The sequence below is a fragment of the Pecten maximus genome, chromosome 18 (assembly GCF_902652985.1).
Source record: "Pecten maximus chromosome 18, xPecMax1.1, whole genome shotgun sequence".
Taxonomy (NCBI): domain Eukaryota; kingdom Metazoa; phylum Mollusca; class Bivalvia; order Pectinida; family Pectinidae; genus Pecten; species Pecten maximus.
This window is the reverse complement of record NC_047032.1, coordinates 17,657,374-17,801,552: the sequence shown is the minus strand read 5'-3', so window position 1 is coordinate 17,801,552 and position 144,179 is coordinate 17,657,374. Positions and strand designations below refer to the sequence as shown.

The window sequence follows — 144,179 nt, the reverse complement described above, 5'->3', positions numbered from 1 at the left end:
TGAATACCATTTTATATTGAAATGTAACATGTACTATAACTTAAGACGTCGTTTCATTAAAAAATATTACTTGCAGAAAACTTCAATGTTTAAATTGATACTGTAAATAATATCAAAGAGCTAACTCGTTTAGGCAAATTTATTTTCGAAGCTAATAAGATTCGAGCCGCATGTCTTTAACTTGTTCATTTCCCCCCCTACATTCGCTCCATATATTTTAACTTGATACACATAAGTATTTCACCATACAATCAGATCTGCCTGATCTCAACGGGGGATGTGCGAGTTTCTGGTAGGGGTATCCCCAACCACTCTCGCATCTCCCTCACCGTTGGATCTAAGTATTTCATTTGGATCAAATATATAGCTTTTAATATACTGTTATTATATCAATATTATATGTAACCATTAGTACATGATTTGACTAATTGTATAGACTTTTATATTTAATATCAGTTATTGAGTGTAACTTATGTCAGTGAATTGCATCATGCAAATCTTATTTTCGAAGCCATTAAGATCCTGGCTATATGTACAAACTCTTAACTCGTTCTCCACTTTGTAATTTGTATTGCTGTTCACCTATATTACGATTTTGTATATTATAATATGTACTAATGGACAATATGGCCCACAGTTAATAAAGAAATTGAAATTGAAATTGATTGACAATCCATTGTGTCAGTACTGTCGTTGTACATATTTAACAGTTCAACTCGTTGTATCGGAAGCTTAAAATCAGTAACAGGTTATCATAAATCCGAACCATTTGACTTACATTGACAAATTACTACATATAGCGATGCCTTAAAATGCATTGTGATCGTTCAATGACGGCCTGCGTAACTAATCGACAGGAATCGACAGGTTTTAATTCAGGTCGCCCACCCATGACACGGTTAACAGTGAAATCTATATATAGCCACACGCGAGTGTCGCCAGTAGAGCAAGCGTGGCATCAATGGAGTCACGTTCATGAATTCCTTGCCTGAGAAATATATCGCGTAACTAAGGTGTGTTTGAGGCGCGCGTGTGCTCTGATGTATCGAGTGGATAGCCCTAAAATGGATTTTACAGAAAGTGCCTAAAAAGGTAAGTCATTTCATTGTATTAAATTTCATACATTCTGGCAATAGCACAAAATATTTATATCAAAATATTAATACGTAATTATGTGATTTGTTTCAAAAAGCACGATCTAAACATGTGAATATCGAATATACCAGAGATGTAGATATATAGGTTATACAGGTATATACTGTCCTGGCACCGGAATTTGTTAGGATCCAACGCATACAATGTTTTCGGTTTCGTCACTAGGAGGTACATGAACAAATAAGTAGCCAGAGACCTTTTATAAGCTAGTCTATGTAATTTTATTGGCGTTTTAGCAGGGACGTATCTAACTAAGAAATACAAATTTATTGTCCTGTGTACTTGTACAGCTAAATGAAATATTGTTGGTTTTGTTCACGTCCGCCTCGACCATATATATATGGATCTTCTTACGCTGTTTAAACGAAACACGATATCACAGAGTGGTCAGGAACTGGGTCGACCATTCCCTAGCGTGTACAGAATGAATGGGGATCTCGTGTGGCACATAGTTAAAGTCATGCCCTTATAAGTTTAAACAAACCAAAATACTCACTTTAAAAATACGAAAATGAATATTGTGTGGTACTACTAAATAATGAAAATGGCTGTACTGACTCTAATTAAATCAATTCCAACCTGAGGGTTTTAAATGTAATTAACATTAGTATGAAAATCTGTTTAGAAGTATTAGTAGATAATCTAGATATAGTAGGAGTAGAGGATACTATTTTTTCTATTGTACCAACCAGAAGCAGACGCCTGTGGTCTTTACTACCAGAGTAAGTACATCATGTATATAAGTATAGACTTGTAAAACATAATGTAAAAACGGCATTGGTTTAAAATTTAAGTACCCATTAAACGGGATCATTGACGCATTACTAATCCTATAGGTGTACATGTGTAGTTGTTACCGGGGTCACCACCAAGCTATAGACTGATTAACAGTTTGTCCGTATCGTAAAACAAGTCCATGGTCTGGCGGTCTTATTTTGTCTATTATCATTATTCTAAATCCTGAAATAACAGCGTTGATTGAGTGTTGTCCTGCCGATTATAATGGCATAGCTTTCATTATGCTATGCTTTTTTTTAACTACATACTTCATTAAGCTTATAATTTATCCAAGGACTAGGTTTTCTAGCATAACTAGAAAATCTGTCATATTCACATATGGCAATTAAAAAAAGATTACTATTGTAGTTGCAGAACGCACGAATTGAAAAGACAAACTTTGTAACGACAGTGCATACATAACTTATCAATCAATCAATTATATCATGCTTTCACCATTTCATAGGCTTTGTGCATACACTGTTTATAAAATATATCGTTTTATGCGATCATTTCTGCTCTCACAGCCGACAATTCATGGGGCTATGTTCACTTCCGTTCTGTACACATTCGATAATCCAAGTGTTCACTTCAACTCTCTACACAGCCGATACTCCGGGAGTAAAGTTCACTTCCGCTCTCTACACAGCCGATACTCCGGGAGTAAAGTTCACTTCCGCTCTCTACACAGCCGATACTCCAGGAGTTACGTTCACTTCCGCTCTCTACACAGCCGATACTCCAGGAGTAAAGTTCACTTCCGCTCTCTACACAGCCGATACTCCAGGAGTTACGTTCACTTCCGCTCTCTACACGGCCGATACTCCAGGAGTTACGTTCATTTCCGCTCTCTACACAGCCGAACTACCTGGAGTTACGTTCACTTCCGCTCTCTACACAGCCGATACTCCAGGAGTTACGTTCACTTCCGCTCTCTACACAGCCGATACTCCAGGAGTTACGTTCACTTCCGCTCTCTACACAGCCGATACTCCAGGAGTTACGTTCACTTCCGCTCTCTACACAGCCGATACTCCAGGAGTTACGTTCACTTCCGCTCTCTACACAGCCGATACTCCAGGAGTTACGTTCACTTTCGCTCTCTACACAGCCGATACTCCAGGAGTTACGTTCACTTCCGCTCTTTACACAGCCGATACTCCAGGAGTTACGTTCACTTCCGCTCTCTACACAGCCGAACTACCTGGAGTTACGTTCACTTCCGCTCTCTACACAGCCGATACTACCAGGAGTTAAGTTCACTCTCTACACAGCCGACTCCAGGAGCCGACTCGTTCTCTGGGTACAATGATTAATGGTTAGTGTATGGGCATATTGACATCTTTCTTCTTATAATCGACAGTTTTCAAAAAAAAAAAAAACCAGATGTCAAAAACCTTGAACGTTTAAACTATGTTTTATTAGTTGTAAGGGATATTTCCATATCCGTTCAAAGTAAAATATAATCGAATTTCAGTGTTGTTGACATGAGAAATACATAGAAACGTAGTGTAAAATTCCCTTTTTTTTGTCAATTTTATTTTATTTCACACGGTATCGATTGACTTCACATTCAGTGTAAGCATAGTTTCGCAATCCGTGCACACCGCGCCAATATGGCAATATATTTCGTTACTATGGGAATCACAATATGCTGTAGGTCACGCGATATTTTGCTTTTGTTTAGCTCAATTCAATCTAATTAATTGATTACCTTTGTCCCATTAGCCAATCAGTCAAAATACAATAATGACGCAAAACTCACCATGGCGTACACAGAATACAGACAGTGAAAAAACAGCTAAATAACATTATGTAATAGTTCATCAATCAATTATTTATCATCGTCGTCGTCAATAATACATGTACATGTAATTATACCAGATTATTTCATTTGGCTATATGGGTGGCCTAGGTCAGCATAAGAATGCTATTGTATTGCATTGTTTTGTAGTGTTGTATTATTTTGTTTTATTTCAAAGAATATCGACAATTTGCGGCATTTAGGGCCAAACAACGCCAGTCTACAAAGGCATCCACAGAGGGAAAGCACATTAAACTCTTACTGAAACGATAAAAGGTCATGAAATCTAAAAATAACTGATATATTCCTATTGCATGTAAATGATAAAACTATAAAAAAAAACACAAAAAAACGCAGCAACTTCATCATTTCAGGACACGTTATATATTGATATTAATTTGGTTAATTACATTAAACATTGTTTTCTCAATAAATTCCCACATCCGGGTGACTCACCCCACCTAAATTGTCTTTCCTTCAACATGTTATCCTGTTTGTAACGGTATTAGGGTGTAGATTCTAAAATAAATTATTTGTTTATTACAACTCTTTTCTAACAACAATACCAACGCATTGTCTGAAATGTCAGCCTGGCTCAAAATCGATAAACAGATGCAAAAACAACAGAGAATACCGACATATTAACAAAACCGTAGTTCTAACTCTATTAAACGAAGGCAAAGTACTAAGATTTTCTTATAGATAACGGAGAGAGCTGAAAAAAATACCAGGACAATATGAGTAGGTGTTCTGACAGGGTAAGTGACTTCTGTTTCCTCGACGACACCTGCCATACACATTCAGGCCAAGTCTGGCTGAAGTCATATCAAACGATGGGTGTACACAAAGGTACTTACAAAAGTACATGGGGAATAAGACAATGTGTTCCGATAGGATAAGAAATGTTCTGTTTTATACACGACATCCGCCATGTAAATGTCAGCCAAAACAAGGTAATGTCATGTTTCCAAAATATGAATCGGCGCAGTCGGAACGGATCCATTTTTCGCAATGATATCATTATGTCAAGCATTTTCATTCGTCTTTCATCGATTTGCACCTCTCAAAACCCTGCTTTATAGATTATTTTCTTTTATCAGCAGTTGAAAGCGATCAGCGTAATCCTGATATTAGGAACAAGCTCTTGGATATCGAATCACCTGTAGAATAAAAATACTATGCGTTGCAGAAGCATGGGTGTTTCTATCAAGAAATGGAAAATGTACAAAAGAGAAATTGAAATATATAGATTGTCAAACATTTTATATCCAATGTTTCTAAAGTATGTATATTGGTAGAATCACGAATTCTAGTTTTATCAAATAAGGATGAACAAAATTTAAAAGATTGCAGTGGGATTTTTGACACATTCTAAGTCGCCTTTTCTATCTGATGCGTAAACGATTTTCCCAGTTCGATCCACAGTTGACAACTCGAGCGTTGTACTATAGCAAAACAAGAATCGATTTTAGTGGTCGCAATATCCGGTGTCGATCATCATAGTGTTGTAGCGGATTTGGTTTGGTTTGTTTTTGCATGCTTAACGTCCTATTAACAGCCAGGGTCATTTAAGGACGTGCCAGGTTTGGAGATGGAGGAAAGCCGGAGTACCCGGAGAAAAACCACCGGCCTACGGTCAGTACCTGGCAACTGCCCCACGATGGTTTCGAACTTGCAACCCAGAGGTGGAGGGCTAGATATAAAGTGTCGGGACACCTTCACCACTCGGCCACCGCGGCCCCTGTTGTGCCCCCCGCCCCCGGGTCGAAAAAGAGAGGGAAGTGGACCGGGTCGATCATCGGCGACCAGGTAGCTCAATCGGTAGAGTATCCGGCTAGTATTCGGAGGTCCCGGGTTCGAACCCCTGTCTGACCTTGCATTTCCCCCACTCCTACTACATTAGGTGCCATGACCAAACTTTGTTTCAAGTGAGGTGAATACTTGACAAGGGAATACCCGAACCTGGGTTGGGAGTTGTGAAGTCTTCAGGGTCGAAGACTTAATAAAGGGAGGGAAGAGTGTAGCGGAACTGGACCGGGTCGATCATCGGCGACCAGGTACATGTAGCTCAATCGGTAGAGCATCCGGCTAGTGTTCGGAGGTCCCGAGTTCGAACCCCTTGTCTGGGCGTGCATTTTCCCACTCCTAATACAGTGTTACTGACACCAGATCTTAAAATCTAGCACATGACAGAAAAAAATATTAGTACCGTTAAATGCTCTTCACACTCATGATTTTAATGGAACTAATTAAATCTGTATTTTTATTTATGGTAGATTATTCATCCTTTTCCTCCCCCCCCCCCTTTTTTTTGTTTGTTTTTGTTTTTTGTTGTTGTCAACAGCCCCTATATATTTAAAACCTTAAGAACAACCTATTCGAATTGTACATGATATGCAACTTTGTATTGTAGTTATGTTACAGAGGTTCCTTCTATTACGTATACAAGTTAGATTCCTCGGCATTCACATAATATGTTAAAAGAATTATTTAACACACAGTGTATGGCCTATATTAGTAATGGCGAACTATCGTTGGACAAACGCTCGAAGGCTTTCAACAGTTTACCATGTGAGATTCACGTGTCATTGTGCAAACACTCAACACTACAAATCGATCAAGCTTTTGTGTAGTTTAAATATTTACAGATTCCTATCGACTAGTTAACTCCGCTTCCCCAAAGCATTGATAGCTTTATTATACAAAGAGAATTAACAATGTCTTAAAAATGAAATTGAATGTTTAAAATTGAAAAAAAAAACTGTAACCTTAACTTGTTTAAACACAAAATCACATGTTAAGAAGAAAATTTTGAAAACGTATTTATATTTAAATGAATTTTGGGCTTAACTGACAACACGTGTTTATTCAGTTAGACAACTTGTTCTGTCAAATTAGGTCAATCGCAGTCATTTCCGTCAAGGCTCGGAGCACAGGGCATGTCTATAGTCATATTCTGTACATGGAGGATTTTTGTTTGTTTGTTTCCATTTTTCTTTCTTTCTTTCTTTCTTTTTAATCTACTGATATTTTGTCCTACACGTGGTAGTGCATACACAAATCAATATCCCCATAAATTAAATGGTAAATATATGATATATTTCATGATTTATATCTTATTTTAAGCATTCAATATCTACTTTCTACAACTCGTACGTGCTGTACAGCGATACGGTAAAAGAAATGTGAACGCTCGTCACCCTTGACTGAGCATAAACACACTATCTCTATACAATTGTTTATACGACACGTTCGTTTGCTCGAACTATGGATGATCATACTTGTCAAGAGGAATCAAAATCTACACAATACATATATAATTCATTAGATGTACTTTGCAATTTATTATGAAACTATGGAAATGGTATAATACTATTTTTTTACACACATATATGGACCCTGTATATACCAAACTGTGTTCTTATCAATTCAAAGTTTTTGATTTGTTGTATCCATTTAATATTCGCTCTGACTTACATTTCAATGATTTACAAGAAGATTTTGAGCCTTATACCCTGGCCGAGACATTATAGTGTATGGCCGAGTCATACCAGTGTCTGACCGAGACATACCAGTGTCTGGCCGAGTCATACCAGTGTCTGGCCGAGACATACCAGTGTCTGGCCGAGTCATACCAGTGTCTGGCCGAGACATTATAGTGTATGGCCGAGTCATACCAGTGTCTGACCGAGACATACCAGTGTCTGGCCGAGTCATACCAGTGTCTGGCCGAGACATTATAGTGTCTGACCGAGACATACCAGAGTCTGGCCGAGACATACCAGTGTCTGGCCGAGACAAGCAAGTGTATGGCCGAGTCATACCAGTGTCTGACCGAGACATACCAGTGTCTGGCCGAGACAAGCAAGTGTATGGCCGAGACAACAAGGCAAGTGTATGGCCGAGTCATACCAGTCTTTGGTCGAAACATACCAGTGTCTGGCCGAGACATGCCAGTGTCTGGTCGAGACAAATCATTGTCTTGCCGAAATATACCAGTGTCTGGCCGAGACAAACATGTGTCTGGCTGAGACATACCAGTGTCAGGCCGAGACATACCAGTGTCTGGCCGAGACATACCAGTCTTTGGTCGAGACATACCAGTGTCTGGCCGAGACATACCAGTGTCTGACCGAGTCATACCAGTGTCTTGCCGAGACATACCAGTGTCAGGCCGAGAAATACCAGTGTCTCGCCGAGACATGCAGTGTACCAGCGTCTATACAAGGATGTTTTTTTTCGGAATAGCCGTATAATATTCTTTTGGCCCCGGATATGACGCGACAGGTGGCGTTACTGGTCAAGATGAAGTATGTGATTGGTCAATGTAGCGGTACATGTGTAACCCTGAGAAATACTAGCCGCAATATACCGCTCGGCTAGAGAGATCTTCTCTTTAGCTCGATCGGTTGAGCGTAAGACTAGTAAGCCAGAGGTCCCGGGTTCGATCTCTAGCGGAGACAGTGATTTAAATTTAATTAATCATGCGCTCTGTTACAAATTGCGCCCATGTAGGGACTCGGGAATGATATTCATCGCTGCTTGCGAAATCATCGCTGTTACCCCTGGAAACTCGAGGACGAGTTCTTTCCTGGAGGGGGAGTATGTAACCCTGGTAAATACTAGCCGCAAAATACCGCTCGGCTAGAGAGATCTTCTCTTTAGCTCGATCGGTTGAGCATAAGACCAGTAAGCCAGAGGTCCAGGTTCGATCCCTAGCGGAGGCAGTGATTTAAATTTAATTAATCATGCGCTCTGTTACACATGCAAAATGCAGATATGCAGTTAAAAACGAAACAAAGTTAGGATTGAATGCAGGTTGAATAAGTGGATGTATCTTTTCAAATGGCACATTGATAAAATTATATTCCTGATTCAAATGCAATTTTATTATCACCAAAAATGATTCAAACTGATATAATTTTGTTATCCGTGCTGAAACGCATGTGTTCGTTAACTTAGTTCACTAGCAGTTTTACATTATAACCACCAGCATTAAAACTATGCCGTTTATCTTTTTAAAAGTTATTTCTTGTTTCTCGCACACGGGATGCCGCCCTTAAAAGACTTCAGCTGTTGATAGGATGTAAAACAATACTGAACCTTACAACCGTATAGATGTTGTTAGGATGTTAAACAATATTAAACAAACCATACCCACACAGGGGAGGCCGTCCTTAAATTACCGTAAATGTTGACAGGATGTTAAACACTATTATACCAAACCAAGCCTACACAGTCAGGCAAGGTTGTACCGCTACAACTAGTGTGTAAAAATATTATCTAAACTCACAAAGGAGCCTTTTTATTTATTTAGTGAATCGTCCCTTTTGTCAGGTGCCTACGTTTATAACTACAATGCCCTTTATTGTTTAACTCTATTGTTCTCCTTTATTGTGTATACCGTGCATGATCACGCCGTTCGCCATAATTAAGTCACTGCACGAATGGAGCTGAGCAATATCTATGGTGTTCCGTTAGGGCCAAATTTCCCATACCGCTCCTTCGCTCCTTCGACCTAAACTCGAAGGAGCGAAAACACGATGGCGAAGGAGCGAAAATACGATGGCGAAGGAGCGAAAATACAATGGCGAAGGAGCGAAAACACGATGACGAAGGAGCGATGGAATTTCGCTCATTCGCTTTTTCGCTCCTTCGTTCCTTCGCCGTCGTGTTTTCGCTCCTTCGCGTTTTTGTCGACGGAGCGAAGGAGCGATATTGGATATTTGGCCCTAACGGAACACCATAATAAATATCATACTGGTAGGGCAATACTTGGAGATTTGGATTAGACAATTCATTTCAAATCAATTTATGGACTGTTGGCCTTACGACCCATGAGTACATTTTACATACCATCACATATCGCATAATACATTACATATTACGTTTTACATATAACATCACATATATCATATACTAAAAATATGTAATATGTAACATATCACATATATAACATATCAAATGTCATATTACCTGTTATATATTACATTTTACATATAACATATCAAAAGTCACATATTACATACAGTATTACATTTTACAAACCACATATCAAATGTCACATATCACATACAATGCCTACAATGTAATAAGGATGTGGAACAGCGAGACAAAAGTGGAGTACGAGTTAAGAAAAGTACAGCTCTTGTATTATTTTGACGAGACGGCTTAATTCCTTGTTTTTATTGACATGCAATAACTTTATAATTCAAACATTGACAGTTTTTGCCAATAGTATATTCTGATTTATTATATAATGTGTATTTATCCATATTCTCATTGGCTAAATCGCCAACACGTGACTTTTGATAAATAGCGATATTAACTGGTTTCTAAAGCAAAACCAGTTAATATCAAAAAACCAGTTAATAACACCTCCGCTAAAAATAGATTCTGGAAATACCCTACCGGAAGTTACGTAATACCATAGCAACGCATAGGAAACGGCTGCGTCTGCTGTTTCGCCGGATTCGAGTCCTAAACAAATACGGTTTGCGTCTCTAAACGATGAGAACATTAACAAGTTAATGACAGAAAAGGATTCCATAAACACAAGAAGAGCGACAGACCCGGCTGTAAAAAAACTTAAGGAATATTTAAAGAAAAGAACGTGGCAGAGGACGTTGAGACCTTGGACTTTGAGTTGAATACGTTTATCATTTCATCATATATACTTTGATTATATAATAAAACAGTTATGGACTTTTTACTTGGTTAATATGCTCTGATATTAACCAAGTAAAAAGTCCATAATTGTATAATATTGGCCTTTTTAAGTGGCTGCACATATCACATATCAATAGAAAATGGTATTCGTCTTCTACTTCTGTAGTCGATTTACAAATTGCACAATATCTCATATTGCGCTCGATATTTCTATAACGAGGGGTTAAATTGCCAAAGAATGTGCAGACAAGCTTTGTTCAACATGGTCTATGAATTAAGGCAATAAATAAACATTTCTTTGTTCTTTCAACAATGCCAGGGTGTAAACAAGTATATTCCAGTACATGTATCTAGAGTTTACATACAGGCAGCTACGTATTTATAATATATGTAATATTTACTCAAATATTTTGGAATATCATAATAAACGAAGTCGAGCTTTTGTAAATTGTACATTCTGTATATTGTATTGTATAATTTCTTTAACAAATATTCATATTTGAATGTGATTGACAATATTATAAAATTTTATTGAGTATCAGTGTATATTTCGTGATACATGTATGTTTGATAACAATAATTTCTATAAATAGAAATAATGAGCTTATCATTTACCTTGAAACCCTGAAACACAATCTCGTTCGATGTACGATGGGGCCGTAATAGCTCTGTCGATCAGAGCGCCTGCCACGTAATCTCATGTGAAGATCTTTGTTTCTCGTGGAGCTGAGAGACTGACCAGTCCGTGCTGCCGTGGCTATGTCCTTGGGCAAGGCACTTTACCTTAATTGTTCTGAATGGCATGATCATGGTAGTTTATCTACAGTGTTGTATGTGGCATTGCCGGTTCGCTATTTTATTATTGCGTTAATCCGTTTTAATTAGCTTTTGCGCTAAAATTTGAACACGCTAAAATAAGTTCCTTTCCAGTATCTGTGGATCGGGAGGCCAGACCACCCTTTCTAGTAGATGAAGTGTATACGTAGATTATACGTCAATAGTAGTCTCAGACGAACGGTGAGGCGTAAATATCGATGAGTTATATTCGTTGTTCAATCGCAACATCTCGGGGAAATTTCCGGCAACACTCGGAAATTGATTTCCGAGTGTTGCCGGAAATTTCCCCGAGATGTTGCGATTGACTCGTTGTTGTCTCCTTCGGAAGGCACGAAACTGATATCGACTGTATAGTGATATTATCTAACAGGACACCCCACCCAGTCATAGTATACTGACAACAGGCGATCCAGTCGTCCCATTCCCAAAAATGCTTTGGTGCTATGCTGGAATAGCATGTCTCGAACCCAAAGCCGTCCTCACAGGGGCGAACGCTCAAATAAAGGCCGAGAGTGAGGCGGTTTGAAGGGAGATACGTGACAGAGATTTTTTTTAGGAAGAGGTGGAACGATAAGATCCCAAATTTAGTCGCCTCTTACGAGCATCTGTGTATATGGAACCCTGAACCAGAATTACGATACGGAAGGAGTTTTAACTGTTGCGAGGACAATACATCCCGACAAGAATCTTTATTTTACCGTTTAATGTTTAACCACTTAACGTTTGAACAACTAGGTTCATACATTTATCATTAAAAGAAATATTACATGTCGTTTTGATTTTTTTACTTAATCAATATACTAGAGGGTGACACCTGAAGGATGTCACAGATGGAATGAAGTGTAGTAAGGGGCGATAACTCTGTGTGAGCATGATTTGTCAAAATCGCTCAATATCTAAGTTTCGACCAATAAAAATACTTGTTTTTGTTGGTTTAAACATTTAAATGGTTCATAATTATAGTGACAAATAGGATTTGGGCACAAGTTTTCAAACTTATCGAGGCCCTCTCCTGAACATACATCAAACGTTTACAGTGAAGCAAGGCTGCATATTAGCTATAAATAAATTTGTGAATACTTTACAGTGAATTAGAATTACAATTACAATTTGACCTTGTTATCTAGAGCTCTCCTGATTGCTAGAAATGGGACTGAAAAAAGACTGTTGTTCGTAAAGGCAACAAAACCCATCAATTAAGTTGAATTTGCAGTTCCCATATATCAAATCTAATTGAAATTGAACATTATATACATTTCGACCAATCAGAGGCCAGAAATTGGTGACCATTTTGTTTAAATGTGAAAGTGAGGCTACGAGAGCGACCAGTGTTCAATGATGTTCCTACATATCAAATTTCATCAAAATCGGACAATATCTAAATTTGAACCAAGCAGAGCTCAGTTGATGGCAGCGATTTTGTTAAAATGAGAAAATCAGGTTACGAAAGTGACTGATTTCCCATGATGTACATAAAAATAAACAAGGGCCCATTGGAGGGCCTTAACATGTGCCCGCGCAATATTTGACACTTGGAAGGGGGTAGTTTCACAGGTTGTAGTGCTCCGGCTCATCAACATGTATATTTGTGTCAAGTATGGAGAGCCTGGGTCAGGAAGTATTGGAGTTATGGTCCGGACAAGTAAAATCATCAATGGGGAATAACTCCGCAAATACGGGGGTAAGGGGCATGATTTTAGTATGGGACACTCCGGCTCATCAAGATGTATATTTGTGTCAAGTATGGAGAGCCTGGGTAAAGTAGTATTGGATTTATGGTCAGGACAAGTAAAATCAGCAAAGGGGAATAACTCCGCAAATACGGGGAAAAGGGGCATGATATTTGTATGCGACACTCCGAGTCATCAAGATGTATATTTGTGTCAAGTATGGAGAGCCTGGGTCGAGAGTTATGGTCGGGACACCATATGTGCCCGCCCACCCGCCAACGTGATAACATTATAATGTACGTCGGGTCGGGCGTATAAAAATCACTAAAACAGGACAATATCTTTATTTGAAACAATTTCCTCACAATATAGGGATTAAATCAATTTCCTCACAATATAAGGATTAACTCAATCAGATGTAAATCTTCATGATTTTACAGGAATATTAGCTCGCGCCAATTTCAATCTTGGAGTTAAAGTTAATAATTCATACTTGCGTGAGGAAAATCCAAATTTTTAGTATGTATGATAGAAGGAAATTTGTTTGTTTTTTTCCCCAAGCTATTTTAATAATATGCTATTTCGAGAATTTCCATGAAGTTCAAAGTCATGATCATGCAGTGTCATCAGTCGTCCATATCAAGCAAATAAGGAAATGTCTATTACATTTGTTTTATTTAAACAGTTTGCAACTTCTTATAGTGTTTGGAATCACAATAAAGTTCTTGATCAATCGATCATCATAATTTCTTAAACAATCGATGATCAATTATTGATCGATCATGAATAGAAAGAGAAATATCAATAATCACTACATTATAATTTATAATAAATAAATATCATGACCAACTGAGCAAGTTAATTCACTTTATTTTCCCTTGATTAAATTAGATGATTAGTAAGTTGATTCAATTTGCATCAATCCAATCCAAAGTTCTGGGCCTCTCATGTGTTGTTCAATGAAGTAGTTACCATTTGTAATAAGTTTAAATGAATTTTAAATCAAAATATTTAAAAAAATATATATATTATATGTTTTCACGCCCAAAGTAACTGAGTTTAACTTAATATAACATAATTATTCATTATACTTTAACATAAACTTGTCAGAACAGCTTTCTTGCACATTGTTTTCTTCGGTGTATGCGAGCGAAAGGTTTAAATATGTAGGTATGGTATTTGAGGCAAAGATATTTGAAAATCCAATAGCTTTCCTGTGTGCAGATGACATTTCGAAGACTATTTTGTAAAATTGTAATGGTTGAATTCTGGTTACTCTGATTTTGTCAAATAATTTTCTATAATATATCATTTATAATAAGTTGAAATGAATTTTAAATCAAAATATTACAAAAGAAATAACATAACATGTTTTCACACCAAAATTAACTTAATTTAACTTAATTTGACATAATAATTGACAATATTTTAGCATAAATTTGTCAGAACAGCTTTCTCGCACATTTTTTTCTTCAGTGTATGCAAGCGAAAGGTTTAAATATGTTGGTATGGTATTTGAGGCAAAGATATTTGAAAATCCACTAATTTTCGTGTGTGCAGGTGACATTTCGAAGAATATTTTGCAAAATTGTGAGAGCTGAATTCTGGTAACACTGATATTGTCAAATAATTTTCTATAATGCCTTTTCTAATAAGTTGAAATGAACTTTCAGTCAAGATATTAAAATAAGCTACTGTACATAACATGTTTTCCCACCCAAAATTAACTTAATTTAACTTATTCAGTTAATGCAATCATAATAATTGACAATATCTTAGCAAAAAATTGAAAGAACAGCTTTCTTGCATTTTACTTCTCTTCGTTGTATGTAAGTGAAAGATTTAAATATGTTGTATGGTATTTGAAACAAAGAATTTGAAAATTTACTATATTGATTTTGTTTATTTACATGTATGCAAAAGACGATATGATTTAACCTGTCCAAATGCACAGTCTCAATCAAGGGCATGTTACAGACTTTAATTTCAAGTTGTAAACATTTAAATATAATAGACCTGTACTAGATACTATTTCATTAAAAATTTCAAAAATGAATTAATTGCAAAAAAAAAAGTTGTTGATAATGTAACGTGAAGCAAATAATTTGAATAGTTTGAACTGGTCTATCAAATCGTAAAATGTCACACAGGCTGACATTATTGAATATTCCATGCAGGAAGTTTCCAGTCTGCAGTGTAGATGGTTTAATTTAAATAGTTTTCCAAATTAAATGAAATCTTAGTCATATTTAAGTCGCCTGCGTTCTACATATGATTTTAGTGATTTGTATAATGTTCATCGATAATGCTAGTCTTTCTCGTGCGATTATATACTGTCAGTATAGGTAGCAAGACAGACGTGCCCGAGTAAGGCATCCCTTCACCGCGGGACTCTAGTAAGTCTATGTCAGTATATGATCGGTAAAAATCAAAAATTATATTTCATATCTCTTTTCACAAAGTAATTCATATATCAGAGAAGTTGCAAAGTAGTAGTCTTAGGTGTGCTAGTTCACGAGATAACCTAGTGTCTGAGAGAACATGGCTCTGTGTATATTCAATTTGTCACGATTCCCGTTGGTATTTTTAGACGTAAACAAGCATCACTGGCGAGGCTATACAAATACACAGACTATCGAAATATTAATTCAAATCAATTAAATTTGGAGACAAAGTAGGCCTATCCCTTCAGTAAATAGCAAATAAACGGGAACTATTCTTCGTGCATATCTACCGTCGTTTGTTTATATCAACTTAAACAAACAAGTTTACTTACCGTCAGTAGCGTCAGCGTTATGCCTACGAGGCTTCGGGAATTTGCTTGACATTCTGAACGCTGGTTTGATTTTTCGCATGCATGTTTGTGAAAAGCGACATACAATGATCGTGACAAAGCATCTATATCCTGGAGCATTGCCTCTGATATTGAAAATAGCAATATATACTGGCAGTGACAGTAAACTTCAATCAACATGCGGCTTCCACAACAAACTTTCGTGACGAGTTCAGGATGGGCGTTACGTCATCAAAACATGCGATCGTCTGCTGTCAAAATACCCCTGTCGAATGGAAAAATACTGGGAGGGTCGAAAAAATAGGCCATTTTTAATACAATATTGTGACCGTTCTGATAAAGATATCGAAAAACTAAACAGACGGTTTTCTTCAGGAAACATTTATCTATGTATATGTGCATTGTATATGTTTCTGGATTTTTTTTTCGAATTTTGAGGGTGGTTTTAACAGAACCTCTTAGTCAAAATGACGATTTTGGCATGTTTGACCCAAAATATCTCATCAATACGAATTTCCACAGGGATACCAGTTACATCCAGACCTAGATGGAGCCGAGTTTTACAATGGTTCAAAAGCCCATCAAAATTGTATGTGTCATTTTTTCCACCCCCAAATCGCTACAATAGCCGGCAAAAATCGCGAATTAGCTCGTACTATCATTACGTTCCGTAAGGAACGATAACTCTAATGAGTTATCGCCCCTCACTACACTTCATTCTTTACATAAAAATAAACAAGGGCCCATTGGAGGGCCTTAACATGTGCCCGCGCAATATTTGACACTTGGAAGGGGGTAGTTTCACAGGTTGTAGTGCTCCGGCTCATCAACATGTATATTTGTGTCAAGTATGGAGAGCCTGGGTCAGGAAGTATTGGAGTTATGGTCCGGACAAGTAAAATCATCAATGGGGAATAACTCCGCAAATACGGGGGTAAGGGGCATGATTTTAGTATGGGACACTCCGGCTCATCAAGATGTATATTTGTGTCAAGTATGGAGAGCCTGGGTAAAGTAGTATTGGATTTATGGTCAGGACAAGTAAAATCAGCAAAGGGGAATAACTCCGCAAATACGGGGAAAAGGGGCATGATATTTGTATGCGACACTCCGAGTCATCAAGATGTATATTTGTGTCAAGTATGGAGAGCCTGGGTCGAGAGTTATGGTCGGGACACCATATGTGCCCGCCCACCCGCCAACGTGATAACATTATAATGTACGTCGGGTCGGGCGTATAAAAATCACTAAAACAGGACAATATCTTTATTTGAAACAATTTCCTCACAATATAGGGATTAAATCAATTTCCTCACAATATAAGGATTAACTCAATCAGATGTAAATCTTCATGATTTTACAGGAATATTAGCTCGCGCCAATTTCAATCTTGGAGTTAAAGTTAATAATTCATACTTGCGTGAGGAAAATCCAAATTTTTAGTATGTATGATAGAAGGAAATTTGTTTGTTTTTTTCCCCAAGCTATTTTAATAATATGCTATTTCGAGAATTTCCATGAAGTTCAAAGTCATGATCAGTGTCATCAGTCGTCCATATCAAGCAAATAAGGAAATGTCTATTACATTTGTTTTATTTAAACAGTTTGCAACTTCTTATAGTGTTTGGAATCACAATAAAGTTCTTGATCAATCGATCATCATAATTTCTTAAACAATCGATGATCAATTATTGATCGATCATGAATAGAAAGAGAAATATCAATAATCACTACATTATAATTTATAATAAATAAATATCATGACCAACTGAGCAAGTTAATTCACTTTATTTTCCCTTGATTAAATTAGATGATTAGTAAGTTGATTCAATTTGCATCAATCCAATCCAAAGTTCTGGGCCTCTCATGTGTTGTTCAATGAAGTAGTTACCATTTGTAATAAGTTTAAATGAATTTTAAATCAAAATATTTAAAAAAATATATATATTATATGTTTTCACGCCCAAAGTAACTGAGTTTAACTTAATATAACATAATTATTCATTATACTTTAACATAAACTTGTCAGAACAGCTTTCTTGCACATTGTTTTCTTCGGTGTATGCTAGCGAAAGGTTTAAATATGTAGGTATGGTATTTGAGGCAAAGATATTTGAAAATCCAATAGCTTTCCTGTGTGCAGATGACATTTCGAAGACTATTTTGTAAAATTGTAATGGTTGAATTCTGGTTACTCTGATTTTGTCAAATAATTTTCTATAATATATCATTTATAATAAGTTGAAATGAATTTTAAATCAAAATATTACAAAAGAAATAACATAACATGTTTTCACACCAAAATTAACTTAATTTAACTTAATTTGACATAATAATTGACAATATTTTAGCATAAATTTGTCAGAACAGCTTTCTCGCACATTTTTTTCTTCAGTGTATGCGAGCGAAAGGTTTAAATATGTTGGTATGGTATTTGAGGCAAAGATATTTGAAAATCCACTAATTTTCGTGTGTGCAGGTGACATTTCGAAGAATATTTTGCAAAATTGTGAGAGCTGAATTCTGGTAACACTGATATTGTCAAATAATTTTCTATAATGCCTTTTCTAATAAGTTGAAATGAACTTTCAGTCAAGATATTAAAATAAGCTACTGTACATAACATGTTTTCCCACCCAAAATTAACTTAATTTAACTTATTCAGTTAATGCAATCATAATAATTGACAATATCTTAGCAAAAAATTGAAAGAACAGCTTTCTTGCATTTTACTTCTCTTCGTTGTATGTAAGTGAAAGATTTAAATATGTTGTATGGTATTTGAAACAAAGAATTTGAAAATTTACTATATTGATTTTGTTTATTTACATGTATGCAAAAGACGATATGATTTAACCTGTCCAAATGCACAGTCTCAATCAAGGGCATGTTACAGACTTTAATTTCAAGTTGTAAACATTTAAATATAATAGACCTGTACTAGATACTATTTCATTAAAAATTTCAAAAATGAATTAATTGCAAAAAAAAAAGTTGTTGATAATGTAACGTGAAGCAAATAATTTGAATAGTTTGAACTGGTCTATCAAATCGTAAAATGTCACACAGGCTGACATTATTGAATATTCCATGCAGGAAGTTTCCAGTCTGCAGTGTAGATGGTTTAATTTAAATAGTTTTCCAAATTAAATGAAATCTTAGTCATATTTAAGTCGCCTGCGTTCTACATATGATTTTAGTGATTTGTATAATGTTCATCGATAATGCTAGTCTTTCTCGTGCGATTATATACTGTCAGTATAGGTAGCAAGACAGACGTGCCCGAGTAAGGCATCCCTTCACCGCGGGACTCTAGTAAGTCTATGTCAGTATATGATCGGTAAAAATCAAAAATTATATTTCATATCTCTTTTCACAAAGTAATTCATATATCAGAGAAGTTGCAAAGTAGTAGTCTTAGGTGTGCTAGTTCACGAGATAACCTAGTGTCTGAGAGAACATGGCTCTGTGTATATTCAATTTGTCACGATTCCCGTTGGTATTTTTAGACGTAAACAAGCATCACTGGCGAGGCTATACAAATACACAGACTATCGAAATATTAATTCAAATCAATTAAATTTGGAGACAAAGTAGGCCTATCCCTTCAGTAAATAGCAAATAAACGGGAACTATTCTTCGTGCATATCTACCGTCGTTTGTTTATATCAACTTAAACAAACAAGTTTACTTACCGTCAGTAGCGTCAGCGTTATGCCTACGAGGCTTCGGGAATTTGCTTGACATTCTGAACGCTGGTTTGATTTTTCGCATGCATGTTTGTGAAAAGCGACATACAATGATCGTGACAAAGCATCTATATCCTGGAGCATTGCCTCTGATATTGAAAATAGCAATATATACTGGCAGTGACAGTAAACTTCAATCAACATGCGGCTTCCACAACAAACTTTCGTGACGAGTTCAGGATGGGCGTTACGTCATCAAAACATGCGATCGTCTGCTGTCAAAATACCCCTGTCGAATGGAAAAATACTGGGAGGGTCGAAAAAATAGGCCATTTTTAATACAATATTGTGACCGTTCTGATAAAGATATCGAAAAACTAAACAGACGGTTTTCTTCAGGAAACATTTATCTATGTATATGTGCATTGTATATGTTTCTGGATTTTTTTTTCGAATTTTGAGGGTGGTTTTAACAGAACCTCTTAGTCAAAATGACGATTTTGGCATGTTTGACCCAAAATATCTCATCAATACGAATTTCCACAGGGATACCAGTTACATCCAGACCTAGATGGAGCCGAGTTTTACAATGGTTCAAAAGCCCATCAAAATTGTATGTGTCATTTTTTCCACCCCCAAATCGCTACAATAGCCGGCAAAAATCGCGAATTAGCTCGTACTATCATTACGTTCCGTAAGGAACGATAACTCTAATGAGTTATCGCCCCTCACTACACTTCATTCTTTATTTGCAATTTTCTCTTTCCAGAGATGATGGCATGATAAAGGATGGTCACTGCATTTCAAGCTCCTTGGCGACTCGAGAAAAACATCACAATGACTCTGATCAACGACATTCGTGGTTCTTTATCGTCGTTCAAATTGAGACCCATACCTCGACGATATTTTGTCACGGCCTTTGGAGTTCTCTGTTTAATCTACATCGGTTTGTATACTATTTTACGGGGCGGTTCCATTCTAACAGAATCGTCTGTTTTCAACAATGTTGTTTGTCGAACTCCAAACTGTGAGGACAATATAATCAAGTTTAATGAAACGCATTTTGTCAATAAAACTACAAAGAAATTGCTAGTATGGACGACGTTTTTCATTGGTTCTTGGGCGGAGAATGTAGCCGAATATATGAATAAAAGTAAATACAGGTGTTCAGTGACAACAAACCGAGATGAACTGGAGTCCGCCGACGCTATTCTTTTTCATTACCTCGACCTCTGGGTGTGGGAGACGGTACCCGGATACAGAAAAAAAGATCAGGTTTGGGTGATGTACAATGCCGAAGCACCCCCTCATCTTCACTACACGGGTTTAACTTGGAATAATGTCTTTAATTGGACAATGACCTATCGAAAGGATTCCACAATCCACGGACCATATGGGGCTTTTGTTCCATTAACACCAGAAGAGAAAATTCAAGCGTCATTAAGATATCGCGGGAATGACTACAGTGCTGGTAAATCAAAGATGGTCGTCGCAGTAATTAGTGATTGCCCGGATGATGCACAAAGATATAGACATATGCGAGAGCTGCAAAAATATGTTGATGTTGATTTTTTCGGAAAGTGTGGAAATTTGACATGTCCTAGAACACCTAATGCTATTTGCTATAATTCGACTTATAAGTTTCGTATTGCTTTTGAAAATGCAAATTGCAAGGATTACGTAACTGAAAAATTTTGGAACAGCATAGCTAGAAATGCTGTTCCAATTGTTAATTGGAAGCGGGACCAGGTCATAGAAGCCCCAGCTAAGTCGTATATCAATATACACGATTTCAGCAGTGCAAAAGAATTAGGAGATTATTTGAATTTGTTAGATAGGAACAATACGTTGTACAATGAGTATTTCTCGTGGAAGTTGAATTATAAAATTTTTGGTGGGCATCATATGTGGTTTCCGTTTGAGCATCTGTGTGATGCGCTCCACACACCAAGGGAAGCTCAGACGATCATAGACCCGAATAAGTGGATCAGGACGGATTCGTGTAATAAGTGGTCGGTGAGTATCAAAAAACTTTTAAAATAACGCTATTATGACGTCATGAATAAATGACATCATACTATCATGTCGAGAGAACAATAAGAAATATGTACCCACTGAAATGATATCCGTCTGTCTTGTAGGGAAATGCTTACTTGACTTTGCTTATTTCTTAAGAAAAATGAGTTATGTTACAGTGAGAAATAGAATCTCATACTAGTGCCAATATTTTATTATTGAACTCATTTGATAAGCCAACAATACATGTATATGTGTGTAAGATCATTTATTTGCTCTACAAGAGAGGTCATTTGCCGTCTAGCAATATTGAAATCCAATTAAAACGAAGGCACGTTCCAAAATCTCGTAAATGAGTCGTTTAACTGTGGACACATTATTGTGACGTCAAATGTTCTTTACTCCACGTGCAGGCATTTGTGGCTGTAGTAAAAAAAAACGTCTCCCGTCAATGACCGCTTTGTAAAGTAAGATAGTTGTTAATATGTTTCCCAAGTTGTATGATTTATATATTTCTAACATTTGTTTTGATGTGATATTGTACTTACCAAACTTACTATTAAGTCCGTATTGTTAGACATATCAAAGGTCCGTAGACTCAATATCACTGTACATGAACACTCATGTAAGATTTTCTCTCTATGCTTAAATTAATTTAATTCAGCATTGATCTCAATTTATGTCATACCCCTATGAAACTAAAAAATAATTGACATCAATTCTTATAATCAATTTTTGAAATTGATTTTTAAAATTACAACATGTTTTATTAGCTCGTCTCTTCGAAGAAGAGGGAGAGCTAATGTTGTCACCCCGGCGTCGACGTCGGCGTTGGTTTTCCAACTTTAAGTTTTCGGTGCAAGTGCTGAAAGGCATTAACATATCACTTTATAATTGTACTAGGGTAGTGATATTTGCGTTTAGGCTCCCTATGGGGTTATAAGACAAATTGATATATTTTAATTATTTATTGACGAACAGTTGCGAGACGAGCTATGCTACTCAACAAGAGCTTTTGTGTACAATTCAACTGATCTTATAAGGGATTATTTTTCACAAATCAAAATCAATACGCAACGTCAATGGCCGTATTGTAACGTCACATTTTTTATGCCAAATTCGGATTTTTTAATACAGATATTAAATAAAAATTTTAACCAATCAGAAAGCCGCATTCTGCGTACAAACAACGGAAAATTAATCATAACATTATCATTCAGAAATCGTCTGACATTTTCTATCTTTCCTTATCCGATGTTCAGATGAGTCCTTAAGCTCAGTTAAATAATATGAAATGAGATTGAATTTTAACTGTCCATTCCCGGGCATATATTAGGAGAAGGGGCGGATCAGAAAGAATGATATTCTCAATCTAAACTTGACAAGAAGGAGATTCTTATTTATTATGTATTGTTGGTTATTTCAGATAACTGGTGTTTTGAAGAGGCACTGGGACAGATTCTGGTTTGATTGGGGCTGGTGACACACTGCCAGATACCATTAGACCGAAGATCATTTGAGCATGCGCAATGGATGCGTACTTATCATTTTCGATCGACACATGGATTCGCCTGTCGGTTGGAGATGCGTTCCGGACGGTCTCCTCCAGGCGGCCTGCTCCAGATTGTCGTGCACGACTGATGTAGTCCATTGGGTACGGATCCACTAACTACCTCACTGAAAAAAAAGACATACGGGAGGCCCGTCACATGCCACCAAGAGCAATACAAAGATAAAGTGCCCAAAGACACAACCACGGCAGTACAGACCGGCCAGTTTCTCTGTTTCCCGGGAAACGCCAACCGACATTGTAAGGGAGCCTCGAACCACACCACAGATCTTCACCTTCAGGTTATGTGGCCTTCGCTCTAACTGACTCCCGCTCTACGTGGGAAATGAAAGAAATGCAGATGGAATAGTTACGAAGCTATGAACCAGGCTTACCTTACTTAATCTTGCGATACCCACAGTCACGTGACTATCAATATCCTTGACAGAAATCAAACTCATATGGAATGTGATGGTCCATGGATATATGAAGTCCAATAACTAGATTGCGTGGCTATGTGGTTGAGTGTCTTGTCTTTAAGTAACGTCGAGCGTGGTCAGCTCTGGGATGGGTAACCGCTTCGTTGTACCCCCGGTGCACGTTAAACGTGTACAAACCGATGGATGGGGGGAGGGACGGATAAACGGCTGGATAGAAACGTGGGCCGGGCACAAATACCCGTTACATATTACAAAATGTTGAAGTTTATTTTCCAGATTCACAAATTTATTTACCTGACTTACGTAAGTGTCGCGAGACATATTGCCACGTGACAATCAATACCCGTGGAACAGGAATCAATCGGTGTGCGCCGATGAATGGAGGGATTGACAGAAATATCAGTGGTCCGTGGATCAATCTCTGTTACATATTGGTTATTTATCCATTATAAAATATCCAAGAATTCAATCTTCCTCACTGGACAATGAACCAAAATTACAGCAAATTGCCAAATTCGTATAAGAAGTATCTTTAACGTAAAAGTGTGTAAAAACGGTGAGAGCCCAACACGGAAATTCATCCAACGGTCCGATTTAATGGAGAGCGTTGTTGACATGTTTCGGCTATAGAGTAGCTGTCAACAGCACCATGTCAACAACGCTCTCCGACTGTAATGATGTTTTGGTGTTCATGTTTGCCTTTACGCCTTAGTCAAGGCAGTTGTTTGTGATATTTTAGAATTGAATGTGATTTTGACTAGCATAAGATACAAAAGTGGAGAGTTTCAAGTCGACCTACTAGCTTAGACTAGCGGGAATTCCCCATTAGCCTAGTGGTAGTTTGTTTTGAGAGCAAAAGGTCGCTTGTTTGAATTACAAAGGTAATATGTATGGTGCTCTACTTATATATATATATACATTTGTATACATATCCAAAATAATGTTCAAATGCTGCACAAATAAAATTCGAAAATGTCCACCATGATGGTATTCAAGTTGTCATTGCTAGACCGCAGGTACTCCCCTGGTCTGTCAATATAGCCAGTTATAATCAACCATCAATAATCAACAAATGATACATTTGTAATCTCAAATATATATTACAAAGATTGTGACAGCGACACAGTTTACTTATAATGATTATAAAGAAAGAATGACAGGAAGAAAGACAGATCTCGAGATCTAAGAGTAAGATGGATGTTGCTACATTAGGATATACTACAAATTAGGGTCCATAAACGATGTACACAATATATATCTTTAAATACGCTCAATTAAAAGGAATTAAAAACAAATGCATCGGTACATTCTAGCCTCACATCCAATACACGTCACTTATCCATTGTCCACAAAAACACATTCCTTAAATCCTTCATCGGGTCACCCCTGAACTTTATAGGTTTCTTATTCATACGCCATGCATAAGAGGCTTGTTATAAACTGTAAATGATATACGTAATATATATATGAACCAATCACAATATTAATAACACATTGTAGATTTTAAGAGTGATATAGGTAATATAGGAAAAAACATCGATTTACTTGTTCACACAAACATTTTGCTTACAAACGGTCACTTAGTTGAATAAAAGTTTGAACTGTAAGTTTGAAATGAAGTTATTGTCAACTTTAGATAATTCTTCATTTCCACACAATTATAAGTTTAGCCGTACAGGTGTTTAGGTGTAACAGCTTATCAAACAGTTCACGTCTAGTTATTTGGACATTAGAAAAAGTAATAAAAAAGAGTTTTCACATGGATAACCACATGTACATGAAACAAATTCACAAAATACATGTCACTTACGTTTTGTTAATAAAATGTTCAGGCGACGAACACAGTTACTAAAGAAATTCGGAGGATTATTATGATATGGGGTAATTGCATTTTTGAAACGTTTAACTGCAGTATGATTTCGGGTAGATTCAGGAAGTAATCCAGATTACTATGGTAACTGGTATAAACGATAAACTACATGTAGTATAAGTAAGATTATACTTAGGTACGGTATAGTTATTATTATTTCTTAGAGGATATGGAGATCTGTCACCTACTAAACCTGGAAGTAATCATATGAGGGAGTTATTTTGTTTTACATTTTATAAAGTATGTTAGTTTTCTTCGCTGTCGTCTTGTACTTAAAGTTTCCCATCCAGTTCTAGAATACAGAGATTGTTTACTTGCATATACCGACAAGCCCGTTACTACTCTGGCGGCTTCCAATTGAAGTTTTTTCTAATAACACTTCAAAGGTCACATGCGTATTCCATTATAGGTAGGAGAAAACATGTATAAATTTCACATAGAATGTTCCTTTTTAACAACAATTTCAATTGTTTTAAGGCAATTATTTTTTTGCAGCACCTTTGCAAATATTCTCAACATCTTCATCCCATTTTGCATCAGCACTGAATTTATTTCCTAGGTGCATATGATTATCTGAAAAAATTAGAGTGTTATCATCAAATATTAATTGCAAATTATGTTGTTTTGTTCGAATTAGAAGCAACTAACCATTTCCTGGACCATTCATTTATACATTCAATATCATGGTTCATTACTCGTTTAATTTCATGACATGAGCAAGTGCCGATAATCAAAGAAGTATCATCGACAAAAAGCCTTGATACACGTATCATTTTTTTTCTGATATATCATTTTGTAGATTAAAAACGAAAGTGGACCTAACACTGAACCTTGTTGTACACATGTGTAACCAATAGTACGATGACACGTATATTTATGGTTTCAATCTTTTATTGTCCGGTCAGAGACCAGGGATCTTGCGAGTGTTGCATGTCCATTCACCTGGGCAGGTATCGCAATAGTCATACCTGTACAGCTAAATGTTGGACAGGTGGCGGGAAAAGAAGAATGGGATGGTTTAGCCAATCGCACGCTCACATGCTCACGATATATGTATTGCTACACCTACCGGTGACCACATGACCTGAATATATAATATATACCCAGGTTACATATTCCCCCTCCGGAAATAAATGTCTCTGGCATTTATGACAATTATATATACAGTATATATATATATATATATATATATATATTCAGACAATATCTTATAAAAGAATCAAAGAATGCCATCATTGCGCTAGCAGCAATGTTACTAATGCTGAAAAGCCGAAAACATCAACCACGTGGAAATATATATCAGTGTTATTTAAATGATGAAAGCACTTCAACTCGCATCTTACTGAGAGCAGAAAGGTAACTACAAATAAGTTTAATACATAATTCAATTTTCCAAATTAACTCGCAAATATGGATTACTCTCGTGATAAACCCTTTAAGGGCAGACACAATCGCATATCCTAAACACTGTCACCATAGAGACAGGATACCCTTACACTTTACAAAGCGTAATAGGTGGAATGTGGAATTTTATTTCCGGGCACACTCTAAAAATTATATTAATTTTATCACATTACCATTCATATCTTACAACCTTTACAAGTTGCAAGTGAATATACCCTTAACTGATACACATAGATGTATATCATTACCAGCCATAAGGGATGAGATTTTGTAAGTTTTGGTGGTGGGGAAGGTCCCTACCTAGACTAGTTACCAAATCCCGTCCAGCGAATAAAGACATTAAAAACAATATAATAGTTAATTAAAAGTAACAAGAGATACATCTCGATGATCGCCAGTGGTTGGGGAGGTCCCTACCAACTGAGACACATGAGATAAATTATAAAATATAACATTACTTTTTTAAATATGGAAATGTTGATAGAGATAAAATAATAACCTATAAACTGAATGAAGTTGTATAGACAGGACTTCAGACTTCAAACCTCCCTTTCGGGAGGACGGCAGTTCCGTCCAGAACGTCGTGGTTCTCGGTCTGTTGACATATTGCCTACAGCAGCTGTTATTTCTGGTTCCAGGACCATTTCCGGTTCCGGCACCACTCCTGGTTGCCACGGTTCTATAGTTTCCCCGATGAAAGATTCATCTCTAGTGCTAGTTGCACTGTGCGGGGAACTAGATTCAACCAAACCAGATGGTTCATGATCCATGATGGACTTCCGGTTTACCGTTCTCCTCGGATGCCTCCTCAGACGTGGAGGGACAGGAAAAGTTCGTTTCAGAGCTACTGTCAGAGTCTGTGGATTCTGAATCCTTCGACTCCATCTGTGCAGGTTTTGACTGAGTCGATTTCACCTTGCGGTGACCATCCTCGATGGGAACCTCTATGGGTATAGAATTAAAAGGTAGCAACATGTTTCGGTGTAGGATCGTGACTCCCTTGTTCCCGAATCCTGTTTTACCTCATATACCGGAATAACATTGTTTGGAATATTCTCCACCAAATAAGGTTCCTGTTCCCATTGATCAGCAAGTTTCTTCTTACCTCTAAGGCCGACATTTCTGACTAGGACTCTGTCTCCTATTTCGAGGTGGGAGTCACGAACTGAACGGTTATATCGCTCTTAATTTCGAGATGAGACCTTTGCTACTTCATCACGTGCAACTTTGTTGGCATATTGCATCCTACCCTTAAGTTTGCTTACGTATGAATTTTGGTCAGCTGTCTCATGTTCGTGAGGATCAGTTCCAAGGAATGCACCAACAGACAGACGTGGATGCCAACCAAACATCAAATAATGGGGTGAAAACCCTGTGGCATCATTCTTGGTGGCATTGTAAGCTTGGAAAAGTGGTCAACGAAGGATTTCCAGTCAGTTTTCTGGTTTTCCTCAAGGATAGCAAGCATCCCTTGAAGAGTGCGGTTAAAGCGTTCTGCTGAGTCATTCCCCATAGGATGGTAAGGGGTGGTTCTGGTTTTACGGACATGAGCTAATCTGCATAACTCTTTCATCACTTTGCTTTCAAAGTTTTGACCTTTATCACTATGAAGCCGCTCGGGGAAACTGTAGAATACTATAAAGTTTTCATACAGAGCTTTTGCGGTAACCCTCGCCGTTTGGTTGCGACAAGGTATCGCTTGAGCATAACGAGTGAAATGGTCTGTGATCACAGAGCATTTTCTATGCCACCCTTTGATGGCTCAAGACCCATGAAGTCAATGCAAACCAACTCCAAGGGTCGAGTGGATTGGATTGGTACCAGCCCAGCAGACAGCTTTACTGATGCCTTTCGCCTTATATAGCGACCACATGTCTCTACTTTTTCGTTCACTTCCCTTTCTAAGATGCGGCCAGTAAAACCGTTGTCTTGCCAACCAAATGGTTTTTTCCTTTCCCTGATGACCAACGTCGTCATGTACACCCGTTAAAGCAAGGGAATGATACGACTTCCGACGCACAAATTGGTTCACGTCATGACCTTCAAGAAAAGTGGTTCTGTATAAAACACTGTTAAGCAAACGAAACTTCCTCTAAGTTCTCAAGCATTTCTGAACATACGGGGTTTTCTTCTGGAGAAGTTTCCCCTGGGATGAAAACCGCTTTGAAGCAGGTCACACACTCTCGCTATATCCTTGTCCTCTCTCTGCTTTACCTGCCAATCTATTGAGCCCAGGTTGCCCTCCACCTGTACACTCTCACTGGCCGCATGCGGTACACAGGCAGTGGCAATGCTGTCCACTAGTGGCTCATCAATAGTTACTGACTGGCAAGTCGCCTTAATGACGTCAGAGATTGCATGGGATAAGCGCGAGAGACCATTTGCGCCAGCATTGTTCTTCCCAGCTCGGTACTTTATTGTAAAATTATAATTAGCCAAAACGGCAACCCACCTATGACCAGTGGCATCCAGTTTAGCGTTTCCTAGCACAATATAAATCATTTGATGTACTAAGTAATTAGTTTGAGGAATAGCTTTACATGATTACAGTAATCCAGTTATTAGATAATATTATATGTACATGTACAATAAATATATTACATAAATTCTTTAAACATTACTGGTTCCAAATTAATTGAATACCAAACTGTTATCAAATAATTTGGTCAGATAACCTTAGCCTCAGGGACAGACTAGTTCCTCATCCCAGCTGGTCACAAAAAAGTGTTATCAATTGATAGGCTAAACAAATTCAATACATACTACGATTAATACTCAGTATAGGAACAATACTACTACTTTCATACGATTTCAGCCAACAACAGTTGATAAACTGATAAATGAAATATTCAATATAGTATTTACGGCAGAACATTAAAGCATGAAAAACAGTATTACCATTAAGTAAGCGAAGGATAATATACCGGTACACGTAATTTCACACGTCTCTCTAGATAAACAGTATTTCGTTTCTTAATTCATTTGCTTTGTAAAGGTACAGTTCTCTGATGACATAAGTTCTATATATATAGGTCTAACATAATATTTCCGGTACAAAAAAATTGACCTCATTTCTGAGTATAAGGGCGATTCCATAAGAAAATGATATTCGTTTTCAATTTGAGTATACAAATTACAGTAACGCAATTTGTGCTTAAAGCCCCACCTGGCTTTGGAAACAATAAAATTGTGAAAAAAATGAAAATTTCTGAAAGGTAATTTTCCCAAAGTTATAAACTTTGACGTAATTACAACCCTGGTGTGGAATCCAAAGAGTTCTAGGAATAAAAGCAAATGATCCCCTCGAGCCTATCGGCTCGGGAAGATAATGTTCCCTCGGGGAAACAATCCTCCATATTCCCCTCAGACAAGGGCACTATTTATATATTGTTTCCTTCCAAGTAAAAAGACTGTAATCCAAGAGGAAAATTGGCCAGCAATACCATATTTTGAGAGTTTATGTATGAGTTGCTGATGAGGGACTTTATCAAAGGCTTTCATAAAATCACAGTATATATATCCACGCATCCCCCATTATCCAAAATAACTGTCCATCTCCCCATGACATTGAGAAGCTGTAGAACGGCAGATCTACCATTGATAAAGCCGAATTGTGCTTTACTAAATAACCTATTTTTCTTCAAGTGTATCATAATTTCCTCTCTGATTAAAGACTCGAGTATCTTGCAAACAACTCCAGTTATGCTTATTGGTCTGTAGTGGGAAGCTTCCTTGCGATCGCCTTTCTTAAATATTGCCGTTATATTAGCATGTTTCCAATCCTCGAGCATTTCCCCTGTCTCTATGGATGTTTTAAATATTAACGATGACGGATGACTTATGACATAAGAAGCCTCTTTGAGAACCCTAGGATGAATCATGTCCGGTCCTGGAGATTTCGAAATTTTTAATTCCATCAGTTTCTTTTTTACCGCTTCTGGGGAAATGTTGGGTATAGTAATTGGTTCAACATCTATCATTTCAATCTCCGGCAATTCTCGATCACTGCAGCAGTGAAGAATCAATATCTACTGAGAATGAAAAAAATTGTGAACAAATTTAGACTTTATATCAACTTTTTCTTTAATTGTGTGGCATCATATACATACTGACATAACATTGTTAAATCTTTAAAGTTTGTTGTACTAATCAATTGGATCATCTTAAATACTGATGGTTTTTCCAACCTTCAACCTTGAACGTTTGGAAAAAATTAAGAGAAAGTGATATTCATCTTCTATGTCACCAGAGTGGCAAACTTTACACAGACGTTCATTTCTTCCAGTTAAATCTTAAAACTAAACTGATATTTTTGACAAATTCTCCTACTGTATATCATAACCTGAAAGTCCTATGCATGGAATGTACAATAACTGCGTAACTATTTACTATTATATTACTATTTATACTTTGAAGTATGTTGACAGACAAGCTACAATGTATTTGCGGACATATTTTGTTGATGATGCAACGAAATGCAGTGTCACAACACTAACTTTAAAAGTGTGGAATATCCACTTCTGTCGTGGGCTGCATCATTGTATTATATCCATATACGTGTACCATTGTCGCTGACTAATTGTCATTATCTGCTAAACTATTGTGTTATCAAAGATAAATATAACATTTAGTCACTAAAACACATAAAACATTGATATAATTATACGTCTATGATTATATGTATATGTTCAATATAACAGTTTATTCTCCAATTTTCTGAATAAATTTTCTAATTGATGAAATGACAGAACATGTATGCCTACGCCGCACACCAAATTCCCATTAGATCTAGTGAGCTAGCTTTCGTTATTGTTTCAGTGCTACATATGGATTGTTTCAATTCTGAAATGGCAGTTGTTAGAACTAGACTTTGTGGGGTAAACAAAATGTCACAACCGTACCAAGTTCGTCTTTATGTCATAAACGAACAACACCGGTGCGCGCATTGCATTTATGTGAAAAATATCAATAATTCATATAATTTTGTTATAATAAGGCAATAATGTTCCAAATATGCTCGTTTAAAATCAAACTAAATACATCACTAATAATTTAAAGGTCCGATCTTGTGTGTGAGCCGCCCGATTCTGCCCGATCCTGTAAATCGTCTTTTGGTCCGGTGCGGGCAGTACGTTGATGTGGAAAATACTCAATAATTCATATTATTTTGTTATAATTATGCAATAATGTTTTAAACATGCCAGTTTAAAACCAAAATAAACACATCACTAATAACTAAAAGGTCCGATCGTGTCCGTAAGCGGCCCGATCCTGTAAATCGTCTTTTGGTCCAGTGCGCGCAGTGAGTTTATGTGGAAAATACTCAATAATTCGTATACTTTTGTTAAAATTAAGCCATAACGTTTAAAATATGCTCGTTTAAGATCAAAATAAATGCATTGGCATAGCATTAAGGGTCCGATTCTACTCCGATCCTGCCCGTTTCTGCCCGATCCTTTAAATCGTCTAACCGGTTATATTAATTGATACAAGCGACATTATCAAAACAAAAGGTTTTACAAATGATTTCATCAAATTCTAATACAGCAATCCTGTTAAAGCTAATATTATTACTTGGGATATTTTTTTGTATTTATTTTGTATGGACGCAAGCGACATGACGGTATTGAAGCATTTTCCGGACCACAGTCCCGGCGGGACCCGAATATTATAGTTTCGCCATGCGATTAAAGCGACATCTATATCCGGGGCGCGCTGGGAAAATGTGAGAATCTTTTTGTTACAGATGGCAGTTTGTTTTCATATTTTGACGGCACATTAATCCGTGATTGCAATATTTATTTAAGAAATAACTTGAAAATAGTTACGTTGATGCCATAGCGTTGGTGATAAGCTTTCACAATCGTTATCTTTTTACCAATTTCGTGCCGACGTACTGCCCTGTCCGTAGGCTGACGCGCCATATGTTGATTTCCCAGCCGAAAACAACAAAATGTACCTGTGATATATTCCTCCCGTAGAATGCCTTCTGGCATATTGATTGTGATTATTTTGATAAAATCGTGCAATTATTATATTGATATCTATTGTTTGTGTGAGCATGCAAGTTAACGGTAGATTTGTGGTATAATTGAGTAGACAATTATCTAATTTTGAGTAGACATTACGCCCTACCTCTTCTACCGGTACATATCATCTGCAGAACTCCAACATCGGTGTTTAGCTTGATCCCGGCCCGATACTCTAGTTCTATCCACCACCTGCCTCTGTGTCCCGGGGAGGACTTTCGACCCTGTGCATATTAATTTTGGATCCTTCAGTACTCGTGATTAAATCTGTTTTTCTACTGAAAATTTTGTACATAATTAAAGGCAATTCATCGAAAGAAATTTAAAGATCTGGTTCTAAATTAAAAAAAAAAGCATCAAAGTGTAATTTTTTTAACAAAACTTTACCAAATTAATGTACCAAACTTTTCACTTTAGCCCTTTGGGAACTCCCTCGATGTTGATGATAAGGCAGTCTCAATTTTCCTTATATCCTTATATTTTAGATTGAGTATGCCCTATGTAAAATATCAATATTTTGGGTGTAAAATTGAAGAAGTTCATCAGAAACTGTTTAAAAAAAAGTTGTTTATAATAACCAAAAGAGGTGCGGTTTACATTAAAACATACCAAAATCTGAAAATTTCATGCTTTAGAGCTGGTAGGATACTTTTATTTGGGACGAAAAATGAGTGTCTTGTACAGCAGCCTGTGTTGACTTTTGAATTGAGTGCAAATCATGTTTAAATTTTTGAAGAAACTGAAAAATGGCAGACAGTGATGAAGAATATGATAGAAGAAAAGGACGAGACAAGTTCCGAAGAGAAAGGAATGATTACGAGCGCCGTGGTGATGACCGACGCAGAGAACCCAGAGAAATTTGGGAATTAGACAGGTACAGTGAACTAAAGGCACTAAATGTGTAAACGTAACCTTTGCAGCTTCCCAGTTTCTCGGCTAAGCTTAGAATTTTACTTTCCGAATTTAAATACAAAACTTACTAACAAAATAAAATTGCATATTGTCTGGTTTACTGAATTTAATTCAACATTTAAGTATTCAAGCCTTATACCTGGCTATTAGTTTCCTGAAAAAAAATTGCATGGATGCATGCGTTTGGGAAATGCTGTGTAATAAGTCCCATGTTATTATTAACATGTTATAACACAATTTTGACATAAAAAATAGATGATGTCACAATTATCTGGGTAGTAATTAAAAATTGTGTATCAAATCATGAAATTAATTTTGAGTTTCACTCATTAATTAGAGGGTAGTAATTATTTTAAAACTTTACAGATCTGCTGGTAGATCCAGGGAAATATGGAACAGTCGAAGTGGGGGTCGTGATCGTCGTGACAACTATCGGGAATATGAATCACGGAGACGAGAACGAGGCTATAGTCCCAGTGGACGGAGAGAAATGAGTCCACCAAATGCGAAACGTATGCGTCGCGATAACTGGTACAAGTATGTGTTCCTGGAGTTATTTAAGACAATTATTTTTTGTGTTGAAACAAAAAAATGTGAAAATCTTTGGCTGTTTTGCCAGATATGATTTTACCACAGTTTTAAATGCAAAGCATTATCATTATAAAAGTTTATCCTCATATTTTCTGTTCAGAGTTTTGTCTCTCAATATACTTGGAAGATAAGACATCAATATCCAGTCTGACTTGATGCAGTGATATATATTTATTTATTTTGTTTGTTTGTTTTACCAGGGAGGAGGGTGGCAGTGGGGGGAGTGGATATCCCCAGTATGACATGGGAGGTGGTGGCTATGGAGCAAGGCCGATGCATGGAGGTGGTATGCCCCCGCAGAACTGGGGACATGGTCACGAGATGAGTGGCAATATGCCCCCTCAGCAACAAGGAGGAGGTAGTTTTAACCAAGGGGGCCATAACAGGTATTGTTTTACTTATACAGCTAGTTAACTAGACCTGGTTTATCATCCATATCCATTACACTTCCAGTCACAGTTTTTCTTGTGTTCAAAAAAAAAAAATTCCTGCAATATAATCTGTATACAAAGTGGTACCTATTTTAGTGGCAATGACGCCTTAAATATACCATTGGCGACCAGTTATAATTATTGACCTATAAGGTGCCTGCACGGCCACTGAATAAAAACTGTGTAAATTTTCTATTTCGTTAATCTTTCAATGGTTGCTGTCAATGCTAACCAAAATGATGTTCACAACTGAAAAAACTACAGAGAGATGTTATATTGATCTAAAGAATTTAAAGATTTTTTTCATAAATTTAAGACAACTAGGCCAGGCGACTTACTTTGCCAATTGGTGTGTAGATTTTATAATTTGGTAGCCAAATAGGCCACCTGGTAAAAATATCCACTTTTGAGCCCTGGAAGTGGTGGGACATTAAATTTTATAAAAAGTTATCAACATTTCATTCATCAGATGCATTGCGACTAACATTACTATTAATTATAACTCAAGAGCCGAGGAATTTCACTCTCCACTTTTATAAATTTACATATGCAATTATATAATTATACAGTGCAACTTCCGAAAACCGAACCTTCTAAAAACCGAACACCTCTGAATACCGAACGAATTGACATTGTACGGAATTGGTCCTTCTTTATTATAGTATTAAAAAACTTCCAAATACCGATCCCTCTGAATTCCGAACACCGGACTGATTTTGTGTCTGGTTCCTGTTAAAATATACCAAAAATTACTTCTGAAAACCGGCCTTACCTGAGCGATTATGACACGAGGTCAGGCCAGTCAACCGTGAAACAACAACTGTGACGGGTATTGTGTGAAGCCTAATTGTCTCGGGACCTACGTAGGTGATTTGTACAGGTATCCGATATATATCCCAAGGGGGCATTATGACGGATGGCCTAGTGTATAATCAACACGACAATTATGAAACAATGTCACACTTCATTGAAGCGCGTCGGTTCGTTTATCTTCTCAATGCAAGTAGAGCTAGAAGCCTGAGTTTCGCATTTAATTTAAATGAGGCCCAAAGGGGGTTGTTTTCGTAAATGAAGCCTGTGATGTTTTTTTAGACAACAGCGATGTGGGAAATACGACCAGTATCATCTGATCAATTGTAATTGATATTGAAAAAAACGTCTTCACACCCTTTAATATTTGTCGATATGTAAAATATTCTGTATTGGACTATCGGCCCCATCCACATGACGGAAGCTTCACCGGATGTAACAAAATGTAGGTCGATCGTAAAGTGTAGTTGTACATGTGAAAATACTGTTTAAACTATAGTTATAGTCATTTGCCTTTCTTATATATTCTGCAATATATACATTGATTAACTTTCATAATATGCATATTATTCAGACAAATCAAATATTGTCTACGTACGTGCCGGTTTGTAATCGGGTGCATTCTAATAAAACATTGTCCGACCAATTATATCCGGAATTCGACCGGTCATTTTTCGATCAACTTCTTCAAACCGAACCCTCTGTAAACCGAACAAATAGTCATGTCCCATGCATGTTCGGTTTATAGAGGTTCCACTGTAATTGTATAAAATTTTTTCACAAAATGCATCTAAAAATTATCAATTATATATCAGAGATCAAAGATAATATATGGTTGATTTGAATAATAAAAGCATGTAGCTTCTCTCTCCCTCCCAAAAAAATCTATTCAACAATTAAAAATATGTATGCTTTGAACAAATTTTGTAATTCTACTTTCTTTTACAAGGGATTCCGATCTACCGTCTCAGCCCTCGATGATGTCTTTCAAACAGTTCCTATCACAACAAGATGACAGCATCAGTGACCAGGAAGCCATTAAAAAGTACAACGAGTATAAAATGGACTTCAAACGACAACAGACACATGAGTTCTTCCTAGCTCACAAGGAGGAAGAATGGTGAGGGTTTTTAATACATCCTAGGAAGTAGAAAACATGTTCCTTGTCCAATGTTTAATTAATGATAGGATATGGTTAATCCCACCTTGGTGAATTTTAAATAGCATAGCTCATAGCATGGGTGTAAATTAGTGAGAGTGTTAGTTAAATAATACAATAGGTATACTGTACATAGAAATCTCAACTTGACATATTTGAATAACATAGCTGGGGTGTAAATTGGAACATAGTCCATAGCTCGGGTGTAAATTGGTGCTAGTGTTATTTAAAACAAAAGGATATATACATATTAACTTCATACCACAGTGAATTTTAGTTTGTTGTTTGTTGTCTACATACTGGTCAGGCAGACAGAAATTGAAACATATTTACTCATATGTGGTGACTAGATAGGTGAGTTAACCGGGTAAGTGGTGACTGGGTGGTGAGTTGACCGGGTTAGTGGTGACTGGGTGGTGAGTTGACCGAGTTAGTGGTGACTGGGTGGTGAGTTGACCAGGTTAGTGGTGACTGGGGGGTGAGTTGACCGGGTAAGTGGTGACTGGGTGGTGAGTTGACCCGGTTAGTGGTGACTGGGTGGTGAGTTGACTGGGTTAGTGGTGACTGGGTGGTGAGTTGACCGAGTTAGTGGTGACTGGGTGGTGAGTTGACCGAGTTAGTGGTGACTGGGTGGTGAGTTGACCAGGTTAGTGGTGACTGGGTGGTGGGTTGACCAGGTAAGTGGTGACTGGGTGGTGAGTTGACCGGGTAAGTGGTGACTGGGTGGTGAGTTGACCGGGTTAGTGGTGACTGGGTGGTGAGTTGACCGGGTTAGTGGTGACTGGGTGGTGAGTTGACCGAGTTAGTGGTGACTGGGTGGTGAGTTGACCAGGTTAGTGGTGACTGGGTGGTGAGTTGACCAGGTTAAGTGAGTTGACTAGGTTATTGGTGACTGGGTGGTGAGTTGACCGGGTAAGTGGTGACTGGGTGGTGAGTTGACCGGGTAAGTGGTGACTGGGTGGTGAGTTGACCAGGTTAGTGGTGACTGGGTGGTGAGTTGACCAGGTTAGTGGTGACTGGGTGGTGAGTTGACCAGGTTAGTGGTGACTGGGTGATGAGTTTACCGGGTTAGTGGTGACTGGGTGGTGAGTTGACCAGGTTAGTGGTGACTGGGTGGTGAGTTTACTGGGTTAGTGGTGACTGGGTGGTGAGTTGACCAGGTTAGTGGTGACTGGGTGGTGAGTTGACCAGGTTAGTGGTGACTGGGTGGTGAGTTGACCAGGTTAGTGGTGACTGGGTGATGAGTTTACCGGGTTAGTGGTGACTGGGTGGTGAGTTGACCAGGTTAGTGGTGACTGGGTGGTGAGTTTACTGGGTTAGTGGTGACTGGGTGGTGAGTTGACCAGGTTAGTGGTGACTGGGTGGTGAGTTGACCAGGTTAGTGGTGACTGGGTGGTGAGTTGACCAGGTTAGTGGTGACTGGGTGGTGAGTTGACCAGTTTAGTGGTGACTGGGTGGTGAGTTGACCGGGTTAGTGGTGACTGGGTGGTGAGTTGACCAGGTTAAGTGAGTTGACTGGGTTATTGGTGACTGGGTGGTGAGTTGACCAGGTTAGGTGAGTTGACCGGATAAGTGGTGACTGGGTGGTGAGTTGACCAGGTTAGGTGAGTTGACCGGGTTAGTGGTGATTGGGTGGTGAGTTGACCAGGTTAGTGGTGACTGGGTGGTGAGTTGACCAGTTTAGTGGTGACTGGGTGGTGAGTTGACCGGGTTAGTGGTGACTGGGTGGTGAGTTGACCAGGTTAAGTGAGTTGACTGGGTTATTGGTGACTGGGTGGTGAGTTGACCAGGTTAGGTGAGTTGACCGGATAAGTGGTGACTGGGTGGTGAGTTGACCAGGTTAGGTGAGTTGACCGGGTTAGTGGTGATTGGGTGGTGAGTTGACCAGGTTAGTGGTGACTGGGTGGTGACTTGACCGGATTAAGTGAGTTGACCAGGTTAGTGGTGACTGGGTGATGAGTTGACCGGGTTAGTGGTGACTGGGTGGTGAGTTTACCGGGTTAGTGGTGACTGGGTGGTGAGTTGACCAGGTTAGGTTAGTTGACCAGGTTAGTGGTGATTGGGTGGTGAGTTGACCAGGTTTGGTGAGTTGACCGGGTTAGTGGTGACTGGGTGGTGAGTTGACTTGATTGACCAGCACACCCTGCAGCAACAGCAAAAAAATATCCTAGTCTACACCATGGAGATGTGCACATTATGCATGACAGAGGAACATTTTCAAGTCGTAAAAATTGTTTGTTGCAGATTTTTCTTTGAGATAATACAGTGAAACCTGATTTTACCGGACACTGTCTTCAACAACATTGTGTAACATTTGACTGTATTCAACAGAATGGCGAAATGCTCCACTGTCATGGACGATTTTGACTTTACAGAGACATTGTCATATCTGGCACAGTGACTGTCCCATACAGTGTCAGAAAAGTCAGGTTTCACTTTATTAAAATGATATCTAAGTTTAATCGACAATACAATATTTGTTACTTGGAAGTTAAGTCAGAGGGACAAAAGTGGTTTATCTTTGAATTATGGAAAAGTCCCTTCCTCTTTGGGTTGTAGTGGCTCTGTATGGTGAAAAGTTATGAAAGGGTCCATTTATCTTTGGGTTGTAGTGGTCATGGTGAAAAGCTATGGAAGGGTGTATTTATCTTTGGATTTTAGTGGCCATGGTGAAAAGCTATGGAAGGGTGAATTTATCTTGGGTTCAGCTTATATATGATGTACAATCAATTAATACCATATATGAACTAGTACAGTTTTAGGAGGTGGTGTTTTCATGTTTAGTATGATTGATTTATTTGAAGTTGAGCTAGCACTGGTATTCATTCACGAAGAATGCAGTTCTCGCTTCATGAAAAATGAAATAAAAAAAATGAGAGTGTGTATTCAATGCTGTTGTTTCATGTTGAGATTTTGTGATCTTAAATGTATTTTATTGTCACATTTTTGTTGAAATTTTGTGTGAATCATATTTGATATTAGGCCTGAAAATGAAATATGAATGCCTGTCCTTGTAAACTCTTACCATTCCTGCTAGCTGATTATATTTACAATGGCCATGGTACCACTTCAAAAATAATGAACAGTTGGTGGTTTAATCAAAATTTATTTATTAAAATTAGTAAGAACTTGTATTTGAAAATGTCCTTGATCACTTTAAATTTCTTTATTATACTTTTTAAAAAACACTATGTATTTGTCATTAAAAATTATCCTAGTAGCCTTTAATTTATACTAGCTATATATAAATAGACTACCATGGCCAGGTAAATGCTTAAAATTTAATACACAAAAATTTATTAATCGCTACCTTTACATTATTTGCTTTTGTTCAAAGGCTGAAGTGGTACCATATGTTAAGGAGCTGTTCCAGAAATATATATATATATATATTTCCACAGTACAGTAACTGGTCTATCTAATTGATTATGTTTTAAGTAAACAGGCTGACTCTTATCAAAGTTAGTCTCTGTACGCTAATCTCTCTGCCATACTAGAAGTAGTCTACTATGGTTGTGCAGGGGTGGAGAACTCAATTTTAACATTCCCATATTGCATGTGCTTTTTGTTTGTAATTTGATGATGACGTTTTTTACAAAGGAAAGGAAAGACAATTCTTCTGCCACAAGAGTTTTGTCATCAAGATTCATCGGTGGGCTTTATTTTCATCTCAAGATTTTGATGAAGACTCGCGTAGAATTGTTAGGGCACTGCGCACAATGCAGTATAGGAAATAAAAAGTGATAGGGTTAGATGGTAGGTCGTCGGATGATTGCCTGTGGAGATTTACTACACTCTGTGGGCAAAATTGTGGTTATAAAGGGTTTGTGTAAAAGTGGAGGCGTGGCTATTGATCTGCAACTGTCAATCTAAATGGCCAATACAGGTAATTGGGAGTTAAGTTCCCTTTGTTGAAAAAAACAACATTTTTTTCATTTTCAATATTTTGGAGGAAAAAAAAAAGACAATCGAAGAGAAAATAATAGAAAAAAATATGTGAGAAATACAATGGAAAATATACATTTAAGAAAATTTGGAAGAAGTTTCAATTTCATAGTTTCAAGATGTGGACCATTCTCAACTGCAAGAGTTCATGAATTTATGCAAAAAAAAAAGAAAAAAAAAATTTCTGTTGATTACTTTTGTGTATATATACATGTGGTCTATATATACATACTACATAATTATGCTGTTTAATTTTGTTACAACATTCATGAAATTTCTTGATATAGACACATACATAAAGCTTTATTTCACTTGTTGAAAATCATTTCTTTCATACACTTGTCATAAGAGAGAATATCCAAAAAAATTTATGTGTTATCCAACTACAGTAAAACCTCAAGCTTCCTCAAATCCACATTACTCGAATCCACACTGCTCAAATCCCCAATATTCGTTGTACTGTTTGCTTGGTCTTGACTATGTGTCGTAATATTCTTTGTTAAAGTAGATAAAACTCCGATAGGACAACTCAACCGCTGTTTGTTAAATGCAAAAGACCTCGGGGTACCAAGGCTTATCTTGTACATATTTATAGATGTCAGGTCAAGGTTATTACTATATTAATGGTAGTAAATACTGTCATGATTATATACATCCGCTACCAAGTTTTAAGTATTTATCATACATAGCTAACTTTCTAATACTTCTGTACAGTTACTGTTGAAATGGAAGTTACATTTTGATGTTAAACAAAATTTCGAAATGGCAATATGTGAAGGTAATAGACGATTATGCTCGACATAAATGTGTTTTGAAATATTTTTTACTTGCGTTGGAAGGGACTGATGACACAGTGCTTTTTGTAATATCGTACAACAGTGATGACTCTAATTTGTATTTTACAGTATGTTTGAAAACATCTGTACACAATTTTTGTAATCCTGTAAATCAAATGAACTGTCAATGGACGTACTTATATGGCGGATATATAGGTAGGTAGGCATTCGCATTCTTGGACAAGTATATCCTTTCTTCATTGTTTCAAATTCTTATTATCGGTGAGGTTTGTTGTTAGAGAACCAATTATTCTGTATATTGTACTACACAAACAGTATGATTTTATGTTTAGATTACATTTGTTGTAAACGTAAAATCAGTACCTTGTCATCATCTAGAACTAACGTCTCATAACTTGCAAAACTCCTATTTCGCGGACTATCAACATGGTCCGTTGGATTTTGAGCTGGAGCGGGGTTTTACTGTATCTAAATTGCATTCTCTGAGTTTATCACCAGAAATTGATTTAACAATGAAATGATGTTCAATGAGATCAAAGAATGCATGATTGAGAAAGATGTTCATTTTTATAAAAAAGCTATTTTTTATCGAAAAATTAATAAATTTATCAACCCAAAATTTTCAGAAAATATTTTATGATTAACCTATAGAATGTCGACTTCAATTCCTTTGTTTCTATTTTGGGAAATTTCATGATTTCTTTTTATGAAGTCACTATGATTGATGCTTTATCAAATTCTTGAAAAAATATATTTCATATTTTTTCTTTGTATAGAAACTTATTATTAAAATGGTTCACAGGTTTAAGACGAAATATCATCCTGAGGAGTGTGAAAAACGACAGGAAGAAGTAAAAATATCATTGCGGCAACGATGTCGGGTTTTTACGGAGCTCCTACAGGCAGGGCGGCTAGAGGGAGTCACATGTGATACTGATAGATCGGAACAAATTGTTAAACTTTTGGATGCAGGTAAAGACTTACCAGAGCATATTTCTAATCTCAAGTTCTGGATGCAGGTACAGAAATATTAGAACAATTGTTAAACTGTAGGATGCAGGCAAAGAATTACCAGAGCATATTGTTATACTCAAGTTCTGGTTTTGATGCAGGTAAAGAAATAGAACAAATCACTCTGTCCGTAAACGTTTTTTTAAGAAAAGAAAAAGAAAGCAATGACTATGATATTAGAAAATAAAACCTAACAAACCTTGATTGTATAATTCCTATTTTGTATGAACTTTGACCCTTTGTTTGATTTCCAGCGGTGATAAAGATGGAAGGAGGTGAAGACTTTGACTTGACTATTCTAGATCAACCTGATCAAGAGGACGGCGGTTCACGCAGTAGAAACAATTCAGAGTCGGTCAACGCTGATCAGAGGTTAGCCCCAGAAGTCCATATCAAATCTAAACAAAAATTCATATTACATGTATACGACACGTATATTAATTTTGAAGCAATTCTGGCCTCGGTGGGTATAAAAATACTGTAAAGCTAAGTAGTAAGGTTGATAAATAGTTGTTTCTACCTCAACAGATGTCAATAACTGTTGTATCTTACTTATGGTCAGTATAATGTGACCAAGTGAGGTGTCCTGCTAGGGTGTTTTCAGCAGTATGCTTCAGTGATCATGAGGTAGCACTATAAAGTTGATATTAGTTTTGCGCCCTTCAAGGAGACAAACATAAACATATCGCAGCCTCCCAAAATTTGCACGCATACACCTCACACATGCATGTCTCACATAGGAGAGGCCACCCGTAAATGACCATAGCTGTTGATAGGACATTTAACAGTTAAAAGTCCAAGCCAACCCAACCCAAACTTTTGCTAAACTCTTGATACTATTGGTCAAGAATTGCGGCCAGTGTTCTATTAAGGCTAGAAGAGGAGGTTTTATTAGTTTCTTAAACTATCTTGAGGTTGGTGTGGGGAAGGACAAAACAGTTTTGCTCAAAAGATGATTCTAAAAATGGAATCTGATGGAATTCTCTATTGTATCCGTTTTATATTTTTTGTACCGCACAACTTTAGCATGCTCCTGCAGAAACACATACTAAATATGTTTATTTAGCATCCAGGTGTATTGCCATCTACACTTGTAATACTACAGAATGGTTAGAAAGTAGATCTCGGCCAATCAGATTACAGAAAAAGTCATGATTTTTTTTCCTGGAAAAAGCATTTTCTTATGTAACAATTTAAAATAGAAAGGTTTAAGCACATGAAATCTTTTCAAATTAGATTGATTTTTTTCCCCTTTGAATTCACTAATTTGATTGAAATTAACTTACAGTCCAGATGAGAAAAAAAGAAGACGCGAAAGTTCAAAGGATAAGAAACCAGATGTAAGTATGCCTAACATCTAGAATAAAACGGTCCTTGTTTTGGATATATCTGTTCATTCTTGGTTTTTCTGGGACTCTTGGTGATTCTTGGTTCCTGTACCATCCATACACATCTTGTATGCTGAATGCTATAGAATCTTACTGGTGTTGGTAATTTATATATGTAAACATGAAGTTAAAAAAAATGAAGCAGATTCCAGCTAATATTTAAATATTTAAAAGTAATATCCTCAATCAACTTTGAACTTCGTTAGAAAGCTTCATTACCACGTGAACAAGGAAAAGTTCCATCACGACATTCTTATTTGGCCATTATTTTTTGGAGTCACGACCCTTTATGCATTAGGTAGATGAAATTCAAACCTTATATATTATTTGTACAAATGTTCCACTTGGGACACTTTTGGTATCAGACATTTATATAAGAAATGACTCAATTTCCATGAAAATCTTGGACAAAAACAATTATTATCAGGCCATTTTATTTTTGTTTTGTTTAAAAATGTTATATAATTGTTTTTGGTTGAAAACATACACTGTTGAAGTTCTATTGGTGGATGGAGGTTGAAGGTGCTAGTTGCCATGGTTACAGGGTTATTTCTCTGTACTTCAGTAAGGTTGCCAACACAAGATCATCTGACACTGTCTTGTAATTTTTTTTAAATTCATTTCATTGAAGTTTGAATTCTACATATATGTTAGGTAAATTTTCATTAAATATTGCCAGGGTTTGGATGTTTAAATGTGAAACCTTACTAATATCCAAATAATATTAATACAACAAATCCTGAATAGTCCTAGCTGATACATTAGATAAAGACCAGTCACTTTAAATTGATAATCACTGATCTCATATATTCACACACAAAAAAAGGGGGGGGGGGGGGGGGGGGGGGGGATCACCGAACAATAAGCTGTGAAGAAACAAGTTACTGCCACTGGGGACATCAGTGTCTCTATCTAAATTAAGTTTTTTCGACTGCTCTCACTCTAGATCTTTGCAGAACCTATTCAAACTCAAAGGCTACTTATTATACTTTACTGTCTTGTACCTCATGACACAGCAGTGTACTAAGGACAGGAATTCATAACAAAGTCCATTAGCAAACTCATTGGTCATATTTTTTTTATTCCTGCTTTCCATTATTGGTTTTGCATTTCTTGGGAAGCTGAGAAACGGGCCGGTCTGTGCTGTTATGGTTGTATCCTTGGGCATCACACTTTACCCTAATTGCTCTGGATAGTATGTAACAGGCCTCCGGTGTGCTGTTCAGTGAGGTAGTCACCAAATACTACAAGAACACCCCGGCTTAGAATGACCCTGGCTGTTCACAGGGCGATAAATCCAGCAAATAAAAAACACATCTATGCTACAGTATCTGTAGAATGCTGGTTTATAAGATACTTCTATTAATATTGCATGTGATAGAAAGAATTGTAAACTCCTTCCCTTCTCTTTCATCTTACATTGAAGCTTGTTATTGCAAAATAATCTTTGCTTTGGGGAAATCTTTGAGTTATTGCAAAATAGTCTTTGCTTTGGGGAAATCTTCGAGATCCACTTTATAAAGGAAAAAGGAAATTTTGTTCTGTAGGCTTTTTTAGTGTCTTTGTTTCAATTGACAAATCAAGCAACTTCAATGTATCTTTATGTAATAATATATACAAGAAATATCTTCATAGTTTCTTATCGCAGTTAGAGTTTCTGGTGTTTTCTTTTTTGTGTTATGGTGCAGAAGGAAATTCTGTCACTTTTCTGAACGTGTTCTTGTAATATATATAATTATACATTTTATATATCAAAAAATAGTAATTGACAATCCAAGGCTTTACATTTTGCACAACCGGTTTCACTGTTTAGATTCTCAAGTGCATAGTAACAACAATTCACTGTGTGACATCATAGATTGTTCACCTATTGATGACGTCATAATCTCTAAGGGGACAGAGATAATTTGATATAATTATATATACCGGTATATGTATATCTAAGGAATGATACAAGATGTATATATATTTCTGTTCCTTTCTTTTAAATTCTTCGAAAAAAAATCTGTTCTGTCTGTGACCTGTGTTATTAACATGAGGTGTACCTGCATATTATGGTCTGGTGGTGCATCCTACTGGGTGTCTTTTGCAGTATGCTTCTGTGAGGTACAGCTTAAAAAAGTCAGCACCAGTTCTGCCATATCACAAGGAGACAAACATGAATATAGTGCAGCTTAAACAAAAACACTTCTCTCACCTCACACATGCATCTCACACAGAGGGGATGCCGTCCTTTAATGACCATAGCTGTGGACAGGACATTGTCCTCAATGACCTGAATGTCAAAGGTCAAATAAGTGCAAATTTAGTCCAATGGTTACACGTCAGGGAGATAACATGATAATGAAAGTTGCTGTGTACCTTAACATGTTTCACTTACTACAGTGCTTTGTCATTGGATCATTGTGGCCTCGACCTGAAGATCAAAGGTCAAATATACATGATTTTTTCCAACAATTTCTTGTCTGAACAATAACTTTTAAACTGTTAAAGATACCTTAATGAAAGTTTCTGTATACCTTGATTGACCACAGATGTGCAGTGCATTGCTGTTAAGTCATTGCAACAGATAAATATTGGCTAATGTCTTTACTATGAGTAAAAGTTCCCAATACAATTGTGCCAGGTCGTTACACTTTGGTACTGTATAAAGCATATGCATGTACATGTATCAGATAATATTTTTGTCTCTGATCATCATGATCCCTAAAAATTAATATATCACAAGGGAAAAAGTATCATAAGTTAACATTTATATGGCAAAGCCCTGCTATATACTAGAAGAAAGGATGTGTAATTTAAAGAAGAGAAAGTAGCTGTAAATTTCCTTCTTATGCACTTTTTTTTTACATCATAGCCATGAGGACTGTTGAGGAACAGATCACTGTCAAAATATTTCATCCCAAGGATTAGGCTGTCATTAATGAATAACGTACTTGAATTTAAATCCAAACCAAATTTTTGAGCAAATTTTCTAGGAAATGTAAATATTAAGCATTGAGCTACCGTGATGATTATAGTTACGTAAATGACACAACTTTCTGAGCAGATATCATGTTGTTCACTAGTGCAAGGTGTCGTTTGCCTGCAAGTCTTTGTCATTTATTAGAAATATGAATATCAGAGAAAGGCAGTTCGCTGTGTAAGTGAAGTCGTTTTAAAATTAAGCAATTTTGTAATACAAACTTCAAAGGAACAGTGAGGGATTCATTAATCATTAAAGTTTGGTAGCATCAAAATACCTCTAGAGTGGTCTCCCTTGTGTGATTATCTTGTGTGGCCAGCCTTGATTGTAGCTTGTTGTTGCCTTATCAGGAACCCCTGAAACTTCCGATTTCTGCGGAACAGAAAGAGCTTATGAAGAAAGCACAGGAGTTTTCCAAACAGCAGCAAGCTAAAAATGGTGACCAGGTATGGAGTATATGTAGAATGATAGATTCTTACAATAGCTTAGGTTAGCCATTAGATAGTAGGACCAAGATTGTGTCCTAATTTTAGATTTGAATTTGACCTCATTTCAAATTTGAGATTTGTTCCTGTATTATATTCCAGTTTGATAGAATTACCCAGTCATATATTCAACATAATTGATTTACATTTTTTTTTGTACATTATCATATTATTAATAAAATGAAAATTATTAACAGGATTAAAGAAAAATTGTAATTAAATTTCCACTTTATCTGCCATATATATGGTTTGATATTCAGCAAAAAAGCATGTTGAAAATTGCCTTGTTAATCTAAAACAAAATAGTGAAATAAGTAATAATGAGAATGAAGTTTAAACTACTACAACTTCCTCATGGTTTTGGGTCAGTTCTCTGTATCACTGAGACAGTGTTTTCTCCAGCGTGAAAGAGATTATGTTCTGCTGTTTATAACTTTGTAAAAATAACTTACATTACAATTACCAACGTCTTACTTCTGTCAAATCTGGAGATAACACTTTTGGTGGAAGGCCTTCTACTTGCTTTCTCTTTCCCTTCCCATTTGGTGTTGTCTTATAAACCATAAATGTCTAATTAAGGTGGTTTTTTTTCTTGATACACCACCCAATGCAATTTTATGAAAATGTCATGAATTGTTTATGAAATAATCAATGAAATTATGCCAGGAATATCCATGAAAATAAATACTATGGAAATATATTTTAGGTTTTTTTATGGCATCAATTCAGGAGATTTTCATGGTCATATGTGCAGTATTGGTAAAGAGTAAAAGAATAAACTGATTGACTCTAAAAGTTTATCATATATTTGATCAATTCACAATGATGTGTGTAACATAACAGCATTCATATGACGTTGTAGAAATAATTGTATGATGTTATTGGCAAATAATTACAAGATATTGTAGGCAAATAATGACGACATTGTAGACAAATAATCATGATATTGTAGGCAAATAATTGTATGACATTGTAGGCAAATAATTGTATGACATCATATAGGCAAATAATTGTATGACAATAGCTAAATAATCATGATATTGTTGGCAAATAATTGTATGACATTGTAGGCAAATAATTATGATATTGTAGGCAAATAATTGTATGATATTATTGTAGGCAAATAATTGTGTGACATTGTTGGCAAATGATCGTGATATTGTTGGCAAATAGTTGTATGACATTGTAGGCAAATAATCATGATATTATTGGCAAATAATTGTATGAAATTGAAGGAAAATAATTGTATGACATCATAGGCAAATAATTGTATGACAATAGGCAAATAATTGTATGACAATAGGCAAATAATTGTATGACAATAGCTAAATAATCATGATATTGTAGGAAAATGATTGTATGACATTGTTGGCAAATATTTGTATGGCAATATATGCTAATAATTGTATGAGATTTTAGGAAAATAATTGTAAGACATTGTAGGCAAATAATTGTATGACATAATTGGCAAATAATCATAGGATATTATAGGCAAGAATCATATTTCTTCCTTGAATCAAACTTTGCCTGTGTCACTCAATAATGGATTCTAAATAACACAATATGTACACATGTAGAAGATTTGAAAACCTGATATGTTACTTCTAATACCAGATTTTTATTATGTATGTAGATTTTGACAATAATAGCAGAAAAAAGGGTATATATACATTAAACCATGTTACATCATCTATGGAATATCCACTGCTGCTCACAAAAATGCATAAAATGGCCCCCATAGTATCTAATTAACACAAACAAATGAAGAAAAGAAAACGAAAATAAGTGAAGTAATGATGATTGCCTACAAGAACAATATTACATACAAAGTTAAGTAGTATAGAGGTAGGGAACCGCAGAATTTCTTCTGAATAAAGTTAATTGTTTTTCACTTTAAATTAAAAAGATAATTTAAAACAAGAAATGTTAGAAATTTAGTGAGTGATAATAGCATAAAATTTGTATCTTTTGGTTCAGTATATAAATATACAACCTAATAGTCCAGTCTTGTGTTTGACCAATCATAGTTAATCTGTTTCAAAGATGTAGAAAATACCCTGATATTTAATTGGTAAGCAACTTCTTCAGTGATCAAGGATGGCAGAAAACATTGTCTCAATGGCCTTTGAAGTGTGGTTATGAACTTATAATAGAAACAATTTCTGCAATAATTGGAGCATGATGCAAATTTTTAGGTCACCTGAGACTAAGTCTCAAGTGACCTATTCTAATCGCCTTTTGTCCGTCGTCGTGCTTCGTCCATTGTGCTTCGTGCGTCTGTAAACAATTTACATTTTCGACTTCTTCTCCAAAACCCCTGAACCAAATTCAATTAAATTTAGCGGGAAGCTTCTATGGCTAAAGGTCAACGAAAATTGTAAATTATATGGTCCCAACCCCAGGGGCCTGATGGACGGGGCTAAAAAGGGTCAAATTGACTGAAACTTCAAAAATCTTCTTCTCTACTCTCGGATATAGTGGAATCAAACACTCTTCATAGATGAAAGTGTCTTAAGGTGCTTTACCAAAATTGTGAATTTCATGACCCAGGGGTCTCAAATTTGCCCCTGGGGAGGGGGAAAACTTAATTATAGTTTATATAGGGAAATCACATTTTTGACTTTTATTAGTTTAATTTCTATTGGAATTCATTCTAATTTGGTCAACATTATCAGCATGGGATGACAGTTTGATGGCATGCACATGTTGGCCCTGATTGACCCCCAGCTAGGGCTGATGGGCGGGGCTAAACATGGTCAAATTGACTGAAATTTCAAAAATCTTCTTCTCTACTCTCAGATATGATGGAATCAAATACTCTTCATAGATGGAAGGGTCTTAAGGTGCTTTACCAAAATTGTGAATTTCTTGGCCATGGGGTCTCAAGTTTGCCCCTGGGGAGGGGGGTAAACTTTACTATAGTTTATATAGGGAAACTACATTTTTGACTATAATTTGTTTTATTTCTATTGGAATTCATTCTAACTAATTAGTTAACATTATCAGCTTGTGATGGCAGTTTGATGGAATACACATGTTGGCCCTGACTGACCCCTGGGGGCTGCCCGTTGGGCGAGGCTAAAAAGGGTCAATTAAATTAACTGAAATATTTCAAATCTCAGGTGACCGTTAAGGCACATGGGCCTCTTGTTTAAAGATTTTTTTTCTTTTTCATGAAATTTAGTTTTTTTGTAAAAATGCAATATGGAGTAAAAATCAATATACTATTAAGTTATATTTATTCTGTTATCACAACCCTTCTTTGTAGGAGAAAAGAAACCCAAAAAGAAGAAAAGACATCGTGACAAAACAGAGTATAGCTATGAGAGTGGTTCAGAATCTGAAAGTGGCACAGGTTCAGAATCTGAGCCAGAACCAGCCCCCCCTGGGCTCGAGGACGAACCGCCGGCACCAGGTTTGGAGTCATCAACCGACTCTGTCAGTATTCCTGGTGTTTCCTCTTCCACTGAGGAGGCTACAAAGCAGGAGGACACAAAGAAAGGTATTTTGGTCACGCTGTAGTGAAGGAGTGAAAGAGAAACTGGTGATAGTTTTCCCTCATTGACCACACCCCACGTTAACAGATAATAGTTTTCCCCTTGATGACCACACCCATGTTAACAGATGATAGTTTTCCCCTCGATGACCACACCCCATGTTAACAGATGATAGTTTTCCCTCATTGACCACACCCCACGTTAACAGATGATAGTATTCCCCTCGATGACCACACCCACGTTAACAGATGATAGTTTTCCCCTCGATGACCACACCCACGTTAACAGATGATAGTTTCCCCTTGATGACCACACCCCACGTTAACAGATGATAGTTTTCCCTCATTGACCACACCCCACGTTAACAGATGATAGTATTCCCCTCGATGACCACACCCACGTTAACAGATGATAGTTTTCCCCTCGATGACCACACCCACGTTAACAGATGATAGTTTCCCCTTGATGACCACACCCCACGTTAACAGATGATAGTTTTCCCCTCAATGACCACACCCACGTTAACAGGTGATAGTTTTCCCCTTGATGACCACACCCACGTTAACAGATGATAGTTTTCCCCTCGATGACCACACCCACGTTAACAGGTGATAGTTTCCCCTCATTGACCACACCCACGTTAACAGATGATAGTTTCCCCTCGATGACCACACCCACGTTAACAGATGATAGTTTTCCCCTCGTTGACCACACCCACGTTAACAGATGATAGTTTCCCCTTGATGACCACACCCACGTTAACAGATGATAGTTTTCCCCCCGATGACCACACCCACGTTAACAGATGATAGTTTTCCCCTCGATGTACACACCCACGTTAACAGATGATAGTTTTCCCCTCGATGACCACACCCACGTTAACAGATGATAGTTTTCCCCCCGATGACCACACCCCACGTAAACAGGTGATAGTTTTCCCCCCGATGACCACACCCACGTTAACAGATGATAGTTTTCCCCTCGATGACCACACCCACGTTAACAGATGATAGTTTTCCCATTCGATGACCACACCCACGTTAACAGATGATAGTTTTCGACCCGCTGACCACACCCACGTTAACAGATGATAGTTTTCGACTCGCTGACCACACCCACGTTAACAGATGATAGTTTTCGACTCGATGACCACACCCACATTAACAGATGATAGTTTTCCCCTCAATGACCACACTCACGTTAACAGATGATAGTTTTCGACTCGATGACCACACCCACGTTAACAGATGATAGTTTTCCCCTCGATGACCACACCCATGTTATTAAATGGTATATTTCCCCTCGATTGTTGTCAATGGTCGGTAGAGGATTGTTTTGCTTCAGCAGCTTCAGGAATCTTACTTTACTAGGTCTTCAGAGAAGGTAAATGTCTTATGCTTCATCATCACTGGCACACACCATATAAACATTCCGCAGCCTCCCGGAACACATCTACACACTACTAACCAGATGCATGTCTCACACACGGGATGCCGTCCTTAAATGACCTTAGCTGTTGGTAGGACATTAAACAATACACAAGTAGGGAGGCCGTCCTTAAATGACCTTAGCTGTTGGTAGGACGTTAAACAATACACAAGGGAGGCTGTCGTTAAATGACCATAAGTGTTGGTAGGACATTAAACAATACACAAGTAGGGAGGCCGTCCTTAAATATGACCATAGCTGTTGGTAGGACGTTAAACAATACACAAGGGAGGCCGTCGTTAAATGACCTTAACTTTTGATGGGATATTTCAAAACAAAAATAAACCAAACCAGACCAAACATCATATAATCTATAGATAAAATCTAGGTATTGTCACAAAATGAAAACCAGGATGTGGTGACAAGAGAACCTCTAGGTAGGCGTTCAAGATGTCTATAACAACAATGATCAAATAAGGTTGGGACAAAAATAGTGATTTTGATGTACTGTATTTATCCACAAATAAGCACCTGGCCCTGCCAACAAATAAGCCCCCATCTTCATCTGATTTTAAAATAGTGATCCAAATTGGTTCACAAATAAACCCCCAACCTCCAAATCTTAAAATTATTATTATTATACTTAAGTTTTACTCTAGAGAATTCGAAGAGGGCTTATTTATGGATCAACATACTATTAGATATTGTACCAGATTTTTTGTATATTGATAGTAAATTTGTTATTTCTTTGGTAAAAAATATCAGATCAACTTGACTTGAATCAACTTGACTTGAAATTTAAACATGCTTTCTTGTGTAGAGGTTGGGGGCTAATTCGAACATTTTCTGAAATTTCCATATGCTTTGGTATTTGTTATTTTTAGACATCAATCAGTAGGTATTGGTATATACTTTATCTACATATTTTAATTGCTGTAGAAGATGAAGCTGTTGAGAATGAAAAAGATGAAGACACAGCCCAGGCAGAAGTTGAAGGGGAGACAACACCCGACTCTCCCAAACCTCGTGCTCTCCACAAGACTTGTTCTATTTTCCTTCGAAACCTTGCACCATCTATTACAAAGCAGGAAGTTGAGGCAGTAAGTTCTTTAAATTATTAAGTTTTATCAAACTTCATCAAGTACACAAATAAGAACATACTGTATAGATTAAGGCCATATCAAACTAATTAGTTGGTTCTCAGGCCAAATTTTGAAAAAATAAATGAGGGAGTGCAGCATTTTATTTTGCCCTTTTATTGGATAAAAAAACAGATGTAGGCGATTAATAAAAAAAAAATTCCCTAAATGTATAGTATTCCATGGCAGTATTATCGTTATTTCCGAATCTACATGCCGTGTGTGCATGGATATCACAACCATCGTAGGCGTGGAGATAGTTAGTCATTTGCATAAACTAGCTAGGTGAGCACTTGTAACTCCTTTTCATTCAAACGCTTGAAAAATTGGGGAGACCAAAGCACGAACTGGAATGTGGAAATTTGTTTCTGGAATTCCCCCCCCCCCGGAGAGTTCGCGGGTGCATTAGAGTATTATTTTTTTGGATGCGGGTGGGCCTGAGAACCAATTAGTTAATTTTTTATGGCCTAAGTTAAATAAAGCTACACAAAGTACGCAAATATGAAACAGACTACATTCTCTGCTGGTTTTGAACTGTTTAGTATATTATTACAACTGTTGTATTTATTTTCGTGGCTTGTTACTCAACTTGGAAACTATAAACAACATTTAGCATATGATGTACTGTAAACATGCTAAAGAATTTTACCTAATTACACAATTTTAAAAGATTAGTACAATGATGAATTACTACTTGTACCAATACTATTTTTCATAGAAATAGTGTGTAGAAAGTGTAATTAATGCCATCATGATTTAGCAGAATGCTTCCAGTGCAAAATGCTGTAAAATAAGATTACCATTGTAGGTTTACAGTATTGAATTGATAACTGTCCTCAAACAGAAAATAATCTCCTGGTGGACATTCCATACACAATGTATCATTATTGGTGTTTTTGTTACAGATGTGTAAACGCTATCCAGGCTTTATAAGAGTTGCTCTTCAAGATCCTCAGCCAGAAAGGAACTTTTTCCGTCGGGGATGGGTGACATTTGAACGGGATGTAAATATTAAGGAAATTTGCTGGAATCTCAACAACATTAGGGTAAGGCTGTTTGTATTTTTAGGTGCTTTGAAACAGCAACCTTAAGCGGTCATCACCAAATTTTGCCAGAACAAATTCATTCGGAACGCTCGGGGGAATCAAAATGTCGCTTATTTCAATGATAAATCCGGATGAGTTCAGGATGGGACCAGAAATAATTTTTCCCAAAAAACGCTAACAACACACTAGACAATCTTGTCTCCTTCCGCGAAGTATTTGTTTGTGATAACGTACATAATGACCTGTTTTATCCCAGAGTATTCCGAACTATTTTCTGTGCAAATTATTATGCTTGCTTCCTGGTTTGTGTGAGGGGAGGTAACTCGTATACACCCTAGTTGATGCAACATTGGAAAGCAACCTCGATCTCTTGGGTTGATAAAAATGGTCGTGCTGGTTGAGTTGGTTGAAGTGATCATGAGGCGAAACCTAACGTTAGCTTGTTTCCACAACTGAGGTTCCGATAGTAATAAAGAGGATTCTTGTTTCCACAACTGAGGTTCCGATAGTTATAAACAGGATTCTTGTTTCCACAACTGAGGTTCCGATAGTAATAAAGAGGATTCTTGTTTCCACAACTGAGGTTCCGATAGTAATAAAGAGGATTCTTGTTTCCACAACCGAGGTTCCGATAGTAATCAACAGGATTCATGTTTTAGATCAATTGATAATGAAATGCTTTCACAAATTATATAACATGAACGCGCTATTCAAAAAGTCACCGGAAAAGATACGGTAGTCCAATTCATAGGTTGAGAAAAAAAAATTTACTAGACAAGTTTCTTCCAATGAAAGTTGTTGGATATCTAATCAGGATACAGATCGGTTATTACACGGAGAGGAAAAAAATCAGTAAATTTAATACAATTTAAAAACTTAGTAATAAACTGGGTGAGTAATTCACAGGGATCTAATAGGGAATCGCGATGTGGTTTATCAAGAAATATGACAAGACATCACAGATTAATCGATCTAAAAATTAAACTTAATCATAGTATGCCAATTCAAGTGAGGTTTAAAAACGTAATTCTTTACTGTTCATCATAACTTTAATGCAACCACAGCCACTTTACAGTAAATACAATTCTTTAAAATGACATGGAATAATCATCAGTAAAACATTTAGGAAGGCCCTTAAAAAACAATAAAATGTCTTCTTATTACATGTCATTTTATATTTATATAATATTTGCTTTTCTCCTGTATTTCAATCCCTCATGCACAGCACCTATAAGTGATCTCGCGACACTTTGATATTTATAAGAAAATATTTTAAACAATCTGATACTAACATATAAAATTTAACTTTGTTTTCTCCAACTCTCTGTTAATACAAAGATTCTGCTTAAACGCAAAGAAAAAATTAAGTCCCAACAATAATAATTCTATGTAAAATATGTACAGCTACATTGAATACTTGGGGAGATCTTGGAAGTTTTAATGGCCCTACTAAGATAACAAGGTTCTATTGTAAATAAGATTTGGGTTGTTTGTGTTTTTAAAGACATTATTTAATTTCTAAGTATCTTGTCATTAATTGTGTTTCAGTTGAGGGATTGTGAGCTTGGGGCGACATTAAATCGAGAACTCAAACAGCGTGTGCGTCCTATCAATGGACTGACAGCTCACAGACAGATTGTCAAAGGAGACATCAAGATCGCAGCCAAGGTCATACATAATCTCGACAAGAAATGGTGCATTTGGGACGACCCTGAGGGGGAAAAGGGAGATAAATCAAAAGAGGTAAGGTTCTCTCTTAACTATGGAAAAAGTTGTTTTGGTAATGTCTGTGAATTTAAGATTTAAAGGTAAAATGGGAAAATAATTGAAGTGAATATTAAGTATTAGTCAATGAAATGGTTGTGAGGAATAAAACATTAGTAAAATGCTGATTGCTATTAAAAAAGAAAGATTTATCAGTTTGAAGTGTGCCATGAAAGAACATTTGACATTATTTATGTAAATGGTGGAACATGGTTCCTGTAAGTGGTGGAACATGGTTCCTGTAAATGGTGGAACATGGTTCCTGTAAATGTGAAAGGTATGACCATGGTTGTCTGAAATATACTGATGTTTTTTAACTTTTATTTTTTGGGACGGCAGTCATACAGTCTGATGTCAAAGAACCCTGTCCTCAAGAACATTACTGACTATCTAGTAGAGGAAGGTAGCTTTGAAGAGGAAGAACTTTTGGGTAAGATATTTGTACAGCAGTTTTCTTTTGAATTTAACCTTTTGGTAGGAGGTAGCTTTGAGTTAAACAAACTTTGGGTCAAATATTGTTTTCTTTCAGATTTTAACTTTGATAGAATGTAGCTTTAATTTGAGGAAAATGAACTACCAGATAAGATACTAATTTTAGTAGTTTTCTTTTGGATGTTATCTCGCAGTAGAATGTAGCTTTGAAGAATTTTTGAATATAGCACTGTGCAGCAGTTTACTACTACATTTTACTTGGGTTAAGCATGGTAGTGTCCACAAACAGAATATTTCTGTTGATATTTTGAAAACTTCTGTATTCATTCTGAATACCTGACTGAAGATATAATGTTACTCCATAGGTGTTTAACTGCTTGACAGTTGGTTATCTTCGCAGGGTATTGAATTTCTCAGTATTTGAGGTCATTAAGTATATTAAATATAAAAATAGATACCCAGCAAATATTTACATTATTTACAAATGTATGCAAGTGCTTACCTCAGAATAATTAATTTCAAGGCGCTGTTATGTAAATTTCAAAACCCGCTCTAGCTATAGGTCCCAGAGGGTTGAGCATGAGATATTAGTCTCATAAAATTTAACACATATACAGTATTTGTCCGCCTAGCTTCTTGTGTAAAATCTCAAAAAGTGTTTTCATTTAACCCTGTCAAAACAAATTTAAGTATATAATAAAAATATTTTTTTCAGGTCAATCTTTTGATGAAAATGAGAAGGAAACTCCAGGAGAAACAGGCATCGAGAGAGACGAAAATATCATCAAGGTAAGGAACATTATAATTGTATAGTCAGTACTTTAATGAAAGAGTTATATAGCTGAAAATGTCATGCTGTTATTCTCAATGTACAAACTAAGATCCGTTTCCTATCTGCAGTAGTTAGGAGGCCGCGGTGGCCGAGTAGTTAAGGTGTACCGACACTTTATCACTAGCCCTCCACCACTGGGTTGCGAGTTCGAAACCTACGTTGGGCAGTTGCCAGGCACTGACCGTAGGCCGGTGGTTTTTCTCCGGGTACTCCGGCTTTCCTCCACCTCCAAAACCTGGCACGTCCTTAAATGACCCTGGCTGTTAATAGGACGTTAAACAAAAACAAACCAAACTATCTGCAGTATATTTTAAAATCCATATCTGCAAATTGTCCATGATGTCTTAGATATCTTTCCTCTTTTTCCTCTGCAGGCTTTAGACAGAATGATCCTGTATCTGCGAATTGTACATTCAATTGACTACTATAGTGCTAACGAGTACCCTAATGAGGATGAAATGCCTCACCGATGTGGTATCATGCATGCACGCGGACCTGCACCTCTAAATAAACTGTCTGCGTCAGAAAGTAAGTATTAACTACTGAATATGGTTTCTAGATGAGTTTGTGTTGATTCTGCCACACATGCCGACATCCAACCAGCATGAACTTCTGCGGTAATAATAATTGTGATGATACACTATTTGATTATTAATTAATTCATAATAGAATACACTGTGAAAGTGTATATTAAATCAACAGGTCATTTGAATTTGCCTGCCGCCCCTCCCACACAGATAATTCTGGAATAGCCCTTACGTGTTTTGGTATATCTTTGTGTATAAGTACATACACTTCACTTGCCATATATGTTAGATGAACATGTCAGTCTAGCCAAATGCATATTAACTCCTACATGAAATGTTATTGTTTTCTAGTCTGACCATGAAGGTTTCCTCCAGATACTGTTTCCTCCCACAGTAAGAACCCTCACACCTCATACTTCCATACAGGTCAACATGCATGATTAATATAAGTTGTTTTACCTTGTTTCACAGTTATTGTAAAATAAATGAAGTTTACATTTTAGAATTTCTATTCCAGCTGCGGAATGGACTAAGAGTTTTGAAGAGAAGCACAAAGTATTTGCAGAACCACAAGACTTATTAGCCGAGGCTGAAGCAGCTAAACTTGGAAAGAAAGACCCAGAAGCATATCCTTGTTTTGTTGAAGCTTGTAGCTGGTTTAGTGTGTGTAGATTATGGCAAAAAAAATAAAATCAGAATTAAATGTCAAGTCAAACATTGTTGTTGATGCTTGCATTCACAAAATTGTTAAATATTTGTTCAGAATTCTGCCTTCATTTAGAAATGAGAAGTGCTGATTCGGATACAGTTTTCTATCTGTAGAAATTTGCAAGATTAAAAATAAAAATTCTAATGATCAGTTAGCACTATTTATAAGGAATATTTTGCTATTTGCTGACCACTGAAGGTGATCAGAAACAAAATTATCGTTCTCTGTTACTGTCCTAATTAATGTTCCTCATATAAGGATGAAGCACAACGTTGTCTATGTGTTATTTCTGATGACTAATTAAACAGTTGCTGAGCTGGTGGAGCATCAGACCAAATGACATGAAGCCAAGATCCATGTACATGTATACAGTTTGATCTCTATCGGGGGCAGTTTTACACTCTTAGGAAGGCATGAACAGTCCATTTAGTTTTCAATGATGTTGCAGGGCATCCAGTAGACCCTTGAGAGTATGTTTTTGACTCCCCAAATTGAGATCTGACTCTTGGGTTTGAAGGGACATGTCTATTTGACATATGTTTTGACCCTTCAGATTTCTCAGAATTAGTGATTTGACTTCTGAAATTGCTAAAAGTCAAGGGTCAACTGGATGCCCTGATGTTGGTATGTTAATGGTACAGAGCCATAGCCATCCTCATGGGGTAAAAACTCAACTGAAGCCTAAAAGTGAGACTGTGTCTGAGAGAGTAAGAAGGGGGAAAAAAGATAAAAGTCTTGGAGAAAGTTCCAAATTAGTGTTAACTGATCTTAAGAAATGGGTACAGCAGATATAATTCTCAAACAGTTATTTGGGATGGTTACTGTCTGTTAATTTATAAGTTACTTAATGTGAGTACATGTAGCTACCTTTACCTTGTGGAAAAATGTTTATGCCAAGTTTGAATTGGAATCAATTTCAAAAATATTCCATACATTTATTTCTACAAGTCCATTTGTCTCCTTGACTGTGTGAACTGAGGTTGAGAAATTTGTGACAGCTAACACCCAGGAGCTGGCCAAGGACAAGTGGCTGTGTCCAATGAGTGGAAAGAAATTCAAGGGTCCAGAATTTGTCCGCAAACATCTCTTCAACAAGCACGCGGAGAAGGTTGAGGAAGTGAAAAAAGAGGTGGGTATCTATTGTAATTATCAGTTTATTGACATTAATTAATCCATTATAAGGTGACAAGGGCCGGATCACCAAGCAAGCATTTTGTTCACTTGTTAAAAATTCAGAAGATAAAATAGATTCATTAATGGTAACGCTTCAGAAAGCAAAATTGTCACGGCAACATTATGTGAACTATTTTTAGAACACTCTGACATCAACATTCAGCTCTTATGGATTTTTCAAAAACACAAGGTCCATATATATATATATTTACATTGTGTTGCATTTGTCTATATGTCGTTAGTAAACCAAATTGTATTCATGAGACTGTATACTACAATTTACAGTGATTCGGTCAGTGTAGGAATACAGCTCCATGTTTGTAGGTTAAACAATGGCCGCCAGTTACTTTCGGTCTAGAGAGCTTTGGAATGCTAGCATTTATTAGCTCACCTGCCCGAAGGGCAAGTGAGCTTATGCCGTGGCGCGGCGTCCGTCGTCCGTCCGTCGTCCGTCCGGCCGTCTGGCCGTCCGTCCGGCGTCAACTTTCCATTCAAGCAACTTCTTCTCAATAACCAAAAGGCCTAGAGACCTAATATTGGGCCTGTAGCATGCTGGGGTGAAGGGCTACCAAGTTTGTTCAAATGAATGACCTTGACCTTCATTCAAGGTCACAGGAGTCAAAAAGGCTAAAATCATCAAACGACTTCTTCTCAACAACCAACAGTCCCAGGGAGTTGATATTGGGTCTGTAGCATGCTGGGGTAAAGGGCTACCAAGTTTGTTCAAATGAATGACCTTGACTTTCATTCAAGGTCACAGGAGTCAAAAAGGCTAAAAAATCTTAGACGACTTCTTCTCAATAGCCAAAGAGTCCCAGAGGCCTTGATATTGGGTCTGTAGCATGCTGGGGTGAAGGGCTACCAAGTTTGTTCAAATGAATGACCTTGACCTTCATTCAAGGTCACAGGAGTCAAAAAGGCTAAAATCTTTAAACGACTTCTTCTCAATAACCAAGAGTCCCAGGGACCTGATATTTGCCCCTGTAGCATGCTGGGGTGAAGGGCTACCAAGTTTGTTCAAATGAATGACCTTGACTTTCATTCAAGGTCACAGGAGTCAAAAAGGCTAAAATCTTTAAACGACTTCTTCTCAATAACCAAGAGTCGCAGGGAGTTGATATTGGGTCTGTAGCATGCTGGGGTAAAGGGCTACCAAGTTTGTTCAAATGAATGACCTTGACCTTCATTCAAGGTCACAGGAGTCAAAAAGGCTAAAATCTTTAAACAACTTCTTCTCAATAACCAAGAGTCCCAGGGAGTTGATATTGGGTCTGTAGCATGCTGGGGTGAAGGACTACCAAGTTTGTTCAAATGAATTACCTTGACTTTCATTCAAGGTCACAGGAGTCAAAAAGGCTAAAATCTTTAAACGACTTCTTCTCAATAACCAAGAGTCCCAGAGACCTAATATTTGGCCTGTAGCATGCTGGGGTGAAGGGCTACCAAGTTTGTTAAAATGAATGACCTTGACCTTCATTCAAGGTCACAGGGGTCAAAAAGGCTAAAATCTTCAAACGACTTCTTCTCAATAACCAACAGACCCAGGGAGTTGATATTGGGTCTGTAGCATGCTGGGATGAAGGGCTACCTAGTTTGTTCAAATGAATGACCTTGACCTTCATTCAAGGTCACAGGAGTCAAAAAGGCTAAAATCTTTAAACGACTTCTTCTCAATAACCAAGAGTCCCAGAGACCTAATATTTGGCCTGTAGCATGCTGGGGTGAAGGGCTACCAAGTTTGTTCAAATGAATGACCTTGACCTTCATTCAAGGTCACAGGGGTCAAAAAGGCTAAAATCTTCAAACGACTTCTTCTCAATAACCAACAGACCCAGGGAGTTGATATTGGGTCTGTAGCATGCTGGGATGAAGGGCTACCTAGTTTGTTCAAATGAATGGCCTTGACCTTCATTCAAGGTCACAGGGGCCAAAAAGGCTAAAATCTTTAAACGACTTCTTCTCGATAACCAACAGTCTCAGAGACCTAATATTTGGGCCTGTAGCATGCTGGGGTAAAGGGCTACCAAGTTTGTTCAAATGAATGACCTTGACTTCATTCAAGGTCACAGGAGTCAAAAAGGCTAAAATCTTTAAACGACTTCTTCTCAATAACCAAGAGTCCCAGAGACCTAATATTTGGCCTGTAGCATGCTGGGGTGAAGGGCTACCAAGTTTGTTCAAATGAATGACCTTGACCTTCATTCAAGGTCACAGGGGTCAAAAAGGCTAAAATATTCAAACGACTTCTTCTCAATAACCAACAGTCCCAGGGAGTTGATATTGGGTCTGTAGCATGCTGGGATGAAGGGCTACCTAGTTTGTTCAAATGAATGGCCTTGACCTTCATTCAAGGTCACAGGGTCCAAAAAGGCTAAAATCTTTAAACGACTTCTTCTCGATAACCAACAGTCTCAGAGACCTAATATTTGGCCTGTAGCATGCTGGGGTAAAGGGCTACCAAGTTTGTTCAAATGAATGACCTTGACTTTCATTCAAGGTCACAGGAGTCAAAAAGGCTAAAATCTTTAAACGACTTCTTCTCAATAACCAAGAGTCCCAGAGACCTAATATTTGGCCTGTAGCATGCTGGGGTGAAGGGCTACAAAGTTTGTTCAAATGAATGACCTTGACTTTCATTCAAGGTCACAGGAGTCAAAAAGGCTAAAATCTTTAAACGACTTCTTCTCAATAACCAAGAGTCCCAGAGAGTTGATATTGGGTCTGTAGCATGCTGGATTGAAGGGCTACCAAGTTTGTTCAAATGAATGACCTTGACCTTCATTCAAGGTCACAGGGGTCAAAAAGGCTAAAATCTTTAAACAACTTCTTCTCAATAACCAAGAGTCCCAGGGAGTTGATATTGGGTCTGTAGCATGCTGGGGTGAAGGGCTACCAAGTTTGTTCAAATGAATGACCTTGACCTTCATTCAAGATCACGTCGATCAAGTATGCTTAAATCTTTAAATGACTTTTAGAGAAAAGCCAAAGTGCAGAGAGACATTATATTGGTCCTGTAGCATGCTTTCAAATAACTGCAGGATCCATATATGAAAAGATCACTGCATTGCAGGTGAGCGATTTGGGCCCATTGGGCCCTTGTTTACAGAAGCCACAACGAAAAATAAAGCAACGTCACAAGTTATGAGAGTATTATTTCATAATTAGAAAAATGTAGTCGACACGAAATTACTATAAGTGCCATTCTTGATCTATACGAAATATAATCAAATTGTCAATGTCGTCACACTCACAGGGGCTCGTTCCGAATTTCCAGAAATGCAAGACACAACAATAAAAGTAAAGTATTTATAAAAAAAATCTTGTTTAAATATCGGGAGTATCGACATGGTTTCCGGTTGTGTATGTATATTGGATTTTAGTTTTGTGGTTATTCACTGATGTCAAAGGCCTACCTTACAAAGTCGAGCCCCTGTGAAGTTGAAAATTGTCTGCTAAGTTAGCGACACTGAGTTGACCGGTTAGACTCGAATCTGTTTCGAATGAAATATCCTTGGAATCGTTTTCCCCTACTGTCAAGACGACTTTCATTTAGAACTAAACACTGATATTCTTCTTAAAATAACATAAATCCAGCCTGGGATTTACGTTAAAGATAAATATTTCATGTCGCCCTAAAGGGCAGGGCGACATTCTATTTATCTGTCACCCAAATTGTATTCATATCGACTGTATACTACCATTTGGTAACAGTTCAATGCTTAAATGTATTATACATACTAGATATTATATAAATTCCAATATACTCTGTAACATGAAATACATATTGTATGTATTATTATCCCTGGGCCTCGCGACGAAAGTCGGGGAGGGGATATAGCGTTCCGTTCGTACGTAAGTACGTACGTACGTAGGTACGTAGGTACGTATGTTCACTTTTTGTCAGCGCTCTTGCGACTTCATTTTTGAACGGATTCTGACCAAACTTCATATATGGGTCCAGCATGGGAATACCTCGGACGAGTTCGTGTTTCAGGGTGCCAAAGCCAAGGTCAAGGTCACCGTTACTTTTTATAGAAAATCTTTGTCAGCACTCTTGCGACTTCATTTTTGAATGGATCCTGACCAAACTTCATATATGGGTCCAGCATGGGAATACCTCAAACGAGTTCGTATTTCAGGGTGCCAAGGTCAAGGTTAAGGTCACCGTTACTATTGATAGAAAATCTTTGTCAGCACTCTTGCGACTTCATTTCTGAACGGATCCTGTCAGCACTCTTGCAACTTCATTTCTGAACGGATCCTGACCAAACTTAATATATGGGTCCAGCATGGGAATACCTCGAACGAGTTCGTGTTTTAGGGCGCCAAGGTCAAGGCCAATGTCACCTATTACTATTTATAGAAAATCATTGTCAGCACTGTAATGTGACTTCATTTTTGAACGGATCCTGACCAAACTTCATATATGGGTCAAGCATGGCAATACCTCAAACAAGTTCGTGTTTCAGGGCACCAAGTTTAAGGTCAAGGTCACCGTTACTATTTATAGAAAATCTTTGTCAGCGTTAAACGTTGTTGCGACTTCATTTTTGAATGGATCCTGACCAAACTTCATATATTGGTCCAGCATGCGTAACCAGATACTGTTGAATGCATAACAATATATACCATATTTATCTGGCAATGAGCCCATGCCTGATAATAAGCCCATCCATGTCTATTGCAGTTCAGTGCAAATGACAACTGATGTTATTTGAATGTCCTGCAATAACCCCACCCCCCATTTTGCGTCAGAGTTCATGTGTTAGCACGCGAGGGGATTTGTATCGTTTGCGATGCCTTGTTATTATATGATTGTTGTATGGGCTGTGAATGTTTGTATCACCCAAATAATTTGAAATTTCCAAACCATGAAAGAAACATTTGATGTCATACAGTACGTGTATATGGACTATACTGTGGGAAATAATGCCAAGTTCCTGTACACTTAGAAATTCTACCTTCCCTTATAAACTCGAGATGGAGCAGGTTTTGACCAAATATATTGTACTTTTTCAGGTAACATTTTTCAACAATTACCTCCTGGATCCAAAACGACCTTCTTTACCCGAACACCCTGGCAACAAACAGGGGGCAATGCCAACCTCAAGCAGTCAGAATCAGTTTGGTGGTCACGGACCATCTAATTTCCAGGCACCACCACAGCAAGGCATGATGGGATATGGCCAACCACGTCATCAAATGATGTTTGGTAAAAATATAACTTATATGTAATTGGGTGAAAATACAACTTATGTGAAATTGGGTAAAAAAAATAAGATAATTATGTAAATTGCAAAATGTTGAGCATACTTCTGTTAATTTGAATTGAAAATGTTGGAACTTTTAGTTGCTTCATTACTGTAAACACTCTTTTACTGCTGAACTAAATTCTTAAACGTAAATTAATACAATGATGAATTGGCATACCCAAAATACTTGTCATAGAAAAAAGCATAACATACAGAAAACTGAAGTATGTTTTAAGCATCAAAATAGTTGAAAATAATATGTCCAGTAAAATATATACATTTTAAGTATCTATTTCTACCTTTTCGGGGACTGCGATAGCTCATTTGGTTAAAGTGCTGGTCACGTAATCTCAGGTGAAGGTTTGAGGTTCGACTGCCTCCTACAATTGTCGGTTCCAATTCACAAGCTACTAGTGATACTGATTTTTTTTTCGAGACATGGAGTTTTGTAAAATCATTTTACTGTACATTTCAGGCATTACAAAATTATTTGTCAATTTGAAATTTTATTAAGATATTAAATTTAATGTTGATGTAAAAACCTGAAGTAAAAGATAGGTTTTATAAATGTATATGACTTTTCGTATAATGAAATCATGTAACTGAACATCGTAGGAATGGCAGAATTATTTGTGAAATAAACATGGAAAAACAATTTATTCCTGTGCTTTTATAGGTAATAACCAAGGGCAACAGTCCTTTGGAAACCAAGGCTATGGGGCACGGGGAGGCAACGAACCATACAGAGGTGACCCGTACAGAAGATCACCATACCAAAACAGTTTTAATCGGTCAGTAAACAAATCGGATCTTGTGTACCTTGTGTAACAAACATCATTAAAACGCTTGCTTTCACTAATATTTCCTCATTGTCATGTATTATTTACTTTTATTATACCTAATACAAACAACAATCTTGCTTGACGACTGAAGAATTGTTCTTCCTCTCTGTTTGAAGACAATACCTTAATGTTCTTTCTCACAAAGTGAAGTAGAAAATTGCTTCTCAAATTATTTTGTCTTTCACATGAAGAAATTCAAAGCAGATATAACACTCCACAAAACTTTAGAAAATAATGTCTCTTTCTCCTGAATATGAAGGCAACAACTGTTTTTTAAACCAGATAATTCAAAAGAAAAATACTTGTAATCTTGATTTTCTGCCAATTTTGAGGAAATCTTTTAACTGCTTTGAATTTTGAAAGATAAATATTTATACACACAAACGTCGGGAGACATGGACTTCAAAAAATGTGAAAATTCAGAATTCATTGGTATAATAAAGATAAATATTACATTTGTGTTGTTTAAGGAACACCCTCGAAAAAATGTTCATATTTTAAAGCAGCAAAACTTTGAATTTTTAAATTGATCACACAAAAAAGTAAATCATTTTGGAAACTCTCATGAATCTTAAAAATGATGAACAAAAATCAAATATTTTGGAAAATAATGAGAAAATTTTAACAAGTACAAATTTATGGGAAAAAATTGTTATTATGGTGATCATGCTGCATATTGTTATGTGCTATTTGAGAAGGTGGTCTGAATTTGTATTTTTTGATGTGCAATCCTGACTCCCTTATATAACTCTTTGTAGTGATACAGTTGAAATTTGTTTAATAACTTTTTACTTGAACCTTTGTTGAAGTTTCTTACCTTCAAATACAATATGCCCTTCATCATTATGCCCCAAATTATTACCTATTAAAATGGGGCTGGATGAATACATAACAATCATTTTATGCAGGTACATGATTTTTTCATGCAAAGCTTACAAGATATGTACGATGAACCCTTGAACAGATTAAGTTCCCATTTATCCTATCATGTTTTACGTTTCATTAGACCTAAAGGTTAAAGGTTAAAGACAAAGTTTCCACTAGACCAATTTTGAGAGAGTGTAGGGGAATGTATTTTTATTAAAAAAAAGGAAATATAAACAATAATGAAAATGACAAATAGTGGTCCTACAATAAGCAAAGACAGCCAGTACAAAAATAAGCTAAGATGTCGAGTACAAACAATTAGCTTAGACGGCCAGAACAAACAATTAGCTAAGACGGCCAGTATAAACAATAAGCTAAGACGGCCAGTATAAACAATAAGCTAAGATGACCAGTACAAACAATAAGCTAAGATGACCAGTACAAACAATAAGCTAAGATGACCAGTACAAACAATAAGCTTAGATGGCCAGTACAAACAATAAGCTAAGACGACCAGTACAAACAATTAGCTAAGATGACCAGTACAAACAATAAGCTAGGATGTCCAGTACAAACAATAAGCTAAGATGACCAGTACAAACAATAAGCTAGGATGACCAGTACAAACAATAAGCTAGGATGACCAGTACAAACAATAAGCTAGGATGACCAGTACAAACAATAAGTTAAGATGACCAGTACAAACAATAAGCTAAGATGACCAGTACAAACAATAAGCTAGGATGACCAGCATATATTATACATATCATTTGAGATATGATTTCTGTATATGATATCCTTACGTAGATGCAATGTTTAAAAAAACGGCACATTTACAATATGGGGATGTAGGAGTGTTTTGCAGATAAACATTAACAAATTTCAGCTGTATTTCCCGATTACAAAAAGCATACTCAACTGATTTTCATAACTCTTACATCATTTTCCATCAGTCGTCTACCGGTAGTTGTCCCATAAATTTCTGTAATCAATAAATGCTAAAGAATATAATTCTTACAGCTATCTTATACTAACAAATTCATACTAACAAATTCTAGTCAAAATGTAAAGTTTTTGTATTTTTGTTGATGTTGTGCTAATTTTTGTTCAATTTTATAGTGCATAATCTTATGTGATTTATATTTTTATGGATGATTGATAGAGTTAAAAATGCTTGGTATTGTAAGAGTTGTGAAAATTCAATGTTTTGTTCGTAATTGCTAAAACATATTTATGACATTGCAACAGTAATTTGTAATTGTGTATATTAGAGAGGTTAAGCAACCCTATGAACGTGTATATGTAAAATTGGAATTTTGTTTACATGATGTCATCGATTCATGTGGTTTTGCACCTGCTACATGTAGTGACAACTTGTAGCACAGCATTTTCAAGTAATTCCAAATTAGTGGACGATTAGTGTTTGAATGATGGATTTTCGAAATGAAATTTTCTGCAGATTCTATTTTTGAGCATCAGTATTTGTGAGATGATTAGGCCTTTCTTGCTTAAGTTACAAGATTTTGAGAAGTTGTTTGTTCAACATACACTTTTAAAACAAAAACGTAAAATATATGTTGTAAGATCGTTGAAATACGACGTTCCAGGTAACATCAAGGTGTACGTGTAGAGTGCACATACAAGTAAATGTAAGGTTGCTTGACCTCTCTATTACTTTGCCTACATATATGCTAGCAGAGCAAAATGTTTTTAGTGAAAAAAATATAACCGGTATGAATTGTGATCTTGAAAATCACTGGTTCTGATGTTACAGATAAGTATATAAAAAAAGTTCACGTTAAATTTCAAGAGCAAATTATCCTGGTTATATTAAACAGGTAAAATCTCAGATTATCAACTAAAAAAATGATAAAATGATTAGTAACAATGTAAAAAAGAGGACAGTAATAATGTAAAAAAAAAAGACAAAGGAAAAAATCAAAAATCTCCCTGTTACGCACTTCGCTCAAATTAATTGAGAAACTGAATATCAAAATTCAACGTACACATTTAATTTTTATTATAAAAGCAAAATTCACATGGAATTAAACAATCTAATGTCCTGCAGCAGCAAACCTGCCACAAGCTGAGCATGAACATGTATATTCTATGCAGAAGCAAGTTCCTGAATCACTCCAGACATGTAATTTTTAGTTTCAAGTAATTCAAAAACATGTACAAACACAAGATATTATAATAGTAAAAAAAGAACTGCTAGTTACTAGTGTTTTCTTCTATTGATATTTACCATGCACAGGGACACAACCTTCCTGTATCTGTTGCTTCTGACACTTACCATGCACTCCAAAAGTACTTTCCTGTATCTTTGTGTTGCTGAAACGTATAAGTTAAGTTTTTTTTCACTACATGATCAGTTAAAATCCTCTTAATCAGAATCACTCATACAGCCATTTAGCTGATTTCAGCCATTTTAGGTCCCAAAAAAATGGCTAACTCCCTGTATAGGTCCAGCGAAGAAATAAATATCTGCCTTTCTGAAGATTTTCCAATTTTATCTCTATAATAACAACAATAGTGGGATAAATTGATTGTGACATCAGTTCCAATTTCTACAGAATTTCTGACTTGTGATTCTATAAAAGTTCTTGGTCTGGCCAGCCCATTACTCTTGTAATCTGTTTTTGAATGAATTTACTGTGGCTACCGATATGACTTGTTCTGGCAGGTTACTTTACGTTTTAACTAACTGCATGTCAAGCAAAATATTTCTTTCTTATACCCAGTTGTCTATATGTTGTTGAAGTAATACATATATATATATATCTTGTATTAGTTGTTGACCATACACTTGGAATATAAAAAACTTTCATACGTATCATTTCTTGCTAATTATATGGCAACCACATATGCCGAGAATTATCAAGCATGTGTCTTCCTTCATCTGAAGATAACCATACTCCAAAAAACGACATTGTTTATGTTGTATTATTGACAATTTCCATGTACAGTGATAATCATAATAGCACAAACAACTTTCATTTAGAGTATACTTCGATTAATATATAAAAGAAACTTAGACGGTTCAATTCAAAATCACTTTATTTGAGAAAAAAAAAAAAAAAAAAATGCTTTTATGTTTTGCCTTCAATGCTGCCATTTCCTGCTTCCTTTATAATACCAATATATTTCTATACAATATTGTCTCAATATGTTTTGGACAAGTTTCGTTTTCCGTCTTTTTGTAATGCACAGCTACCTGCTCTTGTAAGCAGGTATTGGTTGTGATGTCATTAGTTTGTGTGAGAAAATTATGTTTTTTCCCCTCAAATTCATGGCGTTAACACATTAACAATGACAAATTGTAATACGTGTATTTATTATATTGTAATGTTGTCCTCACTCATGTGCCTTGTATATATCGTACTACATGTCCTTTACCAATGTCTTATCATTAATGTTTTATAACCTGAAAAACAAGATAAATGAAATGAATGCTGTTCCTGTGATCTCCCTGTCTGTGTGATATTTCAGACACTAAACATTATAATAATTCATTTTAACGGATGTGTGAAATTTTAACAAATCACAAAAATTTGGATCGCTTGATATTTGCAACTTTACCACCTTCCTTGAGTTCCCTTTAATATTTCCATGTTTATATGACTAACAAGATGAAGTATAACGGTCTTTTTATCCTGTGATATTGGAGCAAATTTCTCTTTATGATTGAAGATATTTAGCAAATGCAATATATATATATTTCATGTGATGACTTATATGGTGTGTAAAAAGTTACAGAAACCAAACAGAGATTTGAATTTTTTTTACTTAAGAGTTTGTTAAGATACAGTTTATTTCTTTGAAATGGAATTGTGACCACTAAAAATATAAGAAAAATGTGTACTGCAACCATTTGTTAACCCTCATGTTTCCATAACCTTTGGATAAAATACTTGTTATGGTGTCATTGAATATAAATAAGAACCCTTTTATATTGCCAGTGTTTTATTTTAAAAAAACAACAACCCATTAATTTAAACTGCTATGTTTACTTGATTATAATTTCATTCTGAACTGTTTGTGGATTAATGCTTTGTTATACTGCCATCATTTCATATTGAAATATTGTCATGTTGCCACAATTTGTGGTTCAATTCCTTATTTATCTTCCATCCTTGTGGATTAAATTCTTTTTGAACACTGCCAATACTGTAGATATCAACCTTGTTTTACTACCTCCATTGTAGATATAAACCTTGTTTTACTACATACATTGTAGATATAAACCTTGTTTTACTACATACATTGGAGATATAAACCTTGTTTTACTAGCTCCATTGTAGATATAAACCTTGTTTTACTACATACATTGTAGATATAAACCTTGTTTTACTACCTCCTTTGTAGATATAAACCTTGTTTTACTACCTCCGTTGTAGATATAAACCTTGTTTTACTACCTCCGTTGTAGATATAAACCTTGTTTTACTACATACATTGTAGATGTAAACCTTGTTTTACTACATACATTGTAGATATAAACCTTGTTTTACTACAAACATTGGAGATATAAACCTTGTTTTACTATCTCCATTGTAGATATAAACCCTGTTTTACTACATACATTGTAGATATAAACCTTGTTTTACTACCTCCTTTGTAGATATAAACCTTGTTTTACTACCTCCATTGTAGATATCAACCTTGTTTTACTACATACATTGTAGATATCAACCTTGTTTTACTAGCTCCATTGTAGATATCAACCTTGTTTTACTACCTCCATTGTAGATATAAACCTTGTTTTACTACATACATTGTAGATATAAACCTTGTTTTACTACCTCCTTTGTAGATATAAACCCTGTTTTACTACATACATTGTAGATATAAACCTTGTTTTACTACCTCCATTGTAGATATCAACCTTGTTTTACTACATACATTGTAGATATCAACCTTGTTTTACTAGCTCCATTGTAGATATCAACCTTGTTTTACTACATACATTGTAGATATAAACCTTGTTTTACTACATACATTGTAGATATCAACCTTGTTTTACTACATACATTGTAGATATAAACCTTGTTTTACTACCTCCTTTGTAGATATAAACCTTGTTTTACTACCTCCTTTGTAGATATAAACCTTGTTTTACTACCTCCATTGTAGATATAGACCTTGTTTTACTACATACATTGTAGATATAAACCTTGTTTTACTACATACATTGTAGATATAAACCTTGTTTTACTACATACATTGTAGATATAAACCTTGTTTTACTACATACATTGTAGATATAAACCTTGTTTTACTACATACATTGTAGATATAAACCTTGTTTTACTACCTCCTTGTAGATATAAACCTTGTTTTACTACCTCCATTGTAGATATAAACCTTGTTTTACTACATACATTGTAGATATAAACCTTGTTTTACTACCTCCATTGTAGATATAAACCTTGTTTTACTACATACATTGTAGATATAAACCTTGTTTTACTACATACATTGTAGATATAAACCTTGTTTTACTACCTCCATTGTAGATATAAACCTTGTTTTACTACCTCCATTGTAGATATAAACCTTGTTTTACTACATACATTGTAGATATAAACCTTGTTTTACTACCTCCATTGTAGATATAAACCTTGTTTTACTACCTCCTTTATAGATATAAACCTTGTTTTACTACATACATTGTAGATATAAACCTTGTTTTACTAGCTCCATTGTAGATATAAACCTTGTTTTACTACATACATTGTAGATATAGACCTTGTTTTACTACATACATTGTAGATATAAACCTTGTTTTACTACCTCCTTTGTAGATATCAACCTTGTTTTACTACCTCCGTTGTAGATATAAACCTTGTTTTACTACATACATTGTAGATATAAACCTTGTTTTACTACCTCCTTTGTAGATATCAACCTTGTTTTACTACCTCCGTTGTAGATATAAACCTTGTTTTACTACATACATTGTAGATATAAACCTTGTTTTACTACATACATTGTAGATATAAACCTTGTTTTACTACATACATTGTAGATATAAACCTTGTTTTACTATCTCCTTTGTAGATATAAACTTTGTTTTACTACATGCATTGTAGATATAAACCTTGTTTTACTGCCTCCTTTGTAGATATAAACCTTGTTTTACTTCCTCCTTTGTAGATATAAACCTTGTTTTACTACCTCCGTTGTAGATATAAACCTTGTTTTACTACATACATTGTAGATATAAACCTTGTTTTACTACATACATTGTAGATATAGACCTTGTTTTACTACTTCCTTTGTAGATATCAACCTTGTTTTACTACATACATTGTAGATATAAACCTTGTTTTACTATCTCCTTTGTAGATATCAACCTTGTTTTACTACATACATTGTAGATATAAACCTTGTTTTACTACATACATTGTAGATATAAACCTTGTTTTACTACCTCCATTGTAGATATAAACCTTGTTTTACTACCTCCTTTGTAGATATAAACCTTGTTTTACTACATACATTGTAGATATAAACCTTGTTTTACTTCCTCCTTTGTAGATATAAACCTTGTTTATTACCTCCATTGTAGATATAGACCTTGTTTTACTACATACATTGTAGATACAGACCTTGTTTTACTACATACATTGTAGATATAAACCTTGTTTTACTACATACATTGTAGATATAAACCTTGTTTTACCACCTCCTTTGTAGATATCAACCTTGTTTTACTACATGCATTGTAGATATAAACCTTGTTTTACTACATACATTGTAGATATAAACCTTGTTTAACTACCTCCTTTGTAGATATAAACCTTGTTTTACTACATACATTGTAGATATAAACCTTGTTTTACTACATACATTGTGGATATAAACCTTGTTTTACTCCCTCCATTGTAGATATAAACCTTGTTTTACTACCTCCATTGTAGATATAAACCTTGTTTTACTACATACATTGTAGATATAAACCTTGTTTTACTACCTCCATTGTAGATATCAACCTTGTTTTACTACATACATTGTAGATATAAACCTTGTTTTACTACATACATTGTAGATATAAACCTTGTTTTACTACCTCCATTGTAGATATCAACCTTGTTTTACTCCCTCCATTGTAGATATAAACCTTGTTTTACTACATACATTGTCGATATAAACCTTGTTTTACTACCTCCATTGTAGATATCAACCTTGTTTTACTATCTCCATTGTAGATATAAACCTTGTTTTACTACCTCCATTGTAGATATAAACCTTGTTTTACTACCTCCATTGTAGATATAGACCTTGTTTTACTACATACATTGTAGATATAAACCTTGTTTTACTACCTCCATTGTAGATATAAACCTTGTTTTACTACATACATTGTAGATATAAACCTTGTTTTACTACCTCCATTGTAGAGATAAACCTTGTTTTACTACATACATTGTAGATATAAACCTTGTTTTACTACCTCCATTGTAGATATCAACCTTGTTTTACTATCTCCATTGTAGATATAAACCTTGTTTTACTACCTCCTTTGTAGATATTAACCTTGTTTTACTACCGCCATTGTAGATATAAACCTTGTTTTACTACATACATTGTAGATATAAACCTTGTTTTACTACATACATTGTAGATATAAACCTTGTTTTACTACATACATTGTAGATTTAAACCTTGTTACACCTTAATCATTTGTTGATGTTATCATTATTTGTCTCACATCGAGGACGGTTTTGTTGAAATTGAATGAAGTTTAGGGCCCTGATGTGAATTAGTGGTAACAAAGGTGCAAGTTCTACAGTAAAGTAGGTGTTGTTGGATGTACTGTTGTCTAGTGGTAGGACGTAGGGCTACGTGACCGAATGATCAGTAGTTGAAGCCCACGCACGGGCGCTGTTTTGTATCCTTGAACAAGATACTTTACTCTGTTGTGTTCCAGTCGACTCCCACTGTAAATGAGTATGTGGTAGGGCAAAGCAAGAAATGTCGTGTGTAAACTTTAAGCGCCGAAATGGTAGCTCCGGTATCATGCTCCCCAGGGAGTTGATAATGATTTCGTCTAGTTGCTAAAGCCCAATAACATCAGATAATAATTTGTAAACCTCTTTGAGACGGCTATGTTACTTTGATATAGCGGTATATAAAACTCCAAATTATTATTACTGTTAGAGACGTGAAATACCCAGCAATGATATCTTTATATGAATAAGGTAAATTTTCAGCGGATATTTTCACGCTGTTTAAATTACACCAGGACCTGTTGATTGATATTTCTTTTATGTTGGACACATGCACATTTGATTTTGTTATGGTGAAACAGAGTTTTTAAAAGTGTTTCTAACATTTGCGGTTCACTTCAATCTAACTAAACTTGACATTTTTTAAACATTCTTGCAAGCTTATATGTTCAAAATTCACTGGAACTAATTCATCACTTTCTGTAGAATTAATTGGTTGCTGATTTTTTTTTTTTATTATTATATGAGATCAACTTTGAAGAGTCATTTCCAATTTGATTTGAATCGATATGTATGTAATCTAAAAATAAACGTGTTGAGATATTTCAACAAGACATACATGTATATATGTGTCTGAAAATAAGTAGCATCTGGTCAAGTTGTTATGTATCAATTTGCTTCTTTAAATACAACATCATCTTCATTGATGGCAGATGGAGGAAAAGAATGAAAACAAAAATGTTTTCGAAATCAGAGATAGGCAAAGATCTTGATAGATATGTTCTGATTGTATATTTCTTTACAGATCAAGTTCATATAAAGGGAAGTGGAACAATGAACAGTTGAGTAAACAAAACAAAACCCAGTCTATTTTTCAATCAAGTGATATTTGAAAAAAATGCTGAGCCTGTCCTATCGGATTCGAAAAAAATGCTAAGCCTGTCCAATCCGGTTCAAGAAAAATGCTAAGCCTGTCCAATCAGATTCGAGAAAAATACTAAGCCTGTATAATCAGATTTGAGAAAAAAAGAATGGAAAAGAGCTTCTGTTGACATTTCAGAACTTGTTCATAAATGAAAGTTAGGTGAAAATGGGCAAAGATCATCGTCTGTCAGACTCATTTTTCCCTACAGTTCTTGGTCATATGCAGACATGGAAAGCTTTTTCCTACAATAACACAATCCAGGCTATGCAAGCAGATTTGAGCAAAACACTTCCAGGCAAATGCTATTTATTCAAATTGAACAAACCAAGTGATGTTTGACTATTAGAACACTAAAGGAAATACTGTGTTTATAAGGCACTATTTCATATTTTATGTATAAATAAAGACGCAACAGTTTGAATATGTTGAAATGAAAAGAATGTATAAGTTATCTTCCAGTCGTTCTCAAAAGATATTGGGAATTAATTCAGAACTTGATGTGTTTTTCTAATGTTGGGAATCTGAAAATTATTTCTACTTTAATATATATGTGTGTGTGTGTCGGGGATGATTATTCTTATTTTATACTTACAAACACCCCCCGATGTTCAGTTTTGCATGTTATATTGACAAAAGTTTCTTCGACAGCTATGTATATTCTTCTCATGATTAAGTTGAAATATTGGTAATTTATTAATATCAATGCCGTTTGTTAGATACTCATCAACAAATGACGCCGTAAAATTGAATTGATATGGGCTGTGATCGTCTTCATGTTCATAGAAAAGGATTTGACATTTAAAAAAGTAAAATGGGTATGCGTAAGGACTAACCGTAATGCGGGATTTTACGTTATTTGTGGACATATGTTTTCAATAATTTCATCTAGACTGTTTACACCCCCTCCCCCTGTTTTCAGATGTCAATTAAAGATTGAAAAATAAACCCTTCCACGACAATATCAGTTGTACTTGTGACAACCAGCAATTTTCGCACATGTACGCCCCATGTTTCATTTTGACCTCAACGTGACATCGAAGCATAAAGTGTTTATTTGGTCATTTTCAGTCGCAGATCTGATCCAAGAGGAATAATAGAGTACAGGGACCTGGATGCACCAGACGATGCCGACATTTTTTAACTTAACTTTGCTGTTTCTTATATAGAGATAGGACGGTCTTGGAAGATGAACACACTCGATTGCTGGTGGTGTTTCTTATTGAAGTTCACTTGTTCATCTGTGTGAAGAGAAATTATGGAACTAAGTTTGACAATGATGCACTTTGAAATGCTATATTGAGCTGGAAGTTCAAATTTAATATTTGAAATCGGGATATTATCATCAAATCAAGGTTGAGAGAGCATAATTTGTATTGTCTGGACAGAAGAAAACCAATATTTGCGGGTTGTTGGTAGTGTTTTCGTCCTCTGTGACGCCGCTGAACTAATATATTGTCAACTGGCTTGGACATACAATGTTGAAACAATCGTTTTAAGTTTTAAGTGAATATTTTGTGTATTTTAGGAACAGCTAATTGCTTTCATGACTTGATATTTTCGGACTATCCAGGGAATTTTCATCAGTTATCATCATCATCATCATCATCATCATCATTTTCTGCAATTATGTTAATGCTTTCAGTAAGCAACACAGTTTACTACACCATAGTAACATTATAACACAGTACAAGATTGTTACATGACTTCAATGGCTGATCAGAATTTGTTTCTGTTCAAATATTAGTTTGATCTGTTACACAATAGGATCATCTCTTTTACTGACTATGATAAAGAAGAAGAAAAAAGAAATTTTAAGTGTTGAAGCCATTTTGCGTAGGTTGGAAAAGCGGCTATGTGGGAAGTTATATGATTATCATAGTGTTAATGCTTTGAAACAGATCATGGAATCCATTGTGAAAAAACGTTCTTGATGCATGATAAACTATCACATAAATTGTACAGTATGTTGTAATTAAGTTGAGTTTTATCATGTTTTCCCTGATCTAACCTCAAATTTTATTATCGCTTTCATTTTCCATTGATTTTTAAAGAAACATTGAAATGAACATTTTTAATTTTTTGCATTTATAATTATTGTCCGTTGTACGAAAAATGAATAGTTGTTCAATGTATGAAATGCAAAATTACTCTGCAATAAAAAGGAAATCTGAAAAGTTTTTTGTGTCATTTAATTTACTGTTCTATAATATTGCCAAATTATGACAGCGAAGTAAGGATTCCTTCTGCTTACACTTTGACAATAAACAAAAAAGATGCAGCTTAAAAGGGCATAACACATACTATACCACCCATGTGTTAATTAGACCGAAGAAAAATATGACAGAATGTTGAATTATTAAAAACAAAAAAAACAAAGTTTTGTCTCTCGTTAATTCGGTACAAAATTCCATCTACATAGTAACATTGTTTTAAAATGTTCTTTCATTAAATAACCGTTCTGCCTATAAAACGATAGGTGTCAAACTCAAACAAATGCACTGAAAAAAGGGCACACAAAACACTTGACGATAGACAGGACAATTTGAAAACTTTGAGCCCTATTTCTTTTTGATTAGCGTAAAATGGCTGCTTTTTAAATCAAAAGATCTTCGTCGCTTGTAAAATATTTTCTATTTCAGTTTTGAATCCGAGTCGTGCTGAGTTCTTAACAGAATACTAAATATTATCATCGGTTAATCGAGCATTCATTACAAAACTTGCCAGCAATGCAAACTCTGAATAGTTGTTTTTGTGTATGAAAGATTATTTGCGCTGAAAACCTTGATTTATCTGCATCGTCAGTTTTATTCACAATTATTTGTAAGATCTTCGGAATGTACTACTAATGTACATGTATAACCGCTACGAATATTGCCGTTTCTCTGCAGTGAATTGAGCAGTTCGATTTGGTGTTTTCTCGATATAGTACGCCACAAATTAAGCAATACAGAATACATGTATCTAACAGTAGGTGAAACCTCGATCGCTTCTGATGAACCGACTCTTTTGCAGATATCTTTATTAACATGTCTCTGTATTGCAACATTTTGGGATTCAACCGAAATGGTATTTCTCGTAAATAATGCTACACTCCATATCTCCGTATTCACCAGGTCACTTACGTAAACATTACCTTTGTAGAGAAAAATATGAATGTCAAGAACAGGAAGTGACGTCATAGAAGAGGGCAGATGCAATGTTATTGTCAAATATAACTCTAATGCCTCCTCGTTTTTCAATATGTTGTTCCATGTACACTTGATATTTCTGTTGTGTTTCCTCCACAATATAATGTAACTCTGGGATGTGTGAATGCTATTTGTGACTGATGTTTCATTGACGTCAGTTACCCAGTTGATAACATCATCTCTAGTCAGTTGACAGTTACACTCATGATTCACCATTCTGCCGAGGTCGAAATGGTGTCTTTGATAGATGATGGTGAGAAAGTAGTTTTCAAACCGTTTAAATGTTTCATCAGATTTAAACAGGCACCAACAAATATGATTTCCAACTTGTTGTTGAATATAAATGTCACATCCTAGAAGGTCCGCTGCGGCCTTGACCTCCGCTTCTGTTGTCCACGGTCCACACGCTGCCGTTTGTGTTTCGCATATGCTCCATATGTGCGTCAATATCGCCGTCTATTAAACATTGGTAAATGTCTTTGTGATCCCTCATGTGATCTACTATAACGAAACGTAAAACTGGATGGAATTGTTCAACGCCTGTAAGAGCTTTGCTTAAAGATCTGAAGAAGCAGTTCCCATCTCCTACTACGTTGTCATTTACCCAGAACTTACCACTTCCACAATCGTTTGGAGTCCAATGATTCTTTGTACAAACGTTAGTAGAAGAAATGCAACTGAGTTCATTGTCATCAAGATTTCCATCATCTTCTATATCAACGTCATATTTGCATAGGAATTTTGCGAAAATCTCCTCTCGACCACACACGGTTTGTAAATCGGTCGGTCCCATCGTAACTGTAAGAACTGGATGACAATCGTATTGGTATGGATCAGTAGATTCATTACTTGCTATGTAGCTTTCGTTTTCCATTGATAACTAGAAAATAAAAGTGTAAGAAACTGATAAAATTACATTGTATAATGCAACATTGATTGCAAGTATTGTTTATATGTAACATGGCATCAGTACACATGTATATACTACATAATTTATATCCGTGTTTCGCAGCTGCCACTGAAAGTATAACGCACACATTGGTGTTTGTGCTATTAGCGTTTCCCTGGATTAGCTTAATTGGATAGTTTATCAGCGAAAGACGAGCAGTTCCTCATTGAACATTTCAATTTGCATGAAGCTATCATTATACATTGGTCACGTGCGAACTATTAAACACCACGTGACATTTCGGAATTTAGTCCTACGCGTCTAAGTCACTCATGTCAATAGTCGAGATTTCGGTTATTCCAAGTTTGTTTTAGTGATAATGTAATAAAACAACTATACCATAGATATCTGTGCAATAGTCCAGAATATTTTACCTCGGTGTATAATATGAGGTAAAAATGTGCAAAATGATATCTAAAATAGAATATTATTCTTTAGAACACTAATGATGATTTATCTACACATATTACAACATTGTTATCAAGAAGTTTTAGGTTCATTTACAGAAGTCTGCATCTTGTTAGTACATGTATTTATAGAAAAAAACTATTGACCCTTCTAACAAATATCAACAAGGTGTAACCCTTGACAATCAGACGATGTATCGACTGTGAAACGGAACTAGGCCATCTACAGTATCTTAGAGCTGTTGTAAAATGGACCTCAGATATCTGTCTTTAAACCTTTACTATTTCCCCTATCACTGGCAATATTTCGATAGTGCATGTACATATTTGAAGCGTTTACTAGGATGCGTACCATGTCGATTCAGGTGTAAGATCCGTTTACAGATACATCATGAGCTACTTGCTCAGAAGCAAATTGAAAATGTCTCAATCTATGCCTTATTTGATATTTATATAATGATTCTGATCAGTTAATTTATATGCAACGCATGCGCTCTGCCTGACGCATGAGACCTCATAGCATATATACATCGTTTTTCAATGTTCGTGCGTTTTTTCTCGCTCGGTAGTATGTAACCTAACTAACGTCACCAGTTCGACGCCAATCGGAAAACCACTATTTCCGATAAGAAACTGTCTCAAGGACCAATTGCTACATAAAAGCACAACGCGTCCTGTGTGAACTCGGGTTAGCCAACCAAGACTTCTGTGCGGTATACGTATACATGTATATTACATGCAGTCTTGTTACGATCACGCGCTGCTCGTGAAGCCATGCATGTACAGGTCGAAAAGAGCGAGACTATGATACAAAAAAACGAATCAATCTAAGTCTCTTCTGCTAGTGATGTTCATCTTATCATATCCAACACGTTTCTTGAAATGATTCCTGAATGGGACTTTTCTCGGCCTTATATATACCCTGTCAGAACAGGAAGCCTCGCTCTGAACAGGAAGCCTCGTTCTCATTTTATCGTAATCATAGTACAGAGAGGGATTTGTAACGAGGCACATGAACCACAGTCATTCATACTCAGAATTGACATTGACAAACAAGGACGTATTTGCAGTCGTAATACTACAGGTAAGGCTATCTTGGCCTTATAGTAAGTACTACTTTAATTCGCTACATTTTGAGCTTTTTACAGACGACACTCCATTGTGTGTTTTGATTTTTCAGGTGATCTCTAATATTTACGAATAGGGCAACTAATTTAGCACTTAAAAAACTAACATACAACCAATTCTCAATAACTTTTTAGAACAGCAAAATCACTAACACAGCAACAAATAAGCATTTACGTTTAACGTCCTATCAATTGCCTCCCCTGTGTGCGAGATGCATGCGTGATGTGTATGCGGGTGTATTTTGGGATGCTGTGGTATGTTTTGCTCATTTCCTTGTGATAGCGCGGAACTTACGCCGACTTTATAGTACAACCTCACTGAAGCATACTGCCGAGGACACCCAACAGGTTTGATTTGGTTTATTTTGTTTAACGTCCTATTAACAGCTAAGGTCATTTAAGGACGGCCTCCCGTGCGTGCGACATGCATGCGTGTGATGAGTGCGTATGCGTGTTTTGGGAGGTTGGTGTTAAGTCTCCTTGTGATAGGCCGGAACATTTGCCGATTTATAGTGCTACCTCACTGAAGCATACTGCCGAAGACACCCAACAGGACACCACACCCGGTTACATTATACTGACAATTGGCAATCCAGTCGTCCCAGTTGCAACATTCTATGTGCTAAGCAGGAGTTGCAACTACCGCTTTTTAAAGACCGGTGTGTCTCGGCCGGGGGACAGAATCAAAAGTCTTCCTTACAGGGACGAACGCTAAACTAAAGGCCAAAGGGTAAAGCAGTAACAAGGGAGACATTAGGGGAAAAGTTATTACAAAGAAGAGAAAGATAAGATCCCAAATTAAGTCACCTCTTAGGATCATGCAATGGATGCAGCAGGTACAATTCGACAGGCCCTACCTGCAGGACGACACACTTACGACTGACATTAATAAGGGACCATTATCCTGGAAACAACACATTCTTAATATATATGAAAACGCATAGAGTAGATTGAACATTCTTCCTTATATAAACTTAAATCTAATCGTAAATCCTTAATATTTACACAACATTTATTAGGTTAATGATTAGATATGCAGACATACATGTAGTAATGGGAAATTGCACTCGGCAATTTAAATACCTTTTAGTGTCAATTGAATTCAAATAAGCCATAATAATTAATAAACTTCATAATAGACTTGGTTGGGAAACTCTATCAGCTAAAAGAAATACAAACATGCTATACCTTACATATGAATCTGCATATAACACTAGATTGATTATATGCCCATTATAGGCATATCATTTATGTGATGCAAGGTGCATTAGTATGTATCAAATATTCCATTTGATCATGATTAATATGTAGGGGAGGCCCTTTCGGAATTTTGAAAGCTTAATTTCTCTATTTCTCAGAAGGAACTACGGGTAAGTAGATAGTTTTCTAATATTACATGTAGCTTCCTGTTTGTCCAAATTGTTCATGTACAATTTTGTGATTCGTCCAAAAACAAACAAGGTATTCCAATAAAGGCATGCAGCATGTCAAAAGAAAAGATAATAATGTATCAAGAATAGAAAATTCAGAAGGGAAACAACCTTACCTGGAACCTATGGAGATCCTACGATGCTGGACGCCAAAATAATTCTAGCTTAATCTCGTTTATTAATGAAATAACTGTTGAACTTAGATCAACCCAGGGACGTCACTGTCTCCTTGTATCGCAATACAAATAAACAGATGATTTCAAACAGCTCACCAATGATAAGATACCCAAGGGATTTATTCAACTTTCAAGTTCCGACATTATTTCCGTCGGAAAATTAACATTTCCTGTATTAGTAACCCGGCAAACCATACCATATAAGTTCCCTTACTAACGCTGTATAGTGCCGTGAGGTCGTTTGTACGGGTACAGGCTTTTCCATATTCGCTGGAAATTCTATGTTTCTAACTGTTCAGCAACGCTAATATTTGCTGTGATCATAACAATACGTGTATTTAATATACACAGTTGCAGTTACAGAGATATATCGCTGCGGATATCGCTGTCAACAACTTACAGAAATTTAATTTCTTCTCTATATTGTAAACAACGAAAAACGACAATAACAAGCTCAATTTGACTCTAACTAAAACTATTGGAACTTTGGTGAATATTCGCTTCAGGCGGTTCTATTTTTTATTTGCTTTTTGTTTGCGGAGATTTCCTAAAATACCAAGATGTCTGAAACGGCCAATAAGAGTATGTTCTACTGCCGGATGGGTACAGGCTTAGGACTGACGGCACTTACATTGGTATTCCTCACCGTTGCTGATATTGCCATAGCAGTGACCTACAAGAATATCCTGGATGATAATGACACATGTAATGTATAAATTTGCATGGTTTTCAATAATATCTTTGCATGATAGAGTCCATTTGCTATCAGTTATTGATTTTTCATTGTGTGAATTCCTTGTCCTAGTAATTGTATATTCTGTATTGTCCTTCATCTTTTATAAGACCTTTGATTTACATTATGAAGTAAATATCTGCAAATAGTAATCCTTCCCGTAAGAAATCTTTGATATACTATTATAAATCCATTGTTTTTATTCACAATAGACTTGATTTCCACTTAAAAAAATTATCGCTATAAAGATTATTTATTTCCATTATACTGTCCTTACTGTGTCATCATAAAAATCCCCTGATATTTGTCTTGACTGATTACAATGCTACTTTTCCGGCGATGACGGCGTCGTCGTCAACATTTTACTTTAAAGTTTTGCGTTTAGGCCCGTTATTCAAAAAGCATAAATCCAACTTAAACCAAACTTGGTATATAGTTAGAGAAAGCGGTGGACATATCAACACTGCCTTCGTTTACAGAATATTATCCAAAATTTATGTAATATTATTGCATTGTAATATAGGCATCCCAACACACTCTATAGCTTTTTTTTTCTTTCCATTTTGTTGTTGTATGTTTTGCTTAAACAATTAGAATTAGAGAAATTAATATATAATCTTTATTGTTTCTCCAGGTGATTTTCAAATTAGTTAATTGTCATATTGAAAAAAATCCTATACTAAATTAGTTTCCAGAAAGAGTGATTTTTGGGATAAAAATGACGTAATTAGATGAATTTTGAGAATTAATGACTTTGTAAAATTTAATGTTTGTTTGCTGTGCAATACTTACACAATTATAACGTATATACAGGGTGTTTCCATAGTATCAAGTGGAAATTGTTTTTGTTTTTTTTTTGTGTGGGAAAAATACTGAAATATTAGTGAATTTTGGAGTTTATCTGAAGCTACCTAAACTGACAAAATTATGTGTATTTTTTTTAAATCTTTTTTTTTTTTTTTTTTTAATTAAAACAAAACTTATTTCTTGTTATTCAACTAATGCTTTCCATTTCCTTTCTTTATGAAGTCTTTGTTTCCCGTTATCATCTCCATTGTAGTATATAAAAGGTAAAATCCTTCCATATGTGTATGCCATAGGTCATCGTCCATCGTCTATTGTCCGTCCATTAGTCAAAGTCACCTAGTCATGAACGACATAGTGAATCTTGATAGTATTTGGCAGCATCCTTTGGTGAATGGAAAGGGGAGCCAGTTTTTTGGGTCTTGTCCCCTCAGTGTCTGGGAGGCGGGGGCCCAATAGAAGAAATATAGCAAATTCGCTGAATATATAGTAACGTATTCCGTACAAATTGAATGGATGTGGCCCATATTTGGTCTGAAGTATCCTGAATACCGGGATTTTGTATAAATGGATGGTTTAACTCCCTATAGGAATGAAAGTGTAAATTTGATCCAAGTTTCAGCTGAACGAATAGGGTGCTGCACTCCATTCTGTATCTCATGTATGTTTTCATGTAATATAAGCATCGTTGTACATTGATGCAAACTCAACATTTCGATGACGTCACAATAGTTACAGTCTCCGTGTCGTGTCGGCTGACATCCATCAAGTCTTTATTTTGTGTTTTCAATGTTCGCGTTAGAATCGTTTGTAGACTGTAGATGTGTATGGTGCCCGTATTTGGTGATTTGCATCAGTAAATGACATGGTTATAGACATGGTGATATTTCTCAGATTTATTTAAGAAGTACAGCATTAAAGTCCATGCGTAGCATACTTTGAGAAAGGTGAACATATTTGTTTAAATGGAGAGTAGGTACACCAGGGGCCTGAAAGGCAAGGTCCAATGATGCGAAATTCTTCAATTCTTCAAAATCCTCCCTCTTGTATTTGAGTAGCTGGGGATTCGGTATAAGGTCCGAACAATCCACCAGTTGTGAGAAAACCATTTGAGATACACCTGACATGTTTGCCATAAACACTGAAGTATCCAGGTGAACGATACTTGCCCTCTAGACAACCTATTGTAATTAAGAATTGGTAAAATGTCTTTTTTTATTGGCGCTACCAGATATCTTTTTCTAGAAATAACAAACAAATATACATATATAATATTTGAAGGATCTGTCCATATAAACGTGTACTTCGTGGTTGCAATACGAATAGTGCACTAGTTACATGTTTTACTTTTTCAGCTTGTGCTTTGAAAGCCGCATATTCTCTGTTTGTTATTGCGACAATTGGACAATTTGTGATGGGGGTGTTTGACACAGTCCTTGTGTGTACTACAGTACGGACCAACGTTTCCTGTCACTGTGTGTGTTATCACATGAAAGTCATCACTCATTTCATTTCCTGTGAGTATTTAATGAAGTCGGTGAAACTATAACTGTCGTCAATTTCCGTATAAGGGTTTGTTTATGGAAATTGACGATTTTCCCTGATTGTGATTGGATGTTGACTCTATGATCATTGTGATATGTTTATAGCGATGGACAGCAATTGATACGACTTTAGACTTCTGTTTTGCTTGCTGACTTCATTTATGTTAGACCTATTTTAGTGAAATATGATCATATGAGTATTCTTATATGTCGGAGGGGCACTAGCTCATATCTGCATCATTATTTTAGCAAGACAAAGGCTTCTGTGCTGCTGCAGTTTTAGGGCCGAGCATCTCGGATGATTTTGATTGTTTGGAGTTCTATCAGGAACTCGAATAATAGAAAAAAAAGATAAAAATGAAAGGAAAAAGATAAAAAAAAAAAAAAAAAAAAGTACCTGTGTTGCAATGACAACCTCTGAGCAATGTTTGCGCAACTGGTAAATCTTTGTAATGACATTAAAGGCACCTGGCTGAAATTCCCGGGACAAAATTGCAGAGATGGAATGGAGTTTTCTGTATTCTGCTTTTGTATTCTTTATCTTAATTTTTTGCAATATCTTATTCCATTAAAAACGACATTATTTATAATGTAATCTATTTTGTTTTTTAAATAATTATTGATTGATGTCATCACATATATCGCTATGATCAGCATGATAATTATTTATTCTGTTACATGTAATGTTCACCTTGTTAATTGATTTTATTTCTGAAAGATGTTCAAAGTGCAAAGTAGTTCCTATTTGCTCAAAGATGCAACAGTATACTTATCCTGTTTTTGTGCTGGTTGTGTTCTTGTGTTCAAACAGCATATTTTATTGAGATATAAGAAAGCGGATGTTTGAATAAAACGTTTATTATAAAAAAAGTATTTGAAAGAACATGTCGGTTATGAATTCCATTACACGTTCAGGAGCGGGGAAGGAATATCCCTGACAATCTCAATGCATGTCGTACGTGGCAGCTAAGTGTATCCCCCTCCCGTACGGTCGGGGGAGGGGAGGCTCTATCCCACTTCATGCTGATCGTAGAAGGCGATTAAATGTGGGCCGCTGCAGAATCGGTTTCCTCCTTTTACCTCCGTATCTATGGTCGGGGCCACGGTGGCCGAGTGGTTAAGGTGTCCCGACACTTTATCACTAGCCCTCCACCTCTGGGTTGCAAGTTCGAAACCTTCGTGGGGCAGTTGCAAGGTACTGACCATAGGCCGGTGGTTTTTCTCCGGGTACTCCGGCTTTCCTCCACCTCCAAACCAGGCACGTCCTTAAATGACCCTGGCTGTTGATAGGACGTTTAACAAAATAAACCAGAAACCGTATCTATGGGCGGCTGTTTTAAAATAAAATACAGTAAATACTTAAGGGCAAAAACTTAGATTTGAACTTAAGTGAACAAAACTTAACAGTATGGCAAAAAGTCACATAATAGCAAAACCTTTTTCACTTACAAAAATGTAAGTCCAAATCTTTTAAAAAACGCCCTTTGTATTTATTTAGCAATCTTTTTTACATTATGTACTTTCGCATGTAAATACAATATATGTCTTCCGATATCTAAGAAAGGCGTATTGCTATCGTTACAACAATCTTACGTTGACTTGTTAGTGTTTTCCTTTAATAGCATTTTTTCTTTTCTTTTTTCCCGCAGGTGGTATGATCTTTATGGGGACAATGATATACGGAATCAAAGACCCGGACAAGATTGGGTACTCCTTCTGGATGGCACTCATAGCGGGGTTTTTTGCTCTGATGAATGCCCTTATGTGGCTTTTGACCCAACAAACCAAACGCTTCCTCCACGAAGCAGGAGTAAACGTTACAAATCTAGAGAAGGGTAAAAAGCACGACGGAAGTGAATTTCAAGCATAAAACATAGGAATCGGCAACAGACGTGCGTGGTGATAACAATAACATCCATTATCTATTGTTTTGTGCATGAACAAAATACAATAAACCCATTGTTATACTTAAAGGCGCAACATCGACGACAAAGGTACATTATGATCGATTTGAAACTACAATATGTTGTTGTATATTGTCTACATTTAGACTAAACCAAACGTGATATATCTTACGTTGTTACCACTCCCCAAAAGTATGAGATTTTCTTCATTAATTTAAAGATAACAAATAATAAATTACACCGAAACCGAAAACATTCTGTCAGGCCTATATGTAACTTTTGGCCAATCATCATTCGGACTCTACAAATTGATAAAACTGCAGCGATCAGCAGTGAAAATATAAATTTTCCGTTTTTGACCAATCAGAGCGAACATTTGTATTCACCTCATTAAAACTTGCTGATTTTTTTAATCGAAGAGAAGATTGATAAATGGGTTATTTTGCTGTATTTCTGAAATAATTAGCTTGCATTTGACAAAATAATCACTTGCCGTAACCTTTTTAAGCACAGATTCTACTTTAGCAACAGAATACGCTTTAATTGCGTTGATCAATCCTTTTAAATGCCGCCGTAAAGATGCCGTGGAGTAACGTCACAAACAGATGACGTCATGAAGTATGTTACTGATTTCCGCACTTTTTGACACTATTAATTTTTCGATGTTTTAAGTTTTGTTTTTTAGTATAAAAAATGCAATAAAAAGAGAAATTGAATGGTTTACCGTTGAATATAACATATATTTCCCGAGTATGGCAGAATATTTCGATATTTTTCACTCGTGCTTCGCACTCGTGAAAATATCGATATTCTGTCATACTCGTGAAATATATCTTATATTTAACGGGAAACCATTAAATATCCCCTATTTATTTATGTAAATCGCTGAGTTTTTTTTATGATTTCTGTTGTCATAAGACAAACGCATTTTGAAGTGATCTCTGAAACGTAAATGTGACTATACAACTTATTTAAGGTAAATAGATATTGTTGGAGGACTTTTCTAGATTCTATTCATGTTGAAAAGATTAAATATAGCAACTATTCAATACATAAAGAAGATTGACAGGGTTGCTATATATGCATAAATTTAAATGTTATTAAATTTCAGAATCAAGCATTTGCTAGACATAAATATTGCGTAAACTTTATTTATTTGTCAACATTTGCGAAAAAGTTAAATCCACATATGTCAATAACTCTTGTTGGCCCGGCTGGAACAGAGCAAGGGGTCTAACTGTGGGAGGAAACAAAAAATCGGAGAAAACTCACGTGGCCAGGCAGGTGACCGCACACTTTTCACGTCCGTTCGTGGAATCGAACCCCTGCCGAATAGGTGAAAGGCATGTGTGTTTCCTCGGTGTCTCCCGACCACTCAGTCTTAATAGATCTTGTGTCGTTTAGTACACATTATTGTATAACACCATATTCAAACATAAACATATCATTTTTAGTGTATTGTAGAATTGTTTTCTGTATTACATTCGTCTAGTGACAATTGTCACATTATTACACTGTTTAACGATACCTTGTAATATTTTTACGTTACATATTAAAAGACTTGAACAATTTTGAAATTAGTCTTGTTTAATAAACATGTAAGCATTCTAAAAGTAAACAACTATTGAATGGCGTCATTGTTGACGTAATGTTATGACCATATCCGTACAATAATGTTGATTAGACCAATTTGATTTGCGAGTGTTTATCATAATACTCCTCTCAAGATAACATCTGAAAGACGAAGAATGGTGAGAATAATGGAGGCAGAATACAATCACAACTTGGATACATTTTATTTTCGTAGATAGCATTTTAAACGATATATAATACTTTATCTAGGTTAAATTATATATAAGATAGGTATGTGAACTACCAATTTATTTACTTGGGAAATACCATGGCTTTAAAAAAATGATTCCGATTGATTGCCTGCCTTAGTTAACATTGAAATTCATTGGTGTCATTTAGCGCCGAATAAACTTTAAAAAGCAACTGCATTAAAATAGCCAAAGACTTAAACAGTATGAGATGGAGATCAAGGCGTTATCACAACAGAGGGCCGCAGTGGCCGAGTGGTTAAGATGTCCCGACACTTTATCACTAGCCCTCCACCTCTGGATTAAGAATTCGAAACCTACGTGGGGCAGTTGCCAGGTACTGACCGTAGGCCGGTGGTTTTTCTCCGGGTACTCCGGCTTTCCTCCACCTCCAAAACCTGGCACGTCCTTAAATGACCCTGACTGTTGGACGTTAATAAAAAAAAAACCAACCCAAAGTAATCACAACATACGATATAAAACTACCGATAAAGTCGACATGTAAACGAAACCGTGAATCTAACGCCAACTCACATCTTATAACTATATATATTTGATAGCATTTTCTGTGTGTTATGTATCATCTTGATCTTGAAACCTTTTACAAATTCTTAGTTCCGATAAAAAAAAACCTCAATAATGTTGAAAACTTTAAGAGCCGAAAGTGGAAACCTTTGTCGTCGAAAACAGGCATAAAGTAGAAATCAGTAACAATATGAACCAACCATTTAGCACAAACGAACAGAAACCAAGTATAGAAAGAACACTGACCACAGGAGCAGAAACCAGAGGAATCTGATAGGAAACTTGGGCACGAGCGTACAGAAACTAAGCTTAATAAAGCAGAATCGCGGATCACAATAGCAGAAACCAGGGAAACCTAAAACGTAACTTGACCACGAGCAAAAAGGACCAAGTCTATTACAGAAAGAATACTGACCACAGGAGCAGAAACTAGAGGAAAGAAATATATAACATGGTCGCGAGCAGGAACTACTGGTTGTTTAATATAGAAGGGATACGGACTACATGAACTGCAACAAGAGATACCGACAGAAACCAAGGACGGCATCGAGCAGAACCATGTAAGTCACAGGGCAGAAACACGACGATTTGTACAAAAGGCACACAAGATATTAATAACTTTCAATGCAAATTGAGAGGTAGATACAGTAAAGTCTAGCATGAATTAAACTGCAATATACAGTTGTTTTGTTTTTCTTGGATGTAAAGGGCCTGACGTTTCGATACCTAGTAGACGACTTGGGAATTAAGAAGGTAGAACGAAAATCAACCATAACACTTACTTCAGGAACCATGTAAGTCTACTATACCAGATGCATGGATTAGTAAATACCAGTGACTAACCAATAAAATCCAAGGCTACAAGCGACCAGGAATGAGGTCTAATATAGTAGAAACATGGACTAGAGGATCAGAAACCAATAGAAAACAATACTACAAGCGACCAAGATCAACTGCTTAGTATAAACATGGACTAGAAGAGCTAAAACTAGTGTGAAACCAATAGGAAACAAGGTTACAAGCGACCGGGATCAATGACTAATATATCAGAAACATGGACTAGAGGAGCTGAAATCAATGAGAAACAAAGAGGAAACAAGACTACAAGCGACCAGGATCAATGACTTAGTTGAAACATGGACTAGAGGATCAGTGAGAAATCAATAGGAAACAAGGTTACAAGCGACCAGGATCAATGACTGATATATCGAAAACATGGACTGGAGGATCAGAAACCAATAGGAAACGAGATTACAAGTGACCAGGATTAATTACTTAGTTGAAACATGGACTAGAGGATCAGTGAGAAACCAAAAGGAAACAAGGTTATAAACGCCCAGGATCAAAGACTTAGTTGAATCATGGACTATATGAGCTGAAATTAGTGAGAAACCAATAAGAAACGAGGTTACAAGCGACCAGGATCAATGACTGATATATCGAAAACATGGACTAGAGGATCAGAAACAAATATGAAACGAGACTACATGCGACCAGGATTATTTACTTAGTTGAAACATGGACTAGAGGAGCTGAAATGTATAAGAAAGCAATAGAAAACAAGGTTGCAAGCGACCAGGATCAATTACTTAGTTGAAACATGGACTATAGAAGCTGAAATTGGTGAGAAACCAATAAGAAACGAGGTTACAAGCGACCTAAATCAATGACTGATATATCGGAAACATGGACTAGAGGATAAAAAACCAAGAGGAAACCAGATTACATGCGACCAGGATCAAGTACTTAGTTGAAACATGGAATAGAGGAGTTCAAAGAAGTGAGAAACCAATAGGATACAAGACTTCAAGCGACCAGGATAAATAACTTTTTTTGAAACATGGACTAGAGGATCAGAAACCAATAGGAAACGAGACTACAAACGACCAAGAATAAGATTTAATGTAGTAGAAACGCAGATCACCGAAAACATAAGGTTCTTACTAGATATAAAAGAGAGGTAAACAGAAAATTAATGAACAAACCAATAGGAAACATATTAGCAATAAACACTGCGTAATGTAATATCCAATGTGTATCAGGACGTCGACAATTAATAATATATTAACGCCTTACCAAGATCCGATCTGATTTCCTAGATGCATATCCTGGTATGATGTTTAACATTGATGCATAAAGTGTAGATTTTTCTAACAGAATCATTGGAGCAGTGAAATTCTTAATCTAATCTTACTTCGGAAAAGGGCGTGCCATATGGCGAGACTTTAGGGGATACAAATTCTGTGACTGTTTCATCATTAACAAATTCCTGGCAGCTGATTAAGTCAGTATTGACACAACTTTAGATATATTTTTCTTGGAGAAGCCATAATTTACAAAGATGTCTGATACGGCCAATAAAAGCATGTTCTACTGTCGAATGGGAACAGGATTAGCGCTGACTACGTTAACTGTGTTATTCCTCACCATAGCTGACGTTGCCATTGCAGTTGCATACAAAGACATCCTGGCAGACAATGATACATGTAAGTTAGTGCAATTATTTATCATGCATTTTCCGACAATTACCATATAGACATAGTTCCATTGTCATCTGAAACATCTTGGCAAATTACATTTACCATTTAGGGCTCTCAGAGATGCGGGTTGATGAATATATTGGGAAAGTTTCATTGTCAACTAAAACATATTGGCAAATTATATCTACCATTCAGGATTCCCAAAGATGCAGGTTGATGACAAAAAAGTGAGGCATTTCCTTTTGGAAAGACGTGTTCGATGTCCCTTGAACATTCTGGAGAATGTGGCATTTTCTGGATTTGTTCTATATTTACATGGATTGTACGCATAAGAAAAAAAAGTTTTTAAGTTTTCAATTATTATTTTTTCAGCATGTTCCTTGAAGGCATATAAACGTGTACTTCGTGGTTGCAATACGAATAGTGCACTAGTTATATGTTTTACTTTTTCAGCTTGTGCTTTGAAAGCGGCATATTCTTTGTTCGTTATTGCGACCATTGGGCAATTTGCGATGGCGGTGTTTGACACCATCCTTGTGTGTACTACAGTACGGACCAACGTTTCCTGTCACTGTGTGTGTTATCACATGAAAGTCATCACTCATTTCATTTCCTGTGAGTTTTTAATTAAGTCGGTACAACCGTTGCCAATTTCAGTAAAAGGGTTCGTTTACGGAAAGTTCCAACGATTCCCTTTTCTATTTCAAAGCATACTTCGAGTCACTTTAAATAATATTTTTCTAATCATATCATCATTTGCAAATAATATTTTAAGAAAAGGACTGTAACATATCTTTAAAATCAATAATTAATCTAATAACGCATATATATTTTAGCGCTGAAAATTGAGCAACACTATTTTTGCTGTGACATCGCACTTTAACATATTGGTGCACTTAATGAATTATCACACCTGAAATTATGATTATTGAATACACTATGCAAAAATCTGCAATTGTCGCACTCAAATTAACATAATGCAGAAAAACGCTTAACTCTCTTAAATAATACCAACACATACATTTGTCGTATATAACATTCATAAAGACGTAAAAATAATATGCTTTATTGATTCAACAGGTGCCATGATATTTTTGGGGACCATGATATACGGCATAAAGAGTCCTGATAAGGTCGCCTATTCTTTCTGGCTGGCTCTAGTAGCAGGATTTTTCGCCTTAGCCAACGCGCTCATGTGGCTGTTGACCCAACAAACCAAGCGCTTCCTCAAAGAGGCCGGAGTCAACGTTACAAATCTTGAGAAGGGCAAAAAACACGACGGAAGCAATTTCACATAGGCCACGGACGTGTGTGATGAAAAAATTCCTTTAATTAACGTTCAATTTATGCAAGAACAAGATAAAGCAAATATATTGCATTATGTTTGGTTTATAAATACTAGGAAACGGGGTGTGTGGCGGCAATGAAATAATTGATAAAAGCTATTTAAATTCTCGTAGATATCTTCAGTTCAAGAAAATATAGCCCATTAAAAAAAGTGGAACGCTTAAAACGACATTTCAGATTTTTTGTTATGAGTAAGTAGTACTGAAACAAGGGGATAAGTAGAATAGTCAGACTGAACAAATAATCTTTAGAAATATAGATAGATTCAGATATGCCATCGGAATTCTAGAAACTTGCTAACATCCTAATGAGACAGTATACTCGTAGCTACTATATAGACTAGAGGCATATAGGCCTTAAAGGTCACCTGAGTTCTGAGATGTTTCAGTATGATTGACCATTTATGGCACCACCCACCTCCCCATTGTAGGTCAGTCAGGGTTAACATGCGAATACCAACAAAATATCATCCGATATTGATAAATCTAAGCACGTTATACATGTATTTCCAATTAGAATTTAACAAATCATGCTTAAAAACATATTTGCTCTATATAAACTATAGCAAAGTTTACCCCTCTCCCTGGGGGCAAACGTGTGACCCAAGGGTCATGAAATTTACAATTGTGGTAAAACACTTTAAGACCCTTCCATCTGTTGGGTGTATTTGACTATACCTTATTTGATTTTGGAGAGGACGATTTTTTTTTGATTTTTCAGGTAATATGACCCCCTTTTGCATCGCACCTCAGTCCCCTGGTGTTGGGCACCATATAATTAACAATTTTGGTTGACCTTTGGCCATGAAAAGTTTCTGCAAAATTTCATATGTTCAGGGGTTTTCTAGAAGAAGTTGAAAACGTAAATTGTTAAGGACGGACAAAAGGCTATTAGAATAGGTCACCTGGGACCTTATGACCTAAAACGGTGACTTTGGCATTCCTCAGAGTCCTGTTTCCCCGCAATATTAACGATTTTGGGCTTTGACATACACTAGATTGACAAATGAAGAAAAGAACAACAAACAAACAAACAACCAAAACAAAAATCAAAACTGGAAGCAGCAACATGAATATGGATTAATGACCCAAAACAGAATCGTGTAGCTGTGTTAAAGTGATGCTAAATAGGGGACGTTTAAAATAACACAGTGTATAGGTAGAGAATGGTAGCTAGCTATGCAGTCATGGGACACAAACGTAAAAGAAGTTGAACAAAGATGAAACAAGTTGCAGTGAAAGATGCTAATATCTGTTTATGTCATTTGTGCAATACTAAGTGTGTACAATAATAATACAGCGTTTGGTTAACTGTTTCTAAAGAAACAACTTCTGTTCAACCCATTGCTTATAGTAAGATAGACAATATGAATATTATACTAGTCATCTGTGAGTTGTGTGTTGACGATTAGGTGATATATATCCAGCTGAGTATATGAAGAAGTGTTTTATCATATTTTAGCAGTTGTCAAGATTTTAATATTGTACCTAGTCATCATATAATTATCATCAAAGAATGTCTCCATTTGTTCCTTATTGTCGCTAAATAACTTCACTAAACAAATTGGAATCTTATCAGACCATAATTCCTTTATAATTCGCATCGGTCTAGTGTTATGAAGCACACAGATCTTGACGTCATCACTAAGTGACGTTGTTTTGTTTGACGTCACTACATTAAGTGTATTTTGACGTCACGAAAATTAGTGCTGCCGGAGTAAAATAACAAATTGATCAATGAAACTAACGCACGTTATTTAATTTGTTTACAACCCAGTGGGAAGTATAGGACCATAACTGTCCAAAGAAGGCATTCTAATGCTTAATCATATTGTGCTCTATTCGTAGTTTAGTTTAAACATATTTTATTGCAAAAAGTTAACAAACGGATTAGGTACAGGTTATTACAACTTATGTGATCACCCTTTCCTTAATAATGTGCAAAATAAAGAAGAATATGCAATTGGTATATTATACATAAATACATTATTAAACCATTTTTTGGAAGGAGAAAAAGAGAAAATGGGAGAGATAGGGTTGGAGAGGGAGAGAGAAAGGGATGAGGAGAAGCAGAAGGGTGAGGAGAAAGGGAAGAAAAGAAGGGAAGAGAATAAATCAGTCTTTTTATTATTTGAATCTATTGCTAGTTTTGATGAAAGGATGGAAATGCAAGAATATTTCTGAATTACATTCAAACGATAAATCTTCGTTACCGAATAAAAGTAAATCTAAATCACAAGATATTTCTAAATTCATATTGTTCAGGTGTTGCACAAGGACGTTTCTCTCAACAGTATAAAGGCTACATTGAAAGAAAAAGTGATGCGCATTTCCACATATATATCCACATGAACAGCTAGGGGTTTCCACAAGGTTTATACGGAATAGGTCGTAGTTAAGAGAACTACATTGATATCTCAGCTTCGTATGTATACTATTTAATTTACGATCCCCCATGCTAAAATAAGAAGGAGAAAAAGCAACAACGGGTTTTAAGAATGTTTGTTCTTGAAGATGTTACATGTACATCTCCGAGAAAGAGCAATTATGATCCAAAGTAAACAGTACATTACCAAAAGTTACAAACCTTCAAAGTAATACCAGCCTCCAAAAAATCTCTATATCTGCGATCTTTTTTAAATTATTTTATGAATCTTGATCATTAATTGGTGTTAATTAGATAAATATTTATACCGTGAGTGTGATTTAAGTGTGCATACAGTCGGCCATGCAGCATCTCTAAAGGAAAAAAACAACCCGTCATTAATCATTTGCTCTGGTTTCTAAATTGCCAAAAATCTTATCATGATTTAAACAGTATCTTGAAGTATCAGTTATGGTACGTTTTGTGAAATTCAATACTTTAGAGGGAAAAAATGTGTGTTGCATAACGTTTTAATTTGTATTATTTTCTTAAGCACAGTATTTCTTTCTACAGGAGTATGTTTCGTTTTACAGAGTTCTCGAAAGATGGAGGAAATAATGAAAATATATATACCTATACATGAATCAATATAAATATATTCTAACTTACATAATATCAGTTATTCTATAAATGATTTAATATTATATACGCCATGTAGCAGTTCGGATGTAGAATTTGTGCTTCTTCAATTAAACCAAATAAATATACACCTTCGACCGGAAAAATGTGACCATTTAAAACTATCTACTGAAAGGAAACTACTTCAAAAGTTGTAAAAGGTTTATGTATTGTTTGTTATATTGTTTATTTAAATATTTAATTGTTTTAATTAAATATGAAGCAAAAAATTACTTTTTCGCGGAAATTGTGGAATGGACTTTAATTCAGTGTGTCTATTTTCTATTTGTTTTAATTATGTCCTGGAAAAAAGACAGAGACTTTACTATATCTCAATGACAATTTTAACTGCATTCTTTAAGCAAAATAAATAAATCGTCAGCTATTGTGTATTCATTAGTGATGATGATTATTTTTTTATGATTTAAGCAGCATACTTCACTTGTTTTAAAACAATGCCGTTATAAAATACATTTAGAGCGCGATGTTTGTTTGTTTGCTATGTTTAGTTATTGTTTGTTATTCTTTTTATTCAAATATTTAACCATTTATATCGATATGAAGCAATTGTCGAATTGTATATAATTCAATACAAGACATCGGTAAAAACTATCTCTGATCTTAGACTACAGTGAATTTGACTACACTGCACTCAGACCACACTGCACTTAGTCTACACTGCAATTTGACTATATTGTACTTAGACATTACTGCACTTAGGTTACACTGCATTTGACTACACTGTCCTAAGATAATACTGCACTAAGACTTTTTCTTGCAATTTGACTACACTGCAATGCACATAGACTATACTGCACTTAGACTACAGTGTAATTAGCGTACCGGCAACATAAGACATCGGTAAAAACTATCTCTGATCTTAGACTACAGTGCATTTGACTACACTGTACTTAGATTACACTGTACTTAGACTATACTGTATTTAGACTACACTGTATTTAGACTACTCTACTTAGACCACACTGTACTTATACCACACTGTACTTAGACCACACTGTACTTAGACTACACTATACTTAGACCACACTGTACTTAGACCACACTGTACTTATACCACACTGTACTTAGACCACACTGTACTTAGACTATACTGTACTTAGACTACACTGTACCTAGACTACACTGTACTTAGACTATACTGTACTTAGACTACACTATACTTAGACCACACTGTACTTATACCACACTGTACTTATACCACACTGTACTTATACCACACTGTACTTAGATTACACTGTACTTAGACTACACTGTACTTAGACCACACTGTACTTAGACTACATTGTACTTAGACTACACTCTACTTAGACTACACTGTACTTAGACTACACTGTACTTAGACATCACTGTACTTAGACTACACTGTACTTATACCACACTGTACTTAGACATCACTGTACTTAGACTACACTGTACTTAGACCACACTGTACTTATACCACACTGTACTTATACCACACTGTACTTATACCACACTGTACTTAGATTACACTGTACTTAGACTACACTGTACATTGACTACACTGTACTTAGACTACACTGTACTTAGACTACACTGTACTTATACCACACTGTACTTAGACCACACTGTACTTAGACCACACTGTACTTAGACTACACTGTACTTATACCACACTGTACTTAGACCACACTGTACTTAGACTACACTGTACTTAGACTACACTGTACTTAGACTACACTGTACTTAGACTACACTGTACTTAGACTACATTGTACTTAGACTACACTGTACTTAGACTATACTGTACTTAGACTACACTGTACTTAGACCACACAGTACATTGACTACACTGTACATTGACTACACTGTACTTAGACCACACTGTACTTAGACTACACTGTACTTAGACCACACTGTACTTAGACTACACTGTACTTAGACCACACTGTACTTAGACCACACTGTACTTAGACTACACTGTACTTAGACTACACTGTACTTAGACCACACTGTACTAAGACTACACTGTACTTAGACCACACTGTACTTAGACCACACTGTACTTAGACTACACTGTACATTGACTACACTGTACTTAAACCACACTGTACTTAGACTACACTGTACTTAGACCACACTGTACTTAGACTATACTGTACTTAGACCACACTGTACTTAGACCACACTGTACTTAGACTACATTGTACTTAGACTTCACTGTACTTAGACTACACTGTACTTAGACCATACTGTACTTAGAATACGCTGTACTTAGACCACACTGTACTTAGACTACACTGTACTTAGACCACACTGTACTTAGACTACACTGTACTTAGACTACACTGTACTTAGACCACACTGTACTTAGACCACACTGTACTTAGACTACACTGTACTTAGACTACACTGTACTTAGACCACACTGTACTTAGACTACACTGTACTTAGACCACACTGTACTTAGACCACACTGTACTTAGACTACACTGTACTTAGACTACACTGTACTTAGACTACACTATACTTAGACGACGTTGTACTTAGACCACACTGTACTTAGACTACACTGTACTTAGACTACACTGTACTTAGACTACACTATACTTAGACGACGTTGTACTTAGACTACACTGTACTTAGACTACACTGTACTTAGACTACACTATACTTAGACTACACTCTACTTAGACTACACTGTACTTAGACTACACTGTACTTAGACTACACTGTATTTAGACTACACTGTATTTAGACTACACTGTATTCAGACCCCACTGTATTTAGACTACACTGTATTCAGACCCCACTGTATTTAGACTACACTGTACTTAGACTACACTGTATTTAGACTACACTGTACTTAGACTACACTGTACTTAGACTACACTGTACTTAGACTACACTGTACTTAGACTACATTGTACTTAGGCTACACTGTACTTAGACTACACTGTACTTAGACTACACTGTATTTAGACTACACTGTATTCAGACCCCACTGTATTTAGACTACACTGTATTCAGACTCCACTGTATTTAGACTACACTGTATTCAGACCCCACTGTATTTAGACTACACTGTTCTTAGACTACACTGTACTTAGACCACAATGTACTTAGACCACACTGTACTTAGACTACACTGTACTTAGACCACACTGTACTTAGACTACACTGTAATTAGACTACACTGTACTTAGACTACATTGTACTTAAACTACACTGTATTCAGACTGCACTGTACTTAGAATACACTGTACTTAGACTACACTGTATTTATACTACACTGTACATTGACTAAACTGTACTTAGACTACACTGTACTTAGACTACATTGTACTTAGACTACATTGTACTTAGACTACACTGTACTTAGACTACACTGTACTTAGACTACACTGTACTTAGACTACACTGTACTTAAACTACACTGTATTCAGACTGCACTGTACTTAGACCACACTGTACTTAGACTAGACTGTACTTAGACTACACTGTACTTTAAACTGTACTTAGACTACACTGTACTTAGACTACACTGTACTTTAAACTGTACTTAGACTACACTGTACTTAGACTACACTGTACTTAGACTACACTATACTTGGCCGACGTTGTACTTAGACTACACTGTACTTAGACTACACTGTACTTAGACTACACTGTACTTAGACCACACTGTACTTAAACTACACTGTATTCAGACTGCACTGTACTTAGACTACACTGTACTTAGACTACACTGTACTTAGACCGCACTGTACTTAGACTACACTGTACTTAGACCACACTGTACTTAGACCACACTGTACTTAGACCACACTGTACTTAGACTACACTGTACTTAGACTACACTGTACTTAGACTACACTGTACTTAGACCACACTGTACTTAGACTACACTGTACTTAGACCACACTGTACTTAGACCACACTGTACTTAGACCACACTGTACTTAGACTACACTGTACTTAGACTACACTGTATTTAGACTACATTGTACTTAAACTACACTGTATTCAGACTGCACTGTACTTAGACCACACTGTACTTAGACTACACTGTACTTAGACTACACTGTACTTAGACTACACTGTACTAAAACTACACTGTACTTAGACTACACTGTACTTAGACTACACTGTACTTAGACTACACTGTACTTAGACTACACTGTACTTAGACTACACTGTACTTAGACTACACTGTACTTAGACTACACTGTACTTAGACTACACTGTACTTAGACTACACTGTACTTACACTACACTGTACTTAGACTACATTGTACTTAGACTACACTGTACTAAAACTACACTGTACTTAGACTACACTGTACTTAGACTACACTGTACTTACACTACACTGTACTTAGACCACACTGTGCTTAGACCACACTGTACTTAGACTACACTGTACTTAGACTACACTGTACTCAGACCACACTGTGCTTAGACTACATTGTACTTAGACCACACTGTATTTAGACTACACTGTACTTAGACTACACTGTACTTAGACCACACTGTACTTAGACTACACTGTACTTAGACTACACTGTACTTAGACTACACTGTACTTAGACTACACTGTACTTAGACCACACTGTACGTAGACTTCACTGTACTTAGACTACGCTATACTTAGACGACGTTGTACTTAGACATCACTGTACTTAGATTTCACTGTACTGATAATGCACTGTACTTAGACTACAATTTTTATACTTTAAATTATCTCGAGACGTACATGTATATGCGTGAGTCGACAGGAAAGAAGACATCCGTGGTCCCGTCTGAATATCCGCATCACTACCAAGTCTCATTGTTCGTCGTGTTAACAAACGGTAGCTTGACACATCCGTGTGATACTTTATCCACGCTTTAACATGAATACACTAAATATTGTGGTATTCCTAACGTGATTCTTAAGTGTCATTAACGCGATGAAGCAGATTGCGTTGCCTGCCACTGTATCAATTTATTTCCGCTTATTGGCGCTTGTTACGAAACGAAGCCGGACGGGAAGTTGACATAAAACGGAATTTCTACAATTATATCGAACGAATAGAGACAGCGAATGATTTAAAAACGGAATATTTATGTCAAAGGGACTGTTAAGTATTTAAGAAATAATGTTTAATACAATTTAATTTGTTAGGTATACCTCTTACATTAACAAAACCTATTTTGTTGGCAATAGTCACTAAAAGACCTGAACTCCTTTTTGGTATAATTTTGAGTTTAGCGTTTGTTTCCACTTGTTGAGAATACTCATTTTTCAAAACAACTTTCTTCTCCCTAAGGACATAAGAATCGTACCTGCCGCTCCCATTGCATGATCGTTAAGGCAACTAAAACGTTGGATCTCATATTTATATTCTTTCAAAAAATAAAAATAAATAAAATAAATAAATGAAATAAATAAATAAATGATAAAATAAATAAATAAATAAATAAAAGTTCTACTACCTAATGTCTCTGTTGATACGTCTCCCCTTTGACCGTCAGATTAGTGTTTTTCGCCTCCATTTCTGGGTTGCGAGTTCGAAACCTACGTGGGGCAGTTGCCAGGTACTGACCGTAGGGCGGTGGTTTTTCTCCGGGTACTCCGGCTTTCCTCCACCTCCAAAACCTGGCACGTCCTCAAATGACCCTGGCTGTTAATAGGACGTTAAAAAAACCCGAATCGTCTCTTGATGAAGGCTCTAGATTCTGTTCTATGGTCGAGACTTACTAGAGTCTTTAAAATGGTAGTTAGGATCACGGAAATGATAAAAAAAAATCTAAATTTCCTTCTGGATATCCCCGACTTTTGTCCCTAGCATTTTTTTTTTACAATATTCACAAGTTTCACTCATAAGTTAGTGACGGTGTTCCATGATTTATGGTTAAATAGTAAGCCCTTTTTGTGAAATTGATAATAAGATGATAAACAATAATTTTATACCAAATACCACATCAGGGGATCAAGTCGTATGCAATTCACATCTGTACATGATAAATGCTGAAATTTAAGATATATCAATACCGCCGTCGTTAAGCTTTAGTGTTATAAATTCTTGACATCATCAGCTGTAGTTGAGCTTTAAGTTAAGGTATCCCACAACTAATTAGCAAATCATCTGCTGTTTCCCTTTAACCGTGTCCATAAAGAAAATGCGTTTCTTAGATAAAGCACTATTTTTTTTACTAGTGAGTAATTAACATATGGAATAACTACTTCGATAATGAAGAGTAAGGTCTTAACATTTTGAAATAAAAAACATACACTTCGACTAAAACTAAAAATAGAATGACACAGGATTACAGTTGCAAAAGGCATGAATTAATCCAGGTGGGGGTTCATCCGTCCCATATGCCATTATCAAGGTCATAATGTATATTTCGGTTGCAAAAATGCGGACCCCGCCCTCGTCAACTGTAAATATGAAGGTTATTGTCTATGCCAAAACCCAATAAAATCATTAGTCAGGTAGCGTAAATTATAAACTTTAATTTGATATAAATTTCCCTTCATTTGAACTTCAAAAGAACGATTGAGAAGGGATGGAGTCAATCGTATTAACATACAGTAAGATGATAAGTTGTTTGAGGCCTTAAAAGGGATCTCAGTAGAAGTTAAGGGGCAATAACTCTGTCCGTAGCCAAGCAAGGACATACATGTACAATCAGCTGTTCCTGCCTACGGAAGCCATATACTAGCTATATAACATACTAGAAAACGCATTGCTAGTTACTGACTAATCTTTTTTCATATTAGTAATATCCTGATAAAGTAACGTATGAACGCCATAGCTGTCACGTACTGTATGCATAGCTCCATATAATACAAATTAATGGAGAAGTTTATATCAACAATAATTATGATTTGATTTAAACATATCATTATTTATCATAGTTTTAGTTTTGTTGATTACTTATTTGTTGTGCGTATCGCCATGTGGACTACTAAGGTCACTTTGAGGCAGGGTTTTCTATGTAGTAGTTGGTGACTACCTCACTGAACGACATAGGCTCGTCGCAAGCCATCCAGAGAAATGGGGGTAAAGCGTCGTGCTAAAGACATAACCACGGCATAGACCGGCCCATTTCTCAGCTTCCCGAGAAACACAAACCGACACGAATAAGGGATCGTCGACAAACGTATACGTACATGTAGCTCTATTGGTAAGAGCGTCGTCTTTAGTTCGGAGGTCCTGTTCCGAGTCCATGTCTAGTCATTGCATCTGATTGGTTGAGATCGACGGCAGACCAACAATATTAAGTAGACCATGCGGAGGTGAAAAGTCGGTAAAGTATGATGGATGGATACGCGATGATAAGCGTGTTCAAAATGGCGTCTTGTTGCCTTGTCCAAAACGTAACAAGACGATTAAAACTCGGGCTGTCGCGGTTTGATACCGCGAAACAGTGACAAGACGACAATTCGACAACACGGCGACACGGCGACACAAGACGGCCGTTATCAGCCATCATAGTAAAGGTACAATTACTACGTGGTTTAACGTCCTCGTAACAGACAAGGTCATATGAATATTGGTGTCAAGGTGATGCCAATAAGGAAATCATGCACAGAAAGAAAAACAAAATGAAAAAAATAAAATTCGAAATTTTGTGAAAGAAGCAGTAGATTGATTTTGTTTTCTAACCTTTAAAGGCGAAAAGTTACAATAGATAGAGCGTGTTTAGTTCAGACAAAATACTTCACACACACTTCACATCTGGGAAATTAAAACAGTACTGAACCTTAAGCCTTTGCGGAATTTCGTAGTCTGGCGCAAAGACAGGACAGATTGGGAGGTCCGTTTGACAGCCATTTTGTGTTAAGTAAATTTACATTTTGATGTATTTTGCAAAACTATTGCATTTTCGGATGTCAATTGTACATGTAATACTAAAAGATTTTTAAAATTGAATTTCATCAATCAAAATTGTCTGTATGTTTTCGGTGGAATTAGTCGTTTTCGCTATTTTCATTAAAAAAAATATTTTGAGTAACCAATGCTATGAGTGCAAGTGCCTCGATAAAATATGCAAACATTTTACAAAATCTAATTGCCGGAAAGTTTTATGAAAACTGGAAACGTCGAAAAAACATATTTCTTTAAATTATTTTTTTTTTTTTTATATATAAATATTACTAATGAGTGAAATTCGGGAGTTGCCTCCCTTGGGTCGTGCAGTAGCAGTTCCGCGATGGTTGCCGAACTGTTTTGACGTGTTATACCACTGGTGGGTGTTATTAATCTCCCAATGAATAAAATAATCATTATCACTGGTGAAGAACCTTCAGTTAATGCGTTTGATTGGTGGACACTGTGACCTTTGACCGGGATAATCTTTTAATCAATTGGTTTCAAGCGTTTTGATTGGCTAATGCATGAAGGCCGCTTCACGAGGTTCCGGAAATGATTACGCACAATAAGTAGTTTGCCGTTGTCTTTGTCATCGTTAAAAAACTAAAACAAATGTAGATTTCTTTCAATTTATTGCTTTGAAAATAATAAATTTACTCATTATGACTTGTAATAAATTATAATATTCTACATATTAATCGGCAGCTTTTCACTAAAGCTAAAGCTCCTATATATTTTTTTTCTTTTTTTTTCGTAACTTTAAAAAAATAAATTACTGAAATCGACGCAAGACAAAGATCAAAAGTCGACAGAATTTCATAAAAATTCAGATAAATATTTTTTTCTAACATTAGTGAATATATTGCCGAATGTTAATGATTGTTATTTTACTGCTGAAATTAGCTACATCTAATTTCTTACTACAGATCTACAATTATATGTACCTGTCTTTAGCACTGCATGTGCTTGTCTACAAAGATGAACACAAGTCTAGGTTTTAGAGGGTTTTTCGGCAAAGTCGTCTCAGATCTGTTTGCATGCATAATACCATAAACATACATTCTGTATATATTTTAATGTCATTTGGTACACAAATATTCTCCTTTAATTGCAACCCTATTTAATATTCCGGTTTTTGCGGAAGGCGTTCCAAGTCAACAAAAATCGGATGTAAACAATGGCCAGTACATTAAGTGTATATACATACATAGATCTAAAGATGTCTATTTCGTTCATGTAGGTTATGTGCATATACAAATGGGACTGGGCGTACTCGCAATCGAAGATACATCTAGTTTAAAAAGTCTAAAACGGACATCCGGCGAATGAATTTACGTCCTTAGCGGAAATTTGCACGTGTTGTTCTGATGAAAACAATGGTGCTATATCAATTGATATCTTAAGTAGAAGTATACACAGTCACGCTTACCTCACGTGCTGTTAATGAAATAACCAGTATGTCTCTGAACATAGGCATGTCTGGCTGTTACTGACAAGCTGCAGGTTTTTGTTAATGAAAAGCATGCGACAGCAGCGGTGCTTTCAGTTTGATAGGGCGAATTGCTTTCTTGGAAGTTTCCCGGTGGAGTACATGTAGGTTAACGACTGATCAAGTGAAAAACGAAAACAAACCTTTTCAGTAGACTTTCGTTATGCTTTGAAGTCTGAAGTTTGGAAACACAAAGATTACGCACTGCCAACCACCTGCAACAGTAGAGGTCACCTACGAACAGAATCGATCACTATAGTTAACGGAATTAAGGAGACCAATCAGATCCTTCTAACAATTGAAAATATCAACATAATTCAACAGTGCATACAGCTGCAACAGAATAAAGGACATCGTTTTAGTTGATGTTGCTGATTTAAAAAAAAAAAATTAAAATCTGCATTTGGTTCCTACCCTACAAGATGGCTGACATCACTCAACCAAGACTTAATGATGGGATCGAAGCTCGTAATGATGCTCTACTGGAGGCTGCCAATAGATATGAGCAAAACGTTCTTACGCCAATCATTGTGTATATCGTTTTTCTTATGGTTTCAGGACTTATTGGGAACCTAGTCGTTCTTTACGTGTACACTTTCCGTTTCCGGCGGTCAAGCTCGCGTACCTTCATTCTGTGCCTGGCCATTCTCGATACACTGACATGTCTTTTTGGAATGCCTTATCACATACTTGACATGACGTATGCTTACACATTCTATAACGTCATGGCGTGCAAAACACTTAGTTATGTTATGGCTTTATCTCTTCTCTGTTCGATTTACATCCTGGTGTTGATTGCCATTGATAGGTACCGTAAAATTTGTAAACCCTTCAAGAAGCAAATATCAGACATCGGGACCAAAACAGCAAGTGCGCTTGCAATTGTTTTGGCTGCAATCTGCTCGACGCCAAACATCTTTCTATATGGGCACTCAACTATAGAACTTCCGGGAACTCATGTCCGTGGTGTTGAATGCTTTATCGCTGATACTTATACAGAAACAATTTGGCCTATGTTATATAATGGATTCTTGTTTATCATCTTCATAAGCTGTACATTAATTCTTAGTGTTCTGTATATGCTTGTCGGTCTAAAAGTATGGCGCCAAGGATCATTCCAGAGGGAAGATTCAAATGGACGGAACAGCCAATGGAAATTTTGTGGAAGCAGTTCACCCCAAACAACACAGTGCGTTTTGTCTGAATCCGAAAACCCTAGTCTCAGAGTCAAATCCGTAAGATATCACAAAACAAGCGACACGAACGCTATACCGAATAATGGCGAAGACGTTAAACAAGGGGAGCAACTCGAGATAGATTTGTCCGATGACGAAGATGCAGTATTTAGAACCAAGACGACACAGACCTCATTTGTAAGCCACGCGTCAAAGTGTCAACAGAAGAAAAACTCGAGAGAAAGCAAGCGAATGATCTTCCAGGAAGTTCGTCTTCACAATATGTCTACCAGCGATGACGAAGAAACATTGGGGCGTTCAAGTATGAAGCAGACCGGAAGTTTTAGATCACGAATGTCGTTATATCGTCGGAGTGTAAGTCTCTCCCGGAAAACAGCGTCGATCTTTGAAAATCACGTGCATGCTTTTTCTGATCACTCTGGTTTTCGTGATCTCGTTTCTGCCACATCTTGTCTTGTTGATCCTTGACGCTGTAGACGAAAGCTTTTGGTGGGAGATCACGGATACCCAAAATATCGTGTACAACTTCTTTCTCCGAACTTACTTCATAAACAATATGGCGAACCCCATCATATATGCCGTCCTCGACATCCGCTTCCGGTCTGAGGTTTGTCTTCTCCTTAAAAAGATTGCAAAATGCAAATGTGGGTCAATTTTTAACTGATAAAAAATCTTCAGTTATCCGCCATGTCAATAAACGGCATCTACAAAATATTTTGCTTCTTTTATTGAACAAAGTGATCGAGAACATGTGCTTTGTGATTTTTGCGGAAAATTGAAGCCATCGCATAAGATGCTTAACAAGAAATGCATAAACATTCACAGATTTTCTATCTTGATGAAGTGGGATGAAAACAGGTGCAAATGGGTGAAAATCGTACAGTCGATATTAGGACAGTATATATCGCTTTCGCCATAGCTATCACGTGTTTCAAATAAGAAGTAATTATACTTCACAGAAGGCGTCCATCCAACCCATTGATATTCATTTCTATTGTTTGGGTCTTCGCACTGAAGTCAATCTAAGACAAACATTCGTGGATTATCTATACAAATACTGTATCAGAAGTGATGTGAGATTAACAAAAAAAAAAAATCTTCTGAAACATTAAGTATTTTGATATTTACGAAAAAATGTTGCATACTGATTATCTAGTTTAGATGTAGTGCACATTTTAGACATTTAATTTTTGGAAGGAATTATTGGCTTTCAAATGCTATCATTTTACTCCGTTTTCATCATACTAAAACATTGCTATATTAATGTGTTTGAAAATAATTCGAGATAAACCCAGTATATTATTGTATTCTTATGATTCGAGACAAAGGTACCTGCAGTAATTACTTTTGTTTTAATAAATCGAAATAATTGCTGTATATTATTGTATCTAAGATAAATCCAGAAAAAATCATGTATATATTGCTTTCTCTGAATAACTTGAGATAATTTTGTTTTGGTATAATTGTTTAATAAAAAAAACAGAATTATTATATTTATTGTTTTATCATTACACAATTAATATTTTAGACAATTTGATAAAACTCAAGAATATCATTGTTAATAGCATTGTTATTATTATTCTAATCTGATATAACTTCAAAATATCAGGATTTCTGAAAAGTAAACCGGTATATTGTACATCTGGTAAATCCAGATTATTCAAATATATATCACTCAGCTTAAATAATTCCGTGTTAATTCTGGTATATCATTATAGTAAAAATGATATAAAGTATTCCGGAATAATAGTAAACATACTGAATAGTGTTATTGCTTAAATTTCTAACATTGCTATAACAATTCGAGATAAATTTGATTCAACGCTACTTTTTGAATAATAGTATATTTTGTATTTCCGGAATATCAAACTTGGTATATAGTTCGAGATTACTTCGGTTTGGATGATTTTGTTAAAATAATTCGATATAGCTTTAAAACAATGACGTTGTTTCCATAGTTCGAGATGTCTTCTGAATATTTGTTTTTATAAGTTGAGATAACTCATATATATTATTTTATGCCTTTATTAAAGTCGCTTGCTTTACGACATTCAAATAAACATGTTGAGTCCACTTTATAGGGATATGACTGTCTGGATGAATAAATGAATTAAAAAATATCTTACGTGTTTGTGTTTACTGTCATAGTCGTAATTTGGCAAATATTGACAATTGTTTTCCAGAAACTCATTATCATCGCAACGGTAACAATGGCCTACCAATTATCAACAAACGAAAATCGCAATTTCTCGCTCAATAGTAAAGGGAAATGGAAGTTTTTTCCATTACACAAGATTTAGTCTTATCATTATATACAGACGATGTTTTTATGAGGAAATATTGTAAATTACAATTATGAGTGTAATAAATCCACATAATTCTAATTCATAAACTATTTAATATTTCCACATTGCTTTAGTATATCTTTGGGTTGTAACCTGGTATTTTGATTTTAAACCACACTAAAAAACATCCTAGACAATAGGTAAATTGTTTAAAGGATTTCATGACATTGTCGCACTTTTAATAACTATATAAAATTTGGTTTATTACTTACTTACTATAAATAATTCGAGTAATTTTTATCTATTTTTTTTTTGTTAGAAAAGACTTTAAAATTTAATTCAATTAAAGGTTAAATGTGTAAAGTATGATAGCTTGTCGGATTTGCACAGGGTTTTGGTTTTCTTTCCCTTTTTTTTTTGGTTTAAAAGTTTTTTTTTAAATATCTTTGTATTTTATTTTTGTTTTGTTTTATCATACTTAAAATAGTGATTAATTGAAGACATACACATTTATTTTTCAATCTTACGGTCATGACTGAGGTAGGCTCAAACTAAGACATCTTTGGGCCCTAACTTAGTACCCAAGAAGGAACTAAGATATATTTGGACCTTAGTACCCTAGATGGCCCTTACCCCTTACTTATTAACCTTATAAACACTAACTTTATACCCTAGAGAGCCCTAACATAGTTCCTCAAAGGGCCCTAACTAAGATACCCTTTTGCCCTTTCTTGCAGTCTTTACATCCGGCTGTAAAATCGGCCGGCAGAGCATGATTTGTCAGAACGTACGGGTGCTGTTATACCCTGACCTGGTGTCAAGTTTTTGATGTCATGATCGCAAAGTCAAAATATCCCAATGTAAGCATTCCCGCAATCAAGATAAGTATGACGCAATTGCATCCTTAAACAAAATCCTACATATATAACAAACTAAGACCGTTTTATGTTTATCAACCCCACAAAAGGTTCGTAATTGATAAAAATGTACAGTTCAACTCAAATTATTAGCATTTGAACTGCTTAAGTATATATATGTGTGCAAAATGGAAGCTATTAGAATGAACGAGAACTCACCGAGACACTCGGATGAACTTGAAATTGTGTATAGTATACAGTACAGCAAATCGTTTCGAGGATTTTTATTCATTCAACGGAAACTCGTTTCCTTTGAACTTTGTTATCAACGTTAAGAAATTGTGCTTAGCTCAGTTTATCAGTGCTTAGCTCAATTGTGGGATCGCCAGATCAAAGTTAACCACGCCCACCTTAACGAAGGTTGTCAAGTAAGAAAGGCCCGTCATCAAACGTAAACAAATATGGCGGGCAAGACCGCTTTCGGCGACATACCCGACGACGTTTCTGCGGCATACCTGCCTTATACTCCTACCTTGCGACAGAAACAAAAGGCCATTTCTTTTCAAGAGGTAGCTACATCAAATGTGTAACAATTAGCGGCGAAAGCAGCAGAAATGCGTGTATATCGGCCCGGGTTTACCGCAGCCAGAGGAAGTCGGAGGACCCTCACTCAACTGTCATCAATATAGACCTCGATCAACGGAAGATCACAGATGCGCATTGCAGCTGTAAAGCTGGGTAGGAATAATAAACTAGTTAAGATGTTCTGATTTGTTTGTTGTTTGTTTGTTTTTATTTCTTTTTGTATTTTGTTTGAGTGCATGTATAGTGTGTGATCAATTAGGCCTAACATGTTAGCCTATGTGTGCAAGGTTACGTTGAATGCATACGAAAGGCAAAAAGAAATATGCATGACGTTAGTGGAGTCACAAATGCAATAGAAATGGCACTGCATCTCCCATTCTGATCCAGTGAAAATAGAACAATATTAAGTGTAAATTAAGAAAAAATCATTTTAATTAAAAATTGTGAAAACAACATGAATACAGACATTAAAATTCAGAATAATTAGGCCTACAGTTTAGTACACATCACATATTAATATATATCACAGATCGATATCAACAAAGTAGATAAATTGATTCCAGAAGGGAATGTTCTGTTTGCCTTATTGACAGTAGAGTTGATGTGATGACTAGTACTGTAACAATGTAACCAAATTAGGCCTATCAGTAGATCTATCAAAGTAGAAAAAAAGTTTCAAAATATTGTTGAGAAAACAGCTCGCTCTCCCTGGATTTTCACTACAATATCCAATGGAAGCCAAAGCTGTTAAAACAAGTTATGGGGTCCTTGCACAAAATATTTCTTTTTAAATCATAAAATTAAATTCGTGTTGCAATGGTGCATGCATATCGTTTAAAATGAAATGATTTAAAAGCAATGATGGAATATGTCAAAACATATTGTACCGATGTATAGGCCCTAAATAGGCTACATTACACATATCATGATAGCGACTACAATATGTATGGCTATCAGGTTTTTAACATCCTACGACAGCCTAATTAGATATCAAATGAAAACAGATTCAAACCTGGGACAGCCGGTACTCTTATAATTACCAGACACACTAATGACTGAGCTACCTGGTAATTAATCCTGATCATCCCAGTCCAGTCCATCTACACAACCAAGATTATTCCTTTTACCTATCAGAAACAACATTACATTTTCTACAAGTAAAATTTTCATTTCCAGCAGTTGATTTTTTTTACGGATTTTGATGTTCCTGATATTAACATGCATGCAGCTGTTAAACTGATTTTTAAACATTAAACAATGGTATGTATATATATATATGTGTGGACGTACTTCAGTAACTCAATAATTATGGCACTAAATTAAAGGTAATTTTAAAATAAAAATTTGATTCAAATTACAAATCGATTTATCTGATCAATGTTGGTTTTTTTTTTTAAACTAATTTAATTACTGTACATTTTTATAACAGCATTTAAATCTTTGTTTAGATCTTACCTTCTTTATTTGCAGTCCTTATTGTATATACCGAAATGTATTTAAAAGTCAATATTAATACAATCAACTGCAATTGCCATCGATATGTTTGCAAGAGATCAATAATTGAAAACCAAAATTTACAGAATATCTGGACAGTGTGCACACATTCTTGCTGTGATAGTTATAATTGAGGAGTGGAAAATCGCTGGATTGAAAGAAGTTCCCTCTCAGCCTTCATCAACAAGTTTACCACAGCAGTGGGATAAACCGAGAGGACATAAAATAAAGCCAGAGCCTGTGTCGCAGATGGTCATATCCAGACCACTCAATATGAATCGGAAAAGGAAACCAGTTATTGCCTCTTTTGTTGACAATAGGTATACATAGTATGATACTCTTTGAGATACATATTCCTTTGGTAGGATGAGTCGCACCATTCAATATATCGTTTAATTTATTTGTAACACACAGAGTGTAGTGGAACTTCCTTTGAGGTTTTGATTGACAAATTGGTTAATTTTGTTGTTTATACATTCATGTACATATTTCAATTTCATCAATTAAACTGCAGAAGTTTAACATGTGAATATACAGTTAAGAGAATTCAACCTAAATATCATTTATCACATATATTAACATTGCAGGAAAATGCCCCTGACGACATCCGATATTGCTCATTTAAAGAGTCTCAGCAACAGCCCCATTTCATACTTGGTGGAAAATGGAAGTGACACAAGTACAGTTAATACCCCATTAGGCCCCCAGTTCATCGGTTCAGCTCTAAGCTATCATGTATGTATGCTGCATGATATTCAAATGTAATTGTTTTATAACTATTATTTATAAGGTTAAACACTTGATTTTCTAGGGATTTTAAACATCATACCAAATATCTTTCACATGCATAATGGGCCGTGGAAGCCAAGGGGTTAAGGTGTCCTGATCATGACATTTTATCACTGGCCCTTCACCTCTGGGTTGCAAGTTCGAAACCCTGTGGCAACTGCCTGGAAGTGACCTTAGGATGGAATGTCGGTCGTTTTCCTCTGGGTACTCCAGCTCATTCTTAAATGACCCTGGCTGTATTAGGTAAAATAAAATAAACCAAACCAATATATCCCATGCATAACATAAAATACATGAAATATTTTAGACTGTATACTAAAAGAGGTATCAATGGAACAAGGCACAATACAAAAAAGATCAGTCTTGTATTAAATATGGCATGAAGTTTGTCAACAAACTACAAACTAACCAAACTTGGTTTATACAGCCAAATAAAGATAGGCTTATTTTGTCAGACAAAATTTTAAATTGCTTGATACGTGCAATAGCTCTTTCCACATGAACTCTGTGTTTTGCAATTTTTATAGTTTTTGAAACATCCCCTGGCTTCATCTGTGCTCCACTTGAAGCAAATGGTGGAATATTTAACTTGAGTCCAAGTTTCTTCAGTTCATCCTCAATAAGGAAACCCTTGTCAGCCATGATACCATCCCCTCTGTTTATTTTCTGTTGCTCAATGAGGTCTGTCAGAAGGTTAAGAAAACCACTTTCTTTGGTTAAAACTTTATCCGAAATAGATCCAGAAAAAAGCATTGAGGCAAAGATAACCGATCCTCTGGGATCAACACCAACTAGAGCTTTCAAGGTAGTACAGGATTTATAGTCCGAGTAGCACTGACTCTGTCGATTTAATGCACTTGGTTTTTGAATTTTGAGTTCTGTTCCATCATTGATAACAATCGTGTCAGGAAAATCCTCTTTGTACTTCGATGGCATATTCCTCACTATCTCCTCTCTTTTGGGCAAAATCACAAGTGAACCAAGTTTGAAAAACATGTAATTAATCCAATGGGAAAATATTGTGCTGCAAGCCTGAGAAGAAAACATGAATAGGTTACTGAAATGTACAAAATCAAAATTTTGTCGTAACTTCATCAGCACAAGAAGAAGCTGGTCTTCCAAAGAAATATTTTTTGTTCCACTCACTGTTTTTGTAAATGTAAATGGCTCTTCTTCTGATGGGATAAAAAACTTGACCAAATTGTGAAATCTGTCACTGGAAAATCCGGTGTAGTACTGGTAATCTGATGGTTTCAAATTATTACAGCTGAACATGGCCTTGTAATCCCCCTGTACCTCATGGGAAGTTGTCTTTCGACATAACTGTTCATATTGAAGTATCATTTTAGAATAACCTTCACTTAAACGTGCGTTGTTTGATATAAGTTTGGCATGCTCCTGGTCTAATCTTCTGTTTTCAGCAGCCAGAGCCAGTAGGTCTAAAGGTTGTGTTTCTGAAAAATAGGAAATATCTGTTTAAAATACAAACACAAACTAATAGCAATTTTTGCTATGTACATATAGCAAATATTACACAGATAACAACTGTTCAATCAAAGATAAGAGAGGATAATATACATCAAACGACAAAAATCAAAAGTATTTTCTTTAAATTATTGATTTAATTACAGTGTATCTTCTCTTATTTCAATGAAATACTTATATCATCCATAATATTATTAATTTATTATTCAATTTAACATATTTGTGTTGTGATGATCACATTAATTTTAGTTTGTATAATATCAGGCAGACTTCCCTTATAATTTCAGGCTCCCCTTATACAACCTGTCACTCAACCAAGGGAGGTAAATTCTGACAAATGTGGAGATATAGCATTTCCTAAGGAGCTACCCAGCTGTATTGATGTACCAGCACCAACACCAGAATGGGGGGATGTATCATTAACCCAAACAGAGGCACAGGATATTGAAAAGGCAACTCGCTCTCAGTCAGATACACAACTGTGGTTCACAGAGAGAAAGAAAAGAATCACTGCATCAAACTTTGGTAGGATAATGCTTCGAAAAAAAATATAAATGATGCTTTCATGAGCACTTTTCAGGAGCGAAGTTTTACATCAGCTCCAACATCTTATGGAAAGGCAAATGAACTAATAGCCAAACAAATGTACATCAAACAAAGTGGCAACCATATCCATGATATTGGCCTTGTGATAAACCCCAAGCTACCCTTTATAGGAGCTACCCCAGATGCAATTGTCTGTGACAAAATGGTTACTGGATTAGTTGAAATCAAGTGCCCATATTCTGTGAGAGACATGACAATTGAAGATGCATGTACCAACAGCAACACATTCTTCTTAGAAAAAAATGGAGGGAAATATGAATTATCTAATATGCATATGCACTGGTTCCAAGTGCAAGGGCAGCTTTTGGTCACAGGTGCCCAATTTTGTGACTTTGTAACTTACACAAAACAGGACTTCAACATTGACAGAATCCTTCCACATAAGGAAACCATGAAAACTCTGGTGGAAAAACTGACCCATTTTTATGTTGACCATTTCAAACCCTATTTTGCAAAGTAAAATATGGGGTATTGTAAACAGTTACCTTTCATAAGCAAATTGTCATCTTTCTGCATGTCTAATTGCACTTCAGATGGCACCACAATGCTCTCCATTTCGATGCTGTAATCAAAATAAAGATATTAAATACAAGTATTTGTTTTTATTTGGAGTTACATATTGTGTTGAATTCATAGCAACATATTAAAATGAATCACCTTGTCCAGAGTGTCTCCAAAGTGTGTGGAAGTGTCAATATTTTGATTTTGTTATATATGTACCATGTCCTATTAACTAACAGCTAGGTTCATTTGAGGATGTGCCAGGTTTGTTCCATTTTCCCACCCAGACTAAGGTGAAATTCAAATATTGTGTTTTAACACTACCTGCCAAAATGCCTCATGTGGGCCCTGAACCATATACAAAATTTTTTTTTACCTACCCATTGAAAAAAACATAGCTCAGGTTTGAAAAAAAACAAAACAAACAATTTTATCAATAAAGGCCTGATCTGTATAATTGTTTTGATACAAAAGAATGTAGAAATAACTATGTTTATAAATGTATGTGTTTTAATTTTTTTTTTAAATAGAAATAATCAACATTACTAACTTATCGTTTTCATCCACGATATCCAGAATTTTTCGTTTGGTACTTTTTGTCAAATCAGGTCTTGGCATTGGTCTCTTTCTGCTTGGTGTTATCCTGTCATTGGGAAGTGCAGACCTTGGATTTGGATACAAATCGGATGGCTTCCCATCAACAAAATGCTACAATAAGAAAATGAAGATACTGTAAATGAAAAAAAAAAAATACAAAATTTGATTCCCAGTAAAGGCACGGGTAAAAGTCATTTTATTAAAATAGTATAATATATTATAATAAATAGTTATATTTTTGTGGTACTATATGTGTAAGGTGCATGCAGAGAGGGATTTTATTTCATTTACTGGTTGTTGATTTTTAAATACATGTATGCTGTCTCAGGTGTCATATCCATCTAAAAGTAATTCATTTTGATAGATCTATAGATTGGACAAGTGCCGGTATGTCTGACAAATATTTCTGTTATTGAAATGAATTCATGCCAGAGTTAGTTGTTATTAAATCATAGAGCTGAACTGCTTTAGCCTTTAAAATAAATCTTTAAATAGGATATATATACAGTCATAAAATGTAAACAACAGCTAATATTAAAAAATAGTCAGAATTACCTATGCTGTATATAAGGACTAGACATGTCCTTGTGATTCAAGCGTACGCATGTCCCTGTGGCTGATTTTTTTCTTATAGAAACATGCACTGTGCTAAACATGTTCAAACACTCGGTAGAAATACTTTACAATTCGTATGGTATCGTACCGTACATCCCCCCCTCACACACACACACACACACACACACACACACACACACACACACACACATGTACGCATACGCTACATACGACCTATTTCTGTGAGCATGGCAGTCATCTAAAGTAGTTACTACATTATCATTTATATAAAGAGGATATGACATTGAAATATCAATATTACCTTAGAACAGACAAACAGGTGTTTGGCTTTACTACGCTCACGCAAGATTTCTTCGTTCAGTTGTGATTGTGGTCTGCCACACAGTCTTATCCATTCTTTGCATTTTTCCAAACTCCTGCCGGGTTTAGGAAAGGGTATAAATGTCACTCCACCTTCCAGACGGTCGGGGAACCTGCTGTCCGTGTTACAGGTACCCCAGCAGCATCTTTTTACCATTGTTGTGACACTTCAGAAAAGTCCGACAGTGACGGGCAAAATGGCGGCGGTTTCATGTGTCGCCGAAGTTATTTGTAACGCGTCACGCGATTGGTTGAACTGACCTGTCAATCAAAATCTGGCGATCCCACAATTACTCATCGTTTAGATCAATTTCTCATCGTTTAGCTCAATTTCTCATTGTTTAGATCAATTTCTCATCGTTTAGATCAATTTCACACCGGAAGCTCAATTTCTCAGCGCTAAGCTCAATTTCTCATCGTTTAGCTCAATTTCTCATCGTTTAGATCAATTTCACACCGGTAGCTCAATTTCTCAGCGCTAAGCTCAATTTCTCATCGTTTAGCTCAATTTCACACCGGTAGCTCAATTTCTCATCGCTTAGCTCAATTTCTCATAGCTTAGCTCAATTTCTGAGAATTCGTATGAATCGAGGAAACATACTGAATTAATATTCCTTATAACAAGTATTTCCATTAGCTTAAAGATTTATGTTATCAGCATATAAGGTGAAATATGACGTCGCCGTTTATAATGTCGCTTTTGATTGGCTAATCAGAGGCGTTATATTTTGTTTTTAGAAGATAGTCCATCGATAAAAGTGGATTTTCACAGGATTGTACGCAGCAAATTAAATAATAAAGATTAACTTGAATACATCCTTTGTGTTATGGATATACATACATATACTGGAGTGTACCCTGCCCTGCTCTGCAGGTAAGGCAGGTAGTGCAGGTAGGGCGAAAGTATTGTACCTGCCTTCCTCATTGCACGATCACCAGAGGCGACTAAAATTGGGATATTATCGTTTCTTTTCCTAAACAACTTTCTTTTTCCCTAATTGTCTCCCTTGACACTGCCTAACTTTTGGCCTTTAGTTGAGTGTTCGCCCTTGTGAGGAAGGCTTTGGGGTATATTCCCTGGCCGAACAATACCAGAGTTTATGAAAATGGTATGCAAATGTATTTTGTGTGTTTGACGACTGATCCGCCCACCTATAGTAAAATGCGACCGGGTAGTGGGTCCCGCTGCATGTGTCGGCAGTATACCCCAGTGAGGTAGAACTTTCACAAGGAGACAAACACAAACATACCACAGCCTCCAAACACACACATTGGTTTGTTTGGTTTGCTTTTGTTTAACGTCCTATTAACATCCAGGGTCATTTAAGGACGTGCCAGGTTTTGGAGGTGGAGGAAAGACGGAGTACACGGAGAAAAACCACCGGCCTAAGGTCAGTACCTGGCAACTGCCCCACGTAGGTTTCGAACTCGCAACCCAGAGGTGGAGGGCTAGTGTTAAAGTGTCGGGACACCTTCACCACTCGGCCACCGCGGCCCCCAAACACACACACACTTTCACCACACGCATGAAACGCCCACACGTGCGAGGTCGTCCTTAAACAGTGTTAAATGACCTTAGTTGAAGGGGTGTTTAGCAATAATAAACCAAACCAAAATCAATCAAATATAATCCTCGTTATAATGGGAATACACTTCGTTTTATTGTGTTATATCTGAATTGAATGCTATTAGAATGAACGAGAACTCACCGAGACACTCGGATGAACTTGAAATTGTGTATAGTATACAGTACAGCAAATCGTTTCGAGGATTTTTATTCATTCAACGGAAACTCGTTTCCTTAGAGCTTTGTTATCAACGTTAAGAAATTGTGCTTAGCTCAGTTTATCAGTGCTTAGCTCAATTACTCATCGTTTAGATCAATTTCTCATCATTTAGCTCAATTTCTCAGCGCTAAGCACAATTTCTCATCGTTTAGCTCAATTTCTCACCGGTAGCTCAATTCATCATCGGTTAGCTCAATTTCTCATCGTTTAGATCAATTTCTCATTGTTTAGCTCAATTTCTCATCGTTTAGATCAATTTCTCATCGTTTAGATCAATTTCTCAGCGCTAAGCTCAATTTCTCATCGTTTAGCTCAATTTCTCACCGGTAGCTCAATTTCTCATCGCTTAGCCCAATTTCTGAGAATTCGTATGAATCGAGGAAACATACTGAATTAATATTCCTTATAACAAGTATTTCCATAAGCTTAAAGATTTATGTTACCGGCACATAAGGTGAAATATGACGTCGCTGTTTATAATGTCGCTTTTGATTGGCTAATCAGAGGCGTTTCATTTTGTTTTTAGAAAATAGTCCATCGATAAAAGTGGATTTTCACAGGATTGTACGCAGCAAATTAAATAATAAAGATAAACTTGAATACATCCTTTGTGTTATGGATATACATACATATACTGGAGTGTAACCTGCCCTGCTCTGCAGGTAGAGCAGGTAGGGCAGGGCAGGTAGGGCAGGAAGGGCGAAAGTATTGTACCTGCCTCCCTCATTGCACGATCACCAGAGGCGACTAAAATTGGGATCTTATCGTTTCTTTTCATAAACAACTTTCTTTTTTCCCAAATTGTCTCCCTTGTCACTGCCTAACTTTTGGCCTTTAGTTGAGTGTTCGCCCTTGTGAGGAAGGCTTTTGGGTATATTCCCTGGCCGAACAATACCAGAGTTTATAAATATGGTATGCAAATGTATTTTGTGTGTTTGACGACTGATCCGCCCACTTATAGTAAAATGCGACCAGGTAGTGGGTCCCGCTGCATGTGTCGGCAGTATACCCCAGTGAGGTAGAACTTTCACAAGGAGACAAACACAAACATACCACAGCCTCCAAATATACCCACACACTTTCACTACACGCATGCAACGCCCACACGTGCGAGGCCGTCCTTAAACAGTGTTAAATGACCTTAGTTGATGGGGCGTTTAACAATGATAAACCAAACCATTTGTTCCGCATTACCCCATTGACATAATGCTAAGAGGCAGTTGCCACCATACGCCTATAACACCCAGTGATTCAGGCTATAACACCCAGTGGGTCATGTGACATTAAAAAAGGCTTTTTGTTTTTGTTTTGGTTTAGTTTTTTTCAAAGTTGACGAAAATGGTAGGACAATGTAAATATAAGTATTGAACAGTGGTTATAATGTTGTTATAGTCGATATGGCAGCAAGATGTATGGTGGGCGAATGTAGCATGGAAACCCTAACGGGTTCCCATGCCATTTGCCCTCCATACATCTTGCTGCCATATCGACAATAACAACATTAAAACCACTGTTCATTGGTTAATTGAAGCGAAATATAATATAATTTCTGAACACATCAAACAATTTTTCTTCATTCTGCTACTGGCATTATTATTGTTCTAATTAGTGTGAGTTATATAATTTCATAAGGCACTTATATTTATATCCTTTGATCAATCAATTGTCCTTGATCTCCAGTTTCAGATTTGAAGAGAAGCCGACGGGATATCAGTTTTCTACATGCATTGCATTGTCATGCAAGACAGATTCTATTTTGCTCAACATTGATATGCACATTTGGAATACAATATCAATGAATCTCATATGGGCAGAGTAAACGTTTATTCATTATTTAAAGCTTTGTCAGTAATATATCATACGAATCTATTGAGATAATGTGTTTCCCAGACGACCTTAACGGAATTTATCCGGCACTATATTCCCGACATGGATCGTATCTGACGAGAGGGCTACAAGTGACCTGTCGCCTTCCTACCTGCAGACAATGGCCTAAATTTGATATCCGGTGTAAAAACCGAAACAGTTATCGATTTTTTCGTTACTCTTCCATACTCTCCCCAGGAAAGAGCAATATAAACGGTATTTGAAAATGTGACTGGAATTAATTCACTCTTACCAATTGATTGATCGTCCTCCGAGAATTCGCATATCAAGGTCGAACCATCCCTTTTTATATATTAAACTCTAGCTCTGCAAATTTGGAATGCAATCAGTGTCGTATCATTCTTTGTTGATTGAAATTTCATTTTCTCGAAGGGATCTTTGACAATCTGTTTATGAGGCAACCCAGACTGTTCATTGGTTGACATGGTATACTTACGATACGATATTGTATGTAATGTTCGCGGGGGATTTAATTTCGACTTATTTTTTGTTCATTATATAAAGAGCGAAACTAAATAGGAAGCGAATATTTATATACGCAGAAAAAAATATGTTAACTGCAAAAATGTTTACCAAATCATGGCAATCTAATTAAAATCTAGATGTTCATTCTCACTACGTTACATGAACATCTAACAACATCCCATATGGGGTCACGTCGAGGTGATCTTTTGGATTAGCCAATTAAATGACTTCTTCAAGAATCTTGGAAGTGACTTTTATATGCCCGAATTAGCATGACCAGAGTGCATATCTTGCATAATCTGTCAATTTGTTTCAAGTCATTTCGTCCCACAAAACATAGCTATATGTACAAGCTTTAACGAAAGGGTTTGCCTCAGATGCAAGCTGTGACGAAATGATTGCTTCGAGGACATCGACAAATTGACAATTCGCCCTGAAAGTGAAATACACACATCTCGAAGGTCATCAGAACGTGACGCCTTATTGGATGTTGTTAGATGTTCATGTAACGTAGTGAGAATGATCATCCTGATTTAAATTAGATTGAAGTCATTGTTGCGTGAAATCTAATTCCCGCTAACTTTAACTACAACAGGAACAGCCGCAAAACATGGGCTCTGTGAAATATAAAAACAGCATCTGGGAATATGCGATGATGAGAGAAAGAAATGCGCTATTGTCAATGATGCCATACGTGACACCAACCTATTTAAGTATACCAAATGTTCCAATTAGGACATTTTTGCCTCTTACAGAAACCCGAAAAAAGATACCTGGGAAAATTGAGAAACAGTATGTGTATGAATAAATTTTGTTCGAAAAGTTGCATACAGTTTTAGATTGCCAAACGTGCTGTGATATACCACAAACTATTTTCACATATATATATCAACATGAAACCAACGATTCATACTTCAAGTATTTTGTACAAAACGAGATGGGCTCATTAAACACACATGCTTGTTAATCTTCTAAACATTGCACAAAGTCAGAAGATCATATTTGTCTGAGTTAGTGCCAATTGTCATAAGAATTTCTATGTGGTATGCAGGAAAACTGCGAACCTTAAAAACTTAATTAAATTTATTCAAAACAGTTTATCATTAATTTGAATTATAATGATAATCAAAAGAACACTATATGCGAAAACAAATACTGTTTATAGATGACATTCGTTTTAAGATGGTTATCGACCCCTATAATTTCATTACTCAGGTATTTAATATTCCCTCTGGCAATTTACTTCTTTGTATGGGAAATATGCAATTAGATATATTTTGTCAATTGTTAGTTAGAACATTAAGCAATTGGAATTAAATAGTACAATCTATGCTTCAGAGGTTGGTCGAAAGCTATAAAATTGACAATATCAACCCCCAACGTCAAGGCGCAGGACAAAAGACGCCACTTTCACTAAAAAGTATCATTGTTTATTCCCAGTGTAGATAAAGGCATTGTAGAATAGGATTTTTCCGGTTTGTTAGATTGGATGCTAGATATTGGAAAAGACTGGTATATAAATGATCTTCGAGTAACACCTTGAATACTAGTAATACTTTTGTTGGGTTGGAATTTAAAACAAGCAATCACCTGTTTAAAAGAAGTTAAGAGACCTCTTGTTACATTGATGAATATGAGAGTGGAAATTGAGTGAATGTATGATTTAGTTCATAAATACGTCCGTGGTAATTTTCTATTTCTTTACTGTCTTTGTTTATCGCAATATATACAACAACGCCCGTTCATGCGAGATTTTCATATACTAGCTTGTGACCTATCTGTATGCACACAACATTACTGGAGGTATTTTCTGTTATAAAGAGAGTACTTTTGACATAGTTTCTTGGCCGAGGATACAACAACGACTTATTCTGATTCCAAGTGTTTTGCTTATTTTTTAGATTCAAATATATCGAGTAGCACTGTTGTTATAAGAACTTTTACGTTACGACAGAAGTTCTTTTAAAAAAATGAAAACTGCTGGACTTCATATTTACATACATACAGTATTAAACAGCAAGGCGCTTGTGTTCTCCTTCATGAAATTTGGTTGAGTTCAAGGCCAGGGTTCGACCGTCAACTTGTACACGAAGCACGTTCGCCATTGTATAGCCTTTTATATTTTACGTCCGTATTAGATATATCGCGGAAATACATAGTTAAATATATATAAATGCGTGCATTATGTTAACAAGGGGAAAGGTTGTGAGAAATTTCAAACCTACAAACTAGGTACATGTTTGACAACCGTAAAATATTAGCCCCGTGATATGTAATAATTAATCCTTATATGTTACACTAGATCATTATAACATCAGAGTAAGGTAAGTGGATGTTAATATCACTGACTCTTGACAACAAATAGTATTCAAAAAAAGGTTTTTGGTCATCGCGAAGACTATATCCTTCAACATTCAGTACATATCGATTGATAATGAATATATCAGATAGTTTTTGATAAGGCCTACAGTTTAAATCCTGTCTCTATAACATTTCGTAATTAAGCCAATTCAAAATATCAGATTAACATGAGATTAAAAAACAATAACAAATAAGTAAATAAATAAAGTATCATAATAGCATGTCATTAAAAATAGCAAAAGTAGGCTCCCATTGATATAAATAGAAGATATTCCCTAAAGGATTGTTACCGTGAAACTATGAACTGAATAAGTCATCTGAACATCACACGCTAGATTAAATCCATTATTAAAGCGTGTAGTGGGATCTACACCTGAGGTGTCGGTATTTAACACCCTCTCCACCGATAGCAAAACTGATGCACGATGGTTAACTTAATCAGCCATCACAATTGTACCTCAGCCTGGCAGAGCACCTCTAGGGAATAAGACAATGTCGATTGCATTACCATTATAGCTATGTTGAAAGCATGGTTAGGTTGATAGTAAAACAGGAAAAATAATGCCTGATGTAGTTTAAGAAAATTAAAAAAATATATAATAAACCAATGTTACTAGACGATGAAAACTTATCTTCAGAAATATTTCTTGTTTCAAACTTTAGATAGGCGACGGCTTGAGCCTAGCCGAATGGTAAGCAACTGTTTACCCTAATTTGGTTAAGTTCGAGTTACTGTAGCCATAACCAGTTAAGGCCAGGTTGCAGGCGATCAGGATCCAATATTCTCGTAGGTCTCGTGGTATAATCTTTATGATAAATCTTTTCTTTCAGCTCAAACAAAAACACTAGCGATAGTTAGTAATGACCTACCAAGTCCTTGTTTAGGGTAAGTATGATGTTTAAATCTTTGTATATATGTCACATCTGACTCATTCGCAAAAAAAGATGAAGTAGTAACTAAATCCATGAAAACCTCAGAATATGAAATAGCATGGATTCTATGTTACAGTCTGCACAACGTAAAACATGGAAGTATCAGTCATGTGACAGAATAATGTTAGCGGTTTGTCAGAAAGGTAAAAGAAAATGTGTATTGATCGATATATTGGATTGGTTTACAATTAATGTATCTCTGCAGAAAAGCATTAGAGTGGGCGTATCTATAACAGGGGTTATATTAAGCACGGAATAATAACAAGCAGAAGATACGATAGTAAAATTTATATGACCTATGTCAGTTAACCTCTTCTGGAGAATCTGTATTATGACCTAATCAATTTTCTGTCCACAAACATGGGGTATTTTGATGGTATTATACATGTCGCATTCATGTAAACCAGTATTAAGAAGCTATCGTCTAAACAATCAATATTTTGGTTAGTATTGGTAAATGGGCAGGTGCAATGTAGACACAGGCTAAGTAATTAATGAAAGATTATATGATTACATTCACACGGGAGTATACAATTTAATAAATACTAATTTTCCTTCCCAATATTCTGTTTAATACAAATTTCTAAGCCGTAAGTCAAAATTGATAACACAAGGACAATAACGAACAGATATATGTTTGTATGAATACTCTAATGAAATGGTAATGGCATTTCAAAAATATTTTGAAAGAATTTTGAAGCAATATCTTAAAACATTTTCTCAATTAGTCCGTGTGCTGAGAATATATATATCTATTGTGAGTTTTATTGAAAACAACAAGGCCCGAAAATTAAAAAAAAAAAAAAATGACGAAGGAATGCTGTTTAATACTTTTGAATACTAAAATATATTGCTATGATAACTTTTCCACTTTAACGTCAGTACTAAAGCCATTCTGTTACTTTAAAGTCATTTCACGCTGCTAATTATTTTATGTAACCTGTCTTTCTTTTCCTTGACGAATAGTCCATGGAGCTCGAAATGAAAGCCTTACAATTTTATACCCAAGCTGCCATTTATTTTCGACCAAATTTAAAAAGTTGATTTTAAGAAAGGTCCTAGATAAAGAAAGTTATCTATTATCACTGATTATTAAAACTCTATATAAACGTGAAAACGGTTATGGTGTATAACATCCAGTGGTTTTTTATCACTAATTTATTTATACAAATACTGTTTCCTTTCTTTGATCAATGAACTCTTTTAGGCGTTTAAAATATACAGCTAATTTAGAGAAATTCACTGATCCCCTAGGGCATTAGGACGGATAAGTAATGTGACCGTTAGGCTGTTAGAAGAGATTTCAGAAAACGGATATATGCTTATATGGGTATCGATTTTCTTAATTGATTTATCATGTTCACCGGACAAAAATACCTCGTTTCTAGTTCATGTTAGAACGATACCCTGTCATGTTGAATAAATAAGCCGGGAAATATCATCAACAACATCATAAGCAGCAACAGCAACATCAATAATAACACCAAAGAGATGAATGAATGAATCAATTCGTGTGAGGCAAAAACAGTGACTATTTTTCATCGTTTAGCACATATATGATCAAAACAATAGCATTATAAAGACGCGTAAAATACTTTCCAACTTAATATAGCTCGGTGACATAATTGGAAACCATTCATTGAAACATGTATTCTTTTATGAAACTAGACAACAGTCGTGTACACTGTATATCAATAGAACCACTAAAACTATGATTATAAAGTTGTTAATAAACTGATATTAGATTGCAAAAAGAACGCAGTACAATTTCAATTGATTAAAGGAAAGATGATCACAAAGTTATTATAAATGGAAGATACGCATGAGCAAAATAATCAGTAATTTGATGAATGGGTGACTGTTATGTCCGAACAATGTTTTTGATGTGGTGTCTAACTGTCGTTTACTTAAGCATTGAACGGCTTTCAGTTGGCATTCATATTGACTATGAATGTCAACTGAAAGCCGTTCAATGCTTATATTTACCATCTGCGATTTTTTTATTTGTCGTGCGATTTTTTTTTGAAATTTTCAAATTCAAATTTCAGTTGGCAGTTCATAAGCTGGTGAACTCGCAACTGAATTGGTAGGGTTATATAGTGGCAGTGCCATACAATGGTAAATATTCATGAATGAATACTTTGTTGTTGAGAATAATAGTGTTTAAGTTACAAAATTCTTACTAGATATAAAATCCTGTTGTATAGACTTCGAATGTAGATCGCATTGAGTAGATTCACCATAACGCCGCCTATAACTCCAAACTTATACGTGAGATACATATACAATCTGAGCCGAAATCAACACTGTAATTGGGTCTTATCTTTTTTCCCATGTCTATAGATAGCTCAAAAAGATAAGAATCCCAGACCTCAATTTCTTCCTTTGATGTATATACCCTTGATTATACCAACATAAAAATTAAAAAAGCAACTTTGTATATAACTAGTTTGGAGTTATAGGCAGCGTTATGGTGAATCTACTCAATGCGATCTACATTCGAAGTCTATACAACAGGATTTTATATAAAAAAAATCGCAGATGGTAAATATAAGCATTGAACGGCTTTCAGTTGACATTCATAGTCAATATGAATGCCAACTGAAAGCCGTTCAATGCTTAAGTAAACGACAGTTAGACACCACATCAAAAACATTGTTCGGACATACACAGGCAATATTCCTTCACGTGAAATTCACGTGAAATTTTTCACGTGAATTTCACGTGAAAAGGGCAAAAAAGTGAAATTCACGTGAAATTTTCCACATGAATTTCACATGAATTTCACGTGAAATTCACATGAAAAGATTCATGTGAATTTCACGTGAAATTTTTCACGTGAAGAAATATTGCCTGTGTACTCTATACAAAAATCATAGTATGTAGACACGCATGTATATTTATTACATTTTTACCAGTGAAATGTCGCAAAATTCAATTTATAAAAGTAATTTAACTCTTTCTGATATTGTGAAAAATATATCACTTTTTCTGATCTGACCAATCAGAACACTGCTAACTAGCGACAATGGGAAAAATTAAGATTTGCATATAGCTCTCCGTCATGTTACATGACGTCATAATGGAAGAAAGAATACATTACGTCACGATTTGGCTTACATTTGCCAGTCGTTGACAGGGGTCTGCAATGAATTCTGCCTCGGAATATTTTGCTATTAAATGTAATAAACAGAACATCTCACAGTATCTTCAGTAATACCATATATATTTCACTCGTGTGGCTAGTATTTTGATATTTTTTCACTCGTGTTAAGCACTAGTAAAAAATCTCAAATTATAAGCAACATTCGTGAAATATATTTGGTATTACTGAAAAAAAGACTGTCAGATATCCTTTTATTTATTGAGATTGCGGTGTCATTTACGTCACGTGTTCTATTCTTTATGTAGCAAATAAGTCTACTGGTTGTTTTTCTTCGAAAGAAAATATGGTTCGTTTCAAACCATACATGTAGAGGTAATGCAATGCCTGTAGCATGTCTGATCTGGTTTGATAATTGCCGACTACACTGCAGTGTTAGTCTTCATACAGCTGCGTCATTGTAAACATTATTGCCTCCAGTTTTCATTTAAGGATTGAATCTTGATTTGGTCCATTTCATGGGGTCATGAATTGAGTTGCTCTTGAGACAAATGTAATGAACTGCGAAGCAGTTCATGTTGAATTTGTCTCAAGAGCAACTCAATTCATGACCCCATAAAATCGACCAAATCAAGATTCAATGCTTATATTTCAATTGTTTTTTTTTTTGAATAAAAAAGTCGGTCTAAATGTTAATGTCTCGAAGCTTGTGCAAGTCCAAATGCGGAAAAGCCCGAGGAGTTCCGGATTATACATGTCTAGTCGGTTAAGTAAAATAGTCCGCAATTTTAGGATTAAAAACAGCATTATTTTGTCAAAATAGAAGTATCTAGCATATCTGGTCTTTCATAAAATACAAGAATACATTATAAATTTGATAATGTTATTAATTATTCCATGTTTATAACAACAATGTAGAAAAAGTGAAATCGTTCTGCGGAAGGATTTTAACCATGTATTCATACGCACTGATCAATGTTAATCTGGTCAAATTCATGAGCAAATGAAACAGATTGAGTTTGGTAGTTTCATTGAGTCCAACTTGAGTAGAAATTGAAATATTTAGGATTGATACAAAAACATTACGCATGAACCAAACTACACGTAAAAAAACTCAGATTTATTATAATGACTCTGATTTCGGGGTTTTGCTCTACTTAACATTACGCTATTTCCAAACATACCTCGTTTCGTTACAGAACCAATGAATGTTTATAAATGTATGTGACGTTTCGATGACGGTACGGTATGTTCCTGTCAGGGGCAGCGGTAGCCGATTGGTTAAGGTGTCCCGACACTTTAACACTAGCCCTCCACCTCTGGGTTGCGAGTTCGAAACCTACGTGGGGCAGTTGCCAGGTACTGACACTAGGCCGGTGGTTTTTCTCCGTGTACTCCGGCTTTCCTCCACCTTCAAAACCTGGCACGTCCTTAAATGACCCTGGCTGTTAATAGGACGTTAAACAAAAACAAACCGAACCAAATGTTCCTGTCACCTTTATCGACAGATGTCCGGGGCAGCCTGTGTACACATTGGTTAAAACATGTACGATTTGTCTTCGAAATTCGAAGATAGATGTCGATTTCGGCTTTTTTTGTACAGTGAACATACCGTACTAGTCATCGAAACGTCACGTATAAATATTGGTTGTGTAATGAAAATCCTTAAATAAATTGTCATTAAGATTTAAAGTTAGCGTTAAGAATTGGTTCGCCTGCTGCCAGTATATGACTGGGTAGGGTGTCAAGTTACCATGTCAATGTGTGGCCTTCAGTGTGATGATGCTTCACAAACGTCTATCAGCACTCCATGTGACAGTAGCGTCACCATTCGTGAATACCAAGACACACTTTTGTATTCTGTAATTGACACACTTCACGTGATATGTCCCGTTTTTGCCAGATGTTGATTGGTGAAATAGCTACCTTGGAACCGGTCCTTGTCAAATTGTGATTGCTTGAACTGTGTTCCACAGTGCGTATTACGTCCAAAACGTCAACGATGGATAAAAAAACATCAAATACCGAAATGCGCTCGGTGAAAGTAACAGTTTTTGTAAACATTTTAAATAAGTGGGAATCGCTTGATTAGTGGTATTATGTATTCAGCGATAGAACTAGATGTGCCAGAAAATCCGAAAAAAATGTCATAACATGAAGATAGACACATACATTTATACAAAAAGTATGATTTTGATAAAAAAAAAAAGACATCCTTTGCTGTCAACGTATAATTTTGTCACCGCTGACATTGGGGAATATTGTTTAGAATGTAGAGTCAGTGCGCTATCTAATCTCCGATATCAATGTATCATTATTCTAGCATTTCCATGTAACGTATTGGACACCCTTGGTAAGCATGGACGGCAGAAATAGACTTTCAAGTGCACTTGAATTGTATATGCTGGCGTGTGTTTAGAAAATGAGAATAACAGGAAGTTTCGTAATTACAATAACGTATTGTTTGGTAGTAAGAATAGACCAATACGTTGCTGTTAGAAGATATACCTATACTACATGCATTCCTACGTATACTCTGGCAGCAGTGAAATAATTAAGTTATGATAGATACATGTTAGGTTACAACAATAAGATCACTCGGTGTTATCAATTATATAATTGGATCTTGGACCTTGGGTCTGTTGAATTGAATCAAATAAACAAACAAACAGATTTATAAACAAATATATTATCCGTACGCTTTAGCTGGGTTGCTTAGAGTTTTGTTCATTGAAACAATTTCCTTTAAAATTCTCTTTGTTTGGTTTGAGAATAATTACCATTGTAAAATCAGGTATACAGCATGTAGTCGTATCATTACAAGGGTGTAGATAGCCGTCTTTCTATCTCCAGATAACTTTTTAGGAAGGTATATAATGTAATATGACGAATATATGATGGCTGACTTGTGGCATTTCGTCCTTTCGACTTTTCGACCCGAAAAGACGAAAATTCAATTTCTTAACTCTTGTCCTTTCGTCTTTTCGCCCCGAAAAAACGAACAAAAACAAGCCCAATTTTTTTTGTCTTTTCGGGTTAAAAAGTCGAAGAGACAAGATTAATGAACCCGAAAGGATTAAGATTAGTCTCTAATTTGCGAGCATTTATTTCGTCTTTTTGCATATAATGTTGGAACAAAATTTAAGGTTGGTTAATTTTCGTCTTTTCGGGGACGAAAGGATGAGAAATATGATAATTAATTTTTGTCTTTACTGGACAAAAAGTCGAAAGGACGAAATGACACGAATCAGCCACCGTACGAATAAGCTCATTAGCTTTATTATCGCAAAAGCTTAGCAGAAGCCATATGAAACACATTTTCAACAAGCTTATATTAAGATCATGACAATAATCTACGTATATTTATTGACATGAAATGCACTTTCGCTTGATTTAGAATGCTAGATTTTATCGAAATGAACTCCCTTGTGAGTTTAAACAATATTCTATTAAATAAAAGAAAAAGTTTAATGATAGACTACAAACTAAACCTGCTATGAAAAGCATAATAAGCTTAACCATACATTAATATATACATATATTTAATTTAAATTGTTTAGGTTATTTCAATATTCTTATCTAAGAAGCAATTTATGAATCCCTTGAAAGCCGGATATTTAAGAGTATCTGTATTACCAAATGGTTAACCTAGGATGGTATTGAATACCATTTCGTGATAATCTGAGTAAGTTTATAACCCCCAAAACCTAAATGGCTTCTATCCATTGCATAGTTTGCATTGTAAATGTATATGCTTTTCAGTGTCTTGAAGTCAATATTCATGTATTTGAGTATTATGCATATTGATGACTTTAGTTACGAGGTAAGCTTTTGAAATTTAATCTGAACTCGACCTATCCGGACATAAATCCTGGATTTGAAAATTAAAGTTTCAACGATAATGGCTTGTGTCAGCTCCAGTAAATACAGTATGGAAATGCTTAAAACCTCTCGGGACGTCATACTTTTTCTTGTATAAAAATCATTTCGGGAATTGATTCATTGATCAGAGTCTTGTTGTTGTGCTCTTAAGTGATAAACCGAAGGGAAAATGTGACAAAGCCCAGCATATCTATATGAAAATCTACGCTACCTATGAATGTGAAACCAGTCGCCTCGAAGAGGTATTGCGCGTGCCAGTAACCAGTTTATTGAGGCTTTCTTTCTATAAACCTCTTCCAATTCCTGTCCGTTATATATTTTAACATATACTAAACATGGAGAAAGCATATGGTTGCATTCTATCATTTTTCATTGGATTTGATTGTGCCAAATCGCCAATGTAATGGTCAATGTCGACTCCCACGCGAACTTCGGATTAGCTGGTATTTGTATGAATTATTTCCGGTCGGGCATCCGAACGTGCTTTCTCACTGGTCACCGTGCAAATCCAACGGTCTATTGTACAATGGCTCATGTTATCATATCAGTCATTGTTGACATTTTTCAGTGGCTAGATTCTATCTTGTCCTATATCCATTTTTGAGCATTGACATAAACTAAACTAATAAACTGCAAAAAAATGCCAAAAATAATCTCAACATGTTGTGTATCTCAAAATCTGTCTTTGAATTACTGTAATGAATCTTTAACTAAAGAAATACTGGCAATATGGGAAAAGCATATGGTTTCATGGTATATATATATATTTTTTTCATTTAAACGATTTCGTTTGGTGACAAATTGCCAATTTCCTGGTCTATGTTGACCTCTAGGAAATAAACGGTAGCGAGACAAGCCAGAGAGGTCCTTCATTATGCCTGTAACAATCAGAAATTTCCAATATTGGTCATTCTCAAACTAGCGTAGCCGCAGGTCGCATTGTGGACTAATAATCGTTATAAGTAAAGTTAAGTTAAGTTTATTTCCAGATCAGGATTGATTGATCCTCTATACTGGACTCAACATACAATATATATATATATACATATATACACAATGATATAATAATAAGGTATGTACAAATCATAATAAATAGTTAGTGTTCAGTTCCATTAAATGCTATTTAAAAGTTTATATTGATATATTGGCTCTGTAATTATAAACGATGTCTTGGTTTTCCCAGAATTTATCAAATCTATTCTTAAAACAGTTTGTGTTAGGGGCAGATATCACGGTTTCCGGCAGAGAATTCCAGATCCTTGCTGATCTCACAGTGAAATAGTTTCTTCTGAGAGAAGATATTGCTCTTTATTCCGTCTTTTATATATATTGTAGAGTTTAGTTTGTAAATAAATGATTTCAGACTTCTTGTTCTTGATCTTCTGTATGCTTATTAACGTGTATATTATATTTACAATGTTTGTTATTACGTGAACATAGAATTAGACAGTATATGCATGTACAAAATACAGAATGGGATATGACGGTCATCTTGGCCTACTGGCCTAGGAAATGACAAGGGAACTAGTCGCCTTCAACTCCTTAGTAATTCTCTCTGTGTCTGACTATGTTCCTCTTTCATGTACTGAGTACAGCCCTTATATATACTCCAGAGACAGCAATGTGATGTATGCGAGCAAGGTTGCGAATACTGTGATCTAAACTACAAAATATCGACGTCAGTTATATACATGTTACTCATGTCTTACTAAACAGAGCCCACCTTGGATTCGTCATTAATTTATTTTTATTCCGTGTTCAAAATATGGAAGTATTGCTCTGTATATCGCCCCGTAAACAGCCAGGGTCTTTTTGAGGCTTGATGCTTTTGACTATCTCACTGAACAACATAAAGGGAAGCCCATCACATGTCATCGAGGGTAAACTGATTTCCCGCCCTCCCCGTGTCTCTTGTTATAAAACTGATTATCCGCCCTTCCCTAATCTCTGGTTATAAAACTGATTATCCGCCCTTCCCGAGTCTCTTGTTATTAAACTGATTATCGCTCTTCCCGAGTCTCTTGTTATAAAACTGATTATCTGCCCTTCCCGAGTCTCTTGTTATTAAACTGATTATCGCCCTTCCTGAGTCTCTTGTTATAAAACTGATTATCCGCCCTTCCCGTGTCTCTTGTTATTAAACTGATTTCCCGCCCTCCCCGTGTCTCTTGTTATAAAACTGATTATCCGCCCTTCCCTAATCTCTGGTTATAAAACTGATTATCCGCCCTTCCCGAGTCTCTTGTTATTAAACTGATTATCGCCCTTCCCGAGTCTCTTGTTATAAAACTGATTTCCCGCGCTTCCCGAGTCTCTTGTTATAAACTAATTATCCGCCCTTCCCGAGTCTCTTGTTATAAAACTGATTATCCGCCCTTCCCGAGTCTCTTGTTATTAAACTGATTATCGCCCTTCCCGAGTCTCTTGTTATAAAACTGATTATCCGCCCTTCCCGAGTCTCTGGTTATAAAACTGATTTCCCGCGCTTCCCGAGTCTCTTGTTATAAACTAATTATCCGCCCTTCCCGAGTCTTGTTATTATACTGCTTATCGCCCTTCCCGAGTCTCTTGTTATTAAACTGATTATCCGCCCTTCCCGAGTCTCTGGTTATAAAACTGATTTCCCGCCCTTCCCAAGTCTCTTGTTATTAAACTGATTATCCGCCCTTCCCGAGTCTCTTGTTATAAAACTGATTTCCCGCCCTTCCCGAGTCTCTTGTTATTAAACTGTTTATCTGCCCTTCCCGGGTCTCTGGTTATTAAACTCATTACTCGCCCATCCTTGTTTTGGTTTCTTGTCCTCCTCCTATTTTACAACCACATAAAAGACGATTCTTGAAATGTCACTATCATCACAATGCTGACTGAGTATTGTATATGATGACCTTAATTCTGATTTCGAATATCAAATTAAAACCCTCATATATGTAATGCGTAAATGTGACATTTCCTCTCGGTTTTTTCCGCGCTACTGCAATAATTGTAACGAACGACGTCGTCAAAATCTCATTTGCCTTCATTAAAGTGACATTTCAAGATACATGAACCTACTTTTATAACAAATCATTATCAGGAGCTGTTAACAGATTTCCATATACTTTTTTCATACATGCATCTCTGATTACAAAGCAAGGAAAGTCTTATCTCTCAAATATTAGATTTAGACCATCGCTAAGGAAAGATAAAATAATCGATCTGAAAATGAAGTGTTATCTGTTCTTTTTACGTAATCTTATATTGAAATTAATTAAGAAAAACAACTAGGACTCATATTGAATAATCATTTGAAGTTTTAGGAAGAATAGCAGTAATAAATTGCACATTCCCAAGCCTTAATTAAACAATATTGATATATGATAACAGCTATTTATTTCGGACATTACCATAAAGTTTCAATCATCTTTATGGATTGAATGCATTAAATGTTTTTTTTTTTATTTTTATAATTACTGAACACGAGGTATTTCCAAAACATCAATAATGGTGATAAGCTCTTTTACTTGCATTAGAAAGAAACTCGAGGTAAAGAAAGCTATGTGTTATTGGCGATAACAAGGTCGTTCCTCAGCACGATTTTAATTAAGTATTGATACACTATTGTATAGTCACTACTCCATTGTATTAATTGGACATTAAGCGATCGGAAACATATTTCTATACCTTTTTTTTTTTTTTTTTTTATAGTTTTTATCATTGATGTATCGGGTCTCGGTAACCTTCTCGATAATGAATTATACGCTTATAAAATAATGGTCTGGTCGGGCTGCTAATGCTACTTATCTGTTCGCTTTAGGAGTATTCATAATAAGGTGTCGTAAAGGATAAAAACAAATGCGGATTTTCAGCTTGGTATATTAGAAGTGTGGTTTGACGAAGGCTCATATCATGACTTTTTATAAATTATGTTTTATATCTTCATATTAACAATTATTCTGATGTTTTAAGACTGCTTTAAAAGTAGTTATGAGACAAAATTTTCTATGCGTGTAATATTTCAATGACGAAACTGCCCCTTACAGAATTTTGGGAAGATATCTTGTCATTGTTTTTCTATAAACTTTTCTGTTCCGTTCTACATCCGGGCCACCATAATTTAGTTTTCGCGGTTATTTAAGCCTTGAACTAAAAGCAGTTCAATGTAAATATTTAAAACTTGTTATTTTTAATCACTGTCAACCGCCTACCGTGTTCTTCCGCATATGAAAAGAGTGCGTGGAACAATATAATACACGACAAAATTAATCAAAATTTATACAAATATTTTAAGTAGTTAGTACATACAAATGTATTAATAAAAGGATGCTACAAATAACCCTTGTTGAGTTTTATTATCTACGACAGAAGGTTTATTTTCCATTCTTTTATAACCGTCATTTCTTTAATGTGTTTTACTCTGTCTGCTCAAACCTTTAAAAATAAAGTTTGCTCTTCACTCAAAGTATCAACATGATACTATCATGCATGAATGTTTGAAAAGCATATATCTACGATATTTCCTTACAAAACATCGTCTGTTCTGATTAATAACTATATCATGTTTAATGAAAAAATATATATGAGACTTTCTTTTTATCTGATTACTACGTGAGAAGTGCGATTTTTGTATCTTCAAAATATGTAGCTAATCATTATCGGTACAGTAATAATGAATTAGCTGAACACCACCGTAAACATCTGCTTTATGACGATTTTGACAGTTAAAACAAAACAATGCAAGACATTTTCGTATAAACTTATTCGACTTGAGAGTCGTTTCCCTAAACAGATGGGCAAATATATATTTCATGTAAATATTATGGTTCCTTTTAAGTCAAACGCAATTGATGCACAGTCAAATTAAAAGATGCTTTTGAACTTTAGCTAAAAATTGTTTCCAATATGGAGTGGGACATACGTAATTAATAATTTTTTTTTTCTTTTCCATGAAAGTGATCTTAAACCATATTGTCTGTGTGTAAACCCCTAGAACTGAGTTTCGCTATAAGCCGTACATGGGTCCTTTGGTGACTACATTAGGTGGTTTGGGTTATTGACAAACATGTTCTAGAGACCCTGATCAACATTTCGTCCGACTTCATCAGTTTATGTTTAAATATAAAATTATTTCATTCCAAAAGGGAGCTCCTACAAAATTTGATGTCATTTATAAAAGGAGGAACCAGATACATTTCTCGCTTAGTGTCATATCGTAGATGGAAAATAACGCTTGAATACATTTTCGCTCGAGTTCGTACATATGTGTCCGCCTTTTTTCTAATGGCTTGGGTGTGATGAAACCTTTCATGGACACTGGAGCCAGATTATAACTGCGGATTCTATATATTCTCCCCGTCAGTTTCATTTAAACATATCTAACATGATATGTAGACGCAATATTTCTTTATTTTAATTCCCTATTCATGATTCCGCAAGAGGTGTCCCGTAATCTGGGTTCTCACTGGTCGTAATTCAGATATTGTCAGACCTGTTTATGTGTAGTTCGGGATATTCTATTCGTGCACAGACAGTCAAAACAGAATCAGGTTTATGTTCAAATAAAATGAACATTACTTCTTTCAATAGTAATCAAAACATAATGAAACAAGAGAAGACAGGAATTAACGCATTCGCTATGGTTTCCAATATCGATATATAGCACATTTATTGTATAATTACAACTTGCAGCGCCCTTGAAACATGTTTTTCTTTCCTACGTAATGTCAATCAACTAAACGTAATCTAACCCTAACCCTAATCTAACCGATCACTGTCAATTTTATTAACTAAAAGCAATAAACTGCATATAGCACGTCTGGATTGTGTAGCTCTAAAATTCAACGGTCGAAAGTAAACCGATTTATTTATTTGTTTGTTTTGGTTATCACATTTGTAGTTTCACTGATGCCGTTTATAAAACAATAGCTGTCCGACATTGGCACATACTTTATAAATGACTTCATAAAAGTCCCCATATGAACACACTGCATGAACCGGAATTTGAATAAACAAATTTAGTTCACAAAATGTCCAACGAAGCCTAACTGAAGACATCTGTTAAAGCGTGCACGAAAACAATACATCCGACACTGCATTGGCTTCTTCACATGCAATGTATATTCACAGAACGAAACAATATAGTCCACTTTTGTTAGAAGTAAGCTTAACAAATATCAATATGCATGTTATCTGTTTAGACCTAGATTATATTTGTCGATCAACTGACATTTCTGGGAAATATGAAACACAGTTTAATACATTTATTCTGACTAAAAATATGATAAATTTTAACGTACATCAGACTGTTAGATTTATTGTTGTAACTACGCATTGTCTCTCTCCAATCGCCGACATGGTATAGGAATATATTAAATCGAAAGAAACAAAAACAAGAAATTGTTCACATTTTATGCCGATAAAACGAGGACAAAAAAGAACGACATGAACGGAGAAAAACGAAAAATTTAAGACTAAGTATCCAAGAATGGTAAGCATCCTCTTTTTCATTGACGACATGCGTTAAGTAAAATCAGGTCAATGCAATTAATGGCACGTCCTCAATATTGGAACCCCTAGCAGGGTCGCAGGTGGTTTCTGTTATGCTTGCTCTTTAGGGACATTTCAAAGCACAAGAATATGACCCACTTCATTCCACCGTATGTTTATCGTAAAAGGCCACTAAAAGTGGGCATTCGGGAATCGGGGATGTTCTTCAATCTTTTATTTAGGGGACATTGGAAACACCGAAAAAAGATTCTGTCCCCTTTTAAAACACTTTGGATCTTAAATCGTTCCTTCTTTCCTTTCTGCTCTTTCTGTGCTTTGCTTTTTTTATAGGTGTATCATTGTTGCCCGTCCTCATGTGATTCCCCTGACTGTTGGTGTATCCTTGGCACTCTTCCTTATATGACCATGGTTGTTGGTGTCTTCTTGGGACCAGCGAGACCCTGTTTGACCCTGGCTATAGCGAGGCCGTTATATACCTAAACAACCAATTCAATTTTACAACGGTACATAACGGACATAACAAAGTGCGCCAAATACAAAAGGAAATGCATTTCCTCGATCAAATGATTACGATTAAAATTTCAATTAATCTACCATGGTACTGTGAATATAAACGATATATCAAGTAATCTGGGTTTTACTCACTCCCTCCGTCTTCTTTTTCTACTCTCCAGTACATATATGTAACATAACACTATAAACACGAAGACATGCACATCACAACACAACATTCATTTCTCTCCTGACTAATTCGCAATATCACGAACACCAAATAATGTTAAAGAAAATATATCTAGCGGAACACACTGCAGCTGTGATACACAACAGTACTTTAGCAATACATAAAGAATACATAAAATGATAAAACACTCATTAAGATGTCAAATGAAAATATATCATCTGATTTCAGATCTTTACAGTGTGTATAAACACATGTTTATTGCTAAGTCTACCGGCATTGTTTATATTCCTCTCCGGATATTAAACATAGAGCATTTGCAATGTCTTCCTTTTATGTTTACATCCGTGTGGAGGAGGTCGGTCTATAGATACTGTAGGCGTTACAACTTGCGAAACGCATAATAAATAATTTGGATAGTTAGCTCATAGTTATCGCAAAATATGAATAGTTATACATGTCTGATATATAATGTTTTCCTATATGTTATTACTTGTGGCTCTATTCTCATCAATCGGTCATTTGAAGTTTAAATAAGGTGACACTTACATCAAATTAACGTTTAACACTTTCGCTACTTCACAAATGATGTTATAGATACATTTAATAGGGTGAAGGTGTATACCAGTACTCAAAAGACAGTAGCTCCGATATCAACACTAGATGCTGGACACCCACCCGGAAATTGACGCTCTTTTGTACCTGTAATCTTGGGTCAAACCGAAGAAGCACATTTTCTGTGGAAACTTGGTTCCAGTGCAACAACTGCTGATTAAGTTGTTTAAATACCTTCAAAGCCTGATTCGCTACCGTCGTGCGCACTCATGCTGTGTATAGATACAGGCCTGACAAAGGTCATATCGAGGAAGTGCGTTTTGGGTTTGTAGTAACTTTAGTGTGTTCTAGTTAATGTTAATTATAATGGCATTTTAGATATACGCCATTAAATGTAAGGCCGTCTGTGCACGATTAACATGTATTTTATGATATCAATTACCATGAACGAAACCTTTTAGCAAAAAGCAATTTGCAGCAATAAAGCGTGTTGTTTAAGTGCTGAATTTATAAGTATAGTTCGGGTTAATGGAGTAAATATTCCAGGTTAACTAGCTCTCTAAAAGTTATATATAGTTCAGCACCTTATAAACCCTATTTCAGGAACCAAGTCCTACATTGCCTGCTCTTTTAATAGTTTTGTTTTCTTCTCTCTCCGAAACACCCATCTTCAAATTAATCTTGTTATTACGAGGACTTTTAACCTAAATATGACATACTAAAAGAATGCAGCCTGGACGAATTTTGATGTAAGCCATCATAAATGATACTTCAGATGCTCATGAAATAGTTATTTCAAAATGTAGCATGGATATATTGAATTTGTATATACAGTTAAGACGGGGTATTTAAATCTTTAACCTTTGGATCACCAACACAGAGTGCACATGATACATTGTGTTAATAATTAGATATATAAACAAAGTAACATAACTGACGAAGGAAGACAATTAATGACTCGTGGCCTGATCAGGCCGCGAACTTATATCAATGCAACACGTCGATATTCTTAAAAAAGAGACAGAAAAACAGAAAAAAACGTTTCAATGATGTTTTATATGTCTAAGAAAATGTATCACCAAAGAAAGAAAAGAAAGAAAGAAAGAAAGAAAGAAAAAAGAAAGAAAAGAAGAAAACACGCTATCAATTATACAAGCTTGTATATTCCTTATGTAGTTAAGTAATTACGTAATTTGCGTCCCACTCTCACCGACATTGACATATTCTATAGGAAACTGCAAACTAAGTCACATCATTAAAACCAATAGATATGTTTATTGAAAAGATATGGTAAAGAAAATGAAGAATGTATTTTGAAATTTGAAACAAAAAAAGTAGCATAACAAAATCCATATTGATATATATAGTTAGTTTAATTCATCATTTTGAGACAGATACTGAGTGTTTAAGAGTCCTTGATCCCCACAATATTCCTTCCCGTGATACTTTGCAGTTTTTGGTTACTATATACTGTGCAGGCAGTAAGACATACTGCCGCACATTCGACCTTTTATGATTTATCGCTGCACGTTCTGCCTGACCAATATACATATTTCCAACGAATATGGCTCATATCAGATTCAGTTATGAATTCAATATGGTTCGAATTGGAACGCGAGGTTAAATATATATTTTTGTAAATGCTTTTTTTTCTGACATACTTCACAAGGTGATCCAATGGTGCTAGGGATAGGGTAAGTTGATTAACACAGTGTAGGGAAAGAAAACTGGCACGCGCAATGACGCCACTCATAATAACGTAAAAACGTCATTTGATGTACCGTAACCATGTCGCAAATTGATAAGGTCATCAATTTCGACGAACTTTTCATATGACATCGATGATGGCGCTTTGAAAAGGTTTTACAACACATTACAACGTGTTTCCTTTTTAAGGTTCTAAAAAAAATGATCAAACATGGACCTGTACCGTGGATAGGTATAACTATTTTTTAGTGTAAGGGTTTAACTACCCAGCACTCGCAAGCCTCGTGCTTTCTAGTCAAACTCTTGCACTTTGGTTAAGATGCTTCTGTCCACGGTACATGCACGTGTAAGATTCTCGTAGTCTTCTTTTAATCGGTTTTGAAAATATACTTGGAATAATTCTTTCGTTTTTTATTCTGAATTGCCTTTTTGCTAAGACATGCATAATAAAAGTATCTTATGTTTATGACCTAAGCGTCCATAATTAATACTTTGATTTGGCTATGATAAAAAGTTAGACGTTTTAGAAAGCTTCTAGAATACCTATGTTCAATGTACATGTCATACGATATTGTACCCATAGCAACAATCATCATTTGCTCTCTAGACACACCGGTATATCCACGTGTTCAGATAATACGTTAATATTACTAAAACAAATTATATATTGTCAATCCCACACGACCCAGACGAGCTCTCCTCGTCATCTCATAAAATAAATGCCGTCTTACTATTTGTCGGTGACACCAAACTCGAAACAAAAATATCAGTGTAATTATTCAGACTTAAGCTCTGGCATTATAATGTGCTGAAACTATATAAAAGTGTTTGTAACATAGCCTGTTGCTCCGTAGTCATAGATGTATGTCTTCTCTTTCAAAAGTCAAACGAAAAACATATATCATTGCTCAATGTTTTATTTGAATATGTATCACATATGGTTAACATAAATATTTATGTCTGAATCAAGAATTACTACATACTCAAAGGTATAACGGTGGTTATAAGATTATCTTAATTTGTTGAAAAAGTGTAATACGTACAGTTATACCTAGGTTCAGGTGCAATGTCAGTCTTGATATTCGAATGTGACAGCCGGCTAAATAAAAAAAATTAACAAAAACATTCATTTGATTTTTCAAAAAACAACTTTGTACTGTATATCAAAGTTTTGCAATGGTAATTGTGAAGATTGTCTGGAACTTATCCAGTCATAAACAGTCAGCGGTCGAAAAAAAAATCATAGTGGCACCTGGAATTTCTACGACTACGACATCTCAAATTACAGCGAAAGACACGTGGAAAGGACAGGAAAGGGCGGTTTCAACAGATGATCGGAACATCAGTAACTCAATTCATATGACGACAGTGTCATAAGAGGACGTAAACATAAATATAAAATGGCTTCAAGCTTTCTCATACAATGATATTTCGTCTCCAAGCAACACTTTTACCTTTGCATTCAATAGTATTGAATTTTAACGCACCATTGTATCATTAAGATGACAAGTCATGCGATTACATTGACATGCAATGATAATATAACCATAGAGGATAATTTGGATTAGAAATGTTTGCTTTATCTTAAAAGGTCATGGGGGCTTTATATAAAACAACATAGACGCATCATGACAAAATATGTCACTATCACAAGATGAAAAAAATGAAACGCAGAATATTTTTCTTGGATTGGGAAATTATATCTAATTGTAGATTGATGCTACAAGGAAATTCACTTCACCTTTTTATCAGAAGAATTGACGTCAAGCCAAATATTTAAGAGGCAGTCATATAGACTACGCCTACTTACCACTCCCTTCCTACATGTAGATCAAATCCATCGCCGATGTGTAGTGATTTTAGTTTTCTAATGAAACAGGCTCACCGGTTTATTTTGTTTCATTGCACTTCCAGTATGTCGTTATTTGATCTCATTAAACAACGATTGATTTGTCATGCAGTTGACAGAGCTGATAAATAATGTTGTATTTGATTAATGCGAATTCGTTCATTTAATACAAGCATATCGCTATATGAGCTCAATTAATGGTGATCATTGTACCATGCAGGTTTAGAAACAAATTGATATGGCATAAACATTAAAGAACACTCCTTCTACATCAGATAAGACAGACCTATTGGCGGATCTTTAAAAAAACGACACACTCGATACTAGCTTCATCAACACAAATTAAGAGAGTAGATACAGTAGAACCAGACATGATTAAAATGCATCGTGCAGTTGTTCCGTCCTTGTTAGACTCGTCAGTGATGCTAGGGACATCATGCAGCTGTTTTGTCCGTCTTTGACTCGTAAGTGATGTTTGGGACATCATAAAGCTGTTTTATTCTTCTTGGGCTCGTTTGTGATGCTAGAGACATCAAACAGCTGTTTTGTCCTTCTTGTACTCGGTAGTGATGCCAGACACAACATACGGCTGTTCCTTAATTGCTGGACTCGTCAGTGATGTTAGAGACATCATACAGCGGATCCCTCCTTCTTTGACTCCGTGGTGCTCAGTGTCTTCAGAATTATTATCAACGAGGCGACTTACAAAGGTCGAAAGAAATGTCAATATCTAGATCTCAGAATTTTGGTATTGACATATGAT

The 144,179-nt window shown here is 35.9% G+C and overlaps 6 protein-coding genes across 7 annotated transcripts; 5 read left to right on the top strand and 1 right to left on the bottom strand.

Annotated features, from left to right (window-relative positions):
• The first annotated feature begins 771 nt into the window (after window positions 1-771).
• LOC117316783 (glycoprotein 3-alpha-L-fucosyltransferase A-like) lies at window positions 772-24,382 on the top strand. The gene is made up of 3 exons (XM_033871551.1): window positions 772-1,092; window positions 20,165-21,411; window positions 22,838-24,382. Exons 2-3 carry the CDS (start codon window positions 20,185-20,187, stop codon window positions 22,892-22,894), a joined length of 1,284 nt encoding a protein of 427 aa, XP_033727442.1. The 5' UTR covers window positions 772-1,092; window positions 20,165-20,184; the 3' UTR covers window positions 22,895-24,382.
• A 7,952-nt stretch (window positions 24,383-32,334) lies between these two features.
• LOC117317046 (serrate RNA effector molecule homolog) lies at window positions 32,335-77,759 on the top strand. The gene is made up of 22 exons (XM_033871831.1): window positions 32,335-32,399; window positions 33,440-33,577; window positions 33,982-34,152; window positions 34,407-34,592; window positions 36,397-36,567; window positions 42,151-42,320; window positions 42,614-42,731; window positions 43,648-43,699; window positions 47,063-47,195; window positions 50,466-50,699; window positions 53,062-53,222; window positions 54,167-54,307; window positions 55,856-56,050; window positions 56,411-56,501; window positions 57,219-57,292; window positions 57,710-57,863; window positions 58,380-58,488; window positions 59,547-59,700; window positions 64,764-64,956; window positions 65,673-65,787; window positions 75,466-75,501; window positions 76,654-77,759. The coding sequence occupies exons 2-22, from the start codon at window positions 33,450-33,452 to the stop codon at window positions 76,724-76,726; spliced, it is 2,859 nt and encodes a 952-aa protein (XP_033727722.1). The 5' UTR covers window positions 32,335-32,399; window positions 33,440-33,449; the 3' UTR covers window positions 76,727-77,759.
• Window positions 77,760-80,784: 3,025 nt separating this feature from the next.
• On the top strand, window positions 80,785-89,418 carry LOC117317045. 2 transcript variants are annotated; one of them, XM_033871829.1, is made up of 4 exons: window positions 80,785-81,213; window positions 83,405-83,567; window positions 85,755-85,916; window positions 87,593-89,418. In XM_033871829.1, the coding sequence occupies exons 2-4, from the start codon at window positions 83,423-83,425 to the stop codon at window positions 87,811-87,813; spliced, it is 528 nt and encodes a 175-aa protein (XP_033727720.1). In that variant the 5' UTR covers window positions 80,785-81,213; window positions 83,405-83,422; the 3' UTR covers window positions 87,814-89,418. The 2 variants fall into 2 exon arrangements, with proteins under 2 accessions (XP_033727720.1, XP_033727721.1); XM_033871830.1 differs by lacking the exon at window positions 80,785-81,213 and having other exon boundaries at window positions 81,815-83,567.
• A 2,897-nt stretch (window positions 89,419-92,315) lies between these two features.
• On the top strand, window positions 92,316-94,783 carry LOC117317044. Its single transcript, XM_033871828.1, has 3 exons — window positions 92,316-92,678; window positions 93,126-93,287; window positions 93,753-94,783. Exons 1-3 carry the CDS (start codon window positions 92,534-92,536, stop codon window positions 93,968-93,970), a joined length of 525 nt encoding a protein of 174 aa, XP_033727719.1. The 5' UTR covers window positions 92,316-92,533; the 3' UTR covers window positions 93,971-94,783.
• Window positions 94,784-106,165: 11,382 nt separating this feature from the next.
• LOC117317043 (cholecystokinin receptor type A-like) lies at window positions 106,166-108,163 on the top strand. The gene has a single exon (XM_033871827.1). The coding sequence runs from the start codon at window positions 106,817-106,819 to the stop codon at window positions 108,056-108,058; it is 1,242 nt and encodes a 413-aa protein (XP_033727718.1). The 5' UTR covers window positions 106,166-106,816; the 3' UTR covers window positions 108,059-108,163.
• Window positions 108,164-114,504: 6,341 nt separating this feature from the next.
• LOC117316278 lies at window positions 114,505-117,882 on the bottom strand. Its single transcript, XM_033870816.1, has 5 exons — window positions 117,667-117,882; window positions 116,743-116,900; window positions 116,177-116,253; window positions 114,669-115,054; window positions 114,505-114,555 (listed from the first exon to the last, which is right to left on the bottom strand). Exons 1-5 carry the CDS (start codon window positions 117,880-117,882, stop codon window positions 114,505-114,507), a joined length of 888 nt encoding a protein of 295 aa, XP_033726707.1.
• Window positions 117,883-144,179: the final 26,297 nt, after the last annotated feature.

Excerpts from the sequence above, each read along its gene's own strand:
- LOC117317044 (XM_033871828.1), top strand. The coding sequence starts at position 92,534 with ATGTCTGATACGGCCAATAAAAGCATGTTCTACTGTCGAATGGGAACA. Across the intron at positions 92,679-93,125 it reads CCTGGCAGACAATGATACAT|CTTGTGCTTTGAAAGCGGCA; the intron begins GTAAGTTAGTGC and ends TTACTTTTTCAG. Across the intron at positions 93,288-93,752 it reads CATCACTCATTTCATTTCCT|GTGCCATGATATTTTTGGGG; the intron begins GTGAGTTTTTAA and ends TTGATTCAACAG.
- LOC117316783 (XM_033871551.1), top strand. The coding sequence starts at position 20,185 with ATGGTCACTGCATTTCAAGCTCCTTGGCGACTCGAGAAAAACATCACA. Across the intron at positions 21,412-22,837 it reads ATTCGTGTAATAAGTGGTCG|ATAACTGGTGTTTTGAAGAG; the intron begins GTGAGTATCAAA and ends TGGTTATTTCAG.
- LOC117317043 (XM_033871827.1), top strand. The coding sequence starts at position 106,817 with ATGGCTGACATCACTCAACCAAGACTTAATGATGGGATCGAAGCTCGT.
- LOC117317046 (XM_033871831.1), top strand. The coding sequence starts at position 33,450 with ATGGCAGACAGTGATGAAGAATATGATAGAAGAAAAGGACGAGACAAG. Across the intron at positions 36,568-42,150 it reads GCTCACAAGGAGGAAGAATG|GTTTAAGACGAAATATCATC; the intron begins GTGAGGGTTTTT and ends AATGGTTCACAG. Across the intron at positions 59,701-64,763 it reads TTGAGGAAGTGAAAAAAGAG|GTAACATTTTTCAACAATTA; the intron begins GTGGGTATCTAT and ends GTACTTTTTCAG.
- LOC117317045 (XM_033871829.1), top strand. The coding sequence starts at position 83,423 with ATGTCTGAAACGGCCAATAAGAGTATGTTCTACTGCCGGATGGGTACA. Across the intron at positions 83,568-85,754 it reads CCTGGATGATAATGACACAT|CTTGTGCTTTGAAAGCCGCA; the intron begins GTAATGTATAAA and ends TTACTTTTTCAG. Across the intron at positions 85,917-87,592 it reads CATCACTCATTTCATTTCCT|GTGGTATGATCTTTATGGGG; the intron begins GTGAGTATTTAA and ends TTTTTCCCGCAG.
- LOC117316278 (XM_033870816.1), bottom strand. The coding sequence starts at position 117,882 with ATGGTAAAAAGATGCTGCTGGGGTACCTGTAACACGGACAGCAGGTTC. Across the intron at positions 115,055-116,176 it reads TGACAATTTGCTTATGAAAG|AAACACAACCTTTAGACCTA; the intron begins GTAACTGTTTAC and ends CCTATTTTTCAG. Across the intron at positions 114,556-114,668 it reads TACGACAAAATTTTGATTTT|AGAGGAGATAGTGAGGAATA; the intron begins GTACATTTCAGT and ends TTTGCCCAAAAG.